A 127,647-nucleotide genomic window follows, 5' to 3' on the forward strand; every position below is an offset into this window, starting at 1 on the left:
GTTATTTTTAGTTTTACAATGTAATGGTTTTTGTTAATTTTGCATTTTGGTAGTTCAATGACGGGTGGTAATAGGGATAGAGCGAGGAAAATTATACAATGATTCTTATTTTTTAATTTTTATTCTTTAATTTTTAATATGATTTAGTGTGAGTAATTGATTTTTTCAAAAAAAAATATAATGGTATATTAATAATTCATATTAATCTACCTCAAAAACTAAAAAATAAAAATAAAAAAAGAGAATCATAATATTATTATATTAAAGTGAAAAAGGAAGAAATTTGATACTTTCATTCATTTTATTGCTGAAAACGATAGGAATTCAAGCCTCTTGTATTCCAGCTTGTGTGTATGTGAAAAAACGAACAAAATTTATCAAAGGATGTAACAGATATATATAAATGGGCTTTCTCCCTGTTCAGTTACTGGATCTATAATTGGCCCAAGAAGAAAGTGTCATTCAGGTCGCCATTTTTGTCCAAAGAATACAACTAAATATTGAAATTAATTGCATATTTTACTTAAAACAATATTAAATTAAAATATACAAGGGAAGGTAATTTTCATCTTATGAATTGAATTATGGGAATGAATTAAACTCATTTCTAGTAATAATTTACGGGACTCAATTCATTTCATTATAAAACTAGGTTTTGCTTTTCTATTCAAATCACTTTCTCATTCTTATGGGAAAATTTGTAATATAATACCAAATTCAAAGAATCTAATTAAAAACAATTTAGATCGGATAATTTGATTTTTATATATGTAACTAATATTAAAAAAGTTTAAATGAATTCAGTAACATATAACTAATTTAAGACATCAATTGCCACACCTAAATTATGAATATTACTTAGAATAGACTTGAAATGTGTTGATAATGAAGATTAAAACTAATACATGTCTTCGTTGATTAAACTTATTTAATATATTTATGTTTGTCGAGATTAAACTGAATGTAAGCGTGAGAATCTGAGTGACACTGTTTTAAATAATAAAATGTTATTATTATTTTAATAATAAAAAGTTTATATATAAATAGAAATTTCAAAAAGATTTTATTATTTAGAAAACAGTTCATCTCTAGAATATTTAAACATGATTAGAAGACAGTTAAATTAAATTATTTCAATGATGATTAATGGATAAAATTGCCAGACAAATTGTTACTAATACGCTTCTCATATGGAGTTAAATTTTACGGTTTTCATGGAAAATCTAAAACAATTTTAAATTTTAAATAAGTTTCAGAGAAGTTAGTGTTGGAAGTCCCACATCGACTAGAGATAAGGTCAATTCACAATATATATAAATCAGTGCAGTCTTCACCTTACAAGTCCGATTTGGTGAGATTAAATTAGGCTTAAAGTCGTATAAAAATTGTGAAATTTAAGCGCAAATGAAAGGAAAAGAGCGAAGTTGCTTGTAATTATACGGTTGATTTGACTTGACTCATCTTATGAACACTCTTCGTCAACAACAGCAAAGAGGGTCCACTTGGGAAGGAATACAACAACTTTTGCGCTATATTTCTTGCCATGGCCACCCATTGTCAATTCTCAATTAAATGACTCGTAGTTAATGAAAATTGATCATTTTCTCGGATAACCACAAAACATCCTTCTAATGGAATTCTTTTCCACTTACTGTTAGCACTCTTCCCCGTACTTCCTTCTCCACAACCAGAATCATTCAAAAAAACTCTCCTTTCTGCAAATGGCCGAGGCTTTGCTGGGAATCGTAATTCAACACTTCCAATCTTTTGTCCAAGACTAGTTTGCATCCTTTTGGGGTGTTGACCAACAGTCTCACAAGCTTTCCAGCAATCTAACTGCAATCCGTGCTGTCCTTAAAGATGCTGAGAGAAAACAAATAACAAGTCATGCAGTGAAGGATTGGCTGCAGAAACTCACAGACGCAGCATATGTACTAGATGATATCTTGGATGAATGTTCAATTCATTCCACAAAGGTGAATTCTGATTATGTATGTTGTCCGGATATGACACGGACACGGACACGGAAATACGGCTAAATTAAAAAAAGATATAACACGGACACGTCGTGTATATACATATTAAGTTTGAAATTGTCACCTAAGACATTGTCAACTAACACAAAAATGAATCCAATCTATTTATCTAATATCCAATATGTGAAAAGTAGTCATAGAATAAGATTTGTTCCTTATTTTAATCATCAAAATCAAGTTAAAGATGAAAAAATTTCTTTGAGATTAGACATAGTATGTCCTACAAGTATCGTACAAGTGTTGATGTCCGATACGTGTCGGACACGGGACACGCCATTTATGAGGCGTGTCGGAGCATACTTCATGCCTAGCCTGTGTCCATCCTAAGGACATTCTATTTCGTTTCAATATTGGCAAGAGGATGAAAGACATCACCCAAAGATTTCATGATATTCATGAAGAAAAGAGCAGGTTTAATTTAGAACCCGGTGTCACAGAGGTGCAAACAATCGATGATAATTGGCGCAAAACTAGTTCTGACATAACAGAACCTATAGTTTATGGCAGAGATCACGATCCAGCGTTCATCTCGCTCATACAGCCTGCCACAGGAGTAGTACGCAGGAATTATTTTTTATCATATAGCTGATGAAGGAATGAGTCATTTCACTTGTGCATAATCGAAGAGAAGTTTGAGTTTGGACAGATTTCTAAAAGATTTGGAGTTTTGGACCATAAATCAGATCGAAATCATTACTATCACGCTCTACTTCGTCTAGTAAGTCTGAAAATATCCGAGCTAGATAATTTTTTAAAATAAATATTTCAGTTTTCCCTTATATTATTAAATAAATGTGGTTGACAAATGTATTACTGCTTTCTTCAATTAATCATCTGTTACTCTGTATAGCCTTAACTGATATTAGTAACTTTTACATGATTTATTGCTTCATGAAGTGTATATATTGGTGCTGAGTTTAACACTATATTAGAATATTTGAAAATATAAACTTGGGCTGCCTTCTACAAAAGTCTATATTTTGAATCACTGATCTGGTTGCAGTTAATTTGGAAAGTTGTAGCCTATTTTGATTTACTTGTTTTCACTGTTACTGTTTAGTAGTTAGTGAGCAATTGTCATCTTGTTTTCTTTACTGATTTGCTTGTTTTGCTATTACTGACCATGTTTTGGTGTATTGTTTTTAGTTGTTCTTTCTTGTTTTTAACGAATTCTACTGTTTTTATTTACTGATATTTTACTAATTTTCATTTAACTGGTTCTGTTTTTACTAACTTTGTTGACTGTCATTAACTTTTAATTCTGCATATAAAAAATATCGCAACATATATAATATATACTTTAGAGTAAATATACATCAATGTTCATAATTATATATAAGTGTTATCTACGAAATTATATAGGAAATTTTCCTATGTAATTTATTTTTTTATTATCCATAAATATTAGTGTTATTTACAAAATTTTTTCATAAATAAATCAAAATTATTTATGACAAAAATTTGGTGGATAATTTTTTATAGATAATGGACAATTTTTCTTTATAGTGTTTATAGTTTATATATTCTTTAATTTCTTAATTGTTCTAATACGAACAGAGTAATTTTAATATAATAATAGATTACATTAATATTTCTCATTAAATTTAAGTAAAAAAATATAAAAACGCCGCTGCCTCTCGAATTAGTTTATACCCTTTTTATCACGAGGCTCTCTTTCCCGATTATTCTGCATAAAACCAACATTAACTAAAGAAAAATCAAATTAGTTTGAAATCCTTACAACAAATTCTTCTTCGTTATTGTCTACCCTCATAAAAGCTCTCGGTAATACACCACATAGAGATAACTTATACATTATTGGTTATAATTGAAAGTATGATTAGTGTAAGGTCCAGGATAGAAATTAGAAAGTAGATCATCACATAAGAATGTAGATTTGTAAATTTATTAGAAATAAGAAAATAGAACATCATATAAAAATAAAGATTTGTAAATTTATTATTTTAATATCTGGTTAAAATATTTTTTTGTCTCAATTTTTGTCAAGTTTTGTCAAATCAGTCCTAATTTTATTTATGTGCTCAATAGATTCTAATTTTTGTCAATTTTGTTTAATTAGGTCATTTTTTGCTAACACCATCTAAATCATTAACGGTCATGAACAATGAGAGCCACGTACAGATTTCACTTCGTGGTTTTTTTTATTTTTTAATTCTTATTATTATTTTTAAATGTCCACGTGTCAATCCAGCACCGTGACACATGTCAGAATCAATGTTTTATATTCAATTTGATCCCTATATTCGTGATTTTTGTTCAATTTAGTCATAATTTTGTTAACATGAACTAATTTTGTCCTTCTCCAAATTGAAACCAAATTTAATTTTTATATTAAAATTCACATTTTTAAATAAATATTTTTATATAATATATTAAAATTCACATCATTATAATCTTTATATAAAAATTAAATTTGGTCTCATCTTTGACAGAGACAAAATTGGTCAATTTTAACCAAAATTAGGACTAAATTGAACAAAAATAAAAAATATAGGAATCAAATTCAATATAAAATATTTACCATGACACGTGGTATACGGTTGGATTGACACGTGGACATTTAAAAAAATTAAAAAAAATTACAAAGTGACATATGACCGTCACTATTCATAACCGTTAATAATTTAAACAATGTCTAAATGAAACAAAATTGACAAAAATTGGGACCTATTTAAACATAAAAATAAAATTAGGACTAATTTAGATGAAAATTGAGATCAAAAAATATTTTAACCTTAATGTTTTAATGTTTTAGATTGAAAATGATCTTAATATATTGTATTATTATATTCAGGTCTAGTTGATCTTGTGTGTGGCAGTAATTCTCCTAGATCCATCACCCATCTCTTCATGATTTCAGGTACACTGTACTCTCACTGTTTCACTCACAATTTTATAAAATGGCTGAACGACCATAAGAGAGTGCCAAAATGTCACCCAACCCAAAACACCTTTTTCATAGTTGGTTCATGAGAGCACAACATACAAACAGATCCAATATTATAAACAAGAGCCAAATATTTAAACATGATCAGAAGACAGTTAAATTAAATTATTTCAATGATAATGATTAATGGATAAAATTGCCAGACAAATGGTTACTAATACGCTTCTCATATGGAGTTAAAGTTTACGGTTTTCATGGCAAATCTAATAGAATTTTAAATTTTAAACAAGTACAGGAATATGTTAGTTGGAGATATTTTAAATTGGTTGTATCCCTATACGTAAATATTCTAATTTATGAATTTGAAAAATCATTTTCCCTAATTTTAATATACATATGGTCTTTACAACAAGTTTCCCGAATTCTGTATTTTGGTTTTATAAAAGATTGGCGACATAAGTGATAAACATAACGTGGAAAAAGTTGTGAAATTTGAGCGCAAATGAAAGTAAAAAAGTGAGTGGACTTGTTTGTGGAGTGCGGTGAAAGGAAAAGAGCGAAGTTGCTGTGTAATTATATGGTTGATTTGACTTGACTCATCTTATGAACACTCTTCGTCAACAACAGCTAAGAGGGTCCACTTGGGAAGGAAGAGGACAACTTTTGCGCTGTATTTCACCGATTGTCAATTCAATTAAATGACTCGTAGTTAATGAAAATTGATCATTTTCTCGGATCACCCCAAAACATCCTTCCACTGAAATTGTTTTCCACTTACTGTTAACACTCTTCCCCGTACTTCCTTCTCCACAACCAGAATCATCCAAAAAAACTCTCCTTTCTGCAAATGGCCGAGGCTTTGCTGGGAATTGTAATTCAAAACTTGCAATCTCTTGGCCGAGACCAACTTTCATCGTGTTGGGGTGTTGACCAACAGACTCAAAAGCTTTCCAGCAATCTCACTGCAATTCGTGCTGTCCTCAGAGATGCAGAGAGAAAGCAAATAACAAGCCATGCTGTGAAGGATTGGCTGCAGAAACTCACAGATGCAGCATATGTGCTGGATGATATCTTGGATGAATGTTCAATTCACTCCACAAAGATGCATTCTCTTGATGGTCATACTTCATGCCTATCCCGTCTCCATCCTAAGGACATTCTCTTTCGTTTTCATATTGGAAAGAGGATGAAAGACATCACCCAAAGGTTTGATGTCATTCATGAAGAGAGACGCTCGCTTGGATTGTGTGTCGGTGTCACAGAGAAGCAAGTAGTGGATGATGATGATGATTGGCGCCAAACTACCTCTGTCATTACCGAACCCATATTCTGTGGCAGAGACCGGGATCGAGAGGAAATTGTGAAGTTTCTCTTGGAAGAGGCTAGTAACAGTGAAGACCTCAACATTTATCCCATAGTTGGTATGGGTGGACTTGGGAAAACAACTCTTGCCAAGCAGGTCTTCAATGATCACAGGGTATGCAAACATTTTGACTTGACAATTTGGGTGTATGTTTCTGTTGATTTCAATATGAAGGAAATTCTGCAATCCATCATAGAATATGTCACTGGACAAAACCCCAATTTCCAATCTTTAGAAACAATGCGGAAAAAGATTGAAGAAGTGTTGTGCAACAAGAGATATTTACTTGTTCTTGATGATGTGTGGAATGAAGACCAAGAACAATGGAAGCATTTGAAGGGGATGTTACAGTGTGCAAGGGGAGCAAAAGGAGCTACCGTTTTGGTCACAACTCGACTGGAGGAATGTGCTTCCACCATGGAGACACATCATGCGCACCATTTGAAAGAATTGTCAGGAGAAGACAGTTGGTCATTGTTCAAAAGCTTTGCGTTTGGACCAAACAGAGAAGAGAGAGAAGAGCTTGTGGCAATCGGCAAAGAAATAATGAAAAAATGCGTTGGTTCTCCGCTTGCAATCAAAACACTGGGAAGCATTCTGCGTCATCAAAATGAGGTAACACAATGGGAAAATGTAAAAGAAAGTGAGATTTGGGATATCCGGGAGGAAAGTAGTTTAATGACCGGTGAGGAAAATGCTATTATGCGTGTTTTGAAACTAAGCTACTTTAATCTGGAGTTGTCGTTGAGGAGATGCTTTTCTTTCTGTGCAATCTTTCCCAAAGGCTTTCAAATTGTGAAGGAAGAATTAATTCATTTTTGGATGGCTAATGAATTTATTAAATGTGAAGGAAGTGTGGGAGTAGAGGATGTGGGTAATTATGTGTGGAGAAAATTATACTCTAGATCATTTTTTCAAGAAGCAAAGTTTGATGAGTTTGGGATGATTATAAGTTTCAAGATGCATGACCTATTTCATGATCTTGCACAATTTGTTATGGGCGAAGAATGTGTGGTTATTGAGACAGGGAGATTTACTGAGTTGTCTGCTAGAGTTCACCATTTGCGATTGTTAAATTATGATGTTCCCGTCGATATGTCTGCTTTCAAGAAAATTGAATCCATGCGGACTATTCTGGGTTATGGTAATTTTAGTCAGTTGCCATCAAACCATGGTGTACGAGCATTATGCACAAAATCTTTTCCAAGGATTCCACTGAATGATTTAGTACATTTGAGATACTTGAGTATGCGTGGCCGTTTGGGGGCAAGTGTGCTTAATTCAATTTGTGGGTTGCCGAAATTGCAAATATTGAAACTGAAATCTTGTACCGATGTTGAGCTACCCAAAAACTTGACACAATTACAGGATTTAAGACATGTTTTGATTGATGATTGTGCTTCAATAGCAGAAATGCCTCCGAATATTAGCAAGTTAAGGCATCTAAGAACACTCAGCATTTTCGTTGTGGGTTCAAAGCCAGGGTGCGGGTTAGCAGAGTTGCACAGCTTAAAACTGGGAGGCGCGCTGAGAATCAGAGGCCTAAACAACGTCCCCAGTGAATGGGATGCTAAACAAGCAAATCTGATTGGTAAGAAGGAGTTGAATATCCTGCACTTGTCATGGGATGGTAGTGCTAATTCAAAAAGTAGTAATGTTAGTGTGGAGAGAGTACTGGAAGCCCTGGAACCTCCGTCAACTCTGAAGAGTTTTGAGATGAATGGATATGAGGGAAAACAGCTATCCAGTTGGATGAGAAGTTCCATAGTTTTGAGAGACTTGGTGAAAGTTAAGCTCTGGAACTGTGGAAACTGTGAGGAGCTTCCCCCATTTGGTAAACTACCACACCTGAAAAGGCTAGAACTGAGTGGAATGAAAAATGTGAAGTGCATAGATGGTGAGACGTATGACGGTGCGGAGGAGATGGCATTTCCATCGTTGGAGGAATTGAGTGTGTATTATTTACCGAATTTGGAGAGGTTGTTGAGGGATGAAGGAGTAGAGATGCTCCCTCGTCTTTCCCAATTAACAATTAAAAAGGTCTCCAACTTTAAATTCCCACGTCTTCCTTCTGTTGAGAAACTTTATGTTGAAAGCATTGACGATGTGGAAAGGGTTGTGGGGAATACGCCTTGTCTAAAGACCCTGAATATTGTCTCGATTAAAGGAGTAAAGACACTACCTGACAAACTCGGCATGCTGAATGCATTAGAGGTCCTTTACATTGATGATTGGTATGATTTGAAGTATTTTCCAGAACATGTCTTGGAAGGTCTAACTTCTCTTCGAATCTTACGTATTTATAGCTGTGAGAAATTAAAATCCTTGTCTGAAGGTGTTCGACATTTGGCATGTCTTCAGCGTTTGATAATCTGCGGTTGTCCAGAGCTGGTGGCTCTACCAAACAATATGAGCCAACTAACTGCCCTTCAGCACGTGTCAATCATTTTCTCCACATTACCAGATGGCTTACAACGTGTCCCCTCCCTACGTTCTTTGTATATATCCGATTGCAAGTCTACTTCATTGCCGGACTGGCTGGGAGACATCACTTCCCTTCAAGAATTAGACATTTGGTATTGTAAGGAGTTGAGGTCACTGCCGAGTAGCATTCAACGCCTCACCAACTTGTCTTCTTTAAGTATAAGCAACTGTCCTTATCTGAAGAAGCGGTGCAATAGGGAAACAGGAAAGGATTGGCAATACATAAACCACATTCCAAATATAAAATGCGAATAAACATTTTGAGGTAAGTGAATGATTGTTTAATTTCAACACAAATTACCTCTTCTTGTAACAACTAAGGTTTTAACTGAATCGTAATCTATTCTTTGTTAGTAATTTCAAAAACATTACCTCTTCAACACAAATTACCTTTTATGATAATCATAATCTATCTACGCAATTATTTCATATATTTGCAGCAGTGCCAACACCACCTTAAACTAAAAAATACCTCTAACGCATGTTTGGTTTGGTTTTGTGGTGCTTAAATTTTTATGATCTATACGTTTCTTTCTCTTGGCTTCAACATGCCATGTATTCTGGTCATTTTTATTTGAGTAAAAAAAAGAAAATACTTATAGCATCATCAAATTATCTTTTATACACTTCTTTTCCATGACTACCTACGTACTGTGATTATTCCATGTCCACGTACTCACTTGGATATATAATTTTAAGCTGGAAAAAACAAAAAGAAAAAAAAATCTATTTTTATAAGGTTTGCGACATCTTTTTTTAATTATTATATGTTTGTTCATTAAGAATATATATATATTCACATGATGCTGTTTGAGCCTGGAAAACTAACCGTCTGTTATTTTTTAGTTTTACAATGTAATGAATTTATTTATTTTATTATGCATAACTTATTTAATTTTGCATTTTGCTAGTGTACCAAAGTCACCTTCACTTCAATGAAGGGTGGTAGAAAGGATAGAGTGAAGAGGGCATATCCTGTCTCTGCTAAACAGCTGATCAGATACTGAAAAATGGAAGAAATTCGGTATTTTCGTTCATTTTGTTGCTGAAAACGATAGGAATTCAAACCTGTTCTATTCCATCTTGTGTGTCTGTCAAATAACAACACAAACAAAATTCCTTCAATGATGTTACAGATTTACAAATGGCTCTGTCCATTTCAGTTACTGTGTCTTTAATTGCTCCAAGAAGAAAGCGCTATTCAGGTCTCCATTTTCGTCCAAAGATCGCAACCAAATATTGTGATTTGCGGAAGATTTTAAATCAAATTATGTATATAAATGATGATAATTTTCACCTTAGAAGATATGAGAATGAATTATGCTCTGTAATCATTCAATTCATTTCATCATGAAACTATGTTTTTCTTTTCCATTGAAACCAGTTTCTGTTCCTTATAAGAACAATTTTAATATAATATCAAATTCAAAGAATCTTATTAAAAATAATTTAGATTGGATACTTTGACTTTTATACATGTAACCAATATTAAACGAGTTTAAAAGAATACAGTAACATCAAACTAACTTAAAACATCGATTGAAAAGTCTAAATTATAAATATTAATCAGAATAGAATTGAAATGTATTAAAAGATTAATACTGAAAATTAAAACAAATACACGTTTTAATAAGATAATTAATATTTATTTTAATTATACAAGTTTATTTGCATGAGCATGTTTATAAACTACATTTATAACTGTCAATTTAATTCATTCCCATCCAATAAAACAAATAATTCTCCCTTTTCAGTTTATTTAGTACAATTTTAACCATTTACATCAAATAAAATTGAAAATTGTGTTACTAATATTGTTTTAAGAAATCCAAAGTGAAGCCTAACCTTGTTTTCATGAGAACTTAATAAGAGAATAAGGTGTATTGCTAATGAAGACTTCCTCTGTGTTTTGGACCCCTGTTTTACACCATCTAAATTATTATCTGTTCGATGAACCCTATAATTACCCTTAATTTCGAACTATTTCAAAATACGTATATTTAACCCATTTTTAATTATTCGTTTCAGAATATTTTATGATAAAATTTAGTCACCAAATTACATTTGAAACAAAATTTAAAATTTATTCTAACTTATTCTTTTAAATGGTGTGAAATATGAGCCTATTCAACATAAATTAACTGCCATCCAATTCTGAACCATTGGTAGATGATAATCTCACAGACATCAAAGTATATTATATCATAATCATCTGAACCATCATAAAAACAACGTTTTATTATGACCAAATTCGTTGGAATACATCATATCACCGTCACCACCTTTCACGAAATTCGGAAATTCCAGTTAGACGCAGCTCGAGCAATGACAGATGAAGATCCCTTAATTAGGAGATTCTGAGAAAGCTTTTCCCTAATCATTTCCAAAGGTATTAAATTTGCGCTTCTGGAACAAAGAGAGATAGGGTCAAAGTATTAAACCAAAACATGAAAAAATTTTCAAACATTAAATGCAATTGCAATCGATTGCAATGCACTTCAACAAAATATAAAAATATGGATAACATAAACTGATATTTTATCAGAATTCAGTGATCAATTGTCCAGATACGTTTCTGCATGCAAAGTAGTTGCATGTCTAAACTTCTGTTCATGTTATACACAGTTCACAAAGCTTATCTATCTACATTAATCAATTTTATTAACATATCAGTTCATCATCATTGATCAAGATAGAACTTGAATGATTTATTTCCCATCTTTACAGGTCAATAACACACGCCAGCAGTTGAAGATGATCCTGTATCCTTCACAGGAAGTGACGAGTTGAGGACCATTCCTCCAGCACTGCAGTGATTGGCCCTAATATCACCAAGCTTCCTGGGACTGTAGTCTTCCATGTTGCATACTGTCTCTGTTTTCACTTTTCCCATCTCAGTAGTGATTGTTTTCAGACGGATACGCTCAGCTCTCGAGCCAATAACTTGCCCAAGGATAGAAGCTATAATGGTCAGTGCCATAGCTGATTTAGGCATCACCACTGATTTCCGAAGCATGGCTATAAAGGGAACAGCAGCATGCACGGCCACAAACCAAGATAACGAGAATTTCGCGGTATGTTCCTTCCACATGCCAAAGGGCACGTTAACCGCCATGCCCAAAGCTGCAATAACAAGCATTTTTGCAGGAAGAGGCTGAGGGCGCAAGGTTTTCACAAGGGCTGTTCGGGCAAGGGCAGCCCTTGCGGCAACAACTGCTGGTGGACATTTAAGCTTCATTCCACTTGGTGGCCGAAAAGCTGTTGCAACAAGGGGTAGAACGTTGCCTACAGCTCTATAAGACTTGGCAATTGGGCAATTTCCGTTTGCCAACCATTCGTTTCCAAGGGCCTCGTGCTTTGATACATCACCCTTCTGGAATGAAGCACGACAGAGAAAGAAAATTCAATGCAAATCGAGTTTTGAATGTTACGTAACCTAGTTGACAGAGTTAGTAAGCAACACGAAAAGAAAATCATGATTGCCAACACTGACAGCAAAGTTATTGATAATAAGATGGGTGTAAATTTATCAAAATGGTAGACAATTCGATCATTGATGATCTTGTGCCCATAATAAAATCACATTTTTCCTAACAGAAACTAACTTCATGATGAAACGCTAAACGATACAACGGATTTCCTTCAACAAATATGGTTTCAAGTGTGTGTGAGTGTGAAATAAGACGAGAAATGTAAAAAGAAGATAAAATAAAACGTTTACCTGAGATGAGTGTTCCTTTTTATTTGATGATTCGGAATTGTTCTGCTTCTTCCATTTCTCGGAAAAATTCCCAAAACTAAATGTGCCTCCTGGTCCAAAGGTTGACAAACTAATGGTGGCAGCTTTCCCCGCTAAAGGGTTGAAAACAGGCAAAGAAACAGCAGCTTCTGCACTGCCACTGTCAAAGTCAGTTTTGTCAGTTAGGGGAACCACCCCATCCTTCCCATGAAATAGCTTAAATGCCATGTTAAAACTGGGACCATCTTCAAATATAGGACCTTTGGCTCCATGCACCTAAACATTGAAAATGAAGAAACAGGTTCACATATTGGCTCAAATATGAACGAACTACGATACAAGATTGGTAGAAAGGACACAAAGATGAATGGCTTACAGGAGTGGAGATTTTGGCTTGGAAGAAAGAGAAATTTGTAGGTTCATTGATGTTCCTTAAAAACGGGCACCTTTGAATGTCATTCACATCAAAAGGGCACTCAGATCCATCCCCGTTCATTCCCTTTGAAAAGAAGTCCATTGTTTGCTGAAACAATTTCTTCTAGAAAGAAGAAAAAAAATCATAAATCAGGTGACATCAAAACCAATCATATTAGAGAGAATATACGTCACTTTGCAAGGAACAAAGGTCACAATCACATAAATCCACATGTCATGAAATATAAGACAGAAATGAAAGATCTAAAAGGAGTAAATGTGAAAAAACAAGAAAATTATGCTTGTAGCATCAATGGATCTATTACAAGGGAACAAAAACATCAAGGGGAGAAAATGTATAGATCCATCTCTCAATCATTGTCTTCAAAATTAAATAACAACTTACATGTGTGTTGAAAACATAAAGACTAAAGCTACTAGCCCTCAGTAAAAAATGTGAGAAACTATGTGAGAGCAAACAACTAGACTCGCATGCTTTGCAAACCAAAATGAAGCACATTTTTGTTCATAAAGAAGCTAAAAGTAAAAAATGAACACAGATATATCAGAACAGAATCCCCCATAGTTCCCTGTTCACGTCAGGGGAAAATGCTACGGCATGACAAATCCACACAAATCGAATAAAATTGTGCTACAATTAAAAATTGTAGAGTGCATCGTTATCAATGACATTCTACAGCTACAGTATCATGCAACGATTGAAAACTTCAACACAACACACATACACATGCACACCGATAAATAATCATAATTCAAAATTATTAAGGCCAGTCCAGTGCGTACCAATCAATCAATTATAAAAGAACGGGGAAAATGCAGAAATTGCGAACCGTGAAAATATTGATAAAGTTAAACCCTAACGAAAAGCATGAATCCGTTTCCCTCCCCGAATATATAATGCAAACGATTGAACAGAGAGAAGGAAACTAAGCTACGGGAAAGCGAAAATCGAAAAAACGAGAAGAAAGAAGAAGATACCGTAACCAGAGAACTGCGAAGACGTGTGGCTACCACAGGCACGTGGGAAGGGAGCACACGGGTTTTAAAGAGATGAACGACACGTGCCTTCACTAGTGTATTTTTTTTGTGAACCTCGTGCGACCGCAACCTTCAACTATTTGGAATCTCTGCGTGGAAATTAAATTCACAGGAAAAACTAAATCAACTTTTATCCGTTGTTTCAGTGTAATTCATTTTACAATTATTTAATTACCTTATTTCTCACTTAATTTTAAGAAATTCTATCTGTTATTATAATAAGGGTCCTAATAAAATCACGGTTTAAGTATAATTAATAGTCATTAACTTCATAAACATTTATATTAAAATCTAAAATAATTAACTTCACAATTAAAATAACATAAATTCTTAATTTAATAATTATTAATGTAGTTTTCATAATTTATTTAAAAGATAAAAAAATGTCCCTAGGTATTATACATCTATAATCTATAATTTATTTGATACACATAAAATAAAAGTTAATAAAATTATTAAATAATTTATGTGTTTAAGACTTTATTATATAATGTTTATGAACATTTTTATCATATAAATAAAATAAAATTACGTTAATAATTATTATGATCAAAATTTACATTATTTTAATTAATAAAATTAATTATTATAGATTTCAAACATAAATATAGTATAATAAATGATTATTAATTATACCTTCAGATTATTTTTAAGACACTGATCAATATTCTCCTTATAATAAATAAATGTACTAGAAAAGGGTTTGTATAAAGAATAAAACATGCATTTTTTCGAATTATATAAAAATAAATAAAATAATAATAATAATAATAATAATAATAATAATAATAATAATAATAATAATAATAATAATAATAATAATAATAATAATAATAATAGACAATACATATGAATATGGATATGTACCTCTTAGTAAATTTTTATAGCACAAAAGTTCTTAAGAACTCTATGTAAGTGTTAATATCATAAGGAGGAGAAAGCGATAATAGTGTATTAAAAAACAAACCCTTAGATTGTTTATATAGGGTTTTGAAGGTAACCAATTTTTTATCATAATCACAAAATCACAATAATAATATATGTTATCTTCTGTATTGTTTTTGTAATATTTTGAAGATAACTAATTTTTATCATAATCACAGTGACAATATTTGTTATCTTTTATTATCAATAAATCAATTACAATATCGTAACATAATCTATTTCTAAAATAATGCAATAATATGTGTCATTTTTTATACTGACAAATAATAAGAAAATTATAATATATTTTATTTATAAATATATAACAACACTTATTATTTATCAATAAATTAAGTAAAAATTACAATATATTTTATTTATGAATATAAATACGTACACTATATGTAAGATAATAAAACAGACTAATTCAACCTGTTTTGATCCTAAATCGTTAAAAATGACTTGATTGGATTGACCCCACCATCAAAACCTGTTACTTTATTTTTTTAATTTTAACTTTATTTTTATTTTTTATTTTTAAAATTTGTTTAAATATATATTAAAAACATTTAATAATATAAATATTTTCTAATTTTTTTATTAATTAATGTTTTTAATAAGATAAGTTACGATACTATTACGTATCTACATATTAAAAATTTAATATAAAAATTTAATTTTTTAAATGATTTATATAAAATTTTAAATTAAAATAAATAAAAAATTGGTTAATGGATAGCGAGCTACATAGACCTAGTCATATAAGATGGTGGATTGAAAATTTTAACTCATCCGAACTCATTTTGACAGACTCGCAAAATAGCTCACGGGTTAGCTCGTGGACCACAACTCATTTTTCTGGTCTAACTACGTGTATGTTTACGTGTATTTTTTTATCATAACTATTATGAATAATTAATTTAATTTAAAAAGATAATTAAATTTAAATAAATAATGATTTTGAAAGATCAAATAATAAACTAACATTTTAGTTTAAAAATTAATTAAACTTAAATTATCAGTATAAAATAAAAATATAATTATTGTAATTTAAAATAATAGAATTATTTAATAGGTATAATCGAAAAGGAAATGTATATAAAAATATTTTTATATATAGATATAGATATTATAACATTAGTGTGGTGAAATCATTCCATTTAGGATAATCATTGGTTTGATACATTAAATTATTTAATTTAACGATAAAAATATTAATCTCTTTAATAAGGATTAGGATATTGGATTTTTGATTTGTGTGGCAAATTGGCAATATAGGTTTAGAGAAAATTAATCAAATTATTACGCTAATTAGCGTTTCAATAAAATAATGTTAATTTCATTAACCATTAGAGAAAAAAAAAGTAACAATATTTTCCTTTATTCTTTAGAACTCTATCTTATTTTCAAAGTAAGGTACAAATGTCAAAAAACTTCAATAAATTAATCTATCATATTGGACATTACAAAATCATTCATTGGTATCTAGGATTGATGAATATTTTCTCCAATAGTCAGTCAATAATTTTATAAATTTATATTTATATCTACATTCATTCAATAGGTTTTTTTTGAACATGATGTACAAAATGAAAATATAACAAATAACTTATTATTTATTGTATTAATGTCATATTCAAGAAAATATTTATTTTATTCTTAAAATTTATTATTAACATCAAAAAATAATTTTAACCATGAAAGAATTTTAATCATTAGTTAGTACCTTTCCGTCTCACAGTTACGGTTAGGATAATTCTCATAACATTTTGAACAAACAAGCATTAAAACATATCTATAATGATCAACTGCATCAGCTAAATAGTAAAATGGTCGAGATCAAAAGACATGGTTTGACAGTTGCATTGTCGGCAGCGATAACCGTCGCACCAACACCACATAATTATGTCCTGTATATACAGAATTAGGCCCAAACTGCTTTTACATATTTAAGACAGAGGAACTTGAAACAAGTGAAACTGAGCTCCAAAAAAGACAACAAGGGCTTGCAAAATTTCAATATCCTCCAAATCTTCCATGCATTGTATTAGTGCTTCCATATGAAGCAGTTGCTGCACCGGAACCAGGACAGTCTCTTGCCCAGTGGCCAGGTTGATGGCATTTAAAACATTCACCAGAAGCACCACCACCACCACCTGATCCACCATATGATGCCCTGTTGGAAAAGCCCCCTCCTGAAGACTGTCCAGACACATTTCTAACATTTGGGCAAAGTATAGAAGTATGACCAGAACCTCCACAGTTGGTGCATGATGTATATGCACCAGCAGCACCTGCTGAACCAAAATTGCCATATTGGTTTCCATATTGTTGTTGACCCACTTGATTTGCTGGCATCCCAAAATCTCTATTACTATTAGTGCTACTCTTTATTGGGTTATAAGCTGGTGGCATTACTTGACCAGTTTCAACAGTCCCCATTCCAGTATTACCGGATAACGAGTTGGTAACGGTGGTAGCACCTTCTGATTTCCCAGTCAAGAGTTTATCAATCAATTCCAAACTAACTCTGGATTTAGATGCATAGTTTACCTTTTCTGCTTTAACCACAGTTGACTTAACGCGTTGTTCATCACTGAATGTTTCCTCCTTTACTTTCAACTTGAACACGTACTCGGTGAAGATAACCTTCCGGATGATTTCAGCAAATCTTTCATCATCTTGCTCTTCATACTTCAGATAATACAAATCTTTTGCAGGCATGCCCATGATCTCCTCACCACTCTCCTGGAAAGCAGTAACCCATGTTACACCTGTGTGATCCATTATCTGGAATGACAGTATGTACCTATAATCACAAGCGTCAACAGATTGGTTACACCTATCACAAATCCATTTTCCATCACCATTGTTAGTCACTTTTTTGTTACATTGTCTATCCCCTATCATGATAGGACATCCTGGGTAACAGAAGTTATCACACTTTAGGTATGAAATAGTTGCACAGACCGATATCCAATCAGGCTTCTCTGAAGTCCCTAACTTCTCATCTTTAATTTGAGATACAGTTTTCCGATTATCATTCTTAGGAAAACTAGATGTATCTCTGGAGATAGAGAGAGTTGGAACATTCTTCCCTTCATTTTCAAACCATCTTTTCAGTGTGTAAGCCTCTGGAAAATCAGGCTCTACGAACAGTAGGCTAGTCATTATAGTCCCAACAGACTTTCCATTGAAATCATTAATTCTGACAGTTTTTGCAGCTAAAACTGGAAATTTCCCATCATCACAAATATTTTGCAGCCTTTGTCCTTCCACGTTGCAAAAATTTCCCCACAATGTTAACTCAACACTTCGGCCAGACATGTCTTTCAACTGGAGTGTTCTCTTCTGAGTTTCAGTACCATTTTTTCTCATGATCGAAGCTGTAGGGCTAATTGAAGTCACCACACCAATCACATCCACTATGGTATTGCTTTCCAAACTTTCAATTTCACTAATGGGGCGAAAATTAAAAGTCTGCTTTGGAATTGAGTTATCATCATCAGGGCATGGTTGTATGATCGATGTCATATCAAGGGTTAACTCTTGATCATTGGGAAGGTGATTGAAATTCTTCTGAGCTGGCTTTATGCTTCCCCTGGAAACTAGGTATACCTTACCAGCTTCAATCAAATTATAGAACTGATCAGCCACACTATTGAAGCAAGTTGCCCGAATCTGCCCACCATCAGAATCCAAAAGGTCAAATGAAAACACCTTGCCATCACCTCGAGCATTGTTATAGTGCCTGAGTTCTCCCTTAGCTGTTACTCTGGCTTTAATTGTCCACATATTCTGGTAAGGATTCAATGCTGCTATTGGAATTATCCTAGGGGGAGCTTCATTTTTTCCAATTGGCCCTCTGTTAGTGTACATTGGAGATGGTTGCCGATACATAGGCTGAGGTGCACGAGAAAAAGAGTTTGGCAAGGTCCTTGAAGTCTCAGATTGGGGATGACGAATACCCATGTTCTGATCACCATGAGATCCAGTAAATGGTGCTGATCTAGAAAAATTAGCTCCGGGTTCTACTTTAGGATATGTAGGAGGTGCATTACTAGAATAACTAGATCCAGGGTTGGAAATACCAGAATAAACACTACTGGCAGGAGCATTCATTCTTGGATGATCTGGAGATGGTACGGCCATATTCGGTCTAGCAGGCATGCTGCCTACATTCGGTCTAGCAGAAATGCTGCCTGGGTGTGAACGGTTATTCAAAGATTGTGAATTTCCAGGGGTGACTCCTGATTGACCAGTGCCCGATTCTGCAGATCCATCTTTTGGTAACGCAACAGGTTCTCCAATCAACTCACACTTTTCCACTACAACGTCTAGGTCAATGATGACAATGATCCTGTTCCCAACAATTAGACAGCCAAATCATGATCTAAATGGGAAAAAAATACACCTACAATTAACATGCAAAACTGTCTCCCACTGAGCACTGACAGTAAATCATTCAACCAAAGCAATCACGGAACTATAAAATCACCACAAGAAATAATCACCCATGAAAATTCTTTCTCTTGAGCCCATTAGATTATCAAGTCTTGAAAAACACAAATTTAATACAGAGAAAACATAACGTAAATGAAATGCATTAGCAGTGAAAGATAATACATGCATTAGATATGAAACATCAAAATAAAAACAAAAACCAGCCAAAGCACGGATATTAAAACAGCTTGCAACGTCAACATTTAGGTTCTGCAACAGCACTGCAACTCAGCCACAATTGGTATTCAGGATTCTTCCACGATATCAAGAACCGCAACCAACCGCTACCCAAATTCAACCACAAGCATTCAATGAAAATCCCGCCCAAAAGAAGAATAGGAACGCTTAAAAGTATCACCACTATCCAAAAAAATTCACACAATGATATAAAATGCATTTCACCTTTTTCTCACAGAAATTTCAACAACTTGGAAAAAAAAATTAAGACAAAACCTGTCAACAAGATGTAGAACTCACTTGCGGTTCTGGACATCGTTGCAGATGAACTGTGTGAGCCTAACGACGGAACCTTTCTGCAACTTTGCAGAATGAACTAGTTCGTTCATCTGCGTGGCGAGCATGCCTTGCTGGTAAAAGGAACCGTCAGATAGAACCAGCCGGTACCTCTCGGTGTTATTGGCTTGTTGCGACTGCACCAGCTTCAAATCTATAACTTGCAACACTGGTTTCAAACTACTGGAACAATTGGCACCGCATATTTCTTTTATGGCCCCTGGCGTCAGTGACCCCGCCATTGTTGTTGTTCTCTTCTTATTTCGTTTTGCTGAAAAAATGAGGATCGAAAAAAGAAAACCCCAGAAAATGGGATCGAATCAAACACAAAGTGAAAGTGGGAGGTTACAAGAGAGTGTGAAACCCTAGCGCGATTCAATAATTGTAAAAGGCGCCATAAGTGGTTTCGATAGAGAGAACCGCGAACTGCGAATGGGGGAATTAATTCTGAAATGTCCATAAAGAGTATTGGGAATTTTTTAATTCCTACCGTATCCCTAAAACTTGTGATGACTTATTTGACCTTTACATAACTTAATAACATGTGACAAATTTATTTTTAAATTTTATAATTATTTAATTAGTTATTGAAATACACAATTTATGCTTAAATATTGTAATTTTAAGTAATAAATAGATAAATTCAAATTATTATCATTATAATACATTTTATTACATACTGAATATTCAGTATCTATGTCTGAATTTTAATTTTTTAATGATATAAAATAGTAGCGTTTTAAATATTGGAGACGAAAATTGACATGTATCAGAAAATTTAAAGGAGGCAAGGCACAACACAAGGGAGTTGAATGATCAATAGTCTAGACTCTTGTGTGGTGTTTGTTTGACCATGACCACGTGACCAACCAAATCCCGTTTTCCGTTACCCTACAAATATCTCGTTCCCGTTGTGCGGTTCCAACCGAAACCCCTTTCCTCCGATCACCGGTTAAATGGTTCCGACCACCGGTGACCGGCATTGACACCACTTTTCTTCCGGCAAGGCCTAGCCCTTTCCAGATTCATGGATCCCTCTGATTCTCACTCCCACTCCCAAGAACAGGAACCGCCCAAGAAGAACGGCGTCGTATTTGTCGTACTGCGATGGGTTCTTGCGATTGTCTTCCCCTTCCTCTTCTTTCTCTCAATTCCCTTTCTGGTTGGTTTGCTGGTTCTCATGTTCGCCGATTTCTCTATTCCCAACCCCATTTCTCTCCCCTCACAGTGCAAAATCGTCTCCACAGGTTAGTTAGTCAATCTTCGAAGCTTAGTTTGGGGAACTGTTTTTTTTTTTCCTTTGGTTATGTATTTTCGACACACGGGAAAGCTGAAAATTAAGCAGAGGAAGTTGATTTAGTGCTTGGTTTGACAAATTTAACTTAATTTAGCTGCTCATACTTCTTGGTTACTTAATTTTCAGATCAAAATGACTATATTGAACTTCAAAATGTGGTGGGAACGGGGAAATGCTTACCTGCTCTGTGTAAAGCATATAGATGTGTATTTCTTTAGTAACGATTTAAGAAGCCTTAGACGATGCTTTTACCTGAACTTTCCGTTGTTATGAATCTGGTTATACTTTGAGGCCTTCAACCTCCAACAATTTGAAATTTTGAAAGCTTTAAAAACTCTGTATTCTGGTTTAGATGCATAATAGCCTGTGTTAAGTTTGTCCTGTATAAACAGTCTTGATTTTTTCTTTTTTCTTGATAGCAAAAATGTATATGTATATATTTCCATTGATTGATTTATGAAAAGGAAGCAAATTATCTATGCTACCTTCAAATTACACTTCCTAATGATTGATTTGATTATGTTTGCCACACTGATATTTCTGTTATTGTTATAGTCGCTTGCTTCACGGATAATTGAAGGCATTATTGCTTGTTTTACTTCACACTAAACTGTATGGCATAATTATTTTACAGGTGTTGATATCAGGTCATCTAAGATTTGCGAAATTGGATTGTTAAATTATAAAGCGAAGGATGTGTTTCAGCATTTTGAAAGAAGCAAATTTCGCTGCCGTTATGATTACTATTGGGCTTCAGTATTCAAGGTTATTATAACTAGTTAATCTTTTTATTATTTTAGTAAAAACAGATTTTTTTTTTTGCTTTAATATTGAGAAGGAAGATAAAATTTTATCCCTAACAATGACTATGGAATGGAAACTTGTGTTAATAAACAAGTTCATTGGGCAGTAAAGCTCTCCAATAGTCAGATCACCTGGCAAGAACAGAGAGAAACGCCCTGGAAATTTCAATCTTTCCCCTTCATTTGAATATGCCAAAGTCTAAGGATAAATCCAACATTCATCAATAATTTAGAACAAAGGATGGACTGTGTTTCTGAGTTAGAAACCTCACAAAACTTTAGTAGTAATCAGTGGTAAAAGTTTTCTTTGGTCTGTGAATCTGAGCTAACTGTTAGTATTAGTCCTTTCAAGAGCTTAGGTGTTAGGCTGCTAGTTATTAACTATTAGTACCAAGTAATATCATTTCTGATATATCTTGCCTTATATAGTTATCTCTTTTGATTGAGAAACTTACACGGTTTTCTCTTATCCAAGTGACGTATATGTAAATATAGACCATGCTAGCATATCTAACGACCAATTCATTATGCATCAGTGTGCACAAAGCTCTTCTATGGTTTATTTTTTTATGGTTACGATGACTAGAGTTTGGCAGTTCTTTTGGGTTGCTATAAATAGTTTATATTAATACTGTTTCAGGTAGAATATAAAGATCACTTTTCCGGTCAGACACAAGTTGCATTTGCTGAGGCTCCAAATGAGGCCCTTCCTCTATATTGCAGACCTAATTTTGGTGCTGCATGGCTGACACAATATAAATTTAAGGTAGGGGTCTCAACTTGTGGCCTTTTGTACTATGTTGTCTCGCTGAACCTCTTTGATTGGATGTATATTTCATAATGATGTCATATATAGTAAGAACTGCAATATTTACCAGTTCAACATAGTTCAAAATATTGTCATTTTTAATTTTCTCCCGCCTTTATTAGGTCAATGAAACTTACAATTGCTGGTACACATCTGGCATTTCCAAAGTTCGTTTACCTCAAGATAATCTTTTTGGTTGTCATGCCCACCAGCAGTCTACTCTTGAAAAGAGTAGAGAGTATTCTACCATGTGAGTAGTCTATACTATTTTCTTATATTTCATTGTGCATTCTATATGAATGTATAGGTTATATTACTAAATTAAAACGGGAATGCAGAATGGAAACTCTGAATCTAACAATTGTAAGCTTAACATTTTCAAGGTTTATCATTCTCTGTTCAACTTTTAGTTGTTTTTTGTTTGATGTCAAAGAAATAATAGAATTTTGTATGCTGTATCCAAATCCAAGGCCTCTGTATCAAGGTGATAAGGGTTCTGAATGCTCACTCTTTCCTGAAAGTCCCGACTCCCAACTAATGTCTGCCTCCCTCCCTCTCACTATCCCATGCCTCCCTCCCTCTCACTATCCCACTGCTGTGTTGTATAGCCTCCACAACAGAATTCTCATGCTCCCCATTCTTCTTGCCAGCATGGATTCCTACGGGCCACCCCCTTTTACCCTACTGTTCACTCACACTAGTTATTCTTGGGGTCCTACCATTGTTATTTAATATAAACAGTTATAGTCACGAAAAAAATATCCACACCCTCGATACAGCTTTTTATGGCCACCCATATGTGTAACCAGGCTTGTTTACTTGAAGAGGGCAAATAAACTTGGGCATAGGTTGGTGGGGATTTAGTCAAAAACTCAAATTCATATGTTCAACTGATTAATTCATGATAACTCCTTGATATACCCAAGAAAACAAATAGCGGAGAATCTTGTTTTTTCCCCAATCAATGTTTAGTCCATGTATAAAATTTGTAGTTGATATTTTTTGTACAAAAGGTTCTTTGAGTGAACACATAATTATTATGTTTCTAGACAGGAAGTGTTGAGATATAGAGTCGTTTCTCATGGTAAACATATCCTTCTGAAGAAAAATATTAAAATTCCTTCTGCCCATAACAAGTTAGTGATGTCGATTGTGAACACAGTGAAAGCTAGGTTACATGGGATTAGGTTGAATTGTATTACTACTACCTTTTATTTCTGGTAACGTTGTTTACTACAGAAAGTTGGGCGGTCTGTTATTTTTTTCAAGTCGTTAAGCCAATGAACTTTGGGTTATATCCTATTAATTAAGTAAATTAGAACAAGGCTCGGATGAGTATTGAATTTGATTTGAGAGTCATAGCTGGTCATAATCCTCACTCTGTCATCCTATAAGTGCTGGTGCTGTCCTTGCTTCCATGAAAGTGCAGTATTGACAACCTAAATTTATATATGGTGCATTGTGATTTTTTGTATCAACATAATTATTATGTTTGAGTGGCATTTCATATAAATATATGTCGTTTAATTACAAAAACGGTATTTTTATCAAACAATTATTTATTGGTATGGATATCCTATCAGGGCTATGGAGATGGCAATTTCCTGGTTTTCCAGTAAAGGAAGGGCCAAGCATTGGAGGTGGGAAACTTTAATTGGAGTTGTAAGTGGATTCTTAACTTCATTGATCTCCATAACCTTCATTAGGTTCCTACATATACTGCTATCATCTATATATCAATCTTTCACAACATGGATGTTTCCTTGGCGTGTCAATGCCGTTCTCATCAAGCGCGCTTGTTTTCTTTTGGCATACTTATCTTTTGTGGCTTGGTTAGCTATAGAATATGGGAAGAGACTTGGTCTCATGGACATATTTAATTTCCCTAAATTATAGCACTCGTTTTTAGAAAGAGCAATGTCCTTTTCGCAGAATCGCAATGTAATATTATAACTGCAGCAGGTGATATTCTTGTCACATGATAAATGAGTGTCGCTCTGTGTAACGAAGTTATGTATAGTTCGAGGAGGGGAGGAATTAAAACTGCATTAGTTTAAAGTAAATGTACTCATTTACTATTAAAGGAAAGAATGCTAAGCTTAGTTAAAACAGGGAGTTTGGGAATAGTGGTTTACATTGTTGTATCTTATATGTCGGATATGTTTGAAATGCCGGGGTTGAGCCACCTATGCACTAGTTAAAGAAGTTGTAAAATTCATTACTGTAGCATTTGATTTGTTGGAATGATTTTGGTGGTCTTGAGAATGAAATGGACTTACCATTTATTTTTCATGTTTGATGTCATGGTCATGAAAGAAAAAATATAATTTATCCTTGAACATCCTAGTCATTTGCAAATAAATCCCAAATTCTAAATAGATTCAAATTATTCGTCAATGCTAATATATGTTGTAAAATGAATGTACCTGACAAATCTAATGATAAAACTCCCTTATTTACTCTGACATGCATCAATTATAGAAATTGCTGCCATCGCTTCATTCTTCAAATGCATGGTGCAAATAGTATCTGTGTAACACTTATTTCAGAGTTGGCTTGTCAAGTTATCTAATATGATCCTGAAGATTGGGAACCTATATAAAGTGGTTAACTATATTGACAACTTGTGATGTTTGTGATATTTCAAACACCATTTTCTATCTTCAAGACTATTCATGGGCCTTATGAGATTCAGCTTAATTAGAGATAACAATTGACGAATCATTTCAATAATTTGCTGAATGTTAATTGCATTAATTGTTCAACGGTATCATATTCATATATTTTGTTTGACTGCAAATTTAAGTTAATTGTTCGACAATATCGTATTCATATATTTTGTTTGACTGCAAATTTAATAAATTGTTCGACAGTATCATATTCATATATACTTAATATGTAAAATAAATAAAAGAGATCTGTCGAGCCACTCTTTCAAAATGTTACTAGTCGAATTTGTTTCCAGAATAATTGTTTACTATTGCAATTTGACTCAAGTAATGACATAATTTTATGATTTAATTCTAAATGACCATAGTGAAAACTTTGAATAAAAACCGTGTCTGGATTTTGACAATTTAGCATTTTTTTTCTTGCACCTGGATGATTATTACTTGCAACATAATCTAACAGAAAAAGAAAAGAAAAATATTCTCTTTTACTGTGTCAAGTTTTACCCTGCGGCTGCTACAGCCATTACTGTCACTTTATCTTCATTTTTTGCTGCACTTCCAACTGTATCCTTGTTCTCTACTGCATTCTTTGAGAGTGAAGAGGGAGAGAAAGAGTAAAATATGGAATTGGTGGAAAGCTTGTTCTGAAAAGTTTAATATTTTAAATGTTTTACAAAACTTATTATGAAAATCTTGTTTCAGAAAACATTTCATGTTCTGAAAAGTTTGTTCTAGAAAACATGTCATATGCTTTGAATAATTTATTTCAATAAATTTATATTCATTTTATATGTTTTGGAAAACTTATTTCGAAAGAATTCTGAATTAAAATTGTTCGAAAGTCCCTATGTAATCATTTTAAAAATATGGCGGTGGAGGAGACAAATACCTTCATCAACGAAGTTGAATGACTAGTTTGAGTTAAAACGTTATTTGTCTGAATAGATTAAGACATTGATTTATATACATATCCGGATAACCGAATCGGTCATGTTAGATAATTGAAATAACTATGCTATTTTGGATTCCTATAAATGCATGGGTTCAAAGTTTATATTTGATTTATTTTCGGTGTAAATCAAATTTGTATTCCAGTTCTAGTAAAAAAATTGAAAAATTGTCCAAAAAGGGAAATGTTAGAAGTAATGCAATCTTTGAAGTGGTATTGAGAATGATTCAAGATTTGGATAGCCATTATGTGAAACATGCCCGTCAAAAGTACAAAAGAAAGTAAACATAAATTCGTAAGTCTTAAATATTTAAACAAGAGAAAAGAAGAGGAATTTAAGTGTGTTGAAATTAAAAGAAAGCACGAAAATTCGAAAGAAATTTAAATGAACAAATGTTAAATGTCCAATGGAAATTGAAGAACTCGAATACAGGTAAGATGAAGAAAGGGTGAAGAGTAAAAGAATGATTGGGAAATAGTATGACCTCTCTCATTTGAAAATCTACTGATAGATATCTTCAAAAAAAAATCTTAATAAATAATCTAGAGAGAGAATTAAGATATAGTTATTCTTAGGTTTAATTGTCTTTAATCCTATGATTTATTCATTTATTGTATTTAATATGATTTTATTATTAATAAATTATTCAAGTCCAACACTTTTTAAAAGCGCAACAATGGCATCACATTTCATATGATTAACAGTAAAATTGTTAACAAATAAATAGGAAAGATTTTAATTTATACATAATACAATTTATAAAACTAATAACATCCAATTTAACTGTTGAAAGGCGTATTTTAAAAAATCGAATAACTTAATTGAACCTTGAAACAATTATATTGTTGTATTTTTTTTTTAATTGAAGGACTTATTGACCTTGTTCTAAATAGAGATTCCAATTAAAATAAAATAAAGAAATAATAATTTGATAAAAAGATAATTAAATCCTTTTTTTTAAACTTAATATATATTTATAATATAAATTTAACATGACTATATAATGTTGTTTTCTAATTAATTTTACCTTATTAAGCATTATTAAATATCTTAAAATTTTCCTCACTCCCCTTCTATATATTTCGCTTTACTTTTTCAAAACAAAAATGTTTTGGAAAAAGAGGTATAGTTACTAACTTGAATATTGTTAAAAGGTTTAGTTATGTTTTAGTCTCTTCAAGTTGGAAGTTAAATTCTCTTTTATTTCTTAAATTAACAAAGTTTTAGTGTAGTCTCTCAAAATTTAGTAGAATATGGATTTAGTTCTTAAGAATAAAAAAAGTTAAAAAAAAAACTATTTTAATCCTCAAATTTAATGTTTATAAATTAAAATCATATCTTCTTCATTTTAAAGAATAAAAATAAACTCTTTAAAATATGAAGAACCAAAATCAGAATCATACTGTATTAAGATTATTAATACTTGTTATATGAAAAATATACAATAATAAAGCAAGACATGGATTTTAGGTAAAAAATTGTACATTAAAGTTTAATAACTTGATTAAGGAATGTAATTAAACCTCAAACAAAATTATAACAATAATATAAATAACAGTCGATACTTTTGTTATTGTGCTTAAAAAAAGTTGCAAATACTTGTACATTTCACCCTAAAAAAATCATGTAGATCGAATTTTTAAATATTAAGATAACAAAAGAATAAATACTTTTTAATTTAATATAAGATAGATCATTTATAAATTGTAATACCACAGTAGACTTTAAACAAAACATATCTCTTAATTTAACCATATTTTCAAATAATGTGAAATCACTTATGAACTGAAACAAAAAATCTAGGAAAAGATTCTTGTAAGTTTCTTAGATGATAAATTCAACAACATATCTTCCAATCATAATAATGTCTAGGTTGATAAATGCACTCATCTAAGACTCTAAATCCCTTGTAAAATTCTGGATGAATAACCATGCTTCAATGTTCTTGCCTCTAAAATCTCTAATAAGAGTTAGATTTTACCAAATACATTATCACAATAACAATTTAGAGATCCAAGCATTTATATTTTACCAAACAGAATCCAGAGGTTCACTATTTACCATCACTTGGTCTAAAAGTTAACTGTGGTAAGATTTTTTTTGTCACAGTTTGTCTGAACACTAAATAGTTTCTGAGCAGAAAGTAGCGGGGAAGCAAAAGATTAGATTTTTCCAGTTTCAGAAAGAATTCTTTCAATCTCTTCAAGGAGACGTTCCTTTTCATCTGCCAAGTCTTCATTCTGCTTCTGAAGATCCTCTATCTGCTTGGTTTGTTCAGAATCCTTCCTGAAAATTTACAGTGTTTGAGTTCAGTATATCAAATTTAACTGCTAAAACGCAATCTTGTGGAGATATATGCATATGCAGTCAATCCAAGCAAAATTGACTCTGGAATTCCAAAGATAAAATGTGTTTTAAGTCATTGAAATTGACCCAAGTCATAATAAAATCATTGTCAATCAAAATGCATTCGATGTATTGTCCGTTTTAGAGTGTGAGTTCTGTCATAGATTTATAGTTAAAATGAGTATTTGAACTGTTTCAGGCATTAACTTCTAAGCGATGTGAGACTATTTGGCATGGTAGGAGTAGTCTCTATATTTTTAAAACAATGATTTTGGTTATTGTGTATGGTTCATAATGGTGTATTAAGGCAACAGAAACACATGTTAAACTAGACTAACAGTGATTTAATTTTTGTTACCTATTCATGAAGGACAAGTTAAGTTTCAGTGATCGAACTTCCTTCTCAAGGTTTTCACACCGCTTCAAGACAGTTTGCATATCAGAGGGAACTGATGGTGTCAAATTTCTTTCCTTTGCCTCAGCCATTCTGCTTCACAATGTTGTTATCATTAGAAAAAGCCTTAAAGAGGTTAAAACAAAGAACAATTGTTCTATTACATAGGATGAGACTATCAGTTTATTTCAACATACTTCCTTGAACGCTCCACTCTACGCTTTTTTGTGCTGTCCCCTTTCTCCTCTGCATAATCATGTATAAGAGGGACATAGTCAAATTATGGATGAAGAACAGCTTAAAGTAAAGAAATTTCTCTATATTTTTGTCACACTGACAAATAACATAAAATGCTCTGTGACATTCACCAGAAGGTGAAATTTTCAGTGAAATTAAATCTTTGAACTGATAATTAAAATGTCTACTCTGCAAGATTTTACCAGATAAAGCTACTTGTATAGGTGTTTCATTGAGAGAAAGTGCTATTAACAAAAAGAACTATTACATCGCTTACTAATAATCTTGAGCTGAGGTTCCTAAAGTTTAGGTCAAAAGCTTCACGAAGGGTCAAGCAATAGAGAGAATCAAAGTTATCGTTAGAAGTGGACTTTAAGCCTAACTTAATCTCATAAAATCAGCTTTCACCTCACTTATATATTGTAAATTGACTTTATCTCTAGTCGACGTGAGACTTCCAACACACCCCTCATGCAGAGGTATTCTTTAGAGAAAAATAACTACATTTAATATAAAACAAATGGCTACCTGAAACAGCTGATGTTACAGATCCGTATCTTTCTAGACTTTTCCTCTGCACAATTTGGCCAGATTAATTCATATTAAGAAAATGTTAAAATCTTTTGGTATAGTAGTCACAATTGAAAAAAAAAAATAGGTTATACCTTTCGGTCATCTTTTATATTATCCATTATCTGTTCTCTGACACCTGCATTTCCAAAGAAAACACAGTGTAATACAAATAAATGGGCATGGCTAGAAATTTAAATAATCAAGAAAAGATTCATTTTTGACCTTATTTGTTGTGTAAAGGATTTTGATCTAATATGATACTTGTGTGTTAAGTATGATTATATAAGAAAGCTGAAGTGAAGTATGATACTTGATCTAATGCAACTCCATCATCGTGTAATTTTCATACCTTTGACTCTGTTTTGAGTATTTTCTGAACTTCTACTCACTCCCACTTGTTTCCACGAGCTTTCACAAAGATTTTGATTTGAATTACTGGGACCTTCACATGCATCTAAACCAGAAGAGATTACGGGCGCAGCAGCAGAGGATTCGCTTTGAGAAGGTTCACGAGAAACATTTGCAACATATGTTTGGTTTGTCTGGTTTGCAAAACCATCTGAAGCAAAGTAAACTCCAGGATCCTTAATTTGACCAGCAGAGGCTCCTTGCACATTTATTAGCTTTTGATGATTCCAATTTTCTTGTTCTTCACTAAAACCAGTTTGGAAAATTGGTTCTTGAGGACAAAAAAGTCCATTTAAGCCACTATCTCCTGCAGCTTCTTTCTCAACTTGGTTCCATAGTCTCTTGCGTTGCAATGTACCCTTTAGCATACTAACACAAGATGATACTTTATCTGCATTAACCATTTGATGAGCGTGGAAGGTAGAAGAAGATGAGTTGGATGGAGACATGAATGATCCCTTTTGGCTTGGAATCTCACACACAGTAATGTAATCAAAACCATTAAAATTTGCAATTTCTTGTTTTGTTGTGTCCACATGTTGAGGGGCTATGCTCATTGATTCTATTCCTTGTTTTGTTTGAGCATTTTGCATTTCAGTATACTTCCGCCTGCAAATAAGTGGTTTCAACTTTCTATCAGACAAATGGTTCAAATTAGCTCATAACAACAATGAAGTAAAAATCTAAACCTTTAGGATCTAATGTATGACTTTGTATGGATGTAACCATAGTTTTTTTTTATCAGCGATGTTAGTTGATATACGAATCCGTATCTGACACATATCCGTTTATCGTGTTTTTAATAATTTCTACAAACTTTTCGATATACATATATCACGTATTGTATCTTTACATTATAGGTTGAGGAAGTTGAACCCACAATCTCTCCCACTCTCCTTTCCAACCCAACCTTATATCACCAAATTGTTACCGAGAGAGTTGAATCCACAGTCTCTCCCACCCCTTCCAATTTTTACCACTAAGTTATCCTTATAAAATCCAACGGAGAAACTAATATAGTGCAAGTGCCTCTTGTAAACATGATTTTGAAGAACAGAAGTACAGAGGGTGTGGTAATGGTACCTCAATTCAGAGGACCGGCTTCTTGTTACTCTTTGATCACTAAGAAACCAAGCCTGCATTAATATTTAGACATTGAATGACCATGAAGCTTTGTGAAACTAAAGCTTAAGTAATGAGTTTGACATATACAAACCTTGGCCAGAAACAGGTCACTGGTAGATTGTAGTTCTCTGTTAACAGGATCTCTGAAAAAAATTGGCAGGTATTGAAAAATTTTCTAAATCATATTATTTCTTGAATTGTTGACAAAGAAATTCACAGTAAAGATAATAAGGAAGAAGCAATAAAGTCCAATGAAATAAAATTGGGTTTGCAAAGATTTCATATGCATAGCAATTTGAGGAAGATACAACAATTACCTGATTTGGAAATTGATGTCACCTGAAACATCATTGGTAAAAAGGTTATTTTGCATGTACAATTTGTCATTGTTTCTTCCCTCTGAAGCTACATTAACACGTTGCTCATTAGACACATTATTTGCTAGCTCAGTGGAGATCCTGCTGTTTCAACACAATCACAATTTCAAAACAAAACAAGGATTAGGACTTATGCATCAGGAAATTCGAGTGTTATCACCAAAAAATGCATAATTAAAATTTAAAATTATTGAAGCCATGATTAAATGAAGGATTAACTGGAAAATCAAAGTTAATTGCAACTGAATATCTTGATTAACTCTATCATGACAAGCATACCTTTTTTAATTTTGAAATTCACCCAAGTAATACTAACAAAACGTGTTACTTTCATAAACATACTCACCTCTTTGATAATCGACTATTTAGTCCCATGCTTGATGAATTGTAACCCTGATTTACAAAACAGATATCATCAAAAGAAAGTGTAAGTAGAAATGAAGCATGAAGAAACATAAGGTGAGAAGTATCCAAGTACAAGTTCCCTAGTCAAAAAATGTCTACATAGAATTAATTCATCATCATCAAGAAACTGATCTTGAATGAAACCCAGAGGAGTGGTAGCTGCTAAATTTTTCATCCTCTCCCAATCATAGTCAACTAGTATATGTGCTCAAATATACATACAACGAGATATGAAGTTCAGGAATTGTTTAGAAACTTAAACGAAAATATGCATGTCAAGAAAATTTGCTGCTTTGATCTTATGTTCAACAAAACAAGAACATAAACAACAAACATCAAAGTAACATGATCTTGTCTCATTCATAGTGACTTGCCTCTCCATTTGTTAACCAACGTTTGAAGAGCTCTTCACTGTCGGTGCGGAAGCTTTGTGAAACGGTTTTGAATCCCAACATATCCATGGTAGGAACTGGCATACCAATAGGACTCTCCATCACTGTCTTCAGGAACAACTCTTCACTTGTATTCTTGTATAAGCCAGAAAAACCCCTTCCTTCCATTTTCTTCTGCCTCAGGTCAACACTTGAAGCTGCTGAATACTGTTTTCAACTCAAGTTTGGTTGAGCTTTTCAGGTTTCACAACAAAGCTTTCAGCTGAATTCTGTGTCGTATATGATAATACCATCATCCAAAACCAGAGGAATAAATAACCTACTTCGTTTCTCAAACGTTTATATCACTCTCTGGAAATTCAACCCCACAATCCAAGCCTCTAAACTCTGTCAAACTAGAAAATATTACTTTAAAAAGGGAAGAAAAAAACAAAGAGTTGATGAGTGAGTATCCAAACTAACATAACATGCAACACAGGAACAGCTCCCTGCAACAATTAACACGTGAAACTTCACAAAAACAGAAAAACAACCTGTGTTAGGACTCGGTATTTTCTTTGTTCCATGACAAAAAGTTGAATAGTAGATTCTTTTTTCTCACTGATTAAACAAATATCAGAACAGTGGCATCGAACAGTGAAAAATAAATTCTGTGAAGATTCTTTGCAGCACTGGTTTGTCTCTTGTGTGCAACCAAAGTGAAAATGTTGCGGCGGTAAATGAAGCCTTGAATGGTTAGAAACCGCGTGGAAGTTTAATGGGCAGGTTTAAAAGTAAGAAAAGTTTTTAGCTTTTGAAAGAAGCAAAGAGAATCGTTACATTAAAATAATGAGGGTTTGGTGATCTTAAGCACTAAACAAATGCCGCAGGTGGTGCAATTGGAAGAGGTTAGTGTGAAAGGAACGTTGAGGAATATTCAATGGATTTTCTGGTTTTAAAATTGGAAGCTGTTGAGATGGCGCTTTCATTGTTGGCTAAGCAACGCAGCAACGTTCTTTCAACTCTCTTCATAGGATGTGAAAATCATTCCTCAGTGCTGGTTACATGCTAAACATTAAATTCCATCATGTCTCATGAATAGTTTCGGACAAACATTTACATTTCAAGTTTTATATTTATTGGAAATTCAAGTGAATAAGTCTCATATCAAGTAAAATTAAAAAAGTTAAAGAATATACGAGAATGAAGAGCATTGCTTTAAAGTGACAACTGAAGTTCATTTCATGTTTTTAAACTTTGTTTCTCGTCCAGCCATCAGGTGATTCATCTAACAATCCTAAGTTTAAACTTAGAAGCTAGTTTCACCGTATTCATCCAAGTGAGGCCACATGAACTCACTAAATTTGAATATTATTATGGTATACCTTGAGAATAATATTATAATTATCTTAATGATATTATCTCATCATATTTTAAAATAAAAATTTTCAAATACATTTATGTTTTTATCCTTACGTAATTCAAAAGTAATTTAAAAATAATATTATTTTTAATACACTAAATATATTTTTACTAGTAATTTAAATGATAAAATGCATAAATTTTATTGTGTAATATAAAATTATATGTATTCACATAAATAATATTTTATAAGCAGAAAAATATAATTATTTAACAAAAGTAATACAGAAATTATTACTTGTAATATATTAAAATCTAAACACTTATAAATGCAATTATCTCAATAATGAAGAATAGTGAATACGTCACTTAATCAAATTATGCAAAAAAAAAAAAAAAACTCGTCATCGTAATTTAAAGCATTGTTTGTTACCTTAATTATTACACTTAATATTTTTTATTTTTAATGTTAAACTTACTATAATTAAAAAAGGTAAGAACTAAAGAAAAAACAAGTAGGAAAATATTAAAAATATCAAAGTACAACTTTTTTACAAGAATTAAAACTAAACTGTTCTAAATATAATTTTTATCATTGTGCACCCTAAATTTAAATACAATATCACTCCCTAAAAATAATTTCCCTCACACATCTTGCAATTGTATTTGTGTATTAATTCCTGAGTCTCCATCAAGTTCCATTATTGAGATCGCTGACACAGTTTGTCTGTAATCTCTATGACAAAAAAAGTCAATAAAAATAATGTCATTTAGTGCTTCTTTTTTATTAATATCTTTTGGCTTCATTATTTTGTGGTCTCACTAAATTGGTCTGACTTTGATTCCTTTCTTAAATTTAATTAATAATGCTTTCTTAATACCAATTTTTGTAATTGATTTTTTCTATCAATCTTTTGCGTCACTCATTTCTTCTCCCTACAATTAGTTTCCTCATCTGAAATTGTTTGATTGCTATGTACATCCTATTTAAACTTTTGAACATAAAACTTATGCAATAGAAACATCATGAGTAACATTGTGAAACATTTGAATTTGATATCACATTAACTAGTTTGTTTTTACATTATTAATTATGTTACCCTAGTTTAGTTTTTTACGAAGCATATTAGACTTCAGTTTCATCCCTCTCTCAAATACAAAATCTCTTCATATTTAATGTTTTATTGTATGCAAACATTTTATGTATGAAAACAATTTATGAGTATTCATAATAATCCTGAGAGCTTAAAGAGTGGGAGAATATAAAGTAGACATCCTGCATAAATTCGCATTTAGAAGAGAAAATTCTCATATTAATAATTTTGTGATTTTATTTTCAGTAAAAAAAAACATATAAAGTTATTTGACGATTACTTTTGGTTCATTAATGTGTGATTCTCAATCGACCATTTTATAAAATGTGACTTATAACTTATGATAAATAAAGGAAATCTTTTAACTCACTCACATTGACATTAAGGTTGGTAACATTTTCTAATTAGTTGAAGATAACATTTTTGTCAACTTCAACTTCATTCAGATCAATTACTTATACTTTATGTTTTGTTACATTTTGTTATATATAGGGAGAGTATATGAATAAAATAAAATAAAATAACAAGTTTCAGCGGTAATATATCTCTTATATCTATCATATATATTATATCTCTCATATTTTCCACCATCCCTCCAAAATCTCAACACCCATAATATTTCATACTATAATTATATGACCCATAATATTTTATATTGAATATGACTCCTAAAATTTCATAAGTCTACATCAAACTTTCAATATCAAAATACGGACTTAAGCGAATGTTTATTGTATATACTTTACTTTTATATTTAGAAAAAAAAATTCTAATAAGAGTTGAAAAAAACTTATAATGAAAAATTTATTGTTGTTGATTAAGTCATTATATTGAAAGTTACACAATATAATAGTAATTATAATTGTTGTTATTGAAAGAATATTATATATAAGAGAGTGATGCATCAATTATGGAAATATAGATATATATTACCATTAACAAGCAATTATATGAGCAGCAGCCTGGGTGCTTGCAACATCAATTTTGGTTACGTAATTGAAGAACAAAAACAAGAGAACATGGTTAAGCACTTTGCACGCAAATTAATCAATATGCTACTTGCACCATCCTTCATAGCTAATGACAACAACTCTTCAAATAAATATTCCCTTCAAAACAAAAATGCACTTTTGGTTTTCATATTGGTCAATGATCCTATTTTTCTTATCGATAACTTCAATTTTTCTTTCAATGTATAAACACCTTTTACTTTATTTAGAAGTTTATACTATACATAGTTTGTAAACATAACATTGACCTAATTATACTTTTAACCAATGATACATTTGATCGAAAACTTTTAACATAGATATATTATTTTTATATGAGCTGGTCACCTTGAATCATAATTCTTATATCGAAATATTTTTGGATTTTATTTTTCTCAAAAAAAAATTATTTTATTTTTAGCTAATGTGAATCAATATTCAGAAGGAAGAGAATTGAAGATAGAAAATGGAATATATTTTGTATCGTGCAGGCATAATGAGTGGAAGAAAAATGAAGAGACTTTGATTGTGAATAATATAATGGTGTGAAGTTTGAATATGAAAGTCAAAGTATGGAACGGCATCATAAGGAGAGGGAACATTCGGTTCATCCGGCAGAAGTTACCTAATTTTCGAGCAAAAGAAGACAAAGCTGCTCTTTTTGCCTTTGAAATTGTGACAGCCACTGATACTAATTGGTCATCATTAATTATTTCGGTAATCACCAATTAGTACTAATTACGGGCTCCACTCTTCATCAGTCGGCACCGTTTTGTTTCATTGGTCACGAAGGTTGACCTACACACCAGTATCTATCATCATTCACACTCTTTTTGTGGTTTTTGTTTTATATTATATATGTCTAAAATATCACTCTTCATAATTAATGTTAATGTTTGTTGAAAATTTTGTCTAATTACTTCATTAGATTTTTATTTTCTTTTAATCATATTTTTTTCTATTCACAAACACTTGTATAACTTTATGTTTAAATAAACCTTTTTGAAGTATTTTTTTTAGGAAAGAAAATGTTTCGCTTAATTCTTTATTTATTGTTTTGGGAAATTTCAAAATAAACATTATCTCACATTCATGAAATACATTACAAAGGTTGATTTCATTAAAAAATAAATAAATGTGATCAAAAAGAAAAATCTTTTGGAACTATAAGATTGTTTTAATAGTAAAGATCGGACTGGAAGACATAGAGGTTGTGGATTCAACTCTTCCACTAATATTTTCACTAATATTTGAGAGATATAAAAATTAGTTTGATAGATTTGAAAGGAAGTATGCAAAAATTGTGAATTCAGCTTCTTCCATCAACAAAATACTAACAATTAATATTTATTTTGTTTCAAATCCGAAAATAAAATATAAACACAAGAAGACTTAGACTTTGATTTCAATTATATGGTGCTTTGTTCAGTGTAATCGTTAAGTGTCCCTAGTCAATTTGATTTTCCAAAAAACAAGGGTGAAACACTAAGTGGTAGTTTTTGGGACGTTTACGTTGTTTGGTCTATTAGAACAAATTTAGTAACTGATAATATTTTTAAATTTAGTTTTTATTTATCTTAACCATTAGCAAAATTCAAACTAAATTAACAGAATTGAAATTTCATTAATTGTTAATATTATTGTCAGCGGGAGAGAGTGGTCACAACACACTCATACCCACATTGCATCATAATTTCATGTATAGATTATATCAGTACTTGCTCACAAAAACCCCAGCTAAAATAGAGCCTATACAACGCAAAAGTTCTAATTGATTGGCTATACAATGCAATGCAACTTTGAAGGGTTTGATTAAAAATTCAGTGATGGATAATATTTTGCGCATCTTATATATTATGACGTACCCATTATGCAAGAATATTCTGCTAATTATAATAATTACAAAAGTTAGAAGTTTAATTCCTACATTTAGATATTCCGTGAGAAAAATAGAGAGAATACTTAACGAAGGTAAGGAACTTGGTTGCCGTAAAATCTGCTACAAATTAATTTTTATAAGAAAAAATGATAGTCAGTGACTTAACGAAGAAACAATCAAACTAATGATAACCAACAAAATTCTCCATAGCTGAACAATAATTTTTCACTCACCCACACAAAAAGAAATTAAAAATGCAAGACACATATTAGACAATCCTACACTTTTCAGGGTTTGTTACAGCATCCTCAAGCTTCACCCAAAATGTTGTATACTGCTATCACCGTAACATTGAATTCAAGAATAGCTAGTATATCTCATCATCAGGAATTTCTGGGTTTAGGAATTTCCTGGGGTCTTTGCTTATCTCTTCGTAGTTTAGTGTTGATTTCACCCTTTCTGGCACTGGCATGAGAGGGATAATTCTATCTCTGTCGATTACACCATCAATAATTCCATACTCAACTGCTTCAATTGGAGACATATATTTATCCCTATCAATATCTTTCTGTACTTGCTCAAATGAGCGTCCAGTGAAACCTGATATAATTCTTGTGATATTATTCTTGTTGTGCATAACTTCTTTAGCCTGAATTTCTACATCTATAGCTTGTCCACTAGCACCTCCAAGAGGTTGATGAATCATAATTCGTGTATTTGGCATAGCAAAGCGCTTGCCTTTGGTGCCACCACCCAGGATAACAGAAGCTGTTGATGCTGAAATTCCAAGTGCAATTGTGGAAACATCGGCCCTCACAAGCTGTACGGCGTCGTAGATAGCCATTGTAGCACTATATTGAAAACAAGCAGAGAAAAAGGATTAAGCCATCAAACAGAACTAGAATTTGCAATGAGAAATCTGCCATACAGAGAAGATTGATATTCAATAATTTAACAAAAGAAATCCAACAAATGCTACAAAACTCTAAGGAAATCTATATTCTGTACAAACGATGCTATAAAACTCTAAGGAAATCTATATTCTATACAGACTTCCAATTCATTCTCGTAGCCTCCTAACATCATAAGGGACCAATTTGTCAACCCAATATGAAAGGAACCTAATGGTTCGATCAGCATTACTAGGATTGTGTTTGTTTCAGTTTCTAGACCCCTAGCATCTGCATAGGAACATGTGCAGATTGAAAAACAAACATCGACTTAGCCAGCCCAAAAGAATAGGAAAAACATAAAGAACAACAAGCTCTTGTCAAACTTGAAATTAAAGAAAATACAAGTCCTTCTGACATGGCCTTAGTTCTTATTAGTACTGGAATGGAGAAAGACAAGTGTATGAAAGCAAAAGTAACCAAATTAAAGGAATAGCTGAAGAGGAAATCTTCACCAAAGTGAAGGTCTCGATTCTCTTTGCACATATACCAAAGCCACTCCTTTGTACTAAGAGGTGTCAATATAAATATGTCCTTGAAAAATCCAGCATTCTTCTCCAACAATAGGCACCACGTAATAAATAATAGAAAACATAGCACAGCCTAACTGCCTTGCCCAAATCATTTGCAGCAAAAGATCTAGATCTCTACATCCTAACATTTCCCAAAACTGAAATTTTTTAAAAGATCAGAGATTTGAATATTTCATAGCACGTTGCTTAGATGCTGGTGGGGTTTGATCACAGGTTAAGTCCATGACTACATCAAAACAAGATAGAGCATGGTGCAATTAATATACCAGCACAGGAGAGAAAAGCTTCCCCTTTCATCAAACTACAATGAGATAATGTGAAAACGGGACATAAAGGAAGAGGTTATCTGTTTTTTCCCTGAAACAAAAATGACCACCTAACAGTTTGAAGTCCCTAAAGCACATCAACTTGTAAAAAGTAGAAAAGTTAGATCAATGAGTATAATGCAAATCAAATAAAAATTGAAAAAACAAAGGGATAAAATAGTATCAGATATTGGTGCTAGGATTGGCTACATATACTCTTCATAGTCATAAGGGATTTGTAATTCGATGACCAAACTCATGGTTGAAACCTGATCATTGTCTACACACCCCAATCTTTGTCTTGTTCTCCATATGTAATAGAATTCTTTGTCATATACCTCAAATCAAACAAAGTCTGATCTCCATAAAATCTAAGTAGTTTTACTCTTTTTACGAGTTTTACTTTACTGGTTCAATTTATGTTAAATTACACAGTAGCACGGCAGAATCTAAACTACACTAATTAGAAATCAAGAACCCGATGTCATAGGCAAACAGATACATGCATGTGTGTGAAGGACAACCTTATGAGAGAAGTGAAAAAAAACTAGATTACTAGATTACCATAACAAACAAGACCAAAATACCAAGTCATGAAACGTTATAAAATGGTTGTAAGCCATTATTAGAACCAATCTCTTATATCTGAGTGTACAAAAACCGAGTATAACTTAAATAAATCCGGTACACCTTAAACCATGTATAGTCTCACTTAAAAAAGGTGACGATTTAGAAATTATAGATGAACATATCAATTGAAAACTAAAACATAAGGCAAAGGAACCTAAAAGTTTATAGTCGGGAACAATATGTCCTCCTAAAACAGCAAACTCAAAAGGCAAAAGTAACAACTAAGCAAAACTCCTCAAACAGAAAGTAGGACAAAATTTGCAATGACAACTAAACTAGAGGAATAATAATATCATAAACATCTGAAGACCATTCAATAGCCTTAACTGAGTAATATAAACTGCAGGTAGGAAAATAAAAGGTCTTCACCGTCAACAGCCCAGTGAAGGGTTTACATATGCCAAAATAATTTATCAGAAAACCAATAAGAAAAATACATAAAGCTCATCCCAAATTAAACATAGAACTCCCTTGTTCAATCAGGCAAGCCTGTTCATATTTTATGTTAAATTCATTCAAACCAAACTTCAACTATTAGCCGTTTCATCGATTAAACATTCCGTTACCAGCAACAAAAACTACAAACAATAATTAAACACGCAATACCATTTTGGTTCCTCAAAGTAATGTTCGAGATACTATCAGACATTAAATTAAAAACTCCCCTTAGGCAATCATTTCCAAACAATAATTTGTCAAGTCGCGAAGGGTTAGCCTCTTCCTCTTCCCTAAGACTTAACTCGGCTCTTAAGGGTTGGCATCTATCCCCAATTCTCCATATCAAGTTTTTTCCAGAAAAATCAATTAAATGAAAAAGAAAAGTGTTTAAGTTCCTACGCTTTGAACTTCCACGCCTAATCCAGATACTTTACATACACATTTGCATCACCATTCTGAAAAATAACAAAACCCGATAATGAAAACCTCATCTAACCTGAGAGAACCCCCAGTGGAATTAATGAACAGCTTTATATCCTTAGTGGGGTCTTGAGCGTCCAACAGCAGCAATTGACTCATAACAGCATCAGCCACAAAGTCATCGATGCTACTCCCAAGGAATACGATTCTCTCCCTCAGCAACAACCCCATCACGTCGCCATCCGCCCCTCTCGCGGCCGTCGCCGGTGTCTGCGGCGCGGATAGCTGGAAAGATAGACTGGGGTTTGGAGATTCGGACCCAATGTTTAGGCTTTTAGAGGGAATCGGCGAGGCCGATACGACGCGTCGTGGTGGGGTTTTAATGGGTTTGGAAAAGCGCGAAAGGGAGAAAGAGGGTTTTGGGGCGAAAGAGGAAATGTGAGGCTTAGGGTTTTGAGAAAGGGTGCGAAGGGAAGGTGAAGGGTGAGAGGGAGAAATTGAGAGCAAATCCATGGTGCCAAGAATGAAAGAGTGTTGGAGAAATGCAGAGGGAAAAGTCTCAGAGAGTGGTGGCTACTTCCTTGGTTAGATAACACAATTTTTTTTATTTCCGCATGGTTTGCTTTTGAAATATTAATATTTTTTAAATTCAATTTATTTTTTGTTGAAAAGGAAGTTTATTTAATGTTTAATCCATATTCAAAATAAAATTTACTTATCACGAAAACTTAGTTTAAAATATCGTAGTTTTCTTCGTATTTATATAAATTTTTTATTAAGCCTTTATATTTTGATTATCTTAGTTAGATATTTATTAATGTGTAATAAATAAGTCACTTTTGGTGGTAAGGTACTAACACCATTAAATATTTTTTTAATTCTTTTTCTAATTTTTTAACTTTTATTTTATTTTTTTATCTTTTGTCATTTGTCTGAATCTTAATTTGATTATTGGATTTATATTTTTATTTGATTCATTTTAATCTTTCACAAAATTAAACAATTTTATCATTTTTTAAATTGAGATCAAAATTTAATTTTTACATAAAATATTATAATAATGTTTTTATTAAAATTAATATCTTTAATAATATTAAATTTATTTAAATTTATATTTTATATTGAATTTTATTCAAATTTTGTTTTAAAATTTGAAATATATTTATTTTATTTTGTTATAAAATTGTTTTAAAATTTATATATAAATTTATAAAATTGTTATTTTTAAATGAATTTTAACATGGGTATTAAAACTTTTGATATATAATGTTGTACAAATATTTAAAATACAAATTTGTAAATTTATATAAATGCATATATAATTATTTAAAATATAAATTCAAATACAAAAATAATATAAAATTTGATGTAGTAAATTATCAGCACAAATATATTTAAAATTAAAAAAAATAAAGTTTAATGTATAATATAAATTTAAATAAATTTAATTTTGTTAAAAATATTTAATAAAAATATTAATTTGATTAAAAATACTCGTACAACATTTATATAAAAGTTCAATTTTATCTCAATTTGAAGAGAGACAAAATTGTTCAATTCAAAAGAAATTTTGATTAAATTGAATCAAAATAATAAATATAATGATCAAATTAAAATCTAAATAATAATATAACATAATGTAAGGCCCCTTTTATTTCCTGCCCTAGAGTTGGTGGGCTGCCCTTGTAAGTGGGCCTAAGGGTTGGCCCAGCATATAAGATATTGCTATGTTGCCCTAATTTCACCTCACTTTCACTCTTTCAGAAACCAGCCGCCATTAGGGATGGCAATTAGGGCCTGGCCCGCGGGCCCGGCCCGCAGGCCCGCAAAAAAAACGCGGGGCGGGCCAGGATATTGAGCCCGCAGGCCCGCGCGGGCTCGGCCCGCATAGGCCCGCGGCCCGCACGGGCTAGCCCGCGGCCCGCGCGGGCCGGCCCGCAAGCCCGCATAAAATTTAAAAAAAAAAAAAAAACTTGTACTTATGTATATTAATTACTTCTTTTATGGACTCTTGCATTAATATTTCAAATTCTTGTATAATTGGAAAAGACAAGTATTATGTAATTTTTAATGTGCTAAAATTTAAAGAATACATTGTGTATGTCATAGTATGAATATGATGAAAATGTTGAATTATCAATTTATCATCTAATTCCCCAAAGTCTTTACTTAATTTTGTGAACTTCTTAAAGTTTCCCAATTTTTAAACATTGAAAGTTTTATCATAAAAAAAATAAATAAATTAAAAAATTAAAAAAAAAAAAAAGCGGGCCGGCCCGCAGGCCCGCGGGCTAACGTCTATGCGGGGCGGGCCAGAGTATGCGGCCCGCATAAAATGTGCGGGGCGGGGCGGGCCGGCCCGCGATATGCGGGCCTTATGCGGGGCGGGCCTAAACGGGGCGGGCCGGCCCGCATTGCCACCCCTAGCCGCCATCCCTCACTACCTCACTGAACGCTCTGCTAGGGTTTGCCCTAAGGTCCACCTCATTCAAGCTCAACCCCAGTTCCGGCTCCACGTAAGTGTCCTTTTTTCCAGATCTTATGGCTTCTATCGTTTTTCCCCCACTCTTTCCACGGTTAACGTTTAGTAATAATGCGCTCTCGTTCCTACCTTCTGTTTTCAGCTCCGTAGTGAGTCCTTGAGCTTCTGTGCCCCTTGGTTGCGCGTCGAAGGTCCTGTGCGAACCCATTTCCAGGTACGGGAAGTTAGGGTTCTAGTTTCGAGTCTTTCTTGGCACTGTTTATGAGTTATTTGTTGATTGTACGGTTGGATCTGTCGTTTGGATGTGTGAGAGTGCTTTGCATGAGTGGTTTGGATGAAGAACATGGTTGTACAACGAAGAACAATGGCGAGACCTGTTAATCTCGCCCAAGCGAGTCCATCTCGCCTAGGCGAGATGAAACAGGGAGCTCGCCTAAGTTTTTTGCGCGAAACGTCGCCCGGGCGGCTCGCTCAATTTTTGAGCGAGCAGGCAACTCGCCCAAGCGAGAGGGATCTCGCTTAAGCGAGATCCCGTGTTGCCATGCCCTTGTTTTCTTTGTATTCTCGCCTAGGCGAGGGGGGGGCTCGCCTGAGCGAGCACGTCTCGCCTGAGCGAGACCCCTCAGCCTGAGCGAGATGCTGGGCGAGATCGTGCTGTGTTTTGGTTGTTTAATGTTTCCCGAATGAACCATGTTGGCTGAGTATGATTGTGTGATGATGGACATGTATATAATGGAGTATGAAACATATTTTTGGCATGATTCATGAATTGTGGATGAATGGATTGGTATGAGACTTGGCATGAGAAATAAATGAATGGGTGGTTTGAAATTAAAGGAACATGGTGTTGTCATGAGATGAGACCCTAGATTCATGGGACGGTGATGATCAGAGGTATGGATTCAAAATGTGAGGCGTATGAGGAATAGATCTCATGGATGAGTATGAGGTTGTAAATATGTTTTCGATATTCCCTTAATGTTGTTTTATGAATGTTGGTCCGTGTCAGCGTGTAATTCCTTGGGGTCTCTCGGTGAGACCTTTAGGGTTGTGCTTCAGTGGTCGGGACGTAATTCCATGGCCCCTGCTAGTGGGTGTTCATGGTGGTGCCCCATCTGTATAACTAGGTAAGGATTCAAGGTAAGGTTGCATCCTGACGCTCTGAGGAGCCAGTTAGTCTCACTTAGAGCGGACTGACTCCTGTGGTGGGAGTAGCAGGAGGCCTGAAACTCATTAAGGGCTAACCTTGTGGTGGGAGAGATTTTTTGATTCATCGTAACACTGGTAACACATGGCTCAGGATCGAGCAGCTCAGGGTCGAGCAGGGGTATCCACCACAAGTGCAAGCATCCGCTGAATCCGACCGAGTTATACGTATCCGGATGAGTCGAGTCGAGTCGTAGTGTATTGAATGAAGGGGTCATAACATGTTTGGTTGCTATGTGGATGAGATGATGAAAATATATCTAATTGCATGTTGAATATGTTGTTTGGCTCTAGCTTACCCGTTTTGTTGCATGGTTGTGTTGTATGTGGCTGTTCTTTCTTGCAATGATCATCGACTTGGTTGATGGGAGCAGATGGGCGGAGTTCTCGTGGTCAGCAGGGAAACAGTGATCCAGCAGCTTAGCCATCTGGGCTAGATCTCACGCTCCTTCTTTTCATGTTTTCTTTAGGGCTATGGCCCCTGTATTCGTTGTTTTGGGTTGTAAACTCTTAGTCAAACTGTTATCCTGTTTTGTTGGCATCGTGGTGTGCCTGGTTTCGTAGGGGCGATGTTGGGAACCCCAGGACTGCGTGATTTGACTATCTTATGTGTGACGTTTCCTTTAATTATGTTTATAAATTAAATGGGACGTTACATTTATGGTATCAGAGCGGTCATTCCTTAGGTCTGTGGATTTGGGTTGTCCGCTTAGCTTTCTCTGTGTGTCTCTGAGTGTTTAGTTAAAATTCTTGCCTTTATCAAGCCTAACCAAGTGATTTTCTGTGTGCCAGTGGACTATGACACCTCCTCGCCGAGCTTCTCAGTCATCCCAGGGAGACGTACCTGATATCGTCAGAGCCATAGAGGCAATGGTAGCAGCTATGGCGCAGCAGAGTGCTGCGATGATGCAACAGCATGAGGCATCCATGCAGCGACAGACAGCGTCGCTTGAGCAGCAGCAGGCTGTGATGCAGCAGATGGAGGCTGCGAGAGTAGCTGCTGAGGATGCTCATCGGCAGCACATGGAGGCCCTCCGCCAGTTGGAGGAGAACAGGGTGGCTGCCTCTGTGTTTGGTCCTGAACCACGACCTGCAGTTAGGGAGTGAAGCCTGGAGGACTTTCTGAAACACCACCCGGCAAAGTTTGATGGGAAAACTAGTCCTGACGTCGCAGACCAATGGCTGAAGGACCTGGAGCGCATCTATGACGCCAAGATGTGCCCTGCGGAGAACAGGTTGGCGTTCTCAGTTTATATGCTCACGGGAGAGGCGGAGCATTGGTGGAGCAGCACCCGATCCATCCTGGAGGAGAGGGATGAGCCAGTGACGTGGGAAACTTTCAGGGATAGATTCCTCTCCGAGTACTTCCCGGACAGCATCCGATACGCCAAGGAGGTGGAGTTTCTCCAGTTGACCCAGGGAGGGAAGACTGTCACAGAATATGCTGAGAGGTTCAAACACCTCAGCCGTTTCTACACCCTGCCGCTTGATGAGGAGTGGAGATGTCGTAAGTTTGAGAACGGCCTCAGGGGAGATATCCGCTTGATGGTGGCACCCTTGTCCATCAAGGACTTTGCTGCTCTGGTAGAGAAGGCCAGAGTGATGGAGAAGATGAAGCGCGAGGTGGAAGGTCAGCGCCCACAGCAGCCACAGCCGTCGCAGAGGATAGGTGGACCAGCTGGGTCCAGGCCCAGACATGAGGAGAGGAGGAGGCCATATGATAGACCGCACCATCAGTCTCAGGGGTCTAGGGCTTTTCCTCCTCAGCAGGGTCGAGTGCAGTGTTACACATGTGGAGGACCCCACCCGAGGCATGCTTGTCCACGCAGGGAGGGTTACCGCAGATGCAACAACTGTGGCAAGGAAGGCCACTTTGGGAGAGATTGCCCCAACCTTTCTAGGGCAGCGACACGCCCTCCAGTTCAGACACCCCAGCAGCATCAGGGGAGGGACAGAGGCAACAGGCCTCAGGCGACGGGCAGAGTATACGCCATGTCAGGAGCTGAAGCATCAGGCTCAGGTAACTTGGTTATGGGTAGTTGCATGATAGCTGGTTCTTCTTGCTGTGTGTTATATGATTCTGGAGCGACACACTCTTTTGTGTCAAATGCATGTGTGGAACGGTTGGGTCTGCCGGTGCGCGAGCTGCAGTGTGAGCTTGCAGTATCTACTCCGGCGTCGGGTTTGGTCAGGACGTCGTCCTTGTGTGCTAGGCTTCCAGTAGAGGTGGAGGGACGCAAATACAGGGTGAACTTAATCTGCCTACCTCTACAGGAGTTGGAGGTAATCTTGGGAATGGATTGGCTCGCTGCCAATCGCATTCTGATAGACTGTCGGGAGAAGAAGTTGTTGTTTCCCGACTCAGAGGAGCCTGAGTTGGTGTCATCCCAGGGTGTCATGAGGGAACTAAAGGACGGCGCGCAGTGCTTCATAATCTTCGCTCGTATGGAGGTGGGAGAGGGAGAGAGACCATCAGTCATACCTGTGGTACATGAGTTTGAAGACGTGTTTCCAGATGAAGTACCAGGGTTGCCTCCCAGTAGAGAGGTGGAGTTCTCTATTGATCTAGTCCCAGGAACAGGCCCAGTCTCGATGGCCCCATATCGCATGGCTCCGGTAGAGTTGGTAGAGGTCAAGAAACAGATAGAGGATCTGATGGAGAAACAGTTCATCCGACCCAGCACTTCACCTTGGGGAGCACCAGTGTTGTTGGTGAAGAAGAAGGATGGGAGTTCGCGCCTGTGTGTGGATTACAGGCAACTAAACAAGATGACCATCAAGAACAAGTATCCGCTCCCGAGGATTGACGACTTGATGGATCAGTTGCATGGGTCATCGGTGTTCTCGAAGATAGATCTACGATCGGGTTACCATCAGATCTTGGTAAAGGCTGATGATGTGCAGAAGACAGCCTTCAGGTCGAGGTATGGCCACTATGAGTTTGTGGTTATGCCGTTTGGTGTGACCAACGCCCCAGCGGTGTTCATGGACTACATGAACAGGATCTTCCGACCCTTCTTAGATAAGTTTGTAGTGGTCTTCATAGACGACATCCTTATCTACTCCAGAACGCAGGAGGAACATGCAGAACACCTGAGGTTGGTGCTTGGCGTTTTGAGAGAGAAGCAGCTGTATGCCAAGTTGTCCAAGTGCGAGTTCTGGATGGATGAGGTTCAGTTTTTGGGGCATGTGATATCTGCTCAGGGGATTGCAGTGGATCCGGCGAAGGTCGAGGCAGTGGTTAAATGGGAAAGTCCTAAGTCGGCCACAGAGATCAAGAGCTTTGTGGGGTTAGCAGGCTACTATAGGAGATTCATAGAGGGATTCTCCAAGATAGTGGCGCCTCTGACTTTGCTTACCCGGAAGGACCAACCTTTCACTTGGACGGACAAGTGTGAGGAGAGCTTCCAAGAGTTAAAGAGGAGATTGACGAGTGCTCCTATATTGGTAATTCCGGATGTGGGGAAACCGTTTGAAGTCTACTGCGACGCGTCTCATCTTGGACTTGGTTGTGTTTTGATGCAAGAAAAGAAGGCGGTGGCATATGCTTCGAGGCAGCTTAAGGTGCATGAGCGTAACTATCCCACTCATGACTTGGAATTGGCGGCCATAGTTTTTGCCTTGAAGATCTGGAGGCACTATTTGTATGGTGCTCAGTTTCGGGTGTTCAGCGACCACAAGAGCTTAAAGTACTTGTTTGATCAGAAAGAGCTGAACATGAGGCAAAGGAGGTGGATGGAATTCCTGAAGGACTACGACTTCGAGCTTCTATATCATCCGGGAAAGGCAAATGTAGTAGCAGATGCTCTGAGCAGGAAGACGGTACACACTGCACACCTTATGATGAAGGAGGTGGAACTACTAGAGAAGTTTAGAGATATGAGGATACGGGTGGAGTTGGGGTCCGAGTCCATTAGGTGTAGTACCCTTACTATATCTAGTGACTTTTTGGGCTCGATCAGAGAGAGGCAGTTGTTGGATGCTAGTCTGAACAGAGTTAGAGAACAGCTTGGATCAGATGAGGCTAGAGACTTTGCTGTGAGTGATGATGGCATACTGAGGTTTCGAGGCAGAGTATGCGTACCTGATGATGCCGAGGTGAGGAAGTTGATCCTTGAGGAAGGACACAAGAGTCGTCTTAGCTTGCATCCTGGCATGACTAAGATGTACCAGGACCTCAAGGAAACTTTCTGGTGGCAGGGAATGAAGAAAGATGTGGCTCAGTTTGTATCAGCTTGTTTAACATGTCAGAAGGCGAAGGTGGAGCATCAGAGGCCTGGTGGCGTTCTACAGTCGTTGGAGGTACCGGTGTGGAAATGGGACAGTATCTCCATGGACTTCGTGACTCATCTTCCACGGACTTTTAGAGGACATGACACTATCTGGGTGATAGTGGATCGGTTGACCAAGAGTGCTCACTTTTTGGCGATGAACTTGAGAATGTCCATGGCCAAGTTGGCTCAGCTGTACATTAGAGAGATAGTAAGGCTTCATGGAGTCCCCTCGAGCATAGTTTCTGACAGAGACCCACAGTTCACGTCCCGGTTTTGGCAGACGCTACAGAGTGCTATGGGTAGCAAGCTCACCATGAGTTCAGCTTATCACCCTCAGACCGACGGTCAGACTGAGAGGACGATCCAGTCATTAGAGGATTTGTTGAGGACTTGCATATTAGATCATCTGGGGGCTTGGGATGAGGTATTGCCTTTGATAGAGTTCACCTACAACAACAGCTTTCATGCGAGCATTGGCATGGCGCCATACGAGGCTCTTTACGGCAGGAGGTGTAGGACTCCTCTTTGCTGGTATCAGGATGGAGAGGCCGTTTTGGTTGGACCCGAGTTGTTAGAGCAGACCACCGAGAAGGTGAGGATGGTGAGAGATAGGATGTTGGCTTCGCAGAGTAGGCAGAAGGCCTATGCAGACCGTAGGAGGAGGCCTTTGGAGTTTGCAGCAGGAGATCATGTGTTCTTGAGGGTGACCCGAACCACGGGCGTGGGAAGGGCTCTCCGCTCAAGGAAGCTTTCGCCTAAGTTCCTTGGCCCATATCAGATCACGAGGAGGATCGGACCGGTAGCCTACGAGATAGCTTTACCTCCGCAGTTGGCGAACCTTCATCCAGTGTTTCATGTCTCGCAGTTGAGGAAGTATGTGTTCGACCCGGCTCATGTGTTGGAAGCTGAGGATATACAGATCAGGGAAGACCTCACAGTGGAAGTACCACCCATAGCTCTGGAGGATAGCAAGGTAGAGGAACGTCGTGGGAAGACCGTTAGTCTGGTTAAAGTTATCTGGGATCGGAGGACGGGTGACTCGACTTGGGAGTTAGAGGAGGACATGAGAAAATCACATCCACATCTGTTTACCTAGTGAGTCTTTATTTTCGAGGTCGAAAATTTTCTTGTTGGGGAGAATGTAAGGCCCCTTTTATTTCCTGCCCTAGAGTTGGTGGGCTGCCCTTGTAAGTGGGCCTAAGGGTTGGCCCAGCATATAAGATATTGCTATGTTGCCCTAATTTCACCTCACTTTCACTCTTTCAGAAACCAGTCGCCATCCCTCACTACCTCATTGAACGCTCTGCTAGGGTTTGCCCTAAGGTCCACCTCATTCAAGCTCAACCCCAGTTCCGGCTCCACGTAAGTGTCCTTTTTTCCAGATCTTATGGCTTCTATCGTTTTTCCCCCACTCTTTCCACGGTTAACATTTAGTAATAATGCGCTCTCGTTCCTACCTTCTGTTTTCAGCTCCGTAGTGAGTCCTTGAGCTTCTGTGCCCCTTGGTTGCGCGTCGAAGGTCCTGTGCGAACCCATTTCCAGGTACGGGAAGTTAGGGTTCTAGTTTCGAGTCTTTCTTGGCACTGTTTATGAGTTATTTGTTGATTGTACGGTTGGATCTGTCGTTTGGATGTGTGAGAGTGCTTTGCATGAGTGGTTTGGATGAAGAACATGGTTGTACAGCGAAGAACAGTGGCGAGACCTGTTAATCTCGCCCAAGCGAGTCCATCTCGCCTAGGCGAGATGAAACAGGGAGCTCGCCTAAGTTTTTTGCGCGAAACGTCGCCCGGGCGGCTCGCTCAATTTTTGAGCGAGCAGGCAACTCGCCCAAGCGAGATCCCGTGTTGCCATGCCCTTGTTTTCTTTGTATTCTCGCCTAGGCGAGGGGGGGCTCGCCTGAGCGAGCACGTCTCGCCTGAGCGAGACCCCTCAGCCTGAGCGAGATGCTGGGCGAGATCGTGCTGTGTTTTGGTTGTTTAATGTTTCCCGAATGAACCATGTTGGCTGAGTATGATTGTGTGATGATGGACATGTATATAATGGAGTATGAAACATATTTTTGGCATGATTCATGAATTGTGGATGAATGGATTGGTATGAGACTTGGCATGAGAAATAAATGAATGGGTGGTTTGAAATTAAAGGAACATGGTGTTGTCATGAGATGAGACCCTAGATTCATGGGACGGTGATGATCAGAGGTATGGATTCAAAATGTGAGGCGTATGAGGAATAGATCTCATGGATGAGTATGAGGTTGTAAATATGTTTTCGATATTCCCTTAATGTTGTTTTATGAATGTTGGTCCGTGTCAGCGTGTAATTCCTTGGGGTCTCTCGGTGAGACCTCTAGGGTTGTGCTTCAGTGGTCGGGACGTAATTCCATGGCCCCTGCTAGTGGGTGTTCATGGTGGTGCCCCATCTGTATAACTAGGTAAGGATTCAAGGTAAGGTTGCATCCTGACGCTCCGAGGAGCCAGTTAGTCTCACTTAGAGCGGACTGACTCCTGTGGTGGGAGTAGCAGGAGGCCTGAAACTCATTAAGGGCTAACCTTGTGGTGGGAGAGATTTTTTGATTCATCGTAACACTGGTAACACATGGCTCAGGATCGAGCAGCTCAGGGTCGAGCAGGGGTATCCACCACAAGTGCAAGCATCCGCTGAATCCGACCGAGTTATACGTATCCGGATGAGTCGAGTCGAGTCGTAGTGTATTGAATGAAGGGGTCATAACATGTTTGGTTGCTATGTGGATGAGATGATGAAAATATATCTAATTGCATGTTGAATATGTTGTTTGGCTCTAGCTTACCCGTTTTGTTGCATGGTTGTGTTGTATGTGGCTGTTCTTTCTTGCGATGATCATCGACTTGGTTGATGGGAGCAGATGGGCGGAGTTCTCGTGGTCAGCAGGGAAACAGTGATCCAGCAGCTTAGCCATCTGGGCTAGATCTCACGCTCCTTCTTTTCATGTTTTCTTTAGGGCTATGGCCCCTGTATTCGTTGTTTTGGGTTGTAAACTCTTAGTCAAACTGTTATCCTGTTTTGTTGGCATCGTGGTGTGCCTGGTTTCGTAGGGGCGATGTTGGGAACCCCAGGACTGCGTGATTTGACTATCTTATGTGTGACGTTTCCTTTAATTATGTTTATAAATTAAATGGGACGTTACACATAAAACAATGGCAAAAGATTTTTTTTTAAAATAAATAAATAAATCACGAATAAATACATAACACAAATTTAACAACTTTGATTCAATTTAATCATGCAACTTTTAAATATGATGTATTCAGTCTTTTCAATTGTGCTAAGTGTAATAATTAATAAAATAAAAGTTTTATGTTTCTACATAATTTAACTGTTTCTTTATTATGATAATTATTAAATTAACTAATTTTTTAATTATATTAATTATTTTCTTGTGTTTTACTGGTATAATATAATAACAATGTATGTTGGAAGTTTCACATCTTATTAATTCACACTATATAAATATATCTTCATCTTACAAGTTGATTTTGTGAGATTAAATTAAATCTAAAATTTATTTTTAACATGATATTATAGTCAGGTCAGAACCTATCTTAAACGAATTATTTTTTACTATAAAGTAATGCCCGTCTTTCTTATTTATTCTTACCGAAGGTAATTTTTCCAAAAAAAAGAAGAAGAATACTTTTCACTATATATTGCAATATATTATCTTATCTTATTTCATTATTTATCTCCTACTTCCTCTCTTCTTTGCTATTTCCCTCTCTTTTTTCATTTTTTTCGCTTCCGCTTTTAATTTAATAATGAGTTTCTTCTGCATATAAAACAAATATTTATGTGCAGGCTATTTATTTCCACGTATCGATAATAATTAATTTATTTACATTTCATGTAAATGAAACGTCATGAATTATTTTAAATTTAATGTGTAACGATCTAAAATATAATTAAGAATAGAAGTGTTTTATTTTAGATAAAATTATGTTTGAATATTATATTATTAAAAATTGGTTGTTTGAGTTTTATTTTAAAAATATTATCCTTTATATATATTTTTTATTTTCTAATATATTCTAAAAAAAATAGGTTTGTTTCTTTTTTTTAAGAATCTATCACGGGTAACCTAATGTACAGTATAAAAATTTCTCTCTTTTTGTGAGTAAAATTTGAAAGTTTTGTATGGACAAGAAGATGATGCTTCCATGCAATTCAATTAGGATCAAGATGAATATTTGTTTATTTAAAATCTTATCGTTGACGTAAATTTATTTTTGTGTAAGTATTATATCATATGAGTGATAGTTCAGTGATGTTTAGTTTGAATTAAAGTAAGGGAAATTAATTCAACTTATGATAGTATCACAACAAGATAGATAATTTGATTGTTAAAGTGAATTGTTCTCAAAATATTTCCTTTATGCAAGTTTCATGTGTTTGATTTAAATATATGTTTGAATTGAATGTGGTTTGTTAAGTAATGGCTTAAATATACATTTGGTTTCTATTTCTGTTATTTTTATTTAATTTGCTCCCTATTTTTGTTTTGTGTTGAATTAAATCCTCATTTTCTTCAAATTGTGGTCAATTTGGTCTTTTTCACTAACTGTGTTTAAATAGTTAACGTATTTTAACAGTACATGCCACAGGTGCTTTTTTTATATTTTTTTTCAATTTTTTTTCAATTTTTTTAAAATTTTTAAAATTTTTTTCAATTTTTTTAATTGTCCACGTGTCAAGTCACAATTGTACCACGTGAATGCTAGTGTCACATGTCAATTTGTGGTTATATTTTTTTTCAATTTAGTCCCGATATTCGTTATTTTTGTTCAATTCAGTCACTATAGTCGTTATTTTTGTTTAATTTAGTCATAAATTTTGTTAAAATAGAACCATTTAACTTTTAAAATTGACATTATTATTAGTTATTTTTTAAATTCAATTATAAATTATAATATTTAATTATAAATTGAATATAATTCTTAGATTCAATTGTTAAATAGAATATAATTATATAAATATTATTCAAATGCAATTATTAAATTTTAAAAATATATATTAACATTTGTAAAATTCACATTTAAATTTAACATATTTAATATTTTTATTGCATTTTAGATATTAAAATCTAAAACATTTTATATTTAAATGTTAATTTTACAGTTTATTTTTTTAAAATATTTTGAATATTTAAAATATTTTTATATATCAATTTTAAAAGTATTTTAAAATATAAATATTAGTAAGAAAACAAAATTTAATAATTATATTCTTATAATATTTTAAATAATTATATTCTATTTAGCAATTAAATATAAGAATTTATTCAATTTATAATGAAATTTAATAATTTATAATTGAATTTAAAAAATTATAAATTCAAATGTCAATTTTGGAAAAAATATTAATATAATTTGTATAAAAGATATTAAATTGAAAGGGACAAAATTAATTTATGTTAACAAAAATTGGAACTAAATTGAACAAAAATAAAAAATATAGGGACTAAATTGAACAAAAAAATTAATACTACCACAATGACACTTGACACTAGCATTGACACGTGGACATTTTTTTTTAAATTAAAAAATTTTTAAAATTTTTTTAAAAAATTAAAAAATTGAAAAAAAAAACAAAAAAATCAGGAGCTGACACGTGTCATGTACTGTTCAAAAACGTTAACTATTTCAACACCATTAGTGAAAATGACCAAATTGACCATAATTTAACGAAAATGAGGACCTAATTGAACACAAAACAAAAATAAGAACCAAATTAAATAAAAACAACAAAAATAGAAACCAAATATATATTTAAGCTTAAGTAATTTGGTAACTTAATTTATATTCAGCTGGATTAAAATGGATTTAGCTTTGTATTATTTTAACTATATATATATATATATTAGTTTTTGTCTAAGGAATGAATAAAAAAAAGTCATTTTGATTAATGGATATCTTTTCCATATTTCCTAAATTATGCAAACTTATTAAACAAGACATCTTTCCACTAAGCAAAATTCGTTTATTTAAAGTCTATAGTGCTTAGAAAGAACACATATCATAAGTATTTAAATAAGACTTATGAGTATTTTGGTTCGGACGATCCAATAATTCATTGGAAAAAAAAAAGTTTTTGTACAAAACTTATTAGTTGTTAGACTAGTTAAACATTGTCGGTCTTTCCCATTGGTTGGATTGTTGAATGAGCTATAAATAAGTCCAACAATATTTCAAAAACTCTTTGCAAAAAATATTTTTAAAACTTTTAAATGTTAAAATTTGTTAGTTTTTATAATACTTTTTCGATAAATAAATAAAATTGAACGTCTTTGGATATGATGAATGGTGATATTTAAAAATAAATTGAATATATAAATTAGAATATTTTGTATGTTCTAGATATATTTATTTTAAAGGGAAAAAATACTATATTGAAATATATTAAACAAAATTAAAATAAATAACATACAAAGTCACATTATATTTTTAGACATAGTAGATATTATCAAAACATGTGCCATTATATTGAAAAATATACTGTAATCATTTTAATAGCACTTATATTTAATCGGTTATATGACTATTTAATTAATTATATTTTAAATATAACATGTTACAAATATTATATCAATATTTAAATATTAATAATAATATAAATAAATATATTGAAATAATAAATAAAGTAAAATTATTGATAGTAAAAAAATATTTCACTTTTTTCTGTGTTTTCATTCTTTTAATATAATTCTTCGGTTATTACTGCTCTCTTTATTTATTTTTCTTTCATTTTTTTACTGTTTCACTTTCGAATATATACAAAGCATTAAAATATTAAAATATAAAATACAAATTAGAAGTTTAGATGTAGTAGTGACTGCTAATAACAAATTAATATTAATTTTAAATTTAATTATATATTTAATTATATCATAATTATTAATGTCCTCTATTAATTAGGGACGTTTCTTACAAGTCAAATTACATACATGTGATAATATAAAAGGATAAAATAGGAAATCGTGTCATCATTTTAGTAAGATAGAAAAAAATTGATTACATATGCATTTCAATGATACTGCATAAATTTAAATTTATTTTGAAAAGAGGTATAAATATTAAATTGCTAACTCGAAAATATTTATAATTTTTTTTTAATATTTAACGATATCTTTTAGTCATAAATAGGATTAAAAAAAGTGAAGACTTTTTTATAAAAAATAACTTAGTCAAAATTAATCTAGTAATATTTTAATCACATATATTTTTTTTTATTTTAAGGATATGATATCTACGTATACAAATATTATAATACTTGTACCGTTTTATGTTAAAAATACTCATTCCTAATAGTCGCAAATATCTACTTATAACGTCTATTTTCTATCTATTACCAGTTTTATTCACAAATACTCCCTAGTAACTTTTTTTGAAATCCCTCAAAGTAAGAATCTTTGCATTATCCACAGCGGTAAAGTTAAAATTTGCAAACATTAAACTATTTTATTTAATTTTAAAAAAAGTCAGAGTATTTAGTTGTTACTTTTCTTGGGCATTCAATTTTGGTCATTCTCTTCTCTCACCAGCTGTAACAGCGGTTGACCTCACACCACCCACCACTCTTCTTCTGTTTCTTTCTATTTGTTGTTTTTTCCTCTCAAACAGGACAATGTCATCAACTTTGATCAAATGCTGATAAAATTCAAGGGTCCCCTCTCCTAGATCTTCCTTTCGGTCACTGTTGCATCTCTTTCCTTTTCTCCAACGCCACGTTGCTTTGGTCAGTCACAACCTTTTTTTTATTCATTCTTCCATTTTCCAGCTTCTTCCTTGGATCTGCAATTTCCCCCCTCTCCCATTTAATTTCTTATTGCAATTTTCAATTTTTCTTCCAAAGTTTGATGATTTTTGTGTTATCAAGGAACCCCATTACATCGAAAACGAGTTTTGAAGTGAAAAAAAATGCATTTCTTGGGAGTTGTATCGATATAACAATGCTAGGATCAGTTTTTAACAATGCCGTGTGAAACGGTGAACTTTGTTTTTCCTTTGCGATACTGAAGATTTGGACTTGTGTGTACGAGTTTTTGTTTAGATTTTTGTTAAATATATATGACCAGTGTGCAATGCCGTTGAAAAGCTTCTGAGGACGACAAAATTGGAACTTACGTGGAAAGGGTGGTTATGGAGTGTGTGCAGGTTGGAGGGAAATGATTGATGGGGTCTACTGAACATGGGAGAGTATCGGTTAGAGAGTTCCAGGCCAATGGAAGCCGCATCGCTGCATCAGAAGTTGAGGCCAAGCTTGATCAAGGAAATATTCAGGAAGCAGAAGATTCGTTGCGCGAAGGATTGTCACTCAATTTCGAGGTTTGTTTGTTAATACTGCTACACTTTACTAGTTTGTGTCAGCCATTTATTTGTGTTGCAAAATATTGCCTCTGTTTCCCTTTTATGACATCTGGTGGCAGCTGTTTCTGGGTTGTGCATTTCATATTTTGAAATAGTAAGAAGAAGAAACCAAGGGCCAAGTTGTCACTTAGAGTTATTGGAGAAAGCTGATCTTGATGTCAAATGGTTGCGATATCTGTCTCTGAAATTTTTTGTTGTTGGAATTTAGCTACTCATTCATCATGTTTGCCAATTATTTAGACTTCTATATGTTGTCTTGATTTATATTTCTGTTTTGGCGCAACTCTTAGTTTTATAGGAATGAGGTCTGCCTTATCTAGGTAACAGTAACTATTATGTTGCCAACACCTTCGATAACAAGGCGATAAATTTCATCTGTGAGCCAAACCTCAGGATCCCTCCTTCCAAAAGAATAAATCTTTGAATCTGACAGCATGCAATGTTTGTTTGTCGTAGTACTCATATTATTCTAATGTTATGGATTGCAATTTGTACATATGAACGTAACATAATTGGATTTTTTGAAGCTAGAAAAAACATGTCAGTACAAGAAATGGACTTTGTAATTTGTACTGTGTGTAAATTTGATACAAATGATATCTTGAATGTTTGTATATGAAGATCTTGCATGCATTGATTCTTGGCACTGGATCGGATCAGCTGTTTTTTGGGAGAAATTAATCAGATCATAGAGTCTAGCCCTGATGTTACTCTTAAAACCTTGCAGGAAGCACGAGCTCTTCTTGGTAAGTTGGAGTATCAGAGAGGTAACTTAGAAGGTGCTCTTCGTGTGTTTGATGGGATTGATCTCCAAGCTGCCATACAGAGGTTGCAATCTTCCTCTTCTGAAAAACCACAAGGCAAGAAAGGTCGTACTCAAAATGAATCAGCCTCGGGTTCTCAGCATGCGGCTAGTTTGGTGCTCGAAGCCATCTACTTAAAAGCCAAGTCTCTGCAAAAACTGGGGAAATTTACAGGTATCATATATAACCTTGACTGTTGAAATTTGTTCTCCACCTTACCTTTACCTTCTTAATATTGCTTTCTCTTCTAGAAGGGAGTGATTTCTTAATCAGAATGGATACATTGAAATGCTTGTTTAATGGATTTATGCAGAGGCTGCTGATAATTGTAAACGTATTCTTGATTCCGTTGAGAAGATATTTTATCAGGGTGTTCCTAATATTCAAGTGGATAATAAATTGCAAGAGATAGTCAGCCATGCTGTAGAGCTCCTTCCAGAGCTTTGGAAGCAAGCTGGTTGCTATGATGAGGCAATATCTGCTTATAGGCGGGCCCTTCTTAGTCAATGGAACCTTGATAATGACTACTGTGCAAGAATTCAGAAGTCATTTGTTATGTTTCTGCTATACAGCGGGGTGGAGGCAAGTCCACCTAGTTTAGCAGTTCAGACTGAAGGATCATATGTGCCTAAAAATAATCTTGAAGAGGCTATTCTGCTATTGATGGTTCTTTTGAGAAAGTTTAGCCTTGGTAAGATGAAATGGGATCCATCAGTCATGGAACACCTTACTTTTGCACTTTCTATATGTAGCCAAACTTCTACTTTAGCAAAGCAAATTGAAGAGTTGATGCCTGGAGTATACCATCGAATTGATTGTTGGAATTCTTTAGCTTTTTGTTATAGTGGAGCTGGACAAAATGACTGTGCTTTGAGCCTGCTAAGGAAATCTTTGCACAAACATGAACGACCAAATGACCTTACATCATTATTGTTAGCAGCTCGGATCTGCAGTGAGGATTCCCATCTTGCTGCTGAGGGAGTGATCTATGCACAGAGGGCAGTCAATAATGCTCGTGACCAAAATGAGCATTTGAAAGGTGTTGCTCTACGGATGTTGGGACTTTGTCTTGGAAAACATGCTAAGGTAGCTTCCTCTGACTCTGAGAGGTCTCGCCTTCACTCCAAAGCGTTGGAGTCATTGGTGGCAGCAATCAAATTGGAGCCAAACAATTCTGATCTGATTTTTGAATTGGCTGTTCATTATGCACAACACCGAAACTTGTCTAATGCTTTGCGCTCTGCGAGACATTTCTTTAATCAAACAGGTGGTTCTATGTTGAAATCTTGGAGATTGCTTGCTCTAATTTTGTCTGCACAGCAAAGATTTTCTGAAGCTGAAGTGGTGACAGATGCTGCTTTAGATCAGACTGCGAGATGGGAGCAGGGACCACTGCTTAGGCTGAAAGCAAAGTTGAAGATCTCTCAATCACGACCAATGGATGCTATTGAAACCTATAGGTACCTTCTTGCATTGGTTCAAGCTCAGAAGAAATCCTTTGGGTCTTTCCAAATTAGTTCAAAGGTAAGATTCCTTTGGGTCCTTCTGATAGAGGTCACACATTGGACGAATTGAACAGAATTTATTTTTGATTATAATGGATTAGATTAAAAGAGTCATTAATCAATTTTGATCCACTAAAAATTTAATTAAAAAAATGTGATTCATTAGATGGAAATTCAATCGAAACCAATCTATCCATAAAAGTAATATATTTCTAAAAAATAAAAAAATAAATTTTACAAAACAAAATTTAAAGTTATATCTTTTGAATTCTTTTTAAGAAACTAAATTTAAGAAAGATTAATTAGAGTGATTTTGATCCAATAAGCATTGTTGGAAGGATCTATTGAATTTTTTAAAATAGCATATGTCTGATTAACTTTCCATATAGTTAAATGAATGAATTTCACCCTATTGTTTTATATTTTGTAATGGGTGGATTGGATGGATGATGGATGAATAGATTGTTCTGCCACCCTTAGTTTTTGGGATAAAAACTATTGAGTTCTTCTTAGAACAAATTCAACCCCAAAAGCTGACTCATGAGGGTCTATAGTTGACGTGGGATGACAACACACCTCTATCTGACCATCTGGTAACGTGGAGATTGTAGGTCTGATTTTTTATTTTGCATTGCTCTATGAAAACTACAGGCCAAGTAGGACTGCTTTTTTTTGGTTAAAGTGCAAATTTTGTCTCCATTTAATCTTGATTTGTGATTTTAGTCTTTTTTCCTTTCCGGGATTTATAGTCTCTACAATTTAGAAAATCTGAAAATATTTATCCAATCTTTAATTTTGCATACTTTTACATTTTAAATTTTAATTAATTAAAATATATCTTCATGGTACCTTAAATAAATATGATAGGTATAGGTTTTAGGTCGACCAAAATGAAAGAAATATATGTAAGATTACTGATGAAACCAAAATTGTGCGTTCTTTTTAAACATGGAGATTAAAATGTCAGGAAAGAAATAGGGAGACCAAAATCAAGAATCAATAATTGCATAAGGACCCAATTTGCAATTTAGCGTCTTTTTTAAAATGTTAGTGCATTTGGAAAGGGTTAGGCCTCTTATAAGTAAATATTATAAGAGGGGAGCCAGAATTTAGGATTTTTAGCAGGACTAAATTGTTTTAGAAGTTATTGGTAGGGGCAAGCATAACTACCTCTAAGCAGTTATTAGCATATTAGTTGGTGTTTATCAATTGATATTGGAGATAACAAGTTCTTGGAGTCACATGGCGACGACACACAACATGGAATCGTGGGTGGAGGCACTAGAGTGGGTGTTGGAATGCTTGTTGGCAATGCGTGAAACAATAGCGAAGATCAAGTTAAACGAAGTGGAAGCCTCCATGCGAGACAAGAGGAAGAGAACAACGATGGAAGCCAAACAATTCCTCAAGGTGGCACACAGGGGAGCCTTAATGGGGGATAATACAAAGTGGATAGGTGGAAGAAGTTAGAGATAACAGTTTTTGATGGAAAGGATGTGTATGGTTGGACAACCAGAGTGGAGAGATACTTTGATATGAAAAGTGTTAGAGGTGGGTTTTATGCCTAACTCAACCCCACAAAACCGGCTTGTAGGGCGAGGTTTGTACCTCACTTATATAGTATGAAATTGTCTTATCTCTAGTGGATGTGAGACTTCTAACACAACCCCCTCACGCCGAGGTATAAACATCTCGTGTGTGGGTCCATAGGATAGGGTCTAACCTGGCTCTGATACCACGTTAGAAGTGAGTTTTATGCCTAACTCAACCCATAAAACCGGCTTGTAAGGTGAGGTTTGCATCTCACTTATGTAGTATGAAATTGTCTTATCTCTAGTCGATGTGGGACTTCTAACAAAAAAGATGTCACGAGAGGAAAAATTACAAGTAGTGATGGTGGTAATGGTAGGAAAAGCACTAACCTGGTATCAATGGTGGAAGTTCTCTACACACCAACTGACTTGGGAGGATTTTCGGGCAACGACTATTAGGCATTTCTAGCTAGCCATGGTTGAAAATCCTTTTGAATTGTTGTTGGGTCTCAAGCAAACATGTTTAGTGGAAGAATATAGACAGAAGTTCAAACTCTGTGAGTAGGCCAATGAGGATGTATAACAATAATTGCATAGTGGTGTGGGAATAGTGAGTGAAGCGGAAGCCCAATATGTCCAGAACTAGAAGTTCTAATGGAGAGGGAAGTGTGGTGAAACCTTCCGATACCTTTGGAGGAAGAAGCTTTAGAAAGTTGACAGATGCAAAATTACAAGAGAGTTATAGGAAGGGGTTGTGCTTCAAATGTGATAAATATTTGGTTGGGCCATGTGTGTGCAAACAATCAGTTAGTTATAAATTTTAGTGCTGGCTGAGAGGGAAGAAGAAGGGTATCCAGAGCGAGAAAATACAATGGTAGAGGAAGTTGTAGAGATGAAAGATCTCCAATTATCTATGTGTAGCATTGTTGGCCTTACACTAAAGAAAACACTAAAGTTGTGGGGAAGGATTGGGAAAGAGCATGTCACAGTACTCATTGATTGTGGAGTCTCATAATTTCATTTCAGCCATGTTTGTGCAACAACAGACATTGGATACGTATGGACAAAATCGGTTTTGGAAGAATAAGATTAGTCCTTCAAGAAACATAGGGATTACTACCGCCTAGATGACCATGCCATTCGATTGAAGGAAGAATATCACATCCCCAACATCATACCATATAAGTACCCACACTATCATAAAAATGAAATTGAAAGGTTAGTTGATGATATGCCTAAATCTGGTATAACTAGACCTGGTGTCAGTCCTTATTCTAGTCCTATAATCTTGGTGAAAAAGAAAGATGGTGGATGACGATTTTGTGTGGATTATCAGGCTCTCAACAAGATTACTATAGCACATAAGTTCCCTATTCCTATTATCAGTGATTTTTTCCAAGTTGGATTACCGATCCAGTTACCATCAGATCAAGATGAAAGAAGACATTCATAAAATGGCTTTTCAGAATCATGAATGACATTGTGAGATACCTTTTATACTCACCAAGGCCCCTTCCACCTTTCAATCTCTTATGAATGAGATGTTAACGTCTTATTTGAGGAAGTTTGTACTAGTTTTCTTTGATGATATTTTGGTTTACAGGAAGGGTGAGGAGAGACATTTACGGACTGTTTTGGCATTGTTGTAGGAGAATCAATTGTTTCCAATGAAAAAAAAATGTACATTTAGCCAAATTAGTTGAAGTACTTGACTCATCATTTCGGAAAAAGGGGTGGCAGCAAACCCACGTATAATTGATGCTATGTTGGACTGACCAATACCTAAGGATCTTCAAGCTCTGAAGGGATTTTCTGGACTGACCGATTACTAAAGCAGGTTTGTTAGAGACTGTGGTAAGATAGCCAAGCCTTTCACTCAATTGTTGAAGAAGGAGAAGTTTCAACGGAATGCAGAAGCACTAGCTGCCTTGAAAAATATTAAAAAACTGGTTGCAAATGACCTATATTGACTGTCCTTGATTTCTCCAAAATGTTTACGGTAGAAACTGAAGAATCCAATAAAGGGCTAGGGATGGTTCTAATGCAGGAAGGCAGTGGCTTTCCTCAGTCGAACTTGAGTGCAATCTAAGTCAGTCTATGAAAGAGAATTAATGGCATTTGTGATTGTTGTACAAAAATGGAGGCACTACTTGTTGGGAAGACACTTCATAATTCTTATTGATTAGAAGAGCCTCAAATTTCTGATGGACCTCTAAACTCGTGTGTTTGGATTTCTAGATATAGACCAGGAAGAATGGGGTGACTTATGCTCTCTCCAAAGTAATGACATTTTCAGCTTTGTTTTCAAATTGCTTTGAGCAAATAAAAGATTGGGAATGTAAAGTTAATCACGATCCTAAGTTCCAAGGAATAATTCACGATTTGATACAAGGTCCTCATTCTCATTCGTGCCATAAATTTCAAAATCATAAGATTTTTTTATAAACATCGGTAAGTGCTTCCAAAAGAATCTTCTAGAATTTCACACAAATTCCACAACTCAGCTGTGGGGAGACATTCAGGTTTCTACAAACTAATTTCTCGAGTTGTATATTGGAAGGCATGAAGAAGGACATTAAGTAGCACGTCACTACATGTGAGACATGCCAAAGGAACAAATATCAAGCTTGATCTCCAGTGGGACTTCTTGAACCATTGCCTCTACGACATCAAGTAGTTGTCATATCATATCCATAAACTTCATTGAAGGGCTTCCCAAGGCTCAAGGAAAAGGTGTCATCTCAGTCGTGGTTGACAGATTGACTAAATACGCTTAGCTCCTTGCACTTAGCCACCCCTTTATTGCAAAGGAGGTTGCTAAAATTTTTATCACCAAGGTAGTTAAGTTACATGGGTTTCCTTCTTATATTGTATGCAATCATGAAAAAATATCCCTGAGCTACTTTTGGTTAGAATTGTTCAAATTAGTTGGCATTGGACCCAAGTTTAGTTCTGCATAACATCCCCAAACAGAAGGCCAAACCAAGGTATTCAACCGATGCTTAGAGACTTATATGCAATGCCTCACTAGAACTAAGCCTAAGCAGTGGCCTAAGTGGTGGAGTTGGGATAAGCTCTGGTTTAACACTAACTACAACAAACTTTTTGAAATTGACTCCTTTCAAACACTGTATGGCCATGACCCACCTCATCTTCTGAAAGGAGCCACAATTCCATCAAATTTGGAAGAGGTGAACGTGATGATCCATGACACGTATCAAATGTTACATGATCTCAAAGGAAATTTGGTCAAAGCACGAAATCAAATGAAGAAGTATGCCAACTAGTCTAGGCAACCATTATCCTTAGCTGTTGGTGATTGGGTGTTTCTCAAGTTGCAGCCTATGGCCACTATCATTGTCTCGGTAGAGAAATGAGAAGTTGAGTCCACGTTTTTATGGTCCTTATTTGATTACGAAACAGATTGGAGTAGTTGCTTCTCAGTTAGCCCTTCCACCAGAGTAAAATCCACCCCATGATTCATGTTTATGTACTAAAGAAGGCCCCTCTCTTCCTCAGCAAATCCTCAATCTCTACCACCCACGTTATCGAAAGAGTTGGAATTGCAGGTAACACCAGTTGTGAAAGCCGTGCAGAACACTACTCATAGGACTTCTGAAGTGCTTATTTAATGGACTATCTTAAAGTTGTAATCTAACCAAAACAAGTGTCTATGATAAACATTAAGACTTTCTTAAATTTGGCCTGAACCTAACTTAATCCTAAAAATTAAGTCATGACACTAGTCAAGGATTGTTTAAGCCTTGTAAAGCTTTGGTCATATTTATAGTGGTATCTCAACAGGATTCTTGAGAGAGCGACGCTCCTCAATTTTGTACTTAGAAACCTGAAGGCCTTTCGAGCCCCACAACGTATTCTCTCATTCTACCAAGTCATTGTAATTGGATCCTACATCTCACCATGCACCACAGCTTCAGGGGTCATGCTAGTCCTTTAAATAGTGCTGTGAACATTACACTACTGTGTATCCACCGATGGATCTTTAGAAAATATTTTGGAGGTGTCAAAACCTTTTTATAGGTGTACACAAAATTTTGGGATGCCAAATATATATTAAAATTAAAAGAAAATATTTGTATTTTTATTTAGTATATTGACTTGGTTTCGTGTAGATTGGCTGTTGTCTGTAAAAATAAGAGCATCAAAGATGTGTCAAGGAAAAAAAATATGGGAAAGACAGTTTGGATATTACTTTTATGCTGTTCTTATGTTTATAAATTTCTTTTATGCTGTTCTTATGTTTGGATATTTCCCTTTGATTGTCATTTTGTACACTGAGTTTTAAGTGATTCCTTCCTCTTTCCTTCTGGTTTTACTGAGACAGTTTTTGGCTAATGGGGACAAATGAAAGAAATATGCGCCCCCCCTAACTAAGATATTTACTGCTTCATGGAACTTCAGTTATAAATTGTTGATTCAGAAATCAATGACTTCACTTTTGTTGACTCTTTCCAGGTTTTGGACGATAAAATAAATGAATTTGATATTTGGCATGGTCTGGCAAATTTATATGCTAGTCTTTCTCGTTGGAAGGATGCTGAAATCTGTCTGCAGAAGGCCAGGGACTTGAAGCAATACTCTGCAGCAGTAATGCACACTCAAGGCAAGACCAAAATCTTGGTGTTGTTTTAAGGTTTTATGAATATTTGAGGGGATCTTTATAGAACTTCATATTTTCCTTTGTGCTTTGGCAGGTGTTTTGTCTGAAGGACGTGGGCAAAATGAGGAAGCTCTTCTTGCTACTATTAATGGTATACTATTTGAACCAAACCATGTTCCATGCAAGATCTTGATGGGTGCCATGATTCAAAGAGTGGGTCCAAAGTTTTTTTGTGCTGCAAGAAGCGCACTGTCTGATGCACTCCGAATAGAACCCACTAACCGCATGGCTTGGCATTGCTTGGGATTGCTTAACAAGCAAGATGGCCGAATAAGTGAAGCCGCTGACTGCTTCCAAGCAGCTTCCATGCTTGAAGAATCTGATCCCATCGAAACTTTCAGCTCTATTCTTTGACAGTGAGATTTATGTCACAGTGTTTTTGTGTTGATATATCATCATCTGAGTTCAGTGGACCACATCGAAGAGTTTTGAAACTGTATTCCTTTTTTTTCATTTTAAATCGTTGTCATCACAAACTAGGATCAAAGAAAAGGAATTGAAAAAATACAGTAAATAAGATAAGAAAGGGGTTGATGTTAAACAGGTTGTGAGATGGGTGAATTGTAAAGAAGTTGTTGGAGTAGCAGAGAGTATTAATGTTGAAGTGCTGCTCAGCCTTGTAAATATCTGTTGAGCAGTGTCATTGTAAGGATAGTAGAGATTCAGCTTTCTTCTTTTTGTGTTTTAGTTTGTTGGCTAGGTCTACAAAACACAGAAACTGTTCTGTTATGTACATTTCTATAACTTTTTTTTTAATCTTTAAGGATGTTTCATATTTGTGCGTATTAAGCCCTGAATATTTTCTCAACACATGGGGGTATTTAAAAATAAGCTTTGGTTTTGTTTTTGATGAATTTAATGTTGTGATTTATTATTAGAAATTAGAGAGCTTTTTTCCACCGTTCACTTTTGCTAAATGCTTTTAACTTACGAGTTTATTTTCTTCTTTTATTAAAAAAACTATATGCTATATGTGTTGAACGTTATAGTGCCTGTGTTGTGTGTATGTTTTTTTAAATCTAAATTAGAGTGTTTTTAGTTCAATATTTCACAATTAACACAATCAATGGCGGATCTATATGGGGGTAGGGAGGGCCTGGCCCCCAAAATTTTCATTTTTTTTTAGTTATATATATATATATATATATATATATATATATATATATATATATATATAATATAAAAATATAATTTTCTTTAAATTATAGGTAATATATATTAGAAATTAATAAAAATTAAAAATTAAATTTTTTATTTTTTATTTCTTTTATTTAAACATAACATTTAATATAAATACATAATAAAACATAAAATTAAGGTTTAATTAATCGTAAGGTACCCAGTTTGGTACTAGTGTGTCAAATTGGTATCCGCTTTTAAAAAAGTGTCAATTGCATCCCAACTTTTGAAAATTGCTTCAATTAAGTCCCTTTCAGACAGAGTTGACTAACGCCGTTAGTCAACTGGCACGTGTCAATCTGTGGTTTTTTTGATTTTTTTTTTAAAAAAATTATTTTTTTTTTAATTTTTAATTTTTTTAAAAAAAAATTAAAAATGCCACGTGTCAAGTCCCTGTGTGTGACACGTGGCATTGTCAGTGCCACGTGGCATTGTAATGCCACGTGTCAGTGTCACTATCAGATGCCATTGTGATGATTTCGATTTAGTCCCCATTTATGTTTTTTCGTTTCAATTTAGTACCTACTTATGTGTATTTGATTCAATTTTGACCTAATAACTTTTAATAATTAAAATATTTTTTAATAAAATTAAAAGTAATTAAGTATAAAAGTTTTAAAAAAATTAAGTATTTGATATTTATATTAAAATTTAGTGGTAAAAGTCATTTTAAATAAAAAAAAAATAGCATAACATTCATACAAATAATAAATTTGGTCTGAAATTGAGAGAAACATTATAAATATTAGTACTTAATTTTGTAAAAATATTTATACTTAATTATTTTTAATCTTATAAAAAATGGATTACAAAAATATTTTAATTATTAAAAAAAAATTGGGACAAAATTGAATCAGATACACATACTTAGGTACTAAATTGAAACAAAAAGACATATGTGGGGACTAAATCGAAATCAACACAATGACATCTAATAGTGACACTGACACGTGACATTACAATGTCACGTGGCACTGACAATGCCACGTGTCACAACAGGGACTTGACACGTGGCATTTTTATTTTATTTTTTTAAAAATTTTAAAAAAAAAATTAAAATTTTTTTAAAAAAAAAATCAAAAAAACCACAGATTTACACGTGGCACGTTGACTAACGGCGTTAGTCAACTCTGTCTGAAAGGGACCTAATTGAAGCAATTTTCAAAAGTTGGGATGCAATTGACACTTTTTTAAAAGCGGGTACCAATTTGACATACTAGTACCAAACTGGGTACCTTACGATTAATTAAACCTAAAATTAAATATAATAAAAAATAAAAATATTCAGGTTTAATTTTTTTTTCTGGTTCCTGTTTTTATTTAAAAATTGACACTAGGATTAGGTTAATTACATCAACAAAGTAAATTATTCATATTAAGAATCTCAATTTTAATGAAAAGATCATTGATTTGTTTCGAGGAATTTAACGAAATTTATCGTAAAAGACTGAATTATATCAGTTTTTCAAAAATCGGAACCAAATTGAGATTAAAAAAACATTAGACGACCAACTTAACATTTTTAAAGGAAAACATGAATCAAAAGAGTAATTAAACCAAATATTTATTGACATAATTTTTATTTTCATTTTCATTGTCTTTTTAGTTTTTCACAGATTGTAATAATCTCTCACTCTCATATGTCTTTTTGTTGTTTTTAAAGATAAAAAATTAGACATAAACTCATTATATTTCTCATTTATCCTCTACCTTTCCCGTCCCTTGTCTTACTTGATAATGAAAACATTATTTTTTTTATCTCATAAGCTTTTTGTATATTCATTTTTTTATGAATATAGAAAAAATAATAATGTATTATGTATTAATAATAATGAATATATTTTTATTTTAATAATTACGTGTCTTAATTTTTTATTAAATTATGATCAATTATTTTTTAGTATTGTTTACAAAAAATGTATATTGATAAAGAATGGAAGAATAAATGAATCGTTTAAGAGTGATGAAAAAGAAATTATTGACTAAAACAAGATAGATTCTACATCTTCACATATGTTGGAGTATTATACTAATCATAAAAAATGTTCTGTTAGAGAAGTCATTTTTTGAAGCATTATACTAATTATCGAATCTAATGATCTCAAAATTATATTACTTTGGCCCCTCCAACACTTTTCGTCAAAATCCGCCACTGAACACAATTGATACAAACTGTTGTTTATATTGTGTAAATATATTTAATTAATTGAATTGTCTTTTTCATGTGAATGTCAAGGGAAATGTAATGAAGAGAAACGGTGAAGACGAAGATAAAAATGGTGCTTGAGAAATCGAAAATGTAAATTGCAAAAAACGTAAATGCAAAAAAATAAATTACAAATGATAGACAATTTGTCACCCTTTTCTTTTTATTTAACTAATTTATATTTTCTTGTCATTTTCTCACGGTTAACACAAAGTAAAATAAAAGAAAATTAGTAACAATCTAAAAACAATCTATGTTACATCATTTATGTATGCTAAGTTCATGCTTGCAGCACTTATTATATATCTCAACTTCCCTTACGATCATGTGTAATTTATCTTTCGTTTTTGTCTAGCGAATACCTTTATACATTTCTATGATTCTCGATCATTATTCAATTTCTCTTCTCACATTGGCTTGATTTAAATTTCTTCTATAATTAGTTCTTTCTTAATCTTATTCTAGATATCTTCATTTTTATGTACTTATCTTGTTCTTTGTGATGTATTAACGACGCGAAATTAAAATTTATCTTTGTCTGAAATTTTAATACATTGTAGTCCTCACACTTTATTAATGAATGGATATAATCTTTTTAATTCAATTATATTCACTTTTTTAACACGTCAAACATGTTTTTTTCTGACATTAAAGTAGAAACTTATCAAATAGTATAATTAATTCAAATACTAGCATGAAACACGTTTGACATGTTTAAAAGAATGGATCATAATATAGATAAAGGACTATATATTTTCGTTTCTAAAGTTTGAGAATCAAAATGTATCAAAATTTTAAAAAAAAATTATAAATTTCCATAAGTAAATAACTAAAAACATATTTATTCCTCGTAACATTTTGTTTAAAAGAAATAAATTATTTTAAAATGTGCTTTCAATAATTTTATTAAACAAGACCTAATTAGGATTATAATCCGGTGTAACAAATAAATTGATTATATATATATATAAAATGAACTACTAAACTAATCATAAATTATACTCGTATTTTAATAAATAATTTTTGAGATAAATATTGATTTTATATTATGAAGGAATTTTAGTAAGAATTTCTTGCAAACGTTTGTCATATTTTGGGCTTTGTCTGATTTGGAGGATAGAAATAGTTAGAAATGTTTTATTTTATATGACAAAGTTTAACAATGACGTTAAAAAAATGGATGAGATTCATATTACTTTTCATTTATTTTTTAATTAAAGATTCAAATTTATGAGTCAATCTTTTCAGGATAACGCACATAAGTTTGTCGGTGAAGACTTAGAATCTCAATAATTCATTTACTCTCTCTCCTCAATTATTTTGCAATAAACCAGCCCCCAGTTAATTAAAGAAAATTAAAGCAATTTCAAATCACTACAACAAATATTTCTAAACAAATTCTTCCTCGTTCTTCTCTACCTGTCTTCTCCAACATTTCACTTCGTTCTAGCTCCTGTTTCTCTCATGGCGGAGGCTTTACTGGAAATCGTGATTCAAAATTTGGGATCTTTCGTTGAAGACCAACTTGCAACTTATTGGGGTGTTGATCAACAGATTCAAAAGCTTTCCAGCAATCTCACCGCAATCCGTGCTGTCCTCAGAGATGCTGAGAGAAAGCAAATAACAAGTCATGCCATCAAGGATTGGCTGCAAAAACTCACAGATGCAGCATATGTGCTTGATGATATCTTGGATGAATGTTCAATTCACTCCACAAAGGTGCACTCTGATGATGGACAAACTTCATGCCTATCCCGTCTCCATCCTAAGGACATTCACTTCCGCTTTCATATTAGAAAGCGGATGAAAGACATCACAGAAAGATTTCATGACATTCATACAGAAAGGCTGACTTTTGAATTGCGTGTGGATCTCACAAAAAAGCAAGCAGTGGATGATGATGATTGGCGTGAAACTAGTTCTGTCATTACAGAACCCATATTATACGGCAGAGACGAAGATAGAGCGAAAATTGTGAAGTTTCTCCTGGAAGATGCAAATAGCAGTGACGAACTCACCATCTGTGCCATAGTTGGTATGGGGGGACTTGGCAAAACAACTCTTGCCAAGGAGGTCTTCCATGATGACGGGATAAGTAAACATTTTGACTTGAAAATCTGGATCTGTGTTTCGGATGATTTCAAGGTAAAGGAAATCCTGCAATCCATTATAGAATGTACCCTTGGTCCAAATCACAATCTCGATAATTTAGAAGCAAGGCGGAAAAAGGTTGAAGAAGCATTGCAGAGTAAGAGATATTTGCTTGTTCTGGATGATGTGTGGAACGAAAACAGAGAGAAGTGGAATGAGTTGAAGGGGATGTTGGAGTGTGCAAGGGGAGCAAAAGGAGCTACCGTTTTGGTCACCACTCGACTTCAGGAAGTTGTCTCTGTCATGGGAGAGCATTTTTCTTACCCTTTGAAAGCATTGTCGGAAGACGATAGTTGGTCATTGTTCAAACAGCATGCATTTGGACCAAACAGACAAGAAAGGGAGGAGCTTAGGGTAATCGGTGAAGAGATAGTTAGAAAATGCGTCGGTTCCCCACTTGCAATAAAAACACTGGGAAGCTGTTTGCGTGATGAAAATGAAGTAAGACAATGGAAGAATGTAAAGGAAAGTGAAATTTGGGACATACGGGAGGAAAGTAATTCTGCGACAGGTAAGGAAAATTCTATTATGCGTGCTTTGAAATTGAGTTATTCTAATTTGGAGCCATATATGAGGAGATGCTTTTCTTTATGTGCAATATACCCCAAAGATTCTGAGATAGAAAAGGAAGAAATAATTCATCTCTGGATGGCTAATGGATTTATTAAATGCGAAGGAAATGTAGAGGTGGAAGATGTTGGAAATAAAGTGTGGAAAAAATTATACAGTAGATCATTTTTTCAAGAAGCAGAGTATGATAAGTTTGGTATGATAACGACTTTCAAGATGCACGATCTATTTCATGATCTTGCCCAATCTATTATGGGTGAGGAATGTGTGGTTATTATGAAAAAATGGTTGACTCCCTCAAGTAGAGTTCACTATTTAAAGTTGGAAGATTATGATGTGTCTGTTGATGCGAGTTCTTTCAAGCTTGCTTTCAAGAAGCCTGAATCTCTGCGGACTTTATTTTATTTTGGTCGTATGGGCCCAATGCTATCAAATCATTGTTGTCTCCGAGCATTGAGCACAGAGATTACTATGTTGTCCTCACTTAAGAGTTTAGCACATCTGAGATACTTGAGTTTGAGTGGATTTCGTGGTACGCCCGTAAGTTTAAATAACTCAATTTGTGAGTTGTCGAAATTACAAATATTGAAACTGACAAATTGGTACAGACTTTATGGGCTACCCAAAAACTTGACACAATTGCAGGATCTAAGACATATTGTAATTGATGAGTGTCCTTCAATAGTAGAGATGTCTCCGAATATTAGCAAGTTAAGGCATCTAAAAACACTGAGCCTTTTTGTAGTGGGCTCAAAGCCAGGATATGGGTTAGCAGAGTTGCATAGCTTAAAGCTGGGAGGCACGCTGAGAATCAAAGGCCTTGAAAATGTGGCCAATGAATGGGATGCTAAACAAGCAAACTTGATTGATAAGAAGGACTTAAATATCCTATACTTGTCATGGGATGGTAATGCTAATTCAAGAGGTAGTACTGTTAGTGAAGAAATAGTACTGGAAGCCCTGGAACCTCCCTCAACTCTGAAGAGTTTTCATATAAAAGGGTATGAGGGAAGACAGTTATCGAGTTGGATGAGAAGTCCAGCCACTCTAAGAGAGTTGGTGGAAGTTAAGCTCTTGGAGTGTGACAACTGTGAGGAGCTTCCTCCTCTTGGTAAACTACCATACTTGAAAAGGCTAGAGGTGCGTGGAATGAAAAATGTGAAGTGCATAGATGGTGAGACGTATGAGGGCGTGGAGGAGAAGGCATTTCCATCGTTGGAGAAATTGATTCTGAAGAATTTACCAAATTTGGAGAGGTTGTTGAGGGATGAAGGAGTAGAGTTGCTCCCTCGTCTTTCCCAGTTAACAATTGATGGCGTCTCCAACCTTAAATTTCCGCGTCTTCCTTTTGTTGAGGAAGTTTATTATGCTAACAGGATTGACGAAGTGGGTTTCTTCATGGAAGGAGTTGTGGAGAATACGCCTTGTCTAAAGACCCTGAATATTGACTCGATTAAAGGAGTAAAGACACTACCTGACCAACTCGGCACTTTGGATGCTTTAGAGGACCTTGTCATTGGTTATTGGTATGATTTGGAGTATTTTCCAGAACATGTGTTGGAAGGTCTAACTTCTCTTCGAGTCTTACGTATTAATTACTGTCATAAATTAAAATCCTTGTCTGAAGGTGTTCGACATTTGGCATGTCTTCAGCGTTTGTTAATCAGCGCTTGTCCAGAGCTGGTGGGTCTACCAAACAATATGAGCCAACTAACTGCCCTTCAGCACGTGTCAATCAGTATTTGCTCCACATTACCAGATGGCTTACAACGTGTCCCCTCCCTACGTTCTTTGAATATATGGAGTTGCAAGTGTACTTCATTGCCGGACTGGCTGGGAGACATGACTTCTCTTCAAAAATTAGACATTTGGGACTGTAAGGAGTTGAGGACACTGCCGAGTAGCATTCAACGCCTCACCAACTTGTCTTCTTTAAGTATACGCAACTGTTCTCATCTGGAGAAGCGGTGCAAGAGGGAAACAGGAGAGGATTGGCAATACATAAACCACATTCCAAATATAAAATTGAGGTAAGTGAATGATTGTTTAATTTCCTTTAATTTCTCCTTACTGCTTAATTTCTCTTTTAATTATGGGGTTTTGGACCATAAATCGGATAGAAATGACTAATATCACGCTCTAGTTGTTCTAGTAAGTCTCAAAATACCTGAGCTGGATAACTTTATAAAATGCAGATTTCAATTTTCCCTTATATTATTAATGTCGTTAACAAATGTGTTACTGCTTTCCTCAAGATAGACTTCACTCATATTAGTAATTTTTACTTTTAATGCTTCATCAATTTTATATATTCAGGCCGAGTCTCTTTATGCTAGTATCTCTTAAAATATCAATTTTTTGCTGCCCTCTACAAAAGTATTGTTTTCTTATGATACGTTTAGGTAATCTAAAACCAAAGGTACATTCATCAGCTTCAGCTCTCCTCTTTTAGTACAAAAATGGGATTACATTCATTACTATTTTAAAGTCATGATTTCTAATTACTGCAGTGTCTAAAATTCCTCTGCTATTATCCTGCTACTTGTATATTTCTCACTTTTGTGAACCATACTCAAATAAGATTAGAATGTCTTGAACACCAAAGTCACTACCACTTCATAGTGAGAGCCCCTTTGCTCCATTTCTTTTTTCGCTTTACGGTCATCATGTACCAATGAATCATATATTAGGACCTAGAATGCAAATATTTTAATATAATTAATGACATTTGGTCACTTAATTTATATATCAAAAAAAAAATCTTTGAAAGATTTATATAATGAAAGAGCATAATAGCCTTTACATTGTTTTAAAGATTGAAGCTGCACTTTGTTCTGTTCATTACAGGGCTCGTTAACGAAAGATTGAAATGGATAGACACTCGTACGATAGAAGAGGGAAGAGGTTGACGTCTGTTTATCTGAATATGGCTCATTGTTGTAAATATGGTTGAGTAATAAGTTGGAACTTTGACTGTAATTCTTTTAAACTATCATTGTGTAATTTTTAATATAGTAATCTTCAGTAAGATCATATGTCATGCCATAACCTCTGACTTTGTAATGTTAACTGTTGTGTCGGTATTCAAATCATGATGTTTGGAAGCTTGTTCTCTCAAAAATTGGAGCAATGGCGTTCTAACAAAGTAAGCCAGTAACAGGCAATATTTTCTCTATCTCTGCAAAATCATGCATGCTCAATCGACGATGAAAATTCTTCAGCAAATGAATACCATTTAATTTAATACCTTTGGATCTGTGCATGGGGTGTAGTCTTGATAGTCCAAGCTACATTCGGGGAATCTGTTGCCTCTCACATAAAAAAAGTTATCGCATTTGCATAACAAAATAATCAAATATCATAAGCTAACATAATAAACAGTTTCTATAATACTATCAACAATTAATTAATAATTACATCAAACACAATCATTCTATGTCAAAGCCACAAAGAAATCAAACTAAACATTGATATATATTGATATATGATTCTTGGTGATTTTTTCACTTGTGGTGACCTCTACTACATGTAGAGTCATGGCCAAAGGATTTTACCATACCACACACAAGCTTAATCCTTTTAACCGTCATAAAAATCCTGGGGTTGTTGGGGTTGTTCTTATGACAGGACCTCTTGTCCCTCTCATTACATACCTCATTCAACTCTACATGAGTCTTTAATGAGTATTAGAGTATCAGGATAACCACCAGTACTGACTCCTTACATCAATGTGTACACTACTAATTATATAGAATAGGATTTCCTTTTCTGAACGATCCCCACATCAACAAACTCATCCTGAATTGTAAATCATACTATAAGATCATGAAAAACATAAATCATAAAATCACAGAGAACAAGAAACATATTAAAACATCAAACTTAGCAGACTAGCGTCAGGCCCTATCATGTGGCGTGCTGGTGCAGTAGAGGCTGGGCGCCCGACCCCCAAATGCAAGGCCCGGCGCTAGCTTCATATTTACTCCCTGACTTGCCAGATTTCAGAACAGAGCCCGGTCTCCAAATGTAAGGCCCTTTGGTTTGTTCCACCGCATCGTTTGTTATTTTTCACTTTTCTCTCTTCAAACTTATTTCAAAATGTCTTATGAATGATACCAAACTATATAATTACAATAACCAAGACCTCTCATTCCAATTTACATCCTAAACCACATGAATTATAACATTTACAAACCTGAAAACACATACTTAACTAAGTAAAATAAATCTTTCAAATTCAATATAGTTACCCATCGGAATTTTCACCTGATTTCAGATTTTACTTTCAATGTTAGCATATCACAACCCAATTCCAAGTTCAACTCAAACATCACGTTACTCCAAAATCACAATTTCAATACGTCTCATATATAAGAAGCAACCATAACATATTTGGAAAGATTCATCTATTTTATTCAATTAACACTTTAAAAATTCATCTTTTCTCACCAACATACATAATTAAACCTTCAATTAACAAAAGCTACAATTTACCAAACGAAAAACCTTTGAATACTAATGTCAACTTGGAGTTCAATATTAAACTAAACTAGTAGGAGACCCGTGCATACGCACAGGTTGTGTTTTTTCGTTTTATGTTCTGTAATATTTAAAACAGAAATTTTGTTATTATTGTATAAATCAATTATTTAAATTATTATTATTATTATTATTATTGATTTAATTGTATATAATAATTAATTTTATTATTTAAATATATTATCGATTTAATTAATTAATACTATTCATAATAATAATAATATTATTATTAAATTAGACTGAAATGTATATGTACACGTCGTTGTTAAAGTAAAATGTAAGTATATTATGTAATATGGTCTCGCATAAACTAAATACAATATAAAATTGATTTAAATATTTTGAATAGAAACACGTGTACAAATAAACACTTGTATGCTATATTAAAATGAAATGCATATGCACGGATTGTTATTATAAAATGTAGGCATATGATGTTATATGGTCTCGTATAAACATGAAATTGATGTTAAAAAATTTAAATATAAACATATGTAGATATAAATAAAAACATGTATATTATACTAAAATAAAATGCATATTCATGAGTCATCATTAAAGTAAAATGTAGGCGTATTATGTAATATGGTCCCGTATAAATTAAATATAACATGAAATTGATGTTCGTGTAGTATTTAATTTATATGTATTTAAACACTTGTGTTTCATGTTTATATGTACATGTGTTTAAATAGAAACACATGTACATATAAACACTTGAATGTTATATTAAATTAAGATGTGTATGTATGAGTCATTATTAAAGTACAATGTAGACATATGGTGTAATATGACCCCGTACAAAATATATATAACATGAAATTGATATTAAAATTATTAAATAGAAACACAAAAAGATATGAACACATGTATATTATATTAAAATAAAATATGTATCCACAGGTCGTTGTTAGAGTAAAATGTAGACCTATTGTGTAATATTGTCCCGTATAAAATAACACAACATGAAATTGGTGTTAAAATTTTTAAGTAAAAACACATATAGATACAAACACATGTATATTATATTAAGATGAGATGAATATGCATTAGTCGTTGCTAACGGTAGGATGTAGTCATATTATGTAATATGGTCCCGCACAAAATAAATATAACATGAAATTAATGTTAACATTTTTAAATAGAAACACATGTACATTAAATTAAAATGAAATGCATATGCACATTTTGTTGCTAAAATAAAATGTAGGCATATTGTGTAATATGGTCCTGTAAAAAAAATACAACATGAAATTGATGTTAAAATTTTTAAATAAAACCACATGTTGATATAAATACATGTATATTATATTAAAATAAAATGTGTATCCACACGTCATTGTTAAAGTAAAATGTAAACATATTGTATAATATGGTCCCGTATAAAATAAATACAACATGAAATTGATGTTAAAAATTTTAAATAGAAACACATGTAGATATAAACACATGTATATTAGATTAAATTCTATTGTTGTTAGTACCTCAATGAAAACTTTGCATCAAAAATTTTCCTTAAAGGTTGTAAGAAGTACATCTTGGTCAACAAGGAATGAATATGTTGACATGCACTATTAGATGGAGAGGAAGATATGCGAGACAATTCTATCTCAATTATGAGTGGAAACAATTTTTCTCTGCAAATGAATTTCGGGCTAGAGACTGTATTGGAATTGGTGTTTCTAAGGACATGTCTTCATCTATAACAATTATTAAAATTAGTTCTTAATATATTTAGTATGTTGATGTTACATTTAACTTTTTTTTAGGTTGGATACAATTTAGATACTATCAATTAATACTATCGTTTCTGTTATATGTGATATATGACATGTATTATTAGTTTTCTTATTTTTTTAAAGAATTATAAAACATAGACAGTACAACATCAATCAATTAATACAATAAGCATACCCGTACACTTAAAGTAAGTAAAAGTCATGCTCACAATTAGATCTTATTTGTTTTGACAATAAAAACTCAAGAAGTCTAAAAATTAGAAAAAAAAAATTATTATAAAATAACATGTAAAACATTATACTTTTTTCTTATAAATAGATTTGTGAATATTAATTAATTAACTTGATTAAATTATATATATATATATATATATATATATATATATATATATATATATATATAATGGTCTAGACCATATTGCGTGCTTACATACCCAGTGTTCCTTTTGTTAAATTTTTTATCTTTTAAGAAAAATAATGTAAAATAAATTTTGATTTTTTTTATTAATAATATATATGTAATAAAAGTCTCGTGTTTAAAGAAAATTGTAATAGTTATTAAAATTTAAATTAATCTACGATATACAAATATAATAAAAGTAATTAATTGTATCTTTCTTCTTAAAAATTTAAACTACAGTAAAAACATATATGTAATAAAAATATTAAAACTAAATAAAATTATAATAATTACTGAAATTAAAAATATATCTATATATGTAACTGTAATAAAAATATTTAATTATATTTTTAATATTAACTGTAGTAAAAATATATCTATAATAAAAATAATGAAATTAAATAAAACTTAATACTTATTAAAATAAAAAATTATCTAGTATATACAAATCCCGATAAACAACAAATGAATAGTTTTGTATAATAAATAGATTGAATATCAAAATGAAAAGTTTAATCTTTTAAGAAAATAATTAAATAATTATATCATTATACTAAAATACTTTATTAATAATATTATTAAATTTTTTTATCTTATAAATGTATTTATTTTATTATTATTATTTTTTATTATTAAGTTATGGATTTGTATTATATATAATATAGTATATAGATATACTAAGGAAAAAAAAGGCATGATAATGTAATAAAAGTTAGTAATTTAATTATCATATAGTAAGATGTACTAAACAACATTTGTATACATAGATTAATGAGTTTAGTTGACAGATAGAATGAAATAAATGGAATACTGAAATGACATGCATAATTCACTTTTCTTTTCTGCTGTTGTTATTAAGGTGTCTCTGCCAACACAAACTGATATACGATAAGACGTTTCAGTGTCACTCATTTTTACATTATTTCAACTTCTGTTACCACTCCATTCCAAATCATAATAAACTGGTTACATGTGCATGTTATGCAGCGTTTCCTTTTAGAGTTTGGACTTTATTTTTGTATAATTTAATTATCATTTATATTTTATAAATCGTGATAGCTTGTGTGGTGTTGGTTACAAAACATTAAATTAAAACATAAGAATGAACTGAGTAAAAAAATTAACATTAAAAATTATAATAGATCTAGGTACACCGGACAGAAATCGAAACACCACAAACAGGAACTTCAACATAACATCACAACATAACATAACATCATAACAGAGACAACTTGTTCAACAACTAAGCTGCGTATAGTATCCTGCGATGCCTACAATCATTATGAGAAATTTAGGATAAAAACTGTAATATTTGAAGGAAGTAAATTATAGTAGATTCATTGGTATCAGTCCTGTACCCACTGCCTTAAACAAACAACAATTTAAAATGAAACATAACAACATAAAGAAAAATCACAACCATAATCCAACAACATAAAAGCAAGAAATCATAAACATAACTAAAGCATAAAATAGATAAACGTAGAGACGTCAACCTTAAGCCACACACATGGAAACTAAAAAATAGTTTTCCAATAAAAGTCTGATTTATTTGGTATGAACTTACCAGTGGACCACTTGCTACATAACGAAAACCAATAGATTCCCCATATTCTTTCTAGAAGGCAAACTTATCAGGGGTAACGTCCAACTTCTGCAGCTATAAATATTACTTGAGATGGTTCCGAGAGGGTATCCATCATCATTTGGTCATCCAGGGAAACAATTATTTCCCACATTCGTTTCACAAGTTTGAGAATAGGAGTGTCCTTGTCTGAGAATTATAAAAAGAAAAATCACTGAAAACTTATGTTATTCTGAATGGAAGTTGATTGTATCATTGTATGTAACTTACAGAAAGGGATTCATTTTTTCTCTCCATCCTGTAGAAACACAGAAGTAGGACAGTTATTAGTCCCAAGATAGTAGGACAATTATTAGTCCAAAGATAGTGTGTGATGGATGGAACACTTGGTGTAGATTGATACAATGAAAATCAAAATTTCATCTATAAATATACTTGGCATTCATATTAATGGTAGATCCAAACCCAATTAAACACAAATAATAAATACTTTCACCATAAGGGAAAGTATACTACAATGTGAATCTGCATTGTAATGTAAATTATAGGTGAAACTCTAACTGATTGTTAGATACAAAGACATTCCAACCTGATTATTACATTTAAAAACAGTCTAGAAGGTCTATGCGCTCTATGACATTCAAGAAAAATAAATCTCACCTTTTTATTGCTTTGGAATTGACAACCTTAATAGGAAATACCAAAACCTAAAATTTTTGCATTCAGTCCTGCACCATAAAAAATCCTCATCATAAGACTAAAACTCCCATAAAAGCATAAGGTTAAGAGGACACTCATAAAGGCATAAAATATCATAATAAACATATTAGTGGTTTAATAAAAAAGTTAAAACTGAAATCTAAAAGACATGTGCATACATCACAGTTATGGGTTAGAATAAATACTTACTTGATTAGGAGACTTCTCACAGATATTATTCAGAGCTTCAAATACCGATTGGGTTTGTGATAATAATAAAATTACTTAAAAGCTTTAACCTTTCTTCAACTTTCTACAGAAGGGAGTAAAACCATGACATGAGTAACTTGTAAAACATAATACAGATTCAAATTTAGAAAGCAGCCAATAACATCTGTCACAAAAACAAACGAAAGCCAACTGAGAAATCTTACTTGACCAAAGCAGAAGAAATAACTCTAAAGAATTAATAAAATCAAACTAAAAAAAATGGGGAAATAATAAAAATCAAACCTTTTTACATATAAAACCTCTTAATAATGATTTTCCATTCTTCTACCTTGAGAACTTCGTCTTAGGTCTTTAAAAGTCTTCGATCTACTCTTCAATAGAAGAAACGTTAAAGTACAAAGGGAAAGAAGAATAAGAAAAATTAGAAAACTCTAGAACACACAATTTTACACGAAAACTTGGAGTCAGCACCTCAAGATCGCAATCCTCACAAACAGAAATGACAGCACGATTCTGAGCCAACGCCATCACTGGAGCCCGCACTCATCCCTATCGTCATCCTCGTTATTCCAACACAATCAACCAAAGTGAAAGCAACATACATCCAATTTTGTAACAATTAAATCATTTTTTCTTGGAACAGAAAAATGGAGGAGGAGCAGAAAGGGTGTTTAGAAAGGAGAGAAGACGAAAGAAATTTAAATTCATAAGCCATCCTCGTAAGCCACAAAACCTAAAAAGATGAGCGGGAAGGAAAGCGAAAAGGTTAAAAAAGTTAAAAGAGGAGAATGAAAAAAAACAAAAAAATTGGACAGATGTCAAAAAATTAGATATGGGTATAAGGGTAACTTCCAAAGATGTTTGTTTTCTTATAGTTTAGAATGCATTATATCAACACCATAAAAATCTTAACATAAAATCATGTACATAGTTCTATTTGATCAAAGTAACAACCAAACACCCTAATTTACGTCAAATAACAAAAATAATTAACTTTTGATTTTCCATTTCACATACAAGTCTCATAACCTAAAACCTATACTTAAGATTAAAACTGAAAAATATATGATTAGAGGACTTAAGGGACCCTCTCACTTTTTTCTATTTATATTAAAAATCTGATACAAGGTTACATAGAAGACTAAGAAATTGCATTAGGACCCTAGGTGCAAAATTAGATACCGTTGTAGGAGGTTTCCAACGCTCTACACCCTATACTTAGACTTCATGGTAGTACTTCTCAAGGCTCAAGGAAAAGATGTCATCTTAGTCGTGGTTGACAGATTGATTATTGACTAAATACGCTTAGTTCCTTGCACATAGCCACCCCTTTACTGGAAAGGAGGTTGCTGAAGTTTTTATCATCGAGATAGTTGAGTTGCACGGGTTTCTCTTTTATATTTATCCAATTGTGAATAAATATTCCTATGCTACTTTTGGTTAATATTGTTCGAATTGGCTGGTACTTTTTATTGTCGGGACCGTCTGGGTCGTCTGACCCGTCCGGGTTGTCAGGTCCATATGGGTCGTCGGGCTCGTCTGGATCGTCGGGCCCGTTTGGGTCGTCGTGCTTGTCGGGGTCGTAAGGCAGGTACGGATCGTTCGGCCTATTCGGGTTGTCGTGCTTGTCCGGTTTGTTGGGCCTGTCCCACAGATAATAATATATTTTAAAAAATAATATATTTTTCATGTTGAAGATAAAAGCCCATGGGTTGATCCTGACCCACAGAGCTTTTGTAGGGTTTTTGGCCCTGTGGACTTCTTTGATGAGGACTTTTTTTCAGTGTGGACTTTTTTGACTCTAGTCCACATGGGTCAGGGCCAAGCCTTGTGGGCTAGATCAAATTGAGACCTCTAGACTTGACTAATATTAATAATTTTTACTTTTAATGCTTCATCAATTTTATATATTCAAGCCGACTCTCTTTATGCTAGAATCTCTTAAAATATCAATTTTTTGCTGCCCTCTACAAAAGTCTTATTTTCTTATGATACGTTTGGGTAATCTAAAACCAAAGGTACATTCATCAGATTCAGCTCTCCTCTTTTAGTACAAAAATATGGGATTACATTCATTACTATTCTAAAGTCATGATTTCTAATTACTGCAGGATTTAATGCAATGCACAACCTCATGTCTAAAATTCCTCTACTGTTGTCCTGCTACCTATATTTTTCACACTTTTGTGAACCATACTCAAATAAGATTAGAATGTCTTAAACATCAAAGTCCCTTTGCTCGATTTTTTTTTTTTCGCTTTACAGTCATCATGTACCAATGCATCATATATTAATTAAGGACTTAGAATGCAAATATTTTAATATAATTAATGGCATTTGGTCACTTAATTTATATATCAAAGAAAAATCTTGGAAAGATTTATATAATGAAAGAGCATAATAGCCTTTACATTGTTTTAAAGATTGAAGCTGCACTTTGTTCTGTTTATTACAGGGCTCGTTAACAAAAGATGGAAATGGATAGACACGGATACAATAGAAGAGGGAGAAGTTGACGCTTGTTTATCTCAATATGGCTTATTGTTGTCAAATATCGTTGAGTAATAATTTGGAACTTTGAATGTAATTCTTTTAAACTTTCATTATGTAATTTTTAATATAGTAATCTATTTCATATCACAACCTCTGATTTTGTAATGATAACCGTTATGTCGGTATTCAAATCATGATGTTTGGAAGGTTGTTCTCAGAAAAAGTGCTATCATTGGCCATAAAAGCTAAGATGAAATTAGTAGCACAAACATGACCCGTGCTTCTCATGGCATCAAATTCAAATCATTTACATAGTTCAATATCAATTTAAAACAGTCACCATTCATCTAATTTCACAATCAAGTTCTATTTCATCAAAGTAACAATCAAACACCCTAATTTACGTCAAATAATAAAAATAATTAACTTTTGATTTTCCATTTCACATACATGTCTCAGAACCCAAAACCTATAACCTATGCAAGTTTTTACTCGTATAGCACACTGAACTCAAAATAGAGTTAGTTTTTCTTTTCTTAATCTTTCTTGTACTCTAGGGCTTTAAATGGTCAAAGAGAGGATGTGTTATGAACATCACAAGAACTCTTGGATCACCTTAAAAGGGGAAATCCTAAAAGTTAAAGATCTCAAATTTTGTGTTTGAGTTTGATTTGAGATGTATATGATGATTTGAAGTAAAATATAGAAAATAAGTTACTTTTGTTGTACTCTATGTTTTTGATCTGGAGGAGTTGGTGTGGTGTTGGGAATGGAATGGTGGTTGGCTAGTCTGGAGAAATGAGAGCAAATTTTGGTGAATTAACTCTTCAAATTTCGGCTGTAGGTGGATATCACATTAAAGGGAGACTCTGATTTGACTAGAGTCGTTGCTTCATTCAAATCTGTCTTAAAGGCTCCGCGTGATCAAATTCTGTCAGATGAAGGCACTTAAAGAGGAGACTCCTATTGCAAAATGATACTCTAAAGTACAGTTCTATACCATTTTAGATTTGACTTACAAGAAACTTAAAATCACCGTGATGTTAATTACCAAACAAAGTAGCGAGCATTTCTTAGTGCTAAACCTGAGTAAAGATTGAGTTGGTTTTGTATAGATGGCTGTTGTCTGTAAAAATGAGAGCATCAAATATGTGTTAAGAAAAAAAATATGGGAAAGACAGTTGTATTTTATACATTTCTTTTATGCTGTTCTTATTTGGATATTTCCCGTTGATTGTAATTTTGTACACTGAGTTTTAAGTGATTCTTTCCTCTTTCCTTCTGCTTTTGCTGAGAAAGTTTTCCTAACTAAGATATTTAATGCATGGGACATCAGTTATAAATTGTTGATTCAGAAATCCATGATTTCAATTTTGTTAACTCTTCCCAGGTTCTGGATGATAAAATAAATGAATTTGATATTTGGCATGGTCTGCCAAATTTATATGCTAATCTTTCTAGTTGGAAGGATGCCGAAATCTGTCTGAAGAAGGCCAGGAACTTGAAGCAATACTCTGCAGCAGTATTGCTGTGATTCATTTATAAATTTAATGCTGTGATTGATTATTAGAAATTTGAGATATTTTTTCGACAGTTCACCTTGCTAAATGCTTTTCTATTAAAAAAACTATAGGAATGCCAAAGAGGACTAACATTCAATTGTTTTTAAATCTAAATTAGATTGTTTTTAGTTCAATATTTCACAATTAACACAATTAATGATGTATAAACCGTTTATATTATGAATTAATTAAACACAAATATGTTTAATTAATTGAAATGTTTTTTTATATGAATACGACAATGTAAAGTTAAAATTCATCTTTCTTTAAAGTTTTGATATATTTTAGTTCTCGTAATCTATAAATAAATTTAATTTTTTTATATGTGAAAATAAAAATCTATCAAATAGTGTAAACAATCTAAATATTTATGACATGTTAAAAAAAAGTCAAATATAATTGAATTAAAAGATTATATATATTTTTTTAAATTCGATATAATAATGTATCAAAATTTTAAATTTTACAAAACTATAAATATTATATTTAGACCTCAAAACATGGAAATCAATTATTTTAAAATGTCTTTTAAATAACTTTATTAATCAAAACCTAATTACGATTATAATCTAATGTAACAAATAAATTGATTATAAATATATATATATATATATATATAATGAACTACTAAATTAATTTTAAATTATACTCGTGGTTTAATAAATAATTTTACTTTATATTATTATGAAATTTTAGTAAGAATTTCTTTCAAATGTTTGTCACATTTTGGGCTTTGTCTGATTTGAAGGATAGAAATAGTTAGAAATGTTTTCTTAATATAATAAAAACAACTACCATATTATTTAAATTAAAATTATCTGGCAAGGTGTCGGTGAAGACTTAGAATCTCAATCATTCATTTACTCTCTCTCCTCAATTATTTTGCATAAAACCAGCCCCAGTTAATTAAGAAAATTAAATCAATTTCAAATCACTACAACAAATATTTCTAAACAAATTCTTCCTCACTCTTCTCCAACATTTCACTTCGTTCTAGCTCCTGTTTCTCCTATGGCCGAGGCTTTACTGGAAGTCGTGATTCAAAATTTGGGATCTTTCGTTCAAGATCAACTTGCAACTTATTGGGGTGTTAATCAACAGATTCAAAAGCTTTCCAGCAACCTCACCGCAATTCGTGCTGTCCTCAGAGATGCTGAGAAAAAGCAAATAACAAGTCATGCTGTGAAGGATTGGCTGCAGAAGCTCACAGATGCAGCATATGTGCTTGATGATATCTTAGATGAATGTTCAATTCACTCCACAAAGATGCACTCTGTTGATGGACGCACTTCATGCCTGTCCCGTCTCCATCCTAAGGACATTCACTTCCGCTTTCATATTGGAAAGCGGATCAAAGACATCACAGAAAGATTTCATGACATTCATACAGAAAGGCTCACCTTTGAATTGCGTGTGGATCTCACAAAAAAGCAAGCAGTGGATGATGATGGTTGGCGTGAAACTAGTTCTGTCATTACCGAACCCATATTATATGGCAGAGACGGAGATAGAGCGAAAATTGTGAAGTTTTTCCTGGAAGATGCCAGTAGCAGTGACGAACTCACCATCTCTGCCATAGTTGGTATGGGGGGACTTGGCAAAACCACTCTTGCCAAGGAGGTCTTCCATGATGACGGGATAAGTAAACATTTTGACTTGAAAATCTGGATCTGTGTTTCGGATGATTTCAAGGTCAAGGAAATCCTGCAATCCATCATAGAATGTACCCTTGGTCCAAATCAGAACGTCGACAATTTAGAAGCAAGGCGGAAAAAGGTTGAAGAAGCATTGCAGAGTAAGAGATATTTGCTTGTTCTGGATGATGTGTGGAACGACAACAGAGAGAAATGGACTGAGTTGAAGGGGATGTTGGAGAGTGCAAGGGGAGCAAAAGGAGCTACCGTTTTGGTCACCACTCGACTTCAGGAAGTTGTCTCTGTCATGGGAACGCATTATTCTTACCCTTTGAAAGCATTGTCCGAAGACGATAGTTGGTCATTATTCAAACAGTATGCATTTGGACCAAACACACAAGAAAGGAAAGAGCTTACGGTAATCGGTGAAGAGATAGTGAGAAAATGCGTCGGTTCCCCACTTGCAATAAAAACACTGGGAAGCTGTTTGCGTGATGAAAATGAAGTAACACAATGGAAGAATGTAAAGGAAAGTGAAATTTGGGACATACGGGAGGAAAGTAATTCTATTACAGGTGAGGAAAATTCTATTATGCGTGCTTTGAAACTGAGTTATTCTAATTTGGAACCATATATGAGGAGATGCTTTTCTTTATGTGCAATATACCCCAAAGATTTTGAAATAGAGAAAGAAGAACTAACTTATCTCTGGATGGCTAATGGATTTATTAGATGTGAAAGAAATGTAGAAGTGGAAGATATTGGAAATAAAGTGTGGAAAAAGTTATACAGTAGATCCTTTTTTCAAGAAGCAAAGTATGATAAGTTTGGTATGATAACGACTTTCAAGATGCACGATCTATTTCATGATCTTGCCCAATCTATTATGGGTGAGGAATGTGTGGTTGTTACGAAAAAATGGTTGACTCCCTCAAGTAGAGTTCACTATTTAAAGTTGGAAGATTATGATATGTCTGTTGATGCGAGTTCTTTCAAGAAGCCTGAATCTCTGCGGACTTTATTTTATTTTAGTCATGTGGGCCTAATGCTATCAAACCATTGTTATCTCCGAGCATTGAGCACACGCTTTACTATGTTGTCCTCACTTAAGAATTTAGCACATCTGAGATACTTGAGTTTGAGTGGATTTGGTGGTATGCACGTAAGTTTAAATAACTCAATTTGTGAGTTGACGAAATTACAAATATTGAAACTGACACATTGGGACAAACTTTATGGGCTACCCAAAAACTTGACACAATTGCAGGATCTAAGACATATCGTAATTTGTGAATGTCCTTCAATAGTAGAGATGTCCCCCAATACTAGCAAGTTAAGACATCTAAAAACCCTGAGCCTTTTCGTTGTGGGTTCAAAAGCAGGGTATGGGTTAGCAGAGCTGCATAGCTTAAAGCTGGGAGGCACGCTGAGAATCAAAGGCCTTGAAAATGTGGCCAATGAATGGGATGCTAAACAAGCAAATTTAATGAGCAAGAAGGAATTGAATCACCTACACTTGTCATGGGATGGTAATGCTAATTCAGAAGGTAGTAATGTCAATGTGGAGAGAGTACTGGAAGCCCTGGAACCTCCCTCAACTCTAAAGAGTTTTAAGATAAAGGGGTATCAGGGAAGACACGTATCGAGTTGGATGAGAAGTCGAGTCGCTCTAAGGGACTTGGTAGAAGTTAAGTTCTTGGACTGTGACTACTGTGAGGAGCTTCCTCCATTTGGTAAACTACCACACTTGAAAAGGCTAGTGGTGAGTGGAATGAAAAATGTGAAGTGGATAGATGGTGAGACCTATGACGGCGTGGAGGAGAAGGCATTTCCATCATTGGAGAAATTGAGTGTGGAGAATTTACCAAATTTGGAGAGGTTGTTGAGGGATGAAGGAGTAGATATGCTTCCTCGTCTTTCCCAATTAATAATTGATGGTGTCTCCAACTTTAAATTTCCGCGTCTTCCTTTTGTTGAGGAAGTTTATTATGCTAACATGATTGACGAAGTGGGTTTCTTCATGGAAGGAGTTGTGGGGAATACGCCCTGTCTAAAGACCCTGAATATTTCATCGATTAAAGGAGTAACGACACTGCCTGACCAAGTCGGCATGGTGGATGCATTAGAGGTCCTTGAGATTAAACTTTGGTATGATTTGGAGTATTTTCCAGAACATGTGTTGGAAGGTCTAACTTCTCTTCGAATCTTACGTATTCGTGGCTGTGAGAAATTAAAATCCTTATCTGAAGGTGTTCGACATTTGACATGTCTTCAGCGTTTGAGAATCTGCTGTTGTCCAGAGCTGGTGGCTCTACCAAACAATATGAGCCAACTAACTGCCCTTCAGCACGTGTCAATTGCGAATTGCTCCACATTACCCAATGGCTTACAACGTGTCCCCTCCCTACGTTCTTTGTATATATCCGATTGCAAGTCTACTTCATTGCCGGACTGGCTGGGAGACATGACTTCTCTTCAAAAATTAGACATTTGGGACTGTAAGGAGTTGAGGTCACTGCCGAGTAGCATTCAACGCCTCACCAACTTGTCTTCTTTGAGTATATACAATTGTTCTCATCTGGAGAAGCGGTGCAAGAGGGAAACAGGAGAGGATTGGCAATACATAAACCACATTCCAAATATAGAATGGGAAACATTTTGATGTAAGTGAATGATTGTTTAATTTCCTTTAATTTCTCCTTATTGCTTAATTACTCTTTTAATTATGGGGTTTTTCACCATAAATCGGATAGAAATGACTAATATCACGCTCTAGTTGTTCTAGTAAGTCTCAAAATACCTGAGCTGGATAATTTTATATAATGAAGATTTCAATTTTCCCTTATATTATTAATGTGGTTAACAAATGTGTTACTGCTTTCCTCAAGATAGACTTCACTCATATTAGTTATTTTTACTTTTATTGCTTCATCAATTTTATATATTCAGGCCGACTCTCTTTATGCTAGAATCTCTTAAAATATCAATTTCTTCCGATGTCTACAAAAGTCTTATTTTCTTATGATACGTTAGGGTAATCTAAAACCAAAGGTACATTCATCACCTTCAGCTCTCCTCTTTTAGTCAAAAAATGGGATTACATTCATTACTATTCTAAAGTCATCATTTCTAATTACTGCAGTGTCTAAAATTCCTCTGCTATTATCTGCTACTTGTATATTTCTCACTTTTGTGAACCATACTCAAATAAGATTAGAATGTCTTGAACACCAAAGTCACTACCACTTCATAGTGAGAGCCCCTTTGCTCCATTTTTTTTTTTTCGCTTTACGGTCATCATGTACCAATGCATCATATATTAAGGACTTAGAATGCAAATATTTTAATATAATTAATGGCATTTGGTCACTTAATTTATATATATAAAAAAAATCTTTGAAAGATTTATATAATGAAAGAGCATAATAGCCTTTACATTGTTTTAAAGATTGAAGCTGCACTTTGTTCTGTTCATTACAGGGCTCGTTAACGAAAGATTGAAATGGATAGACACTCGTACGATAGAAGAGGGAAGAGGTTGACGTCTGTTTATCTGAATATGGCTCATTGTTGTAAATATGGTTGAGTAATAAGTTGAAACTTGGACTGTAATTCTTTTAAACTATCATTGTGTAATTTTTAATATAGTAATCTTCAGTAAGATGATGTGTGATGCCATAACCTCTGACTTTGTAATGTTAACTGTTGTGTCGGTATTCAAATCATGATGTTTGGAAGCTTGTTCTCCCAAAAATTGGAGCAATGGCGTTCTAACAAAGTAAGCCAGTAACTGGCAATATTTTCTCTATCTCTGCAAAATCATGCATGCTCAGTCGACGATGAAAATTCTTCAGCAAATCCTAAAGCATCAGCAAATGAATACCATTTAATACCTTTGGATCTGTGCATGGGGTGTATAGTCTTGATAGTCCAAGCTACATTCAGGGAATCTGATGCCTCTCACATAAAAAAAGTTATCGCATTTGGATAACAAAATAATCAAATATCATAAGCTAACATAATAAACAGTTTCTATAATACTATCAACAATTAATTAATAATTACATCAAACCCAATCATTCTATGTCAAAGCCACAAAGAAATCAAACTACCATATTTAATAAACTAGACAACTATATATATATATATATATATATATATATATATATATATATATATATATATAAATGTTGTGAGTAAAATAAGTGTTGTCAGGTTTTGGTTTCTTGGTTCCTTAAATTCTAACACGATAAAGTTGATTCTAATCTTATTTAAAAATTAATATAATTACTTACAAATTTTATTTCCACCACTTTTATATTGAGTAAAAAACCATACTTAAATGAAATTGTGATATCTAAAAGTGGAATACAAGTTGCACTTTATCTCTAACATCCCTGTGTCCGTTATAACATCCCAAATAATAGTGTAAAACTACTAAACAAGATATTATAATATTTGCTACCCCAATAAGCATATAAAGAAATGTATATAAATTTCATCATTTACAGTCTTCCACAAGAAAAGGCTGCAACCCAAAACAACTTTATATACAGCCAAAACATAACCTTAGAAGAAAAGGTTAAGAAAAATAAGTTCTTTCAAAAGAGTAAGAATGACGGGAAAATAGTCTAAAATTAGACGGTCGCACCATCATCTCCACAATGAGCCGAATCAACGCCTAATTCCTCATCTGCTCACATCAAATAATAGTGATCATTGTAAAAAGAAAAAAACTCAAATAACCAAGCACACAAAAAGAGTAAGCTAATAGCAAAAGAGAGTACACTCACGTATATAAAACTAAATAGAATTATGAAACATAATACTACACACACTATACTAAATAATACCGATTAATCAATCACACATACAAGGAACAACTCTAAACTCAATTTTCTGGACCTAAACATTGATATATGATTCTTGGTGATTTTTTCACTTGTGGTGACCTCTACTACATGTAGAGTCATGGCCAAAGGATTTTACCATACCACACACAAGCTTAGTCCCTTTAACTGTCATAAAAATCCTGGGGTTGTTGGGGTTGTTCTTAATGACAGGACCTCCTGTCCCTCTCACCACATACCTCATTCAACTCTACATGAGTATTAGAGTATCAGGATAACCACCAGTACTGACTCCTTACATCAATGTGTACACTACTAATTATATAGAATATCCCCACATCAACAAACTCATCCTGAATTGTAAATCATACTATAACATCATGAAAAACATAAATCATAAAATCACAGAGAACAAGAAACATATCAAAACATCAAACTTAGCAGACTAGCGTCAGGCCCTATCATGTGCAGCAGAGGCTGGGCGCCCGACCCCCAAATGCAAGGCCCGATGCTAGCTTCATATTTACTCCCTGACTTGCCAGATTTCAGGACAGAGCCCAACCTCCAAATGTAAGGCCCGACCCCATGACAAATGTGTTTGTTGTGAGGTTTTTGGTTTGTTCCACCGCATCGTTTGTTATTTTTCACTTTTCTCTCTTCAAACTTATTTCAAAATGTCTTGTGAATGATACCAAACTATACAATTGAATAACCAAGACCTCTTATTCCAATTTGCATCCAAAACCACATGAATTATAAATTTTACACCTGAAAACACATACTTAACTAAGTAAAATAAATCTTTCAAATTCAATATGGTTACCCCTCTTAATTTCCACCTGATTTCAGATTTTACTTTCAATGTTACCATATCACAACCCAATTCCAAGTTCAACTCAAACATCACATTACTCCAAGATCACAATTTCAATATGTCTCATGTATAAGAAATAACCATAACATATTTTGACAAATTCAACTATTCTATTCAATTAACACTTTAAAATTCAACTTTTCTCACCAACATACATAATTAAACCTTCAATTAACAAAAGCTACAATTTACGAAACGAAAAACCTTCGAATACTAATGTCAACTTGGAGTTCAATATTAAACTAAAATGCATTATATCAACACCATAAAAATCTTAACATAAAATCATGTACATAGTTCTATTTGATCAAAGTAACAAGCAAACACCCTAATTTACGTCAAATAACAAAAATAATTAACTTTTGATTTACCATTTCACATACAAGTCTCAAAACCCAAAACCTATACTTAAGATTAAAACTGAAAAATATATGATTAGACGACTTAAGGGACCCCTCTAACTTTTTTCTATTTATATTAAAAATCTGATACAAGGTTATATAAAAGACTAAGAGATTGCATTAGGACCCTAGGTGCAAAATTAGAACCGTTGTAGGAGGTTTCCAACACTCTACACCCTATACTTAGACTTCATGGTAGTACTTCTCAAGGCTCAAGGAAAAGATGTCATCTTATTCGTGGTTGACAGATTGACTATTGACTAAATACGCTTAGTTCCTTGCACATAGCCACCCCTTTACTGGAGAGGAGGTTGCTGAAGATTTTATCATCGAGGTAGTTAAGTTGCACGGGTTTCTCTTTTATATTGTATCCAATTGTGAATAAATATTCCTATGCTACTTTTGGTTAATATTGTTCGAATTGGCGGGTACTTTTCATTGTTAGGATCGTCTGGGTCGTCTGGTCCGTCCGGGTCGTCTGGTTCGTCCGGGTCGTTGGGTCCGTACGGGTTATCGGGTTCGTTCGGGTCGTCGTGCTTTTCGGGGTCGTCTGGTAGGTACGGGTCGTTCGGCCTATTCGGGTCGTCGTGTTTGTCTGGTTCGTTGGGCCTGTCCCACAGATAATAATATATTTTAAAAAATAATATATTTTTCATGTTGAAGATGAAACCCCATGAGTTGGCCCTGACCCACAGGGCTTTTGTAAGATTTTTAACCCTGTGAACTTTTTTGATGGAGTTTTTTTCAATGTGGGTTTTTTTGCCCTAATCCACGTGGGCCAGGACCAAACCTCGTGGGCCGGGCCAAATTGACACTTCTCTAGAGTTGACTGATGTTAGTAATATTTACTTTTAATGCTTCATCAATTTTATATATTCAGGCCGACTCTCTTTATGCTAGAATCTCTTAAAATATCAATTTTTTGCTGCCCTCTACAAAAGTCTTATTTTCTTATGATACGTTTAGGTAATCTAAAACCAAAGGTACATTCATCAGCTTCAGCTCTCCTCTTTTAGTACAAAAATGGGATTACATTCATTACTATTCTAAAGTCATGATTTCTAATTACTGCAGTGTCTAAAATTCCTCTGCTATTATCCTGCTACTTGTATATTTCTCACTTTTGTGAACCATACTCAAATAAGATTAGAATGTCTTAAACATCAAAGTCCCTTTGCTCGATTTTTTTTTTTCGCTTTACAGTCATCATGTACAAATGCATCATATATTAATTAAGGACTTAGAATGCAAATATTTTAATATAATTAATGGCATTTGGTCACTTAATTTATATATCAAAGAAAAATCTTTGAAAGATTTATATAATGAAAGAGCATAGCCTTTACATTGTTTTAAAGATTGAAGCTGCACTTTATTCTGTTTATTACAGGGCTGGCTAACAAAAGATGGAAATGGATAGACACGGATACAATAGAAGAGGGAAGAAGTTGACGCTTGTTTATCTCAATATGGCTCGTTGTTGTCAATATCGTTGAGTAATAATTTGGGACTTTGACTGTAATTCTTTTAAACTATCATTGTGTAATTTTTAATATAGTAAGATGATATTTTATATCACAACCTCTGATTTTGTAATGTTAACTGTTATGTTGGTATTCAAATCATGATGTTTGGAAGCTTGTTCTCACAAAAAGTGCTATCATTGGCCATAAAAGCTAAGCTGAAATTAGTGGCACAAACATGACCCGTGCTTCTCATGGCATCAAATTCACTGCCGAACTGTTCCTAACTTCTTAACGGTTATCAAGTTGTTTCTTATCTTATTTAAAACTTAATATAATTATTTTCAAATCTTTATGACAACCACTTTTATAAAGGAATAAAAAATCATACTTCAATGAAATTGTGAATCTAAAAGTAGGCTTAACGACACGCCAATTGGCAAAGCTCTAATATAAACTTCACAAACTCTACATTTGTGTGAGCTCAATCAATCTCCTGTGAACGAATCCGTGATACAAATTTTTACATTCAACATAAATCTTACGTCTCTGTAGACTTAATCACACCTCTATGAACAGACCTCTGAATACAGAATACTGATGTCAACTCAGATTTCAAAATTAAACTAAAATGCATTTTATCAACACCATAAAAATCTTAACATAAAATCATTTACATAGTTCATTATCAATTTAAAAGAGTCACCATATTCATTCAATTTCACAATCAAGTTCTATTTCATCAAAGTAACAATCAAACACCCTAATTTACGTCAAATAACAAAAATAATTAACTTTTGATTTTTTCCATTTCACATACATGTCTCAGAACCCAAAACCTGTAACCTATGCAAGTTTGTACTCGAATTGTACACTAAACTCAAAATAGAGTTACTTTTTCTTTTCTTAATTTTTCTTGTACTCAAGGACTTTAAATTGTCAGAGAGAGAGGATGTGTTATGAACATCACAAGAACTATTGAAGGTAGAATCTCATACCCTTAACATCATATCATACAAGTACCCACATTATCTATCAAAAGAATGAAATTGAAAGGTTAGTTGATGATATGCTTAAATATGGTACAATTAGACCTAGTCTCTGTCCTTATTCTTGTCCTATAATCTCTGGAAAAGAAGGATGTTAGATGGTGAATATGTTTGGATTATCGGGCTATTTGAAATCGGCTCCTTTCAAAGCACTGTTGGGCCAGGTGTAACTGCCTCTGAACAGTTATTGCAGAATAAAAAGAATAGGTATGGGAAAGATCAAGTTCAACATCTTGGAATGGAACCTTTGTACTCAGTTCTGGTGTAGTTTGTAATACTGTATCAGTTCAATTTAATAAAATTCAGTCCTTATTTTTCATACCAGTTGGTGTCTATCAGAAAATTGTAAGGTGACCAAAACAAGTGTCTATGATAAACGTTAAGACTAACTTAAATTAGCCTGAACCTAATTAATCCTAAAAATTAAGTCATGACACCGGTCAAGGATTGTTTAAGCGTCCTAAAGCTTTGTCATATTTATAGTGGTACCTCAACGGGATTCTTGAGAGAGCGACACTACAGAAGCTACAATTTTGTAGTTAGAAACCTGAAGGCCTTACGAACACCACAACATATTCTCTCATTCTACCAAGTCTTGTTGTACATTGTAATTGGATCCTGCACCTCACCATGCACCACAGCTTCAGGGCTCATGCAAGCTTAGTCCTCTAAATAGTGCTGTGAACATTACAGTGAAGTGAGAGAACCACACCACAATGTTTAGCCTTTGTAGTTAGATAGTGCAAGGCCTTCTAAACCTCAAATAAAAATATGGAACTAAAAAGGTCCCCCATCTTCTAATTGGATTCTAGCAGTTTTCTGTAAATTCTGTCGGATTAAGGCACTTGAAGAAGACACTCCTATTGCAAAATGAAACTCTAAAGTACAGTTCTATACCATTTTAGATTTGACTTATAAGAAACTTAAAATCACCGTGATGTTAATTACCAAGCAAAGTAGCGAGCATTTCTTAGTGCTATAAAAGGGTAACCTGAGTAAAGATTGAGTTGGTTTTGTTGGATAATCTTTAATCTTGTTAGATAATCTTTAATTTTGTTAGATGATATTTAGATTATATTTTAGATTATAGAGTTGTTTTTATTTAGCAAAGTGATAGGGTATTTTATATTTGGTTAATTAGATTTAAGTTAGTTATTATTTTAGTTGGTTAGAGTATATAAGATTTAGTTTGATTTGTTATTATTTGGTTTGTAATTGGCTATATAATAGCGCATTCTCCATCAATGAAAAATACCACAATGAGTTACATTGCATATTCTTCTAGTGTGTGTGAGTTTTTTCCAACAAAATGGTATCAGAGCTTTATGCTCTGAGTACCGAGTGAAAAGAGAGAGAGAGGGAGAGGGAGAGAGAGAGAGTGAAAAAAAAGTGTGCGCTTGAGTGCTTTGGGAGAAAAAAAAGAGGAGAGATGGCAAAAGTTGTGAACGGTATGACTGTGCCACAATTGACGAAGAAAACCAATTATGATAATTGGTGTCTGCAGATGAAGACCCTTTTGGGATCCCAAGATATTTGGGATATAGTGGAGAGCGGATACGAAGAACCCGCGGAGGACGCGAATCAGACGGCGACCCAGATTACTGCGCTAAAGAAGACACGAGTGAAAGACAAGTCGGCTTTGTATTTTTTGTACAATGCTGTGGACGAGTCAGGCTTCGAGAAGATTGCAAACGTTTCATCTTCCAAGGAAGCATGGGATATTCTAGAGGTTGCATACAGAGGGAACGATCGGGTCAGACAAGTCCGGCTTCAAGCTCTTAGAGGAGAGTTTGAAGGGCTGAAGATGGAAGATAAAGAACAGGTAGCCGAGTACATAACTCGGGTAGAGAAGGTGGCCAACCAACTCGGTAGGAATGGAGAGCCAATGCCGGCAAGCCGGGTTGTGGAGAAAATCTTGAGATCACTGACAGATGATTTCGAGAACATTGTATGCGCCATCGAGGAGTCGAAGAACCTGTCAGTTCTCTTTGTGGAAGAACTTGCCGGGTCATTGGAGGCCCATGAACAAAGGAGAGGGAAGAAGCACGAACCGCGTGATCAAGCACTAAAAGCGCAACTTGATTTGGATGAAACTCGGAATACTCAGAGCCGAGGTCCTGGAGGCAGAGGACGAGGTGGAAGAGGACGAGGTGGCCAAGGTCGAGGTAGACAAGGTCGAGGTGGATGTGACCGAGATAATGTTGAAGAGAGCACAGATCAGACTAGGCAACAGAATTGGCATGGTCGTGGTCAAGAAAGGGGCCAAGGAGATTGGTCTAAGTCAGAAGTGGAATGCTTTAGGTGTGGCAAGTACGGCCATTACGCAAGAGAATGCAGATCGGCATATTGCTACAACTGTGGCAAGATCGGTCATATAGCAAAATATTGTCAATCGGAAAAAAAGGAGAAAAATCTTCTCACAGAGGAAGACGATGAGGAAGAGATGGGGATTTTAATGATGATGCAAAACTCAGATGCCGAACTCAAGAGCGATAAATCGGAAGCTGAGTGGAGTTCAAGCCATGTGAAGGAAAGGAGATTAGGTGACGAGCTTAGTCCGGGTTGTTTAAACTCGGTTTGGTATCTGGACACTGGAGCGAGCAATCACATGTGTGGAGATGAGAGTTTCTTCAGCGAACTCACCAAGGTAGAGGCCGGATTAGTGTCATGTGGAGATGATTCCAAGATGGTGATAAAAGGGCGTGGAACAATCCGGCACATGCAGAAGGATGGACGGGTTGGAGAAATCAGGGATGTCTACTATGTTCCTGAGCTGAAGAGTAATATTTTGAGCATAGGTCAGATAGTGGAGAAAGGAAACTCGATTATGATAAAGAACCAGGTACTGTACTTGAAGGACAAGCACGGTCGGCTAGCAGCACGGGTAAAAAAGGAGAAAAATCGGATGTACAAATTGGAGTTGAGTATCCTGCAAAAAAGGTGTTTGAAACATGTGGACAGTGAAGGCAACATGGGATCTGTTCAAAACGACATGGTGGAGAAAAATACAAGTAAGAAAATTAAAGCAGTGCGATCAGAAATAGAAGAGACAACTAATCTTGCCGAAGAAGTTAAAGAAGAAGCAGTGTTGTTGATGATGGGATGTAGCTCGAGGGATGAGCACAAACAAGTGGAGAAGTCGGCAAGAAGGTTGAATGTCATAAATCAGTCCAGTAGCATGGAGAGGTGGTCAAGACGTGCAGATAGCTCGGATAGCTCGTGGAGTGTGGACAACTCGGATCTTGAAGAAGACGAACAAGAAGTGTTAAGTTTGCAAGAGCAGTTGCGTGTCGAGAAGGATCTGAGAGTTGTACTGGAGGTGCAAGATGAGAAGTTGCGACTTGGAATGGATGATAAGTTTGGTGTGAAGGCGTGGAAATTTTCCGATCTCTTAAAGAGGACTCGGCCTATTCAGAGGAACCTAGTTAATGGCAAGTCGGCCACAAAGATCACAAAGAACCCAACAAAAGGTAAGTCAGCCAAGGTTAAGATGAAGTCGGTCAAAGAGAAGATCAAGTCGGATAAAGAGAATATCAAGTCGGTCAAAGAGAAAAACAAGTCGGCTATGGAGATAGAAGATTGTTCGGGATGAGAGAAGGAAAAGATTTAAGATTATGGGAGAGTTTTGTTGGATAATCTTTAATCTTGTTAGATAATCTTTAATTTTGTTAGATGATATTTAGATTATATTTTAGATTATAGAGTTGTTTTTATTTAGCAAAGTGATAGGGTATTTTATATTTGGTTAATTAGATTTAAGTTAGTTATTATTTTAGTTGGTTAGAGTATATAAGATTTAGTTTGATTTGTTATTATTTGGTTTGTAATTGGCTATATAATAGCGCATTCTCCATCAATGAAAAATACCACAATGAGTTACATTGCATATTCTTCTAGTGTGTGTGAGTTTTTTCCAACAGGTTTTGTATAGATGGCTGTTGTCTGTAAAAATGAGAGCATCAAATATGTGTTAAGAAAAAAAATATGGGAAAGACAGTTGTATTTTATACATTTCTTTTATGCTGTTCTTATTTGGATATTTCCCGTTGATTGTAATTTGTACACTGAGTTTTAAGTGATTCTTTCCTCTTTCCTTCTGCTTTTGCTGAGAAAGTTTTTGGCTGATAGGGACAAATGAAAGAAATATGTGGCCCCCGCCCCCCCTAAGTAAGATATTTAATGCTTCATGGGACTTCAATTATAAATTGTTGATTCAGAAATCAATGATTTCAATTTTGTTAACTCTTCCCAGATTCTGGAAGATGTCAGGTTTTACAGAGGGGGTTTTAATGGGAGAACAATACCAATGAGATCTGAGCCTAATCATATAAGACACTGATATCACTCTCAATCCAAAACCTTAAGGCAATGGGTTTATGGGTCTTGATTCTTATATAATGATCTACTTCCTCATTTCTGATCAATGTGGGACTTAGACTCACACTTGAATTCCTAACGCTGGATGATAAAATAAATGAATTTGATATTTGACATGGTCTGCCAAATTTATATGCTAATCTTTCTAGTTGGAAGGATGCCGAAATCTGTCTGAAGAAGGCCAGGGACTTGAAGCAATACACTGCAGCAGTATTGCTGTGATTGATTTATAAATTTAATGCTGTGATTGATTATTAGAAATTTGAGATATTTTTTCGACAGTTCACTTTGCTAAATGCTTTTAACTTTTGAGTTTATTTTCTTCTTCTATTAAAAAAACTATAGGAATGCCAAAGAGGACTAACATTCAATTGTTTTTAAAGCTAAATTAGATTGTTTTTAGTTCAATATTTCACAATTAACACAATTAATGATGTATAAACCGTTTATATTATGAATTAATTAAACACAAATATGTTCAATTAATTGAATTATTTTCTTATGTGAATATGACAATGCGAAAATTTAAATGTTGGTATTAAAAAAGTCGAATATAATTAGATTAAAAGATTATATATAATTAGGTTAAAAGATTATATATATTCTTTTTTAAGTTTGAAAACAAAAATATATTAAAATTATAAACAAATTTTAATTTTGTATCGCCATAAAACTACAAATATTATATTTAGACTTGAAAACATGGAAATCAATTATTTTAAAATGTCTTTTAAATAACTTTATTAAAGAAAAACCTAATTACGATTATAATCTAATGTAATAAATAAATTGATTATATATATATATATATATATATATATATATATATAAAATGAACTACTAAATTAATCTTAAATTATACCCGTAGTTTAATAAATAATTTTACTTTATATTATTAAGGAATTTTAGTAAGAATTTCTTTTAAATGTTTGTCACATTTTGGGCTTTGTCTAATTTGAAGGATAGAAATAGTTAGAAATGTTTTCTTAATATAATAAAGTTAAACAATGAAGTTAAAAGATGGATGAGATTCATATTACTTTTCATTTATTTTTTAATTAAAAATTCATATTTATGCAGGTAACCTGATTATGATAACATCCCTTCTACCATCATACAAAGATAAGATAGGGGTGGCAATGCGGGTCGGCCCGGCCGTTTAGGTCTGGTCCGCATAAGGTCTGCACAATGAGGGCTGGCCCGCCCCGTCCCGCATATTTTATGAGGGCTGAAAACACTGGCCCGCCCCGTATATTTCTTGGCCCGTAGGCCCACGGGTCGGCCCGCTTTTTTTAATTTTTTTTTTATTTTTGTTTTTACTTTTTATGATAAAATTTTTAATGTTTAAAAATTGGGACACTTTAATAAGTTCACAAAATTAAGTAAAGACTTTGGGGAATTAGATGATAAATTGATAATTCAACATTTTCATCATATTTATATTATGACATACACGATGTATTCTTTAAATTTGAGCACATTAAAAATTACATAATACTTGTCTTTTCCGGTTATACAAGAATGTGAAACGTTTATGCAAGAGTCCATACAAAAAGTAATTAATATACACAAGTATAATTTTTTTTTTAATTTTATGCAGACTTGCGAGCCAGTCCGAGCGGGTCGCGGGGGCGCACGGACCCGCGGGCTCACTAAACTGACCCGCCTTGCATTTTTTCTGCAGGCCTGCGAGTCAGACCCGCAGACCAGACCCTAATTGCCATCCTTACACAAAGATAACGACCCCCTCTAACACCGCCCAAGTTTTGTTAAACTAAACTCACACACACTTGACAAAATTATTAAAATATGATTCACTGTGAGTAATCTTCATTGACGTAAGATAGGCTATTAAATAGCGGTGTGTACATAGGAATTTTCCTATCAAATAGCCGTTCATAATGCACCCTAAATCTAGTCTTATATAATGAAACTAACCACTCACATTATTTAGAAATAAACAAACCGAATAAAAAATAATGCCACTAACACTAAAATAAAAACAACTACCCTATTATTTAATTTAAAATTATCTGGCAAGGTGTCGGTGAAGACTTAGCATCTCAATCATTCATTTACTCTCTCTCCTCAGTTATTTTGCATAAAACCAGCCCCAGTTAATTAAAAAAATTAAATCAATTTCAAATCACTGCAACAAATATTTCTAAACAAATTCTTCCTCACTCTTCTCCAACATTTCACTTCGTTCTAGCTCCTGTTTCTCCTATGGCCGAGGCTTTACTGGAAGTCGTGATTCAAAATTTGGGATCTTTCGTTCAAGATCAACTTGCAACTTATTGGGGTGTTGATGAACAGATTCAAAAGCTTTCCAGCAATCTCACCGCAATTCGTGCTGTCCTCAGAGATGCTGAGAAAAAGCAAATAACAAGTCATGCCGTCAAGGATTGGCTGCAGAAACTCACAGATGCAGCCTATGTGCTTGACGATATCTTGGATGAATGTTCGATTCACTTCACAAAGATGCACTCTCATGATGGACATACTTCATGCCTATCCCGTCTCCATCCTAAGGACATTCACTTCCGCTTTCATATTGGAAAGCGGATCAAAGACATCACTGAAAGGTTTCATGACATTCATACAGAAAGGCTGACTTTTGAATTGCGTGTGGATCTCACAAAAAAGCAAGCAGTGGATGATGATGGTTGGCGTGAAACTAGTTCTGTAATTACTGAACCCATATTATATGGCAGAGACGGAGATAGAGAGAAAATTGTGAAGTTTCTTCTGGAAGATGCCAGTAGCAGTGACGAACTCACCATCTATGCCATAGTTGGTATGGGTGGACTTGGCAAAACAACTCTTGCCAAGCAGGTCTTCCATGATGACGAGATAAGTAAACATTTTGACTTGAAAATCTGGATCTGTGTTTCGGATGATTTCAAGGTCAAGGAAATCCTGCACTCCATCATAGAATGTACCCTTGGTCCAAATCAGAACGTCGACAATTTAGAAGCAAGGCGGAAAAAGGTTGAAGAAGCATTGCAGAGTAAGAGATATTTGGTTGTTCTGGATGATGTGTGGAACGACAACAGAGAGAAATGGAATGAGTTGAAGGGGATGTTGGAGTGTGCAAGGGGAGCAAAAGGAGCTACCGTTTTGGTCACCACTCGACTTCAGGAAGTTGTCTCTGTCATGGGAGCGCATTTTTCTTACCCTTTGAAAGCATTGTCGGAAGAAGATAGTTGGTCATTGTTCAAACAGCATGCATTTGGACCAAACAGACAAGAAAGGAAAGAGCTTTCGGTAATCGGTGAAGACATAGTGAGAAAATGCGTCGGTTCCCCACTTGCAATAAAAACACTGGGAAGCTGTTTGCGTGATGAAAATGAAGTAACACAATGGAAGAATGTAAAGGAAAGTGAAATTTGGGGCATACGGGAGGAAAGTAATTCTGCGACAGGTGAGGAAAATTCTATTATGCGTGCTTTGAAATTGAGTTATTCTAATTTGGAGCCATATATGAGGAGATGCTTTTCTTTATGTGCAATATACCCCAAAGATTTTGAGATAGAAAAGGAAGAAATAATTCATCTCTGGATGGCTAATGGATTTATTAAATGCGAAGGAAATGTAGAGGTGGAAGATGTTGGAAATAAAGTGTGGAAAAAATTATACAGTAGATCATTTTTTCAAGAAGCAGAGTATGATAAGTTTGGTATGATAACGACTTTCAAGATGCACGATCTATTTCATGATCTTGCCCAATCTATCATGGGCGAGGAATGTGTGGTTATTATGAAAAAATTGTTGACTCCCTCAAGCAGAATTCACTACTTAAATTTGAAAAATTATGGTGTGTCAGTTGATGCGAGTTCTATCAAGCTTGCTTTCAAGAAGGCTGAATCTCTGCGGACTTTATTTTATTTTGGTCATATGGGCCTAATGCTATCAAACCATTGTTGTCTCCGAGCATTGGACACAAACTTTACTAAGTTGTCCTCGCTTAAGAGTTTAACACTTTTGAGATACTTGAGTTTGAGTGGTGGTATGCACGTAAGCTTAAATAACTCAATTTGTGAGTTGACGAAATTACAAATATTGAAACTGAGAGATTGGTACAGACTTTATGGGCTACCCAAAAACTTGACACAATTGCAGGATCTAAGACATGTTGTAATTGATAATTGTCCTTCAATGGTAGAGATGTCCCCCAATATTAGCAAGTTAAGACATCTAAAAACACTGAGCATTTTCATTGTGGGTTCAAAGCCCGGGTATGGGTTAGCAGAGCTGCATAGCTTAAAGCTGGGAGGCACGCTGAGAATCAAAGGCCTTGAGAACGTCTCCAGTGAATGGGATGCTAAACAAGTAAATTTGATTGGTAAAAACTTGAATATGCTATGTTTGTCATGGGATGGTAGAAGTAGTTCAGAAGGTAGTAATGTTAGTGTGGAGAGAGTACTGGAAGCCCTAGAACCTCCCTCGACTCTGAAGAGTTTTCAGATGAATGGATATCAGGGAAGACACTTATCGAGTTGGATGAGAAGTTTGGTAGCTCTGAGAGACTTGGTGAAAGTTAAGCTCTGGAACTGTGAAAACTGTGAGGAGCTTCCCCCATTTGGTAAACTACCACACCTGAAAAGGCTAGAGGTGAGTGGAATGAAAAATGTGAAGTGCATAGATGGTGAGACGTATGAGGGCGTGGAGGAGATGGCATTTCCATCGTTGGAGGAATTGATTCTGAAGAATTTACCAAATTTGGAGAGGTTGTTGAGGGATGAAGGAGTAGAGATGCTCCCTCGTCTTTCCCAATTAACAATTAAAAAGGTCTCCAACTTTAAATTCCCACGTCTTCCTTCTGTTGAGAAACTTGATGTTGAAAGCATTGACGATGTGGAAGGGGTTGTGGGGAATACGCCTTGTCTAAAGACCCTGAATATTTCATCGATTAAAGGAGTAAAGACACTACCTGACCAACTCGGCATTCTCGATGCATTAGAGGACCTTGACATTGTAGGTTGGTATGATTTGGAGTATTTCCCAGAACATATCTTGGAAGGTCTAACTTCTCTTCGAATCTTACGTATTCGTTACTGTGAGAAATTAAAATCCTTGTCTGAAGGTGTTCGACATTTGGCATGCCTTGAGAGATTGACGATCTGGTATTGTCCAGAGTTGGTGGTTCTACCAAGCAATATGAGCCAACTAACCGCCCTTCGAGCCGTGTCAATCTTTGTTTGCTCCACATTACCAGATGGCTTACAACGTGTCCCCTCCCTACGTTCTTTGCATATATCCGATTGCAAGTCTACTTCATTGCCGGACTGGCTGGGAGACATCACTTCCCTTCAAGAATTAGACATTTCGTATTGTAAGGAGTTGAGGTCACTGCCGAGTAGCATTCAACGCCTCACCAACTTGTCTTCTTTAGGTATATACAATTGTTCTCATCTGGAGAAGCGGTGCAAGAGGGAAACAGGAGAGGATTGGCAATACATAAACCACATTCCAAATATAGAATGGGAAACATTTTGATGTAAGTGAATGATTGTTTAATTTCCTTTAATTTCTCCTTATTGCTTAATTACTCTTTTAATTATGGGGTTTTGCACCATAAATAAATCGGATAGAAATGACTAATATCACGCTCTAGTTGTTCTAGTAAGTCTCAAAATACCTGAGCTGGATAACTTTATAAAATGCAGATCTCAATTTTCCCTTATATTATTAATGTGGTTAACAAATGTGTTACTGCTTTCCTCAAGATAGACTTACTCATATTAGTAATTTTTACTTTTAATGCTTCTTGAATTTTGTATATTCAGGCCGAGTCTCTTTGTGCTAGAATCTCTTAAAATATCAATTTTTTGCTGTCCTCTACAAAAGTCTTATTTTCTTATGATACGTTTAGGTAATCTAAAACCAAAGGTACATTCATCAGCTTCAGCTCTCCTCTTTTAGTACAAAAATGGGATTACATTCATTACTATTCTAAAGTCATGATTTCTAAGTACTGCAGGATTTAATGCACAATCTCGTGTCTAAAATCTTCTGCTATTATCCTGCCACTTGTATATTTCACACTTTCGTGAACCATACTCAAATAAGATTAGAATGTCTTAAACACCATAGTCCCTTTGCTCGATTTTTTTTTTCGCTTTACAGTCATCAGGTACCAATGCATCATATACTAACTAAGGACTTAGAATGCAAATATTTTAATATAATTAATGGCATTTGGTCACTTAATTTATATATCAAAAAAAAAAATCTTTGAAAGATTTATATAATGAAAGAGCATAGCCTTTACACTGTTTTAAAGATTGAAGCTGCCCTTTGTTCTGTTTATTACAGGGCTCGTTAACAAAAGATGGAAATGGATAGACACTGATACAATAGAAGAGGGAAGAAGTTGACGTTTGTTTATCTCAATATGGCTCATTGTTGTCAATATCGTTGAGTAATAATTTGGAACTTTGACTGTAATTCTTTTAAACTATCATTATGTAATTTTTAATATAGTAATCTATTTCATATCACAACCTCTGATTTTGTAATTGTAATTGTTTTGTCGGCATTCAAATCATGATGTTTGGAAGGTTGTTGTCACAAGAAGTGCTATCATTGGCCATAAAAGCTAAGCTGACATTAGTAGCACAAACATGACCCGTGCTTCTCATGGCATCAAATTCAAAACCGAACTGTTCCTAAATTCTTAACGGTTATCAAGTTGTTTCTTATCTTATTTAAAACTTAAGATAATTATTTTCAAATTTTTATGTCCACCACTTTTATAAATGACTAAAAAATCATTCTTCAATGAAATTGTGATATCTAAAAGTAGGCTTAACGGCACGCCAATTGGCAAAGCTCTAATATAAACTCCACAAACTCTACATTTGTGTGAGCTGAATCAATCTCCTGTGAACGAACCCATGATACAAATTTTTACATTCAACATACCTCTTACGTCTCTGTAGACTTAATCACACCTCTATGAACAGACTTCTGAATACAGAATACTGATGTCAACTCAGATTTCAAAATTAAACTAAAATGCATTTTATCAACACCATAAAAATCTTAACGTAAAATCATTTACATAGTTCAATATCAATTTAAAAGAGTCACACCATTCATTCAATTTCACAATCAGGTTCTATTTCATCAAAGTAACAATCAAACACCCTAATTTACATCAAATAACAAAAATAATTAACTTTTTATTTTCCATTTCACATATATGTCTCAGAACCCAAAACCTATAGCCTATGCAAGTTTTTACTCGTATTGTACACTAAACTCAAAATAGAGTTATTTTTTCTTTTCTTAATCTTTCTTGTTCTCTACGGCATTAAATTGTGAAATAGAGGATGTGTTATGAACATCACAAGAACTATTGGATCACCTTAAAAGGGGAAATGCTAAAAGTTAAAGATGTCAAATTTTGGGTTTGAGTTTGATTTGAGATGTATAAGATGATTTGAAGTAAAATATAGAAAATAACTTACTTTTGTTCTACTCTATGTTTTTTATCTGGAGGTGTTGGTGTGGTGTTGGGAATGGAATGGTGGTTGGCTAGTCTGGAGAAATGAGATCAAATTTTGGTGAATTAACTCTTCAAATTTCGGCTGCAGGTGGATATCACACATTAAAGGGAGAATCTGATTTGACTAGAGTCGTTGCTTCTTTCAAATCTGTCTTAAAGGCTCCGCCTGATCAAGGCCAAGGATTCCTCGTCACTACAAGCTGAAAGCAAAGAGCCAACAAACTGTCTCGTGTGGAAGAATACATCAGTCTTTCAAGAAACATAGGGATTACCATCCCCTTGAAGGCAAGACCATGCATTTGGATTGAAGGTAGAATCTCATACCCTTAACATCATATCATACAAGTACCCACACTATCAAAAGAATGAAATTGAAAGGTTACTTGATGATATGCTTAAATATGGTACAATTAAAAGGATGGTAGATGGTGATTTTTTGTGCATTATCGGACTCTTTGAAATCGACTCCTTTCAAAGCACTGTAGGGCCAGGTGTAACTGCCTCTAAACAGTTATTGGCAGAATAAAAAGAATAGGTATGGGGAAGTGGAGGGGAGTTTTTTCTTGAGTGGGTTACAGGAAGGGAAAGATCAAGTTCGCAACATCTTAGAAGGGAACCTTTGTACGCAGTTCTGGTGTAGTTTGTTATACTGTATCAGTTCAATTTAATAAAATTCAGTCCTTATTTTTCATACCAGTTGATGTCTATCGACAATTGTAAGGTGACCAAAACAAGTATCTATGATTATCGAGAATAGTTCAAATGTGAGTCAAAAGTTTCACATTCTATAAAATAGACAAACTTAAATACTATATAAGAATAAAAATTCATAATACCATCGTCTTAAGATTTTGGGGTAAGAGTGATGTCAAATATCTTATATATGTAAGATCAATGTCATATAACCAGTGGTATCAAAACCAGATTCGTAATGAGCGTCACTATACACATGAAGGAAAATATACAATTTTGTAGTTAGAAACCTCTGAATGCGTTACGAACACCACATCATATTCTCTCATTCTACCACGTCTTGTACATTGTAACGGTTTCTGTTAGCAAATCAATTTTTATGTGAATAAACTTATTCACTTCCTTGAATTTTTATGTAAACAAAACATTACAATTTATAGACTCTATTTTGGTTTTTCATCTTCCAAGTCTTAAAATCTCTCATCAAGACACAATTATTACCTATTAACCAATGCAATAAACCCATGACGCTTGCACTCTAAAACACACAAAACTCCTAAACAAATTAACTACACATAAAACAACCCATTTAAGTTTACTTAACAGTTTCTTCTAAATTCTGTCAGTTGAAGGCACTTGAAGAGGAGATTCCTATTGCAAAATGATACTCCAAAGTACAGTTCTATTCCATTCTAGATTTGACTTAAAAGAAACTTAAAATCACCGATGTGTTAATTACCAAGCAAAATGCACAATAGCAAGCATTTCTTAGTGCTATAAAAGGGTAACCTGAGTAAAGATTGAGTTGGTTTTGTGTAGATGACTGTTGTCTATAAAAATGAGAGCATCAAAGATGTGTTAAGAAAAAAATATATATGGGAAAGACAGTTGTATTTTATACATTTCTTTTATGCTGTTCTTATTTGGATATTTACCGTTGATTGTAATTTTGTACACTGAGTTTTAAGTGATTCTTTCCTATTTCCTTCTGTTTTTGCTGAGAAAGTTTTTGGCTGATGGGGACAAATGGAAGAAATACTCCCCCATCCTCCAACTAAGATTTTTATTGCTTAATGGGACTTCAGTTATAAATTGTTGATTTAGAAATGAATGACTTCAATTTTGTTGACTCTTTCCAGATTTTGGACGATAAAATAAATGAATTTGATATTTGGCATGGTCTGAAAAATTTATATGCTAGTCTTTCTCGTTGGAAGGATGCCGAAATCTGTCTGAAGAAGGCCAGGGACTTGAAGCAATACTCTGCAGCAGTATTGCTGTGATTGATTTATAAATTTAATGATGTGATTATTAGAAATTTGAGATCTTTTTCTGACAGTTCACTTTGCTAAATGCTTTTAACTTTTGAGTTTATTTTCTTCTCCTATTAAAAAACCTATATGCTTAGCAATGTCAAACAGGACTAACATTCAATTGTTTTTAAATCTAAATCAGAGTGTTTTTAGTTCAATATTTTACATTGAACAGAATTAATGATGTACAAACCGTTTATATTATGAATCAATTTAACACAAATACGAAGAATTTATTGAATTGTCTTTTTATGTGAATATGTAGATAATGCGAAATTAGAATTTGTCTTTTTTTCTCAAATTTTGATATATTTTAATCTTTATTTTTTAATCTAAATAAATTTAATTTTTTTAACATGTCAAACACATGTTTCAATTAACATTAAAATAAAAATATATCAAATAATTTAAATAATTTAAATGTTGGTATAAAAAACGAGTTAAAAAAGTTGAATATAATTATATTAAAAGACTATATCTATTATTTTTTAAATTTAAAAACAAATCAAAATTTCCAACAAATTCTAATTTCGTGAAGACAGTCCGGAACCGAACTTCAAACATATTTAAATTTGAAAACATGAAATTTTCTTTAAAAGAAATCGATTATTTTAAAATGTCTTTTAAATAACTTTATTAAACAAAACTTAATTACGATTATAATCCAATGTAACAAATAAATTTGTTATATATATATATATATATATATATATATATATATATATATATATATATATATATATATATATATATATATATAATGAACTACTAATTAATCTTAAATTATAATCGTATTTTAATAAATAATTTTACGAGATAAATTATAATTTTATATTATTAAGGAAATTTAGTAAGAATTTCTTTCAAATGATTGTCACATTTTGGGCTTTGTCCGACTTGGAGGATAGAAATAGTTAGAAATGTTTTCTTAATAGAATTAAGTTAAACAATGATGTTAAAAAATGGATGAGATTCTTATTACTTTTCATTTATTTTTTAAATTAAAGATTCATATTTATCCGGGTAACCTGTTTTTATTAAAATTAGAAGAAAAAAATAAAATTTTTATTTGTTTAATTTAAATTAAAAGCAAAGGAAAAATATATTTTAAATGTAATAATTGATGTAATTTTTTTAAATAACTAAATATTTTAAAATATATAATTATATTTTTAAATAAATTATGTTTCTTATTATCTAATATGCAATGTATAGATGGTTAAAAATTATATTTTAAAAATAAAGAAATAAATAATTGATTGAAAATTATTCGTTGAAGGAAAACAAACATTTAATTATATAATAAATCTAACCAAAAGTAATTATTTAAATAAAATTTAATTATTTAAAATTTCACACAACAAATTTTAACTGCAAATCATCAATGCGTAATTTATAACAACAACAAAATATTCAGTAAATCAATTTATTTGAGAATAATAGTTTTCATTGTATCCACTTCAAATTTTTTTATTTAACCTAAACCAAACACAAATAAATTATTATTAACTTTTAATAATAAAAATTAAATTTTAATATGAAAAGCTATTTTTTTCTTCTAATAATAAAACACTACTTATTTCTTAACACTTAATTTCTAATTTAATAATTGTTTATTTTTCTTTTAAATTTCAATGTTTTTATTTATTTTTTACTTCTTTCATGTTCAAATTTTATTAAATATACTTATACATTTTTTTATTTCTTTAGTATTTCAATATACTTGTATATATCATTTTTATTTCTTTCATATTTAAATTTTATTAAATATACTTTTACATTTTTACATTTTTCTTAATTATTTATAAATTAAATTAATTATTTCAAAATTTCCCTACAACCAAATTCTGAAATGGAAATTTTTTTTGTTTTGTTTTTGTATTTTTTAAAGCAGGAAGGAAAAAATTTGAAAGTTCATTTTTTTATTTGTTAATTTTTTTATAAGAGAAGTTTAAAAAAAATTTAAACCACAAAACAAATCCTATAATTTTAATTAAAATAAATATTTAATTTATTTATGTCACATCAAATACTAATTTATAATGTTTCAACAACACAAAATAATCAAATTCATTCTTTCACAATATAATTACACATTTCTAGTTAATTAATTCTTACATTCATTTTTTTAACTCTTATTATAAAAATAAAAACTAAACAAATAAAATTACCAACTTTTAAATTTTTTCCTACCTTAATCTTAAGAAAAGAAAATTAAAAGAAAAAATTCCAGCACAGAATTCTGTTTTCAGAAACTGAATTCTGGCTTGTTAGTTTTCGGCTTAAACGTATTCTGTGCTGATTATAAAATCACGTTACTATGATATAAAAGGAAGGTTAAAATACTCCGTTAGGCCTCATTTTTGTCGTAGAATTTTAATTTGGTCATCGTATTTTTATTAGTCTCAATTAGGTCCTCATTTTTGTAAATTAGTATTAATTAGGTCTTTTCTGTTAGTTGTCCTAATTTTTTTTTTAAAATTTCAATTTCAGGCACTCCAAATTTAGACCAAATTTTACTTTTATATAATGTTGTGATTATTTTTATTAAAATTGATATTTTTATTAAATATTTTAATAATATTAATTATATTTAATATTAAAATTTTAAATATATTTATTTTAATTTTTTATAAAATTATTTTAAAATTTTACATTTGAATTTATAAAATTGTTATTTTTAAGCCAACTCTAAAATATTGTTGATATTGAATATTATACAAATATTTCGAATATAAATTTATTAATCTATATATTTATAATTTTAAAATAAAATTTAAATAAAGTTTAATGTAAAATATAAATTTAAATAAATTAAATTTTGTTAAAAATATGTAATAGAAATATCACTTGTAATTAAAGTATCATCATTACATTTATAAAACAATTAAATTTGTTCTAAATTTGGAGCAGATGAAATTAAAATTATTTTAAAAAAATTTGGGACTGAAATCAAATCAAATTAACAAAGGATCAAATTGAGATTTATACAATAATTTGACAAGTGTACGGTAACCTGTCATGTTGATCCTTTACATTTTTGAATGATATTTATTAAAGAAGTATCTAATTTATAAAGTTGTAGTACACTATAATAAAATAAAATTTGTGAATAGTGATAAATTTTAATGACAAAAAATAATTAGCCATTATATAATAATAAAATTGACAACTGAAATAATTTTAAAAATTTATAATTAGTTTCTAAAATAATAATTAAAATAATTTTAATTATAAATTGATTTTTAAATTAGTTACTAACATTAATTATCAGTTTTAGTTATTAAAATAATTACTCTCTAATTAAAAAATTAAATTTACACATTAATAATAATATATTTATTATATCTATAAAAATTATTATACACTTTTTAATATTTATATATGACTTATTATATTTTATTATTTTAAAAATAAATGTATTAACATATTAAAATTAAACATATGTAGTATATTATTTCCGTATCGTATATACGGATCAGAAATGGTAACCAATAGATAATATTGGTCGGGAAATGTGCTAGTTTGACAAAAAAAAATCCCACACAAGTTTGTCGGTGAAGACTTAGCATCGCAATCATTCATTTACTCTCTCTCCTCAATTATTTTGCATAAAACCAGCCCCAGTTAATTAAAGAATATTAAATCAATTTCAAATCACTACAACAAATATTTCTAAACAAATTCTTCCTCACTCTTCTCTAACATTTCACTTCGATCTAGCTCCTGTTTCTCTTATGGCCGAGGCTTTACTGGAAGTCGTGATTCAAAATTTGGGATCTTTCGTTCAAGAACAACTTGCAACTTATTGGGGTGTTGATGAACAGATTCAAAAGCTTTCCAGCAATCTCACCGCAATTCGTGCTGTCCTAAGAGATGCTGAGAAAAAGCAAATAACAAGTCATGCCGTCAAGGATTGGCTGCAGAAACTCACAGATGCAGCCTATGTGCTTGACGATATCTTGGATGAATGTTCGATTCACTTCACAAAGATGCACTCTCATGATGGACATACTTCATGCCTATCCCGTCTCCATCCTAAGGACATTCACTTCCGCTTTCATATTGGAAAGCGGATCAAAGACATCACTGAAAGGTTTCATGACATTCATACAGAAAGGCTGACTTTTGAATTGCGTGTGGATCTCACAAAAAAGCAAGCAGTGGATGATGATGATGATTGGCGTGAAACTAGTTCTGTCATTACAGAACCCATATTATACGGCAGAGACGAAGATAGAGATAAAATTGTGAAGTTTCTTCTGAAAGATGCTATTTACAGTGACGAACTCACCATCTATGCCATAGTTGGTATGGGGGGACTTGGCAAAACAACTCTTGCCAAGGAGGTCTTCCATCATGACGGGATAAGTAAACATTTTGACTTGAAAATCTGGATCTGTGTTTCGGATGATTTCAAGGTCAAGGAAATCCTGCAATCCATCATAGAATGTACCCTTGGACCTAATCACAACCTCGATAATTTGGAAGCAAGGCGGAAAAAGGTTGAAGAAGCATTGCAGAGTAAGAGATATTTGCTTGTTCTGGATGATGTGTGGAACGACAACAGAGAGAAATGGAATGAGTTGAAGGGGATGTTGGAGTGTGCAAGGGCAGCAAAAGGAGCAACCGTTTTGGTCACCACTCGACTTCAGGAAGTTGTCTCTGTCATGGGAGCGCATTTTTCGTTCCCTTTGAAAGCATTGTCCGAAGAAGATAGTTGGTCATTGTTCCAACAGCATGCATTTGGACCAAACACACAAGAAAGGGAAGAGCTTATGGTAATCGGTGAAGAGATAACGAGAAAATGCGTCGGTTCGCCACTTGCAATCAAAACACTGGCGAGCTGTTTGCGTGATGAAAATGAAGTAAGACAATGGGAGAATGTGAAGGAAAGTGAAATTTGGGACATACGGGAGGAAAGTAATTCTGCGACAGGTGAGGAAAATTCTATTATGCGTGCTTTGAAACTGAGTTATTCTAATTTGGAACCATATATGAGGAGATGTTTTTCTTTATGTGCAATATACCCCAAAGATTTTGAAATAGAGAAAGAAGAACTAATTCATCTCTGGATGGCTAATGGATTTATTAGATGTGAAAGAAATGTAGAAGTGGAAGATATTGGAAATAAAGTGTGGAAAAAGTTATACAGTAGATCTTTCTTTCAAGAAGCAAAGTATGATAGGTTTGGTATGATAAGGACTTTCAAGATGCACGATCTATTTCATGATCTTGCCCAATCTATTATGGGTGAGGAATGTGTGGTTGTTATGAAAAAATGGTTGACTCCCTCAAGCAGAATTCACTACTTAAATTTGAAATATTATGGTGTGTCAGTTGATGCGAGTTCTTTCAAGTTTGCTTTCAAGAAGGCTGAATCTCTGCGGACTTTATTTTATTTTGGTCGTATGGGCCTAATGCTATCAAATCATTGTTGTCTCCGAGCATTGCGCACAGACTTTACTAAGTTGTCCTCACTTAAGAGTTTATCACATCTGAGATACTTGAGTTTGAGTGGTGGTATGCACGTAAGCTTAAATAACTCAATTTGTGAGTTGACGAAATTACAAATATTGAAACTGAGAAATTGGTACAAACTTTATGAGCTACCCAAAAACTTGACACAATTGCAGGATCTAAGACATGTTGTAATTGATGAGTGTCCTTCAATAGTAGAGATGTCCCCCAATATTAGCAAGTTAAGACATCTAAAAACACTGAGCATTTTCATTGTGGGTTCAAAGCCCGGGTATGGGTTAGCAGAGCTGCATAGCTTAAAGCTGGGAGGCACGCTGAGAATCAAAGGCCTTGAAAAGGTTGCCAATGAATGGGATGCTAAACAAACAAACTTGATTGATAAGAAGGACTTAAATATCCTATACTTGTCATGGGATGGTAATGCTAATTCAAGAGGTAGTACTGTTAGTGAAGAAATAGTACTGGAAGCCCTGGAACCTCCCTCAACTCTGAAGAGTTTTCATATAAAAGGGTATCAGGGAAGACAGTTATCGAGTTGGATGAGAAGTCCAGTCACTCTAAGAGAGTTGGTGGAAGTTAAGCTCTTGGACTGTGAAAACTGTGAGGAGCTTCCTCCTCTTGGTAAATTACCATACTTGAAAAGGCTAGAGGTGCGTGGAATGAAAAATGTGAAGTGCATAGATGGTGAGACGTATGACGGCGTGGAGGAGAAGGCATTTCCATCATTGGAGGAATTGATTCTGTACAATTTACCAAATTTGGAGAGAATGTTGAGGGATGAAGGAGTAGAGATGCTCCCTCGTCTTTCTGAAATAACAATTTATGGCGTTTCCAACGTTAAATTTCCACGTCTTCCTACTGTTGAGAAACTTCGTGCTAACATGATTGACGAAGTGGGTTTCTTCATGGAAGGAGTTGTGGGGAATACGCCCTGTCTAAAGACCCTGAATATTTCATCGATTAAAGGAGTAAAGACACTACCTGACCAACTCGGCACGCTGGATGCATTAGAGGTCCTTGAGATTGGATTTTGGTATGATTTGGAGTATTTTCCAGAACATGTGTTGGAAGGTCTAACTTCTCTTCGAATCTTACGTATTTGTTGCTGTGAGAAATTAAAATCCTTGTCTGAAGGTGTTCGACATTTGGCATGTCTTGAGAGATTGACGATCAGAGAATGTCCAGAGTCGATGGTTCTACCAAGCAATATGAGCCAACTAACTGCCCTTCGAGACGTGTCAATCCTGTATTGCTCCACATTACCAGAAGGCTTACAACGTGTCCCCTCCCTACGTTCTTTGTATATATTGTATTGCAAGTCTACTTCATTGCCGGACTGGCTGGGAGATATATCTACTCTTGAAGAATTAAGCATTGACCGTTGTAGGGAGTTGAGGTCACTGCCTAGCAGCATTCAACGCCTCACCAACTTGTCTCATTTAAGTATAATCTCTTGTCCTTATCTGAAGAAGCGGTGCAAGAGGGAAACAGGAGAGGATTGGCAATACATAAACCACATTCCAAATATAAAATTGAGGTAAGTGAATGATTGTTTAATTTCCTTTAACTTCTCCTTACTGCTTAATTCCTCAAAATACCTGAGCTGGATAACTTTATATAATGCAGATCTCAATTTTCCCTTATATTATTAATGTGGTTAACAAATGTGTTACTGCTTTCCTCAAGATAGACTTGACTCATATTAGTAATTTTTACTTTTAATGCTTCATCAATTTTATATATTCAGGCCGAGTCCCTTTATGCTACAATCTCTTTAATATCATTTTTTTGCTAACCTATACAAAAGTCTTATTTTCTTATGATACCTTCAAGTAATCTAAAACCAAAGGTACAATCATCAGCTTCAGCTCTCCCCTTTTAGTACAAAAATGGGATTATATTCATTACTATTCTAAAGTCATGATTTCTAATTACTGCAGGATTTAATGCACAATCTCGTGTCTAAATTCCTCTGCTGTTATCCTGCTACTTATATATTTCACACTTTTGTGAACCATACTCAAATAAGAGTAGAATGTCTTAAACACCAAAGTCCCTTTGCTCGATTTTTTTTTTTTCGCTTTACAGTCATCATGTACCAATGCATCATATATTAAGGACTTAGAATGCAAATATTTTAATATAATTAATGACATTTGGTCACTTAATTTATATATCAAAAAAATCTTTGAAAGATTTATATAATGAAAGAGCACAGCCTTACATTGTTTTAAAGATTGAAGCTGCACTTTGTTCTGTTCATTACAGGGATCTTTAACGAAAGATTGAAATGGATAGACACTCGTACGATAGAAGAGGGAAGAGGTTGACGTCTGTTTATCTGAATATGGCTCATTGTTGTAAATATGGTTGAGTAATAAGTTGGAACTTTGACTGTAATTCTTTTAAACTATCATTGTGTAATTTTTAATATAGTAATCTTCAGTAAGATCATATGTCATGCCATAACCTCTGACTTTGTAATGTTAACTGTTGTGTCGGTATTCAAATCATGATGTTTGGAAGCTTGTTCTCTCAAAAATTGGAGCAATGGCGTTCTAACAAAGTAAGCCAGTAACAGGCAATATTTTCTCTATCTCTGCAAAATCATGCATGCTCAATCGACGATGAAAATTCTTCAGCAAATGAATACCATTTAATTTAATACCTTTGGATCTGTGCATGGGGTGTAGTCTTGATAGTCCAAGCTACATTCAGGGAATCTGATGCCTCACATAAAAAAAGTTATCGCATTTGCATAACAAAATAATCAAATAGCATAAGCTAACATAATAAACAGTTTCTATAATACTATCAACAATTAATTAATAATACATCAAACACAATCATTGTATGTCAAAGCCACAAAGAAATCAAACTAAAATATTTAATAAACTAGACAAATATATATATATATATATATATATATATATATATATATATATAAATATAAATGTTGTGAAGGAATACAAATTCTTTTTGTAGTTCTGTTTTTGAGTAAAATAAGTGTTGTGTCAGGTTTTGGTTTCTTGGTTCCTTAAATTCTAACACGATAAAGTTGATTCTTATCTTATTTAAAAAATAATATAATTACTTACAAATTTTATTTCCACCACTTTTATATCGAGTAAAAAACCATACTTAAATGAAATTGTGATATCTAAAAGTGGAATACAAGTTGCACTTTTTTCTCTAACATCCTTGTGTCCGTTATAACATCCCAAATAATAGTGTAAAACTATTAAACAAGATATTATAGAAACTACTAAACAAGATATTATAATATTTGCTACCTCAACAAGCATATAAGGAATGTATATAAATTTCATCATTTACGGTCTTCCACAAGAAAAGTCAGCAATCCAAAACAACTTTATATATAGCCAAAACATAACCTTAGAAGAAAAGGTTAAGAAAAATAAGGTCTTTCAAAAGAGTAAGAATAACACGAAAATAGTCTAAAATTAGACAGTCGCACCATCATCTCCATCATGAGCCGGATCAACGTCTAATTCCTTATTTTCTCACACCAAATAATGATGATTACTGTAAAAAGGAAAAAACACGAATAACCAAACATACAAAAAGAGTAAGCTAATAGCAAAAGAAAGTACACCCACGTATATAAAACTAAGTAGAATTATGAAGCATAATACTACACACACTATACTAAACAATACCAATTAATCAATCACACATACAAGGAATAACTCTAGACTCAATGATCCGAACCTAAACATTGATATATGATTCTTGGTGGTTTTTTCACTTGTGGTGACCTCTACTACATGTAAAATCATGGCCAAAGGGTTTTACCATACCACACACAAGCTTAGTCCCTTTAACTGTCATAAGAATCCTGGGGTTGTTGAAATTGTTCTTAGTGACAGGAACTCCTGCCCCTCTCACCACATACCTCATTCAACTCTACATATTTAATGAATTTAGAGTATCAAGATAACACACCAGTATTGACTTCTTACATCAATGTGTACACTACTAATTATATAGAATAGGATTTCCTTTCCTGAAAGATCCTCACATCAATAAGCTCATCCTGAATTGTAAATCATACTATAAGATCATGAAAAACATAAATCATAAAATCACAGAACCAGAGAACAAGAAACATATCAAAACATCAAACTTAGCATACTAGCGCCAGGCCCTATCATGTGGTGCCCAACGCTAGTGCAGCAGAGGCTAGGCGTCCGACCCCAAATGCAAGGCCCGACGCTGGCTTCATATTTACTCCCTAACTTGCCAGATTTTAGAACAGAGCCCGGCCTCCAAATGTAAGGCCCGGCCCATGACAAATGTGTCTGCTGTGAGGTTTTTGGTTTGTTCCACGGCATCGTTTGTTATTTTTCACTTTTCTCTCTTCAAACTTATTTCAAAATGTCTTGTCAATGATACCAAACTGTACAATTACAACAACCAAGACCTCTCATTTCAATTTGCATCCTAAACCACATGAATTATAACATTTACAAACCTATTCCAATTTGCATCCTAAACCACATGAATTATAACATTTACAAACCTGAAAACACATCCTTAACTAAGTAAAATAAAGCTTTCAAATTCAATATGGTTACCCCTCTAAATTTTCACCTGATTTCAGATTTTACTTTCAATGTTACCATATCACAACCCAATTCCAAGTTCAACTCAAACATCACATTACTCCAAGATCACAATTTCTATACGTCTCATATATAAGAAGCAACCATAACATATTTGGACAGATTCATCTATTCTATTCAATTAACACTTTAAAAATTCAACTTTTCTCACCAACATACATAATTAAACCTTCAATTAACAAAAGTCCCAATTTACCAAACGAAAAACCTTCGAATACTAATGTCAACTCGTAGTTCAATATTATAAAATCATGTACATAGTTCTCTATTTGATCAAAGTAACAAGCAAACACCCTAATTTACGTCAAATAACAAAAATAATTAACTTTTGATTTTCCATTTCACATACAAGTCTCAAAACCCAAAACCTATACTTAAGATTAAAACTGAAAAATATATGATTAGAGGACTTAAGGAATCCCTCTCACTTTTTTCTATTTATATTAAAAATCTGATACAAGGTTATATAGAAGACTAAGAGATTGTACTAGGACCCTAGACGCAGAACTAGATACCGTTGTAGGAGGTTTCCAACACTCTACACCCTATACTTATGGTTAATGATAATACATGAAAGTAATAATTCTAACACCTATAATACTATGCAAGTTTTTACTCGTATTGTACTCTAAATTCAAAACTGAGTTAGTTTTTCTTTTCTTAATCTTTCTTGTACAATAGGGCATTAAACTGTAAAAGAGAGGATTGTTATGAACATCACAAGAACTCTTGGATCACCTTAAAAAGGGAAATCCTAAAAATTAAACATCTCAAATTCAAAATTTCCTAGTTCCAAAATAAGATGATTTGAAGTAAAAATATAGAAACTAACTTACCAAGCACAATTAATTTATTATAACCTCCAATCATATTTTCTATTGTCCCCCTCCTTATTTGAATACAACTTTTATACTACCATAAATACAAAACTAACCCCCATAAGGAAATACAAGATTTATTAGTTAAAGCTTAAGCATGTCATGTGTTACATCGTTTCATACACTTATTTATTATATGTTTCATTCACTAATTTATTATACAAAAACACATGTTGAACTGTTTTAGCAGAAAAGAAGCTAACTTCTACAGTCGCATATCAGTTTGACAACAAAATTATCAGCTATAAAATGCGAAATGGCAAGTGGAAACTGAATAGGATAATCTAATCTGTCAAGATAAATTTGTATTAATCCAGAATAAGTTGCTATTAATAGTCTACAGATAGTCTGGTCTAGTAACCCAACAATCAGATACAATTAACTATATTACAATAACAAAATGTAAGCTCTACTGTGCCTATACCAACCTACATGTTCTCTTCTTCTTGGGTATCATCTGAACTTTGGAGATGGCTTAACTTAACTCTCGCTTTTTTTGGTTGTGACGACTCTACTCTTGCGTCATCTTCATTACCCTTTCTCTTTTCTCTTGCATTTTTTTCTTCATCTAGAGCAGCAGCAGCAGGTTCTGTATTCAAATCACCTTCTGATCCCAATTCAGATGTCTTGGGAGCAAATTCTTCAGCTTTATCTTTATCTTGCTTTCCCAATTCTCCATTCTTTGCTGACTTCTCAAATTCCTCCAGAAAGGATCGAATTTCATCATTGCTAGCAAGATCCAAAGGGGTCTTTCCTGCCTTTGTCTGGGCACCAAGGTTTGCCCCTTTCTTGGCCAAATACTTGACGAGTTCCAGATGGGAACCCTGAACAGCATAGTGTAATGAAGTCATGCCTTTGCGGGTAGATGCTTTGAGAGAGGCCCCAGCTGAAAGTAGAGCTCGAACAACTTCTAAATGTCCCTTCTGTGAAGCAAAGTGTATTGCAGCCATGTCATCCATAGCAGAAGCACCAGCATCAGCCTTGTTCTTGCAGAGATAAGTGACTACCTCTGCTTGCCCGGAAAATGCTGCTAAATGTAGACTATTGCCCAAAGTTCATAGTCAAAGAAACAAAGTCACAGGGCAACACAAAAGAATTCCAAAGAACCTATAATGTATACTTGATTCCTATTTAAAGAAAAAAAAATCACACCAAGCTCATGTCTAACCACATACAACACCACTCTAAATGACCCACTCCTTTGAGTTAGCCATAAAACTGAAGAAGCGGTTGAAAAAACATCTTAATTATTATGGATTTTGGTTTCCAAAATACATGTTTTGAAAACAATTTCCAGAACTTAACCGAAGTTCGATAAAAACTTAGTATTTAAATAGCATGACATTGCTTTAGAAAATAATTCAAAGTGTGAAGTAAAGCGAACAGAACAGACCACTAGTTACTACTTCACCCACATAAATTTTTGTTCCAATGCTGCCTATAATGCAATCTAAAGAAACATTCAACCGCCCATACGGATATGGATAGATATGATGGCACCAACATAGGTTCAGATTAAACAAACCGTTTTCTTACATGACAGACAAAAATTGTGTGTCGTTCTCCAGCCGCAGTTGACGTTTTCCACAGTAATTTATATAGTAAAGATTTGCATGAAAATTAGCATAGGCTACTGCGGTGAATTTCTGATCACACTACCAAAATCCCTTAAAAGATGGACCTAAGTTTTGTTCAACAACAGAGGGGTGATAATTATGTTCAAAATGGATGGTTAAAACAGGAGAGAAAAATATGCAATGCATCTGAGTGAAACAAATGCTGCAACGAATCATATCTTTGAAACAACCAGCCAAAAGAAATTTTCGATGCCAGCTACTGTGTTGTGTAGAGAAAACTAGAAGGAACGAAAAGTATTCAGCATCGAACGAGAGTATTGTTATCTAGAACAACAACAATACATATAGAAAACTAAATTATTAGGGTTCCTGTCGCGTTGCGCTCACTTCGCAATCAAATTAACTAACGAATAGAACAACATAAGACGAGAATGACGAGGATACGGTGTTCTGGAATGCTTATCTCTGGAATTAACGGCCAAAGGATTTGAAGCCAAAATTGACTGAACGGCGATGAGATCCCCAGACCTCGCCGCCGAATGAAGTTCGTCGGCCGTCTTCGATCTCCGTGGATTACCCATCTGCTCCTTCTTCTTCGCCGCCAAAAACCCTTGTTACGTCAATTCTGAATATTTAACATTACTTCCGCAACCCTTCTCTGTTTTCTCTCTTCTCCTTTATTCTCTTCTGTTCTTCTCGTAGTTTTGCCAAAAACTCAGCGAAAATTAAAAAAAAATGATAAAAGAACTTAATTAAGCTTTCCCTGGTAAAACATGTGAACTTAAAGTGAGTTTTTGTTTAATTTTTGTAGTGTCTTGAAAAATATGAAAATTTTCGATGAAATCCTTTGTTATTAGAATTTCTTTTTAATTACGATTACTTTGTTGCTTAGGTAGGATTTTGTTGAAGAGCCACAATAATTACTGTAGTGTCTCCCTCTAGACTTTGTAGTAGTTAATAAAACTTATTTTTGAAGTACTTAAAATTATAATAAAATAACATTGTAAGATTATTAATTATAAAATTATAAATTATTACATTATAAAACATAGAATTATTTTTATTGCTATATGTTAATTATTTAAAATAGATTATCTTCTGGCATTATTAAATTCCATTTTGGTTACATATTTATTTTTCATATTTTATCCTTGATAATATAATTGTTAAAGGTAATATTCATTATTTTCTATAACTTTGTCCTAATTTTAATATAGTTTTCAAAATATTTAAAATTAAAAAAATTAGTTTAACATAATATGTTATTTAAATGTTAACAGAAAAATATTAAAAACATTTTATGTGATAATAATATTAAAACTTACAATTAATAATATTATTAATATCTTACATAAATAAATAAGTAACATCTTTATTATTTACTAGCGAACACACAAGCATTATCGCACCTGTGTGTTCACATATTTTAAATTTTAATAAATTTAAGATCAATAATAAATATATAATTTTTAAAATAGTTATTAAATATAAAATTAAAAAAATAAAATATGTAAAAAGAAAATTTAAATAATGATTTAAGACAAAAGAGATTTGTAGAAAAATGATTAAAAATAAATTATTTATAAAATAATTAATTTTTAAAATAACTAAGGATAAAACGGGTATTATGAAATGTGGACACAAAAAAACGAATCCCCTTGTTGTTATAGATAGATAGATGAAGATGATGTTATATTTAATGTAGGTTTAAAAACATTTTATCAATAGATTAAAATCATTTACTTTCGCAAAATTGGAGGACAAACATACTATAAAACTTTTATAGAGATTTTATTAAACATCTCAAATCCTAAAAGTGTATATAAGTCTTAAAATAATTATAATTTAATATAATTTCAAATTAAAAATATATATAATTTTATCGGTTAAATATTTTACCCTTTAAAATCATATTAAATAATATTCAAATTTTTTTAGTTTTAAAATTCACATTAATTAAATTTATATTTATATTAACTTTCAATCAAATATTTATTTTTCTTGTATTGTTAATACCTTCTCCTATTTTTAATGAAATGTGGTTATTTATTTAAACTTATTTAAAAAGTACCATACGGACTAATAAAAATTAGGATAATAAGATTTGAATTTTTTTATCTACTTCTAATTCATCACTTCAATCATTTTTAAATCACAACATTACACTACTAAAAAAATAAAATTTATATATATATATATATATATATATATATATATATATATATATATATATATATATATATACTAAAAATGAGTGAATGAAAGTGAGTCAAAATATTATTATTCTAAAAATTAAATAAAAGATTATGAAAATTAAAATCACAATGGCAATTCAAAATACATGCATGTATAGAAATAATGTTGCTTTCCATATGGACAAATTCATAAAATCCTATTTTATGTTGTCATAATTTTTTAATTCCACAAATTTATATTATTTGTTGTAAATAAATTTATTATTTTATATAATTACGTGAGTTTATTTTTTTTTTCTCCATGCTTTCTTTGATTTATGTACCAAATGAATTGAATTTGGGAAGCACAAATTATGAGCATGTAATTTAATTATTCACAATGCATATATATTTTGGAGTCCAAATTTTGTACTGGTTTTTATATGTTGTCCTCTGTTGATTATTAAAAATGTACTGTATTAATATTTTAAATATCTTTTTAATATATTTTAAAATGTCAAAATTAGTGGTAATCAGTATATTATACAGACACAGTAGAGGAACAACACAAAAAAAAATTCCAGTAGAAAATCCAAATTTTACATCTTGTTCATAATCAAACTAGTAGTAGACATGTGGATCTTTTGTTTTTTTTTTCTATTAATTTTGTGTTTAAAAATAACTGAATATTAATTATGATTTGAAAAAGTAATTAATGTATGTAATTGTAGTATTTTTTAAATAGTTTTTATTATTCTTTAAATTAATTATTGTTCATTATTATTAAACAATTTTATTGTTGTTTTTACGAAAACATTAAATAGAAATGAATGTTGATAAGGGAATATATCTTTTCAGGAATCAAATTTATATTTTTTTTTTCAGGCTGTAGACATTTGATTTTATAGATTACACATTCTTTTATATCACTCTACATATAACAGTTTCCAATCAAAATTTCATTTTCACGAGTTCCGAATAGTCTTCTGATTTATAGATTTTTACGGTGTTTAGACAAATTTATGGTATATGGAAAAAATATCTTTTTCTAATAGATATAGCTTCAAGAATCTCTTCTAAAATTATAATTGATTACTACATCCAAATGATGTAAGCCATATCTATTATCACGGATTAATATGATTAATATAATATTATAGGTATTTAAAAAATCATACACATACGTTACCGCGAATGTGTTTATACTAATAAAGAATAATAAAAATGGTTTTTTTGAAAGTTATTCAAAATTTTAAAATTATAATTTTTTTATAATATATGATTTTAAAATTTTAAAATCAATTATCATTAATTACAACAAATCTCAAAAGAAAATATTATAATCTCTTGCGACCAAATACTATGTAACAATATTTAAGTAACGTCACAACAATATTACAGCCAATTGAAATTTTTTTCGAATTCAATAAACAGTGAAAATTTAAAAGGTAGTCAATAAATTAAAAAATTTCAATTTATCATAGATTTAAAATTTAATTAAACTTAAAAAAATATTATTCGTATATTTTTTATTTAAGACTTAATAGAATTTTCGTCCCTATAATAATAACAATTATTTAATATTTTTTATTTATTTTTTACGCAATTTAATTCGTATAATTTTAAAAAATAAGACTCAAGATTATTCTTCGGTTCTGTCACATTAGGGTCATTTCTCTTATTTTGTTTATGGAATTAGACAATAAATGAGTGAGTAATTATATGAATACATGAAAGTTCATAAAGACATTAACATTTATCTAAGGAAAAGACTACATTGAGTATTTTTTTTAAAATATAAAAGATTACATTGATTAAAATATAAAAATAGAAAAAATATATATTACGATTTTTTAATTGTTTTTGACGTTTTTCATTACTATTATTTTAATGATGATTTTGAAATATTATATATATATATATATATATATATATATATATATATATATATATCAACCAACTATTTTTGAATATTTAATTCTTGGAGCAACCAATAAATTTATTTATCTTTGCTACATATTGTAATCTATATAACTTGGTTTTACCTTTGGTATTAGTCAAAAATCATACAAAATGTAATCTAACTACTAAGTTTTTTATTAAAAGAAAATAAAGTATGTTTCCTCACATTGTACAAGTTTTTTTCATTAACTTAAGGACTATTTTGAAAGTACAATTGATACAATATTCTTTGATAGAATGTATCGTTATTAACCGGGTTAAATATGTTTTTGTTTCCTTAAATTTCAGTAAATTTTGGAATTAATACATTTTGAAACTTTTGACTAATTTAGTCTTTCATCTTTTGAAATACGTGAATTTTAGTTTTTTTAATCAAATTTTGTTAGGTTTATTTGATGTTTTGTACGTATTTCAGGATTCTATTTGAGTTTGTTATATTATTTAACACATTTTCACTTTAATGTTAAGTCAAATATTATTATGAAACGCATCTGAAATGCGAAATAAACTTAACAAAATTTGATCAAAAAAATTAAATTCATGTATTTCGAGAGATAAAGTACTAAATTGGTCCAAAATTTCGAAATAAACTAATTTCAAAATTTTCTGAAAGTTAAGAGACAAAAACATATTTAACCCTTAATAATATTGTAAGTATTGAAATTATTAAAAGAAGAACACCGGATAATTATTGGACTCTGTACATTTGAAAAACAAGAGAAAAAAATATTACAAATAGAAGGGAGTTGATACGAGGACAGGGAAAATATTTTGATAGATGGTTTAAGTTTAAGGTTATAAATGAAAAATTATCTTTCTAATTTTAATAATGGTTAAATAATAATGTCATTTACTGAACTTTTGTGAGAACGAATGACATCTTTCGTAGCTTATTTCAATACAAAATTATCATTATATATGACATTTTTTATTATATTTAAACTTATTTAGTTTATTCACATTAGTTTTTTCGAATTTTTAAGTACGACCCTACATGTACAAAAAATAAATTGTATGGGTCGTAAGCTAAAATAAACACGTAGTATAATCTTATGATGACGACCAAAAAGAAGAGACGCTTAAAAAAATATTTATAAGAGAAAAATACAAATAACGAATTAAATGAATTAATCTGTAAAAGTTTAAATTAGTTTACATTAAATTTTAAATTTTCAAACAAAAAACTTATATGAAATATAACCTTTATAAATTAA

The 127,647-nt window shown here is 33.3% G+C and overlaps 11 protein-coding genes across 23 annotated transcripts; 6 read left to right on the forward strand and 5 right to left on the reverse strand.

Moving 5' to 3' along the window:
* The first annotated feature begins 5,626 nt into the window (after positions 1-5,626).
* LOC114173420 (putative disease resistance protein RGA4) lies at positions 5,627-75,414 on the forward strand. Of its 2 annotated transcripts, none has more exons than XM_028057804.1 (2): positions 5,627-9,056; positions 75,148-75,414. In XM_028057804.1, the coding sequence occupies exon 1, from the start codon at positions 5,792-5,794 to the stop codon at positions 9,044-9,046; it is 3,255 nt and encodes a 1,084-aa protein (XP_027913605.1). In that variant the 5' UTR covers positions 5,627-5,791; the 3' UTR covers positions 9,047-9,056; positions 75,148-75,414. The 2 variants fall into 2 exon arrangements, with proteins under 2 accessions (XP_027913605.1, XP_027913604.1); XM_028057803.1 differs by lacking the exon at positions 5,627-9,056 and adding an exon at positions 70,927-74,330.
* Positions 11,313-14,066, reverse strand: LOC114173425. 8 transcript variants are annotated; one of them, XM_028057815.1, is made up of 5 exons: positions 13,944-14,066; positions 12,907-13,068; positions 12,513-12,806; positions 11,483-12,164; positions 11,313-11,447 (listed from the first exon to the last, which is right to left on the reverse strand). In XM_028057815.1, exons 2-4 carry the CDS (start codon positions 13,045-13,047, stop codon positions 11,520-11,522), a joined length of 1,080 nt encoding a protein of 359 aa, XP_027913616.1. In that variant the 5' UTR covers positions 13,048-13,068; positions 13,944-14,066; the 3' UTR covers positions 11,313-11,447; positions 11,483-11,519. The 8 variants fall into 8 exon arrangements, with proteins under 8 accessions (XP_027913616.1, XP_027913615.1, XP_027913614.1 ...); XM_028057814.1 differs by having other exon boundaries at positions 11,313-11,442; positions 11,478-12,164; XM_028057813.1 differs by having other exon boundaries at positions 11,313-12,164.
* LOC114173421 (replication protein A 70 kDa DNA-binding subunit A) lies at positions 16,712-20,376 on the reverse strand. Its single transcript, XM_028057805.1, has 2 exons — positions 19,908-20,376; positions 16,712-19,287 (listed from the first exon to the last, which is right to left on the reverse strand). Exons 1-2 carry the CDS (start codon positions 20,183-20,185, stop codon positions 16,944-16,946), a joined length of 2,622 nt encoding a protein of 873 aa, XP_027913606.1. The 5' UTR covers positions 20,186-20,376; the 3' UTR covers positions 16,712-16,943.
* Positions 20,733-25,143, forward strand: LOC114173428. Its single transcript, XM_028057822.1, has 5 exons — positions 20,733-21,190; positions 21,875-22,005; positions 22,684-22,809; positions 22,974-23,101; positions 24,435-25,143. Exons 1-5 carry the CDS (start codon positions 20,971-20,973, stop codon positions 24,745-24,747), a joined length of 918 nt encoding a protein of 305 aa, XP_027913623.1. The 5' UTR covers positions 20,733-20,970; the 3' UTR covers positions 24,748-25,143.
* On the reverse strand, positions 28,303-33,499 carry LOC114173424 (protein CYCLOPS-like). 3 transcript variants are annotated; one of them, XM_028057810.1, is made up of 12 exons: positions 33,264-33,499; positions 32,713-33,117; positions 32,280-32,326; positions 31,874-32,014; positions 31,648-31,699; positions 31,515-31,567; positions 30,373-31,040; positions 30,116-30,159; positions 29,979-30,024; positions 29,411-29,459; positions 29,178-29,309; positions 28,303-28,759 (listed from the first exon to the last, which is right to left on the reverse strand). In XM_028057810.1, the coding sequence occupies exons 2-12, from the start codon at positions 32,896-32,898 to the stop codon at positions 28,636-28,638; spliced, it is 1,542 nt and encodes a 513-aa protein (XP_027913611.1). In that variant the 5' UTR covers positions 32,899-33,117; positions 33,264-33,499; the 3' UTR covers positions 28,303-28,635. The 3 variants fall into 3 exon arrangements, with proteins under 3 accessions (XP_027913611.1, XP_027913610.1, XP_027913612.1); XM_028057809.1 differs by having other exon boundaries at positions 32,713-33,138; XM_028057811.1 differs by having other exon boundaries at positions 29,178-29,306; positions 32,713-33,497.
* LOC114173426 (ATP-dependent Clp protease proteolytic subunit 4, chloroplastic) lies at positions 38,139-41,906 on the reverse strand. The gene is made up of 2 exons (XM_028057821.1): positions 41,386-41,906; positions 38,139-38,884 (listed from the first exon to the last, which is right to left on the reverse strand). Exons 1-2 carry the CDS (start codon positions 41,820-41,822, stop codon positions 38,401-38,403), a joined length of 921 nt encoding a protein of 306 aa, XP_027913622.1. The 5' UTR covers positions 41,823-41,906; the 3' UTR covers positions 38,139-38,400.
* LOC114173422 (protein NPG1) lies at positions 56,832-66,969 on the forward strand. Of its 3 annotated transcripts, XM_028057808.1 has the most exons (7): positions 56,832-57,041; positions 57,461-57,631; positions 58,401-58,650; positions 58,790-59,743; positions 59,828-60,000; positions 65,990-66,137; positions 66,229-66,969. In XM_028057808.1, exons 2-7 carry the CDS (start codon positions 57,479-57,481, stop codon positions 66,546-66,548), a joined length of 1,998 nt encoding a protein of 665 aa, XP_027913609.1. In that variant the 5' UTR covers positions 56,832-57,041; positions 57,461-57,478; the 3' UTR covers positions 66,549-66,969. The 3 variants fall into 3 exon arrangements, with proteins under 3 accessions (XP_027913609.1, XP_027913608.1, XP_027913607.1); XM_028057807.1 differs by having other exon boundaries at positions 57,382-57,631; positions 58,790-60,000; XM_028057806.1 differs by having other exon boundaries at positions 58,790-60,000.
* An 11,041-nt stretch (positions 75,415-86,455) lies between the features above and the next one.
* LOC114173329 (putative disease resistance protein RGA3) lies at positions 86,456-90,838 on the forward strand. The gene is made up of 2 exons (XM_028057638.1): positions 86,456-89,845; positions 90,663-90,838. The coding sequence occupies exon 1, from the start codon at positions 86,560-86,562 to the stop codon at positions 89,842-89,844; it is 3,285 nt and encodes a 1,094-aa protein (XP_027913439.1). The 5' UTR covers positions 86,456-86,559; the 3' UTR covers position 89,845; positions 90,663-90,838.
* An 11,479-nt stretch (positions 90,839-102,317) lies between these two features.
* LOC114173330 (putative disease resistance protein RGA4) lies at positions 102,318-106,827 on the forward strand. Its single transcript, XM_028057639.1, has 2 exons — positions 102,318-105,696; positions 106,515-106,827. The coding sequence occupies exon 1, from the start codon at positions 102,423-102,425 to the stop codon at positions 105,693-105,695; it is 3,273 nt and encodes a 1,090-aa protein (XP_027913440.1). The 5' UTR covers positions 102,318-102,422; the 3' UTR covers position 105,696; positions 106,515-106,827.
* Positions 106,828-113,344: 6,517 nt separating this feature from the next.
* LOC114173328 (putative disease resistance protein RGA4) lies at positions 113,345-117,731 on the forward strand. Its single transcript, XM_028057637.1, has 2 exons — positions 113,345-116,733; positions 117,465-117,731. The coding sequence occupies exons 1-2, from the start codon at positions 113,453-113,455 to the stop codon at positions 117,472-117,474; spliced, it is 3,291 nt and encodes a 1,096-aa protein (XP_027913438.1). The 5' UTR covers positions 113,345-113,452; the 3' UTR covers positions 117,475-117,731.
* A 3,269-nt stretch (positions 117,732-121,000) lies between these two features.
* Positions 121,001-123,047, reverse strand: LOC114174261 (ankyrin-3). The gene is made up of 2 exons (XM_028059070.1): positions 122,742-123,047; positions 121,001-121,761 (listed from the first exon to the last, which is right to left on the reverse strand). Exons 1-2 carry the CDS (start codon positions 122,876-122,878, stop codon positions 121,149-121,151), a joined length of 750 nt encoding a protein of 249 aa, XP_027914871.1. The 5' UTR covers positions 122,879-123,047; the 3' UTR covers positions 121,001-121,148.
* Between the last annotated feature and the right edge of the window lie 4,600 nt (positions 123,048-127,647).

The sequence above is a fragment of the Vigna unguiculata genome, chromosome 2, assembly GCF_004118075.2.
Source record: "Vigna unguiculata cultivar IT97K-499-35 chromosome 2, ASM411807v1, whole genome shotgun sequence".
Classification (NCBI taxonomy): Eukaryota; Viridiplantae; Streptophyta; class Magnoliopsida; order Fabales; family Fabaceae; genus Vigna; species Vigna unguiculata.

Excerpts from the sequence above, each read along its gene's own strand:
- LOC114173425 (XM_028057815.1), bottom strand. The coding sequence starts at position 13,047 with ATGGACTTCTTTTCAAAGGGAATGAACGGGGATGGATCTGAGTGCCCT. Across the intron at positions 12,807-12,906 it reads AAGCCAAAATCTCCACTCCT|GTGCATGGAGCCAAAGGTCC; the intron begins GTAAGCCATTCA and ends TTCAATGTTTAG. Across the intron at positions 12,165-12,512 it reads AAAAGGAACACTCATCTCAG|AAGGGTGATGTATCAAAGCA; the intron begins GTAAACGTTTTA and ends GCTTCATTCCAG.
- LOC114173421 (XM_028057805.1), bottom strand. The coding sequence starts at position 20,185 with ATGGCGGGGTCACTGACGCCAGGGGCCATAAAAGAAATATGCGGTGCC. Across the intron at positions 19,288-19,907 it reads AACGATGTCCAGAACCGCAA|GATCATTGTCATCATTGACC; the intron begins GTGAGTTCTACA and ends TGTTGGGAACAG.
- LOC114173428 (XM_028057822.1), top strand. The coding sequence starts at position 20,971 with ATGGATCCCTCTGATTCTCACTCCCACTCCCAAGAACAGGAACCGCCC. Across the intron at positions 21,191-21,874 it reads GTGCAAAATCGTCTCCACAG|GTGTTGATATCAGGTCATCT; the intron begins GTTAGTTAGTCA and ends ATTATTTTACAG. Across the intron at positions 23,102-24,434 it reads AGTAGAGAGTATTCTACCAT|GGCTATGGAGATGGCAATTT; the intron begins GTGAGTAGTCTA and ends ATATCCTATCAG.
- LOC114173424 (XM_028057810.1), bottom strand. The coding sequence starts at position 32,898 with ATGGAAGGAAGGGGTTTTTCTGGCTTATACAAGAATACAAGTGAAGAG. Across the intron at positions 30,025-30,115 it reads ATATAAAAGATGACCGAAAG|AGGAAAAGTCTAGAAAGATA; the intron begins GTATAACCTATT and ends CAAATTGTGCAG. Across the intron at positions 28,760-29,177 it reads AACTTGTCCTTCATGAATAG|GAAGGATTCTGAACAAACCA; the intron begins GTAACAAAAATT and ends GTAAATTTTCAG.
- LOC114173426 (XM_028057821.1), bottom strand. The coding sequence starts at position 41,822 with ATGGATTTGCTCTCAATTTCTCCCTCTCACCCTTCACCTTCCCTTCGC. Across the intron at positions 38,885-41,385 it reads TCCACTGGGGGTTCTCTCAG|TGCTACAATGGCTATCTACG; the intron begins GTTAGATGAGGT and ends TTTTCAATATAG.
- LOC114173422 (XM_028057807.1), top strand. The coding sequence starts at position 57,479 with ATGGGGTCTACTGAACATGGGAGAGTATCGGTTAGAGAGTTCCAGGCC. Across the intron at positions 58,651-58,789 it reads AAAACTGGGGAAATTTACAG|AGGCTGCTGATAATTGTAAA; the intron begins GTATCATATATA and ends GGATTTATGCAG. Across the intron at positions 60,001-65,989 it reads CTTTCCAAATTAGTTCAAAG|GTTTTGGACGATAAAATAAA; the intron begins GTAAGATTCCTT and ends GACTCTTTCCAG.
- LOC114173420 (XM_028057803.1), top strand. The coding sequence starts at position 71,044 with ATGGCGGAGGCTTTACTGGAAATCGTGATTCAAAATTTGGGATCTTTC.
- LOC114173329 (XM_028057638.1), top strand. The coding sequence starts at position 86,560 with ATGGCCGAGGCTTTACTGGAAGTCGTGATTCAAAATTTGGGATCTTTC.
- LOC114173330 (XM_028057639.1), top strand. The coding sequence starts at position 102,423 with ATGGCCGAGGCTTTACTGGAAGTCGTGATTCAAAATTTGGGATCTTTC.
- LOC114173328 (XM_028057637.1), top strand. The coding sequence starts at position 113,453 with ATGGCCGAGGCTTTACTGGAAGTCGTGATTCAAAATTTGGGATCTTTC.
- LOC114174261 (XM_028059070.1), bottom strand. The coding sequence starts at position 122,878 with ATGGGTAATCCACGGAGATCGAAGACGGCCGACGAACTTCATTCGGCG. Across the intron at positions 121,762-122,741 it reads GATAAGCATTCCAGAACACC|TCTACATTTAGCAGCATTTT; the intron begins GTATCCTCGTCA and ends TTTGGGCAATAG.